At 34.5% G+C, this 121,000-nt stretch overlaps 18 protein-coding genes and 3 long non-coding RNA genes across 29 annotated transcripts; 10 read left to right on the top strand and 11 right to left on the bottom strand.

Annotated features, from left to right (window-relative positions):
- Window positions 1-1,839: 1,839 nt before the first annotated feature.
- On the bottom strand, window positions 1,840-4,237 carry LOC108226807 (uncharacterized). The gene is made up of 3 exons (XR_001807726.2): window positions 3,235-4,237; window positions 2,877-2,996; window positions 1,840-2,159 (listed from the first exon to the last, which is right to left on the bottom strand). It is a non-coding gene; the product is annotated as an uncharacterized LOC108226807 (long non-coding RNA).
- A 1,527-nt stretch (window positions 4,238-5,764) lies between these two features.
- On the top strand, window positions 5,765-7,896 carry LOC108226387 (pathogen-related protein). The gene is made up of 4 exons (XM_017401339.2): window positions 5,765-5,934; window positions 6,037-6,169; window positions 6,434-6,732; window positions 7,531-7,896. The coding sequence occupies exons 1-4, from the start codon at window positions 5,788-5,790 to the stop codon at window positions 7,693-7,695; spliced, it is 744 nt and encodes a 247-aa protein (XP_017256828.1). The 5' UTR covers window positions 5,765-5,787; the 3' UTR covers window positions 7,696-7,896.
- A 164-nt stretch (window positions 7,897-8,060) lies between these two features.
- Window positions 8,061-8,661, bottom strand: LOC108226388 (uncharacterized). Its single transcript, XM_017401340.2, has one exon. It carries the CDS (start codon window positions 8,596-8,598, stop codon window positions 8,173-8,175), a length of 426 nt encoding a protein of 141 aa, XP_017256829.1. The 5' UTR covers window positions 8,599-8,661; the 3' UTR covers window positions 8,061-8,172.
- A 1,964-nt stretch (window positions 8,662-10,625) lies between these two features.
- On the top strand, window positions 10,626-11,792 carry LOC135146956 (uncharacterized). The gene is made up of 2 exons (XR_010284092.1): window positions 10,626-10,740; window positions 11,046-11,792. It is a non-coding gene; the product is annotated as an uncharacterized LOC135146956 (long non-coding RNA).
- A 3,730-nt stretch (window positions 11,793-15,522) lies between these two features.
- LOC108226509 (glycine-rich protein DOT1) lies at window positions 15,523-17,173 on the top strand. The gene is made up of 2 exons (XM_017401472.2): window positions 15,523-15,663; window positions 15,793-17,173. The coding sequence occupies exons 1-2, from the start codon at window positions 15,576-15,578 to the stop codon at window positions 16,959-16,961; spliced, it is 1,257 nt and encodes a 418-aa protein (XP_017256961.1). The 5' UTR covers window positions 15,523-15,575; the 3' UTR covers window positions 16,962-17,173.
- Window positions 17,174-18,173: 1,000 nt separating this feature from the next.
- On the top strand, window positions 18,174-20,462 carry LOC108225449 (protein MAIN-LIKE 1-like). Its single transcript, XM_064079241.1, has 3 exons — window positions 18,174-18,310; window positions 19,424-19,519; window positions 19,606-20,462. The coding sequence occupies exons 2-3, from the start codon at window positions 19,424-19,426 to the stop codon at window positions 20,365-20,367; spliced, it is 858 nt and encodes a 285-aa protein (XP_063935311.1). The 5' UTR covers window positions 18,174-18,310; the 3' UTR covers window positions 20,368-20,462.
- A 12,647-nt stretch (window positions 20,463-33,109) lies between these two features.
- On the top strand, window positions 33,110-50,067 carry LOC135146965 (uncharacterized). 4 transcript variants are annotated; one of them, XR_010284119.1, is made up of 5 exons: window positions 33,110-34,424; window positions 34,889-35,019; window positions 48,220-48,672; window positions 48,911-49,030; window positions 49,748-50,067. It is a non-coding gene; the product is annotated as an uncharacterized LOC135146965 (long non-coding RNA). The 4 variants fall into 4 exon arrangements; XR_010284117.1 differs by having other exon boundaries at window positions 33,112-34,428; XR_010284116.1 differs by having other exon boundaries at window positions 33,114-35,019.
- A 1,728-nt stretch (window positions 50,068-51,795) lies between these two features.
- LOC108226926 (uncharacterized) lies at window positions 51,796-53,195 on the top strand. Its single transcript, XM_017401919.2, has 2 exons — window positions 51,796-52,107; window positions 52,356-53,195. Exon 2 carries the CDS (start codon window positions 52,357-52,359, stop codon window positions 53,125-53,127), a length of 771 nt encoding a protein of 256 aa, XP_017257408.1. The 5' UTR covers window positions 51,796-52,107; window position 52,356; the 3' UTR covers window positions 53,128-53,195.
- A 2,115-nt stretch (window positions 53,196-55,310) lies between these two features.
- LOC108225024 (uncharacterized) lies at window positions 55,311-59,333 on the top strand. Of its 2 annotated transcripts, XM_017399817.2 has the most exons (8): window positions 55,343-55,476; window positions 55,820-56,296; window positions 57,500-57,616; window positions 58,016-58,194; window positions 58,272-58,365; window positions 58,466-58,543; window positions 58,692-58,793; window positions 59,040-59,333. In XM_017399817.2, exons 2-8 carry the CDS (start codon window positions 55,820-55,822, stop codon window positions 59,163-59,165), a joined length of 1,173 nt encoding a protein of 390 aa, XP_017255306.1. In that variant the 5' UTR covers window positions 55,343-55,476; the 3' UTR covers window positions 59,166-59,333. The 2 variants fall into 2 exon arrangements, with proteins under 2 accessions (XP_017255304.1, XP_017255306.1); XM_017399815.2 differs by having other exon boundaries at window positions 55,311-56,296.
- Window positions 59,334-59,653: 320 nt separating this feature from the next.
- Window positions 59,654-65,027, bottom strand: LOC108226594 (fimbrin-4). Its single transcript, XM_017401576.2, has 14 exons — window positions 64,871-65,027; window positions 64,480-64,650; window positions 64,035-64,279; window positions 63,752-63,923; window positions 63,040-63,078; window positions 62,868-62,936; window positions 62,635-62,751; window positions 61,832-62,043; window positions 61,293-61,454; window positions 61,009-61,208; window positions 60,715-60,872; window positions 60,543-60,639; window positions 60,380-60,471; window positions 59,654-60,158 (listed from the first exon to the last, which is right to left on the bottom strand). The coding sequence occupies exons 1-14, from the start codon at window positions 64,955-64,957 to the stop codon at window positions 59,943-59,945; spliced, it is 2,037 nt and encodes a 678-aa protein (XP_017257065.1). The 5' UTR covers window positions 64,958-65,027; the 3' UTR covers window positions 59,654-59,942.
- Window positions 65,028-65,987: 960 nt separating this feature from the next.
- LOC108225314 (fasciclin-like arabinogalactan protein 7) lies at window positions 65,988-67,838 on the bottom strand. The gene is made up of 2 exons (XM_017400151.2): window positions 67,650-67,838; window positions 65,988-66,953 (listed from the first exon to the last, which is right to left on the bottom strand). The coding sequence occupies exon 2, from the start codon at window positions 66,938-66,940 to the stop codon at window positions 66,137-66,139; it is 804 nt and encodes a 267-aa protein (XP_017255640.1). The 5' UTR covers window positions 66,941-66,953; window positions 67,650-67,838; the 3' UTR covers window positions 65,988-66,136.
- Window positions 67,839-69,378: 1,540 nt separating this feature from the next.
- Window positions 69,379-71,911, bottom strand: LOC108226510 (rho GDP-dissociation inhibitor 1). Its single transcript, XM_017401473.2, has 5 exons — window positions 71,557-71,911; window positions 71,377-71,443; window positions 70,731-70,952; window positions 70,523-70,647; window positions 69,379-69,658 (listed from the first exon to the last, which is right to left on the bottom strand). The coding sequence occupies exons 1-5, from the start codon at window positions 71,761-71,763 to the stop codon at window positions 69,578-69,580; spliced, it is 702 nt and encodes a 233-aa protein (XP_017256962.1). The 5' UTR covers window positions 71,764-71,911; the 3' UTR covers window positions 69,379-69,577.
- A 5,416-nt stretch (window positions 71,912-77,327) lies between these two features.
- On the top strand, window positions 77,328-78,595 carry LOC108224360 (uncharacterized). Of its 2 annotated transcripts, none has more exons than XM_017398941.2 (2): window positions 77,328-77,619; window positions 77,775-78,595. In XM_017398941.2, the coding sequence occupies exons 1-2, from the start codon at window positions 77,605-77,607 to the stop codon at window positions 78,282-78,284; spliced, it is 525 nt and encodes a 174-aa protein (XP_017254430.1). In that variant the 5' UTR covers window positions 77,328-77,604; the 3' UTR covers window positions 78,285-78,595. The 2 variants fall into 2 exon arrangements, with proteins under 2 accessions (XP_017254430.1, XP_017254429.1); XM_017398940.2 differs by having other exon boundaries at window positions 77,468-77,619; window positions 77,760-78,595.
- A 1,640-nt stretch (window positions 78,596-80,235) lies between these two features.
- LOC135146936 (uncharacterized) lies at window positions 80,236-80,869 on the bottom strand. Its single transcript, XM_064078851.1, has one exon. The coding sequence runs from the start codon at window positions 80,719-80,721 to the stop codon at window positions 80,446-80,448; it is 276 nt and encodes a 91-aa protein (XP_063934921.1). The 5' UTR covers window positions 80,722-80,869; the 3' UTR covers window positions 80,236-80,445.
- Window positions 80,870-81,855: 986 nt separating this feature from the next.
- LOC108227679 (exopolygalacturonase) lies at window positions 81,856-83,617 on the bottom strand. Its single transcript, XM_017402960.2, has 4 exons — window positions 83,344-83,617; window positions 82,943-83,251; window positions 82,309-82,824; window positions 81,856-82,230 (listed from the first exon to the last, which is right to left on the bottom strand). The coding sequence occupies exons 1-4, from the start codon at window positions 83,482-83,484 to the stop codon at window positions 81,994-81,996; spliced, it is 1,203 nt and encodes a 400-aa protein (XP_017258449.1). The 5' UTR covers window positions 83,485-83,617; the 3' UTR covers window positions 81,856-81,993.
- A 155-nt stretch (window positions 83,618-83,772) lies between these two features.
- On the bottom strand, window positions 83,773-88,655 carry LOC108227678 (threonine--tRNA ligase, chloroplastic/mitochondrial 2). Its single transcript, XM_017402959.2, has 8 exons — window positions 88,273-88,655; window positions 86,935-87,081; window positions 86,671-86,818; window positions 86,182-86,435; window positions 85,653-86,030; window positions 84,748-85,056; window positions 84,360-84,560; window positions 83,773-84,157 (listed from the first exon to the last, which is right to left on the bottom strand). The coding sequence occupies exons 1-8, from the start codon at window positions 88,534-88,536 to the stop codon at window positions 83,897-83,899; spliced, it is 1,962 nt and encodes a 653-aa protein (XP_017258448.1). The 5' UTR covers window positions 88,537-88,655; the 3' UTR covers window positions 83,773-83,896.
- A 1,588-nt stretch (window positions 88,656-90,243) lies between these two features.
- LOC108225613 (cytochrome b561 and DOMON domain-containing protein At2g04850) lies at window positions 90,244-91,697 on the top strand. The gene has a single exon (XM_064079047.1). It carries the CDS (start codon window positions 90,344-90,346, stop codon window positions 91,550-91,552), a length of 1,209 nt encoding a protein of 402 aa, XP_063935117.1. The 5' UTR covers window positions 90,244-90,343; the 3' UTR covers window positions 91,553-91,697.
- Window positions 91,698-93,691: 1,994 nt separating this feature from the next.
- Window positions 93,692-98,231, bottom strand: LOC108227277 (heterogeneous nuclear ribonucleoprotein 1-like). 2 transcript variants are annotated; one of them, XM_064079045.1, is made up of 5 exons: window positions 97,980-98,120; window positions 97,594-97,846; window positions 97,266-97,492; window positions 95,643-96,837; window positions 93,692-94,258 (listed from the first exon to the last, which is right to left on the bottom strand). In XM_064079045.1, the coding sequence occupies exons 2-5, from the start codon at window positions 97,610-97,612 to the stop codon at window positions 94,245-94,247; spliced, it is 1,455 nt and encodes a 484-aa protein (XP_063935115.1). In that variant the 5' UTR covers window positions 97,613-97,846; window positions 97,980-98,120; the 3' UTR covers window positions 93,692-94,244. The 2 variants fall into 2 exon arrangements, with proteins under 2 accessions (XP_063935115.1, XP_063935116.1); XM_064079046.1 differs by lacking the exon at window positions 97,594-97,846 and having other exon boundaries at window positions 97,980-98,231.
- Window positions 98,232-101,245: 3,014 nt separating this feature from the next.
- Window positions 101,246-105,153, bottom strand: LOC108227278 (heterogeneous nuclear ribonucleoprotein 1). Of its 2 annotated transcripts, none has more exons than XM_017402339.2 (4): window positions 104,869-105,153; window positions 104,194-104,420; window positions 102,581-103,775; window positions 101,246-101,798 (listed from the first exon to the last, which is right to left on the bottom strand). In XM_017402339.2, exons 2-4 carry the CDS (start codon window positions 104,413-104,415, stop codon window positions 101,785-101,787), a joined length of 1,431 nt encoding a protein of 476 aa, XP_017257828.2. In that variant the 5' UTR covers window positions 104,416-104,420; window positions 104,869-105,153; the 3' UTR covers window positions 101,246-101,784. The 2 variants fall into 2 exon arrangements, with proteins under 2 accessions (XP_017257828.2, XP_017257830.2); XM_017402341.2 differs by lacking the exon at window positions 104,869-105,153 and adding an exon at window positions 104,672-104,807.
- Window positions 105,154-108,139: 2,986 nt separating this feature from the next.
- On the top strand, window positions 108,140-109,940 carry LOC108225514 (thymidine kinase a). Its single transcript, XM_017400400.2, has 4 exons — window positions 108,140-108,592; window positions 108,697-108,841; window positions 109,266-109,387; window positions 109,509-109,940. Exons 1-4 carry the CDS (start codon window positions 108,405-108,407, stop codon window positions 109,762-109,764), a joined length of 711 nt encoding a protein of 236 aa, XP_017255889.1. The 5' UTR covers window positions 108,140-108,404; the 3' UTR covers window positions 109,765-109,940.
- A 2,278-nt stretch (window positions 109,941-112,218) lies between these two features.
- LOC108192881 (scarecrow-like transcription factor PAT1) lies at window positions 112,219-115,117 on the bottom strand. Of its 2 annotated transcripts, XM_017359403.2 has the most exons (3): window positions 114,958-115,117; window positions 114,722-114,802; window positions 112,219-114,189 (listed from the first exon to the last, which is right to left on the bottom strand). In XM_017359403.2, the coding sequence occupies exon 3, from the start codon at window positions 114,052-114,054 to the stop codon at window positions 112,423-112,425; it is 1,632 nt and encodes a 543-aa protein (XP_017214892.1). In that variant the 5' UTR covers window positions 114,055-114,189; window positions 114,722-114,802; window positions 114,958-115,117; the 3' UTR covers window positions 112,219-112,422. The 2 variants fall into 2 exon arrangements, with proteins under 2 accessions (XP_017214892.1, XP_017214891.1); XM_017359402.2 differs by lacking the exon at window positions 114,958-115,117 and having other exon boundaries at window positions 114,722-114,950.
- Between the last annotated feature and the right edge of the window lie 5,883 nt (window positions 115,118-121,000).

Raw genomic sequence — 121,000 nt, forward strand, 5'->3', positions numbered from 1 at the left:
AAAACACTATTATTTTTTTAATTTTTCACCCAGCGGTAAAATTATTGACAGTAAAAATTAGAAATTTTCACCCAGCATGAGCTGGGCCCGCTTACCTGTAAGTCCGCCTCTGGAACGAACTGCATTAAACAGAAGTATGTGCACTCGGTCCAGATTTTAATTGAAGCATAACCAACGACCAATTCTATATACACGTTCTATACCAGTAGCATCTGAGCTTTAAGCACTTCATTGATGCGGTTTGTGTAAAAGTTTTATAAATATTTATGAACTGAAAATTTCAAATTTCAAATTCTTAATTAACTTGTTTTTATTTTTGAAATTTGATTTTAAAAATTCAAAAAAAAATCATTATTGAATAATGTAGTTATTTTTTATACGTCATTAACTTTTCATTCAACAAGGGGGGTGAGACGTGAGAGTAGCTCAGTTGTAGAGCTATCATTTGTCCTACTCAAAATCTGGGTCGATTCTCACGTCTATCGTACACATACACGCGAGTATCCTTAGATTTTTTATTCAACATCATTAGCTTTCCGTTCCATTTACAAAACCTTAAACATGAATAAAATTTATCAATATATTATTAAAATATTTTTTATATTCATTTTCTTCCACAGGTCTTTTTCACAGAACACATAGACAAATGAATTCAAAGTATTCCTTTTGTTTTGAAATTTGAATATGTCAGGTTGCTTGTTCGCACGACATTTTAAGTTGAAGAATCCAACACTTATAAATTTATAGCTAAAGTGGCTAGTTAAGATATAATAACATTATAATAAATATTTAAAATGAATATTGTATATTTTAATACTTTTATATACGATAATGTTTGGATAAAATTATACTAACATTTATTGATTTAGCAAAATTTTTTAACTAAACACGATTATTTATGTTTTTTGGAATAAAAAATTGGAGCGTTATAATTTTCAAATTTTTCTAGAAAGTGCCGTGAATAAACCATTAATAATAATTAAGGATTTTATATCTCTGGAATGTTTGTAATATATGAGGATAATCTTCTAAATTATCTTTGGTAATTATCTTTTTCAAACTAATAATATTTTCACTTCAAAGTTCAATGGAATTCGTGAAATTATTTTCTTCCTTTCCATTTCAAGATGTATGAAAAAAAATATATTCTATAGTCATCTTCGACTTGTTATTTTATAAATACATGCAACAGTGCAAAAGTAAGTAAACCGGAGTGACTATTCAGTAATAACACTTGTCAGGGGAGACGCTGAAAGCAGATTTATGCAGCATATCCATCTCTATCTGTTTCAGAGGAGAGCAAAACCATGAAAAGAAATATTTCATGTAGATGAACTTTACGAGGCTAGCTAGGTACTAGGTAGAGAATAGATCAGCACTACTAGAAATCTGTTAATATACATCAGTTAAAAACTGATGTCCCATAGAATTGCAACTGATGTTACTGTGGGCGATGTTAAAGGTACATGTCTTTAACATCAGTTAATAACTGATGTCTATTGTTGGATTTAACATCGATTCTGAACTCTAAATGATGTATATTATACTCTTTAACATCAGTTTTGTAAGCTTTGATGATGTCTCTTGTATTCATTTACATCAGTTAGTAACTGATGTTAAAACTTAGTGTCTTTAACATCGCCCACAAAGACAACGCTTGAATTTTTTTGCTTACATCAGTTAATAACTGATGTCTGTAGCTTTTAACATCACTTCAACTTTAAAGAAACTGATGTTATAACATTTGATTAACATCATTTCTTTACTCATTAATTGATGTAATAACATTGAATCAACATCATTTTTATACGTATCAAATACCAAACCAAGAAAACAACCAAATCAACAACTAAATCTTATTAATGCATATATAAACCAATTGTACTCTATACATCCATCAAATTCCAATCTCACCTACTAAACATCCATCAAATCCAATATCACATCCATCAAATCCAATATCGATCAACTACTACACATCCCTCTAATCTAAATATCAAGTATGTACTACATCCATATATTGATTTTCAACGTGCAACCACTCCCACAAGCCAATGCTAGTACAATAATGAATGCTTCCGTCTTGTAATCCATCCACATTCAGGAGGGTGTTATTCATCATCCTCATGTGCATCTGGAACATAAGTGATAAGCTTCACCTGAAGAAGATTTTTTTCCTATGGATATTAGCAAACTATAGAGCACCCACACTTATGAAAAGAAAATGAGAGTTTCCGCAAAAACAAGATAAAATATATTTAATTGTAGGTCTAGAATGAGACCAGACTAGTGAACATTGATCTTTATAGCAGAAAATTCTAAGTGTACTTCACTGATATATTGTTGTGGTTTTATAATGTATCTAGACAGCTGTAAAAAAATAATTACAAGTGTACATCCAACAATTGTATTGCAGGATTTCAGAATTCAAGGAATAATTAGTTCTATGAAATATGAGCGCGGTAGAATTAGTTATTAGATGTAAAAGAACTTGACCTTATATCCGTTTTTGTTTTTCTTTTCTAATACTCTGTATACCTTTCTTTCCTCTCCTTCATCAAAACACAACGTACAAGAATTTTATAAAGCATAGGAAGTTTGTACCATCATTCTCTTTGGTATCAAGACTCAAAAATTATATGACTAATTATAAATATAAACCAGACTACTATCATGATTTTACATTAATTTTTATTTCATATCAGTAGCAATCATTATGAATATATTTAAGAAGCTAACTAACCTTTATATAAATCCAAACTATAAAACTTATATCTAGTACTGGTCATAATATTCCATCACTCCAGGACATAAATATTCCTCGTCTGGAAATAAAATTAATATATAGGATACGACGAACAAGTAAATAATCATACAGGATGGGAGGCTCCAACAGGCTTCATAGCTTGACCAATAGCTTCATTAACCAGAGGAAAGCTATGGAAGAAATATTCTTCTTTAACTTCTTTGCTATATTTCTCAACTTTCAGCTAGTGCTGCAATCAGAGAAAACCACAAAGGTCTTATAATATCAAATAGTTTCAGATCCCATACGTTGTCATAATAATAATTGGTTAATTATCAAAGTCATCATATGTTGAACTAAATAATAAAATGATGTTTTGAACTGATGAAGTATATCAATATTCACTTTTCATGTTTTCTTTAACTGCTGTTATGTTATATACATGATATTTGAAATTATTATAGTGTGACCTCCGTAAAAGGAAATACCTGAGTTGGTCTGTTCAAGAAACTGTTCCCAACTGGGCTCAACTGAATTAAGTACCTGCATCTCATCAAAGTATGATAGAAACATAATATCACAGGGCTTAATTAAAAGCAAGAAACCAAGAGATACATCCAGCGATCTAGTGAAAAATATTTTGTAACAGACCAACTTCTATAAAAGAAGCGCACATTATATGTGGTTTCTAAAAAATTCTAACAAATATAAACTTCAAAATCTAAAACCGAGATTGGCAAACAGGGCTGATAATGAATCTCTCTTTAGCTAGGGCTAAAATTTAGAAATTCAGATATCCTAGCTTTTTCCATGGATTATAAATTTCCTTGGTGACAGTCCGGAAACATATCTTCTAAAACTCCTGTTTTCGATATATCTTTGCAGAAAGAGGAAGTGCTGGCCACATGGAGGTAGCCCGAAGTTTTCATGCCAAAGCGAAACTACATATCAGATGGTCAGATTACGGTATGAATAACATATAAGAGAAAGAATGAAAATTAGATTCTCAATCAAGGTCACTAAAATATATATTTCTAATGAAAAATTCTAGCCTTACTCCTGGGATAATTAGTAGATAGACTCGTGATTAATTCTCCAGTCTTACCTCTTATTTTGATGTCTAATACAAAAGCACAATGTAAATTTATTTCTTAGTACTAGTGTTTTCTCCTGTCCCAGTACTAGATATTTCCCAGTAAATAGCTAGCATTTTATCAACTATATCTTTGCCCAAATGATGATCAACCCTGGTGAAAGTTAAAAAATGGAAACTCCAGAGCTTCATAAGTTCATCTTATTAAAAAGGAATGTTGTAGAGTATACCTCTGAATATATGGTCCTCTGCTAAGTGCTGCTTTAGACATCTAGTAAGTTCGGAAAATGACTTGGAATCAGGGCCAAATGGCTTCTCAACAATAACTCTTGTCCACCCATTTGCTGAAGAAGCTTGGGCACTAGCAAGTATAGTTCCAGTCAAAACTATTATGACTTGGAATGAAGGTGAACACTGACCACATCATGTGCCATGTTGTGTGACTAGGTAGATAAGCTGCTTGTGCCAGGTCTGACAAATAATTCTTACGATCATTTATAATTATTTTTTCTGGTGACAAAATATTAGTCCTCGATTTTTAATATATTTGCCGGATGTCCATCACTACAAATGCGAATTACACAATCATTCTAATTTCTAAAACTTTTTTTCCGCTATAAAATAACACTTATATATTATTAACAACAATTGCATGTACGTTATGAGAACCATCCCACTTCTCTTTACAATTTTTTGCGTTTTAGTTGAAAGTATCCAACTCTTATCTATGAAGTTAATCATCAATGTGTACACGGTAAATGCCAACTGAAAGTATAAGATCCGCCAGGATTTTAATATATACACGTGGTCTCTCAGATAACTTGGTATATTTATCATGTCCTGTTAAAATAATCCATGAAACCCCATGTAGTTTCCTTGCACGTCTTTCACGCCGGAAACATCCAGCATCTTTAGATTTAAAATACTTCAACTGCCTGCAACCTCGTCATATTTAATTATATCAGAACTTTTTTGTTGTCAGAGATTGATTTCCAGGGGCAAAATAATTGAAGAAGATGAGCATTCTTGAATCTTTTAATTTATAATAATGTGGCAGCCTGTGACCTTTGCATTTTTAAATTTATTTGAGATTATTTTGACTGTCGAATGATTGATTGCCTTGGTGAAAACATTGAAGAGGATGAGCATTATGGTACTTTTTGAAATTAAAATAGTTCAGCAGTCTAAGACCTATGTGTATATTTAATTTTAATTAAAATTTTTTGATTAGTCGAATGATTGATTTCCTGGGGGAAAAGATGAGCTTTCTGGTATCTTGTAGGTTAAATTAGCTCAGCAGCCTGAGACCTTTGCATATTTAATTTATTTGAGATCTAAAATTTTCGAGAATTAAGAGTGTGCATTGAGCATGTAGTTATGGATGGAGGCTTTTATACATAATTATAGTCTCACATGAACATATATAATAGCATAGGGATCCTGAATACGAGGATCCAGTTTGTGATCCATGTTTCCTTTTGTTTTATCCAAGACTTAGGTGCCACTTTTCATCCCTCTCTTATTCATTCAGTTCGTATAAAAAAGTTATGAGCCACTTATAAATCACTTTTCAACTCGTGATATCGTTTACAAAAATAGTCGTTTTTCTTTTAGTGTTATTTATCTTTTTATAATTTAAAATTACAAAAATGTATAGGATTATTATAAAAATAACTCATAAAATTTTAATATTATATTAATAATTTTTGGACTAATAAATTATAAATATAAAAAGATTCTGAATCGATAAATTAAAAGTTATTTTTGACCTAATTAACTTCTCAAGATAAAGTCAAAGAACACCTTAACAATTTACAGTTTTAAGCTGATTATGGACAACAATAATAAACAATTAAGAAAATTATATTTTATTACCTTATGACGGGTATATAAACTAGCCAAGCTATGCAATATTATGCACAAGTAATCAAGTTAATTAGCTATAAGCATGGAAGATGAACAAAGCAACATTAGGCTTGCAAGAGACAAGTACAGGTCTTTCCTTCACGATGCAGTAGCCGACACTCATTGGAGGCATGGTGCCTCTCCCACTTATGATCAAGTTAATCTCCTCTTCGAAGAGGGCCGGACCAAGGTATATGATCACTTTATTTGTGCTCAAGCATCGATGAATCTTTATTATTTTTATTTTTTTTGGATCATGCATGAGACTAATTTGTAAATTGTAATACTGCAGGTTTGGCCTGAAGGATCCCTGGAAGAGACGGTTCAGAATGCGATAAAGTCGTGGGAAATGGAGCTTTCTCACAAGACTCGTCTCCAGGATTTTCAGTCTATTAATCCTGATAAATTCAAGCTCATCGTTAATGGTAATCACAGTGACTTTTAAGGATTACGGCACTGATTAGCCATGACATATTTATAAAAAAGTGGCTCTTAGCTACCGTTTCAAAGAGTTAAAGCAATATTTGGCCATCATATATAAATCAAAAATTCCAGCCATCAAAATACAAAAAAAGAGTAAAGTTCGGCCATCAGTTTGCGATTTACTCTTTTAAAATTAATATGCGCTAAAGCACCTATTATTGCTTCTAGCTTAACTCTTGTGCATGGCTGACGGAGATTACATGCAGGGAGGGAAGGGTTATCAGGAGATGAAACACTGAAGGTGGGGAGCTACAATGCTTTGTTAAAAAATTCACTGCCTGAAGAACTGAAATACTACAAGGCAGAGGAAGAGAGCTTTGAATCTTCTCATGATGCATTTCGATCAGCATTTCCCCGGGGCTTTGCCTGGGAAGTGTTGGGTGTTTACTCAGGACCTCCAACAATAGCATACAAGTTTAGGCACTGGGCTTTCTTTGAAGGCCCCTTCAAAGGTCATGCCCCCACTGGAGAGATGGTTCAGTTCTGTGGAATGGGTGTTTTAAAGGTACTTCCTGTGCTCATTTTTTCCTTAAACTGCAGTCTGTATATAAACTGTAAGCAACTTCTTCAACTCATGTACCATGATGGTTATTGGTTAATGATGCTGCCAGCCTACCATACACAGTAATATACAAAAGATTTAATATCTATGATTGTATAATTCTGTGGCTGTATGACTAGCTTTGGATTGAAGCTCTTAAAGAACGTTTAGTAAACCAGACCACTAAGCAGTAAACACAGATCAGTTAACAGAGAGCTATCTCTGCTGTGGAGCTTAGGACACCAAGCAAATTTTCAGAAAATATCTATATATTTTCAAATTTTCAAAAGCTCTTCTAGTTAGATTTAGAATGGTGAAAAATATCAGTTTTTAATTTAGAGGGAGGACATGTCCTCATATATCTTACTAGATCCGGCTAGATTAGCATGAATAACATTTAGCTAAATATATTCAAATATTTTAGCTTTTAAAATAAAATTCAGATTCAAATCCATCCATCCATCATGTTTAAAATATATATATATATAACAAAAAAAAACTATTTTGTAAAATTTTATCATTTTCTGAAATTTTATATAAACAAAAATAAAAGTAAAAATCCTGTGTACAAATTATAGGAGTAAAGTTTATATGCAACTCTCTTCAAGGCCTCCTTTGTACTCCTGGCCTTCTTCAGATCCTATATAGAGTACCTACTAGCAAATAGAACATGGTAGATATTTTTCAGGTTGGTTTGATGTAGTTTATGTAATTAGTAGGCAAAGGAACTGATGAATCTTTGACATATATGTGGGAGAATAGGTGGATGAAGCACTGAAGGTAGAAGATTGTGAAATATATTATGATCCAGCAGAATTGTTTGCCGGGCTTCTCAAGGGTCCTCCATTATCTGCTGATCATCAACAACTAGATAACGTTGCTGCTTCTACTAATACAACATCAACAAAACGTTGTCCACTTCACTAAGAAACGTCCCAGCAAGATGTTTCAGTGCTTACAATGATCTTCAATATTTGGCCAAATCATAAATTAAGTTTGTGTTGCTTTCAATTGGATTCATATCCTTTTATCTTCAGCTTTATATGTATGATTCAGATACAACCCTCGTACCTGGACTGTTTTAGTGTTATGCTTAATAAAAGTTCCCTATTGTTCTTAATTTCAAAATTAGACTGGATTATATTGTTTTTTTAGTAGATAATTGAAAGCATTTAAGCAAAGGGCCTCAATATAATGCAGTAAATCACCTAATAACACGAAACAAATTTTCTGAATATTGTAGTGAAAGAATTTTTATTTTTAACCCGACTCCAGAGCACTGGCTAGAAATATAGCGCAAAAAACTGAAATTTCATTCAAACATCTCAACACAACAGAGGAATCAGAGAGGAAACGAATACAAGGATTCTCACAGGACGTCGAAACACATGGTGCAGACAAAACTTAGACTTGGGATGATTTGAAGAGAGTGGTGGATTCTCTTTCAACAGCTTTCATGAGTAAACTATTCTCTTCCAGGGCCATTTGAACAGGCAAAAATCCAAGACCATCCGCCATGGCAAGCATCATCTGCTTCATCTCCCCCTTAAATTCATCCATATCAACACTGCCATTGGAGTCATGATCAAACAGCAAGAACAGATCATCATAAAGGTGAGCAAGCTCATCTGGATCAGTCTTCACATCAATCCCGAAATGAGTTTCCAGGACCCTGAGACTCTGCAGCTCTTTCAGCATCTCTGCATACGATAAAACCCCGTTGTGATCCGTGTCAAGAAGCACGAAACGCTCATGAACAGAGCCGGTGAATGCTTCATCGTCTTCCACAAAGCTCACAATAGTGGCACCATCTAGAACATGTACACTCATTCTTATATTTCAGCTAGTGATTTTACGGGTATTGAAAAAGGAAAGGTTTTTTTTATTGGTGATTTGAAGTCAGGGAATGTTCCATTTATATACTCATAGGATTGGTAACACAGACCAGGGGTTTAAGCGTCAAGTTTTCGAGTTTTGCTTAATCGTGTTACTCGTAGACATTAGTTTTGAGTTCCACTTAGTATTTGACTGTAATAATATTCCTGCAATTAGATTCTGATTGGGCCCATATTTAAACTAATCAATGACTACCCAGAGATGAGAGAACATCGTTTAGTCGAGTCTCATGAGCGTGTGGAGGCCCACCTAGCTTTTTCTACTCGTTTGCTTATTAAATTCATGCCTTTTTATTTTGACTTGCATACCATCTCCAATGTTCTAAAAATCCCCGATTTAACCGATTAATCCCTGTAATGTCGGTTGCTGGTTCGATTTTTGAAATCTGATTAATTTTTATATATATTTTGATTAAGTATATAGAACAAAGTTCTATGTACTCCACATATTTACTGTAGTACCGTAGACCACGTATGTTCTGCAACTATAGAATGACATAAAAACATTGCAAATGTGTTATTTTGCAAATCATTTTCTATAAACATCATTATTTTGTTAAAAATTTTGACAATCCTAAACATTCTACAAGTTAAATAGTGAAAAACACATTATTCTGCAAAACATGTTAAGTTTGCAGAATATATTTACATATTACAGAACATATGTGTTAAACTTGTCGAACATAAATGATTTTCAATATCTTTCATGATATTTATAGAATGTATTTCACAAAATAATAAGTTTAATACATTTTGCAATGTTTTTATGTCATTCTATAGTTGCAGAACATACGTGGTCTACGGTACTACGGTAAATATGTGGACTACATGGAACTTAACTCTAAGTATATATTATAAATTATTAAAATTTAAAATAATATGAATAATTAAAGAGTTTATAAATATAATAAATATATTAGTTACTAAATAGCTAATATAATAATAATTAAATATTAAATAATATTTTAATATTAAAATAAATCCGATTTTCACTCCGATTAATCCCCGATTTCCGATTAATCCTTCAATCGGTAGCTCAACCGATTAGGTCCGATTCTCGATTTCTGTAACACTAACCATCTCTATTTAATTTAATAGAACAACAATATACTTTTAGTTTAATAAAATAATATTTGATGCAAACTTCTTCGAGCAGACAAGTTCATAGGCCTGCCTCACTTAATGAAATATATGTCTGAAATTCTAATATAAGTAAACATAAAGTATGTTAGAGCAGGATAAAGAACGGCCAGTAGATTTCAATCTAATCCCAGGAAAATATAAAATATAGCAATTGTAGTGAACTTGCTCGCTCAAATGCACGTATTTGCTCATTCAATAAAAACACCTCTACATCCTATTTGTTTAATTTGTGTAGTTATGTTATTTCTATTCAATTATATTAAAGCTTGTTTGCAAAAATTTATATATAGTTGTAATTTCTTATGTAATAAGATTGGTTTCATTTGAGATTATGTATTTATATTTTCCATATAAAAACTTTAATATGGTTGTTTGTTCTAAGTACAACCGAATGTATAATCTTCCCATATAACCCTTTTTATATCATTGATACAATTGCAGAATGTGTACTACAGATTCATGTCAACAGTCTGCTTAAGTTTTTTAACAGAGAGTCGAAAAATAAAATAAAAACAGCCCCATCCTATCACTAAGATTTAGAATGTACTGTGAACTACATTTAACTACTATTAATAAAAAAGTCAAATTTTTTAGTGTATCTAGATAACATTGCTGCTTCTACTATTACAACATCATCAAAACGTTGTCCACTTCACTAAGAAACGTCTCAGCAAGATATTTCAGTGCTTACAATGATCTTCAATATCTGGCCAAATCATAAATTAAGTTTGTGTTGCTTTCAATTGGATTCATATCCTTTTATCTTCAGCTTTATATATGTATAATCCAGATACAACCCTCGTATCTGGACTGTTTTAGTGTTATCCTTAATAAAAGTTCCCTATTGTTCTTAATTTCAAAATTAGACTGGATTATATCGTTTTCTTTAATAGAAAATTGAGGGCATTTTAACAGCAAAGGGCCTCCGTATAATGTAGTACTCCCTCCGTCCCACCAGGTTCTTTACAGTTTCCTTTTTGGGATGTCCCATCCAATTCTTTACATTACAAAACTTACCAAATATAGTCAATGGGTCCCACCACTTCCCAACTTTTCCTCCCTTTTCACACTACTTTTACTCCCTTTTCACACTACTTTTACTCCACTATCTCTCTTTTATTCATTAAAAATTGATGGGTCCCACCACTTCACCCACTTTTCTTCCTCTTTTCCACTACTTTATACATATTTCTTAACCTCCGTGCCCAAACCAAACGTAAAGAATTGGCCGGGACGGAGGGAGTAATCACTTAGGAACAGTATAATTACATAAAATCCTGAGAATGCGGAAGGATGGTTGAAATCTTGGCAGCTTTTAGCAAATTTTCTGAATATTGTGGTGAAAGAATACACTATAGGGCAAAAATTTTCCAGGGCATAACTAATATATCGGCACTGGCCAGAAATATAGGGCAAAAATTGAAATTTTATTCAAACATCTCAACACAACACAACAGAGGAAACAAATACAAGGATTCGCATAGGACGAAGCACATGGTGCAGACAAAACTTAGACTTAGACTTGGGATGATTTGAAGAGAGAAGTGGATTCTCTTTCGACAGCTTTCATGAGTAAACTATTCTCTTCCAGGGCCATTTGAACAGGCAAAAATCCGAGACCATCCGCCATGGCAAGCATCATCTGCTTCATCTCCGCCTTGAATTCCTCCATATCAACACTGCCATTGGAGTCATGATCAAACAGCAAGAACAGATCATCATAAACGTGAGCAAGCTCATCTGGATCAGTTTTCACATCAATCCCGAAATGAGTTTCCAGGACCCTGAGACTCTGCAGCTCTTTCAGCATCTCTGCATACGATAAAACCCCGTTGTGATCCGTGTCAAGAAGCACGAAACGCTCATGAACAGAGCCGGTGAATGCTTCATCGTCTTCCACAAAGCTCACAATAGTGGCACCATCTAAAACATGTACACTCATTCTTATATTTCAGCTTGTGATTTTACAGGTAATGGAAAAGGAAAGGTTTTTTATTGGTGAATTGGAAGTCAGGGAATGTTTCATTTATATACTCATAGGATTGGTAAGAGAGTCCAGAGGTTTAAGCGTCAAGTCTTCGAGTTTTGCTTAATCGTGTTGCTTGCAGACATTAGTTTTGAGTTCCACTTAGTATTTGACTGTAAATATTCCTGCAATTAGATTCTGATTGGGCCCATAGTTAAACTAATCAATTATCCAGAGAACATCGTTTAGTCGAGTCTCATAAGCGTGTGGAGGCCCACCTAGCCTTTTCTACTCGTTTTCTTATCAAATCCATGCCTTTTTATTTTGACTTGCATATCATCTCACTTTAATTTAATAAAACAACAATTTATTGTTAATTTGATAAAATAATATTTGATGCAAATGTTCTTCAAGAAGTTCATAGGGCTGCCTCGATGAAATATCTGTCTGAAATTCAAATATAAGTATAAACATGAAGTATGTTAGAGCAGGACAAAGAACAGCGAGTAGATTTAAATTTATCCCAGGAAAATATAGAATATAGCAACTGTAGTGAACTTGCTCGCTGAAATGCACGTATTTGCTCATTCAATTAAAACACCTCTACATCCTATTGTTTAATTTGTGTAGTTATGTTATTTCTATTCAATTATATTAAAGCTTGTTTGCAAAAATTTATAAATAATTGTAATTTCTTATGTAATAAGATTGGTTTCATTTGAAATTATGTATTTATATTTCCCATATAAAAACTTTTTATATGGTTGTTTGTTCTTAAGTACAACCGAATGTATAATCTTCCCATATAACCCTTTTTATATCATTGATACAATTGCAGAATGTACTATTCATGTCAACAGTGTGCTTAAGTTTTTAACAGAGAGTCGAAAAATAAAATAAAAACAGCCCCATCATATCACTAAAATTTAGAATGTATTGTGAACTACATTTAATTATTATTAATAAAAAAAATCGATTTTTCTAATTTGTGCCTATGAACACATGGTAAACAGAGGGAGTATAAATTTGACTCATTTGATTGACTCTTGTTTCTTAATAATGATGGACCCCATGTATATACAATAACCACGCCAATCAAAATGTCGCAACTATATAAAATTTAGTGTTTAGCATGTGTTATGTACACATTAGACAAACCCATAAAAAATAATGACATATAAAAATTAATTTAGTGGTCTACATAATAAATAAAAAATTATATTTAAGTTTGGTTAGAAGAGGGTCCGTGATTTCTTCCTTTTCTATACAGAATAATTGAATAATTGAATAAATGAACAAATATCAAGAATATGTAGAAATCTTATCCTGAACTTAAATGCGGGAATACGAGATGCACCTAAATCTTATCACATAGTGGTGCAAGATATTTAACGGGTTAATTATCAAACTCATCACTGAAGTGGACAAATAGTATCAACTTCATCATTGATCTCCACGAGGTCTCGAGTTACTCACTAAACTCGCTTAATGGTATCAAACTCATCACTGCCGTTAAAAAAAGTAACGAAGGTTAGACGGAGTGACAGATTGACGGTCGTGGCACATTAATAAAAAAGACTGAAGAAAAACAAATGAAAGAAAATAAAAAAAAGTAGAAAATAGAAATACCACATAATTTGAAGTTTATATGGAAATAAAGTATGCAAACTTTTTATTAAATTGATTTTGAGATATAATTATCTAAATAAACGTATCGAACTAAATTTTAATATATAATTAACTAAACAATTAAGATTAACTTTTATGTTTTTTATTAGATTATAATTATTTTTGAATAATATTGAAATGTTTTCTCTTTTAATAAATTTAATTATTTTTTTGCCAACAATAATATTCACATGAATAAAATTTATTAAAAGAGAAAATATTTCAATATTATTCAAAAATAATTATAATCAAATAAAAAACATAAAAGTTAATCTTAATTGTTTAGTTAATTATATATTAAAATTTAGTTTGATACGTTTATTTAGATAATTATATCCTAAAATTAATTTAATAAACAGTTTGCATACTTTATTTCCATATAAACTTCAAATTATGTGGCATTTCTATTTTCTGCTTTTTTTAATTTCTTTCATTTGTTTTTCTTCAGTCTTTTTTATTAATGTGCCACGTCAACCGTCAATCTGTCACTCCGTCTAACCTCCGCTATTTTTTTTAATGGCAGTGATGAGTTTGATAGCATTAAGCGAGTTTAGTGAGCAACTTGAGACCCCGTGGAGATCAGTGATGAGGTTGATATCATTTGTCCACTTCAGTGATAAGTTTGATAATTAACCCGATATTTAACAGCGCAAAACATATAAAATCATTATTCAAGAGGAGATTGCCTTTGTGTTATATTAACCGAACTTTCGGGCCTGGGCTCCCGTGGACCTAGTGCGGGAGCATTGGCTACATTAGACCAAGACCGTCCATGTACATACGTCATCCAAGAAAGCATAAAACATACTCCCTCCGTCTCATTTTACGGCACGAAAGTTAAAACAAAAATAATAGAAAAGAGTAAATGGGTGCTTGGCTAAACTTGGTAGAAGTACTTCCGGTTTCTTTTAACACTTTAAGATGCTTCTGCTACGTTTGGCAAAATGAGTAAAAGTGCTTGCTTCTTTTGGGTTTTTAAGTCAAAAGCGGGAAGTCAGAAATACTTGATTTTTTTTAGCATTTTTTAGTGATTTGCATTTAATTATGATGTTTTTAAAATTTTAAATATGAGATAAACTTTATTTTCTAATAAAGTGTCCCTATAAATATATTAAAAAATAGTGTCCTGATTTTCAAATAAAGTTTCTTTTATTTTAATAATTTGAAATTTTTAATTTATAAATTTAATTACCAAACATTCAATTGACTTATAAGCAAAAGTTATCCAAATATTTTTAATACTTATAAATCAAGTTCACTTGTCAATTATAATCCACTTCTTTACTTGAAGTAGTAAGTTACTTCTTTTAAACTAAACCAAATAGCCCCTGAATACCTAGTGCGCACCCGAAAGGTAGCGGCTGCGGGGTCCTACGTTAAAAAAAAAATAAAAAAATAGCCCCCGTATGTAGTGGAAAAATAGGTAAAGTGATGGGATCTATCAAAATTTAATTATAGATTTTATACGATGGAGGATAGCAATGAGTGTAATAGTGGAAGATAATACTGTTTATTTGATAAAAAGAGAGTATAAAATAGAGAGCAATTGGTGTAATAGTGAAAAATTGTGTCAAAAATAGTAAGTATAATGTTATTATTTTTGGAACGTCCTGAAAAGAAATAAGAGTGATATAAAATGGAACGGAGCAAGCATTTATATATTGCAGTCCGTCAGTTACAAGTAATGCCATTGCCAACAAAGTTCTTATCTACTGCAATTTGGAAGTTTCTCTATTTTCCAAACACATATGTCATCTCAACATAAAATGTAGCACAAGAAGGTTTGAAAATTAGTGCATATAAACGTATCTATGCATGGTAAGATGCAATGTGGCACTATCACGAGCTCCTTCTAATTTACGTGGCAACACGACGAGTAGTGTACTCTAAATACATTGAATTGGATCTCTATCTAATTAAATTTTCATGCGAAAACTTCAAAATTTTAACCCCCAACTACATTTTGTTACTCGATTAGTGGTTAGCTGTTAGACAAATCACACCCACATTTACTTCTAAGGTGCATTCATGTACATATATAAAGGGTGCATTATAGACTGAGGAAGAGCAAGTTCAAGTTCAAGTCCCTTCATCTAATTAACATATATACATATAGTTATATCCATTAAGAAAAAATGAAGTTCAAGTCTATTAATTTCTTAACGCTTCTATTTGTAGCAATCATTTTCATAGCCGTGATTGCTAAGGCTGAAGAAGAGAAGAGTAAGAACACTATACTTGGTCACATGCATATGATTTTGCCAAACACACCAATAATACAATTAATTCATGAATTTTTCATATTAAATTTGCTAGTTTGACACATGAATTACTAATTTGTATTTGATGTAGGTGTAGAAGCCTCTGAGATGCATAACACCAATATTTTGGGTCGTCGTGGAGGATATGTTAATTTTGATGACAAATGGGGCCAAGGACATGGCCATCATCATGGATGTGGAAAAAAAAATTGCGGTCAATCTGGTGGATATGGTGGACAACATGGGGGTGCTCAACCTGGTGGGGGTGGTGACCAATCCGGTGGAGATAGTGGTCAACAAGGGGGTGCTCAACCGGGTGGAGGGGGTGATCAATCTGGTGGAGGCAGTGATCAACATGGTGGCGCTCAACCGGGTGGTGGAGATCAACAAGGTGGAGATGTGGGTCAATCAGGTGGAGGTGGTGGTCAACACGGTGGATATGGTGGACAACATGGGGGTGCTCAACCTGGTGGAGGTGGTGACCAATTCGGTGGAGGCAGCGGTCAACAAGGAGGTGCTCAACAAGGTGGAGGGGGTGACCAATCTGGTGGAGCCACTGATCAACATGGTGGCGCTCAACCAGGTGATGGAGGTCAACAAGGTGGATATGGTGGACAAGGGGGTGCTCAACCAGGTGGAGGTGGTGGTCAACAAGGTGGAGGCAGTGGTCAACAAGGTGGAGATGCGGGCCAATCAAGTGGAGGTGGTGGTCAACAAGGTGGATATGGTGGACAAGGGGGTGCTCAACCAGGTGGATGTGGAGGCAAACCAGGTGGAGGTTGTGACCAATCTGGTGGAGGCAATGGCCAACAAGGCGGTGCTCAAACAGGTAGTGGTGGTCAACAAGGTGGAGATGTAGGCCAATCAGGTGGAAGTGGCGGTCAACATGGTGATCAATCTGGAGGTGCTCAACCTGGTGGTGATGTAGGCCAACATGGTGGAAGTGGGGATCAACAAGGTGGACAACCTGGAGAAGGTGCTCAATCTGGTGGAGATGTTGGTCAATCCGGTGGAAGTGGTGGTCAACAAGGTGGATATGGAGGTCAACCCAGTGAAGGTTGTGGACAACATGGTGGCCACCCAAATGGGTCTAACTGTGCTCTACCAGGTGGAGATGTTGGTCAACAAGGTGGAAGCGGTGGTCAACAACATACTGGCGGGGATCAATCAAGCGGAAATGTAGGCAAACCACATGATGATACTAGCCACCAAGGTGGATATGGAGGCCAACCAAAATCTGGAGGGAAAGGTGGATATTAAATCTTGGAAAAGAAAATGAATGAGGTTAAAAATATGTTAACTAGACAATAAGAGGATGTATCAAGATCGTGATTGAACATAGAACTAGACGCTGAAAGCTCAGCTTAATCATGCTCTAATTTTATGTATGAAATCAACGCGATCTTTTACCCATAACGAGTTTTTTTAAAAAAATAAATGATCTTACATATTAATATCACAATTATTCTTATATGTTACTGAAATTTATTATGATGGATATTCAACCACTTATGATTATGATGATAAACTATTAATTAATATTAGATCGGGAAATAATCTATATATATTTACAAAATAGATCGGGTTCAAGTTACGTGAATATTATCTCTGTAATAACCTGTAATATTTGAGACCGATCTTAGGGTCGAACCAATCTTCCAAATATAGAATAAAGATGAAAACAAAGGCATGCACAACACATAGACTTTATAATTTTTTTTAACTATATCGCATGAGTTGTCTTTTTAATTCATGATTAATGAACTTAATTAATAGTGATCGTAATCTCATTCCTATGTATTAATATTTGGATTAGCAATTTTGTAATCGCATTCTAAAAATTCGTGAATCCGATACAAATAATATTGGAGATGAATTGTGTAAATTGTACTCCCTTAGAGCATCTCCAATAGCCTCTTTTCTTAAATTGAAATTTGAAGAGGATTGTAGTTTTGCTTGCTTCAATAGCCTCCTAGTCACTCTTAAATTTCTTAAATTTCTCTTCTCTCTCCTCACTTTTAAGAGCTACTAGTCACTCGTAACTAATATTTTATATAAGCAAACATTCTCTCTCCATCCACTTTATTTTGTACTTTTATGCACATGACTTATTTTAATAATATAAAACAAAATAAAGTGTGGATATAAGAAGTGTTGTTGAAGGGCTCCCTTACATTTGTAACCAGTCTGAACGTAAAGTTTTCAAAACTAACCAGCCTACGTTCAACTTTTCAAAACTAACCAGCCTAAATCATTACAACTCGGGCGACCCCTACCAGAATTTTTGCCCGTGTACAGGTCGCCCTCGTCAGGGGCGACCCCCATTGTTTTCATTACTTTGCAGGACGCCCTCCCCAGGGGCGACCCCTGCTGCAGAAACGTGACGTGGTCGACCCAATCACGGGCGACCACCTGTCCAGCCTTTCTCTTTAAAACCCAGCCGAAGCACACACAACACTCATACACAAAACCCACACATTCATACAGCAGCCGAAGTGAAAGAAAAGGAGAAGAGAAAAGAGAGAAAAGAAGGAGAAGAGGGAGAGAGTCGCCCGAGGTCGAGATTTAGCGCGGCTTAATACCAAATCAAATCTAAAATCTTATTTAAGGTACAATCTCGATCCTCTTTAAATTAGTGTGTATATATATAATGACTTGATTTGGATTAATTTGTTGTTTGATTAGCTTGAGTTGCATGTTATAAGATCGGTTAGTTTAATGATTGTGGCTTGAGATTTGTTATTACATTTGGATTTTTAAATTTGTTAAATATTTTTAAGATTTATAATTGAAATTAAGGCTAATTTATAGATTTGTTGGAATTTTAGATTTTGTGCATGTTAGATTTTGTAGGTAGTAATTTAATTTAGTTAGAAACAAAAATTATAATATAATATTCGAAATAAAATCAAAATATTAAAAGCATAAAATAATTGATTGGAATTATTTGAAATATGTTGGAATTTTAGATTTTGTAGGTAGAAAATTAATTTGAAATGAAGAGAATTAAATTTGAAATAAAATATAAAATTCGAATTAAAAAAAATAAATATATATATATATATGCTAGAATAAAATAAAATATATTGATAATTAAAAAAATTAAAAATAAAATAAAATATTCGAATTAAAAAGATATTAATAGCTAATATTAAAAAAAATCGATTTATATTAATATTATTAGCATAAAACAAAATTATATTAAAATTTGATTTATAATAATAATAATTCGAAATAAAACAAAATAATCGAATTAAAATAAAAAATTCGAACTATATTAATAAAAATCTTAATTATATTAATAAATAATTCGAATATATTAAATTTTCTATAAAATAAGATATATATGAAATTTCGAGAATTAAAATATTTATGAAATTAGAGAATTAAAATAAATTGGAAATTCGAACAAAAATTAATTTAAGGTACTATCTCGATTCTCTCTAAATTAATGTGTGTATATATATATAATGAGTTGATTTGGATTAATTTGTTGTTTGATATGTTGGAATTAAGGCTAATTGAAATTAAGGCTAATTTATAGATTTGATATGTTGGAATTTTAGATTTTGTGCATGTTAGATTTTGTAGGTAGTAATTTAATTTAGTTAGAAACAAAAGCTTTGAATTCTAATTACAAATATTATGTTGGAATGAGATTTTGTATATATACAAAAGCTTTGAATTCGAATTATAAATATATTTGAAAATTGTTGGCACAGATGGATCCTGCAGCTTATCATCCCGGGCCGGTTAACGGCACTTTGTTGACATTGCAGGACACGCATAGGTCCACTTTTGTGTGGAACAGTAGTACGGTAATGACTTGATGGACTGTTGTTTATTAAAGTTAATGTTTGCTTCACTATAAACTGCTGACAAGTTCCCGTATTTTTAATTGCAGGACATTCCTGATCTTAGAGTCAGGACGAACTTCGGTGAGTACTGGAATGTAGTTGATCAAACCAGGCCGCCTCAGGCGATAATAGATGCTATTAATGATGCGGGCTTTGAGTGGGTGTTCAAGTTGGGTCAGGTCAAGCATGACAGGGGCTTGATCACTGCTTTTATCGAGAGGTGGCGTCCAGAGACGCACACTTTTCATCTACCTTTCGGGGAGGCCACCATTACACTGGAGGATGTCCATCACATTCTCGGGTTACGAACCACTGGTCGGCCATTTATTCTACATGGCTTCACCACCACAGCTCGCGAGAGATTGGACATGATACGCGATGTTCTTGGACTGACTCCCAAGCCGGCTGATGTGGGGAAGAACTGCTTGAGGATCGGTTGGTTGATTGATAACTTTGGCGACTGTGCCCGGTTGGACGAGGCAGCGGAGGATTTTGATGCGCAGACTATCTTTCACATCAGGGCACACCTACTGTGTGTTATTGGATCGTTGTTTCCTGATAGCAGCGGGAACTATGTGAATCTCAACCTCCTTTGGATGCTACGTGACTTGCAGAGCGTGGATGGTTATAGCTGGGGGAGTGCTGTTCTTGCATACCTTTATAGGAAGATGTGCGATTCCACCCATAAAGTCACAACTAACTTCGTTGGATACGCCACGTTAGTACAGGTACGCATTTACTATCATTTTATTTTTCAAGTTTTTCTTCATATATATTTTGATGGGGAAAAATCTCAAATTGGTCACTGAAGTGAGCCTATAGTATCAAAAATTATATCGAACTCAACGGGGTCTCATCCGTACCACTTTAATAATGAATAATGACAGGTCCGTTAGTTTGACTGTTTGACTAAACAGAAAGCTGATGTGGCAGATGTTTGTTTGCCAGAATAGCTGCCAGACGTCTCTATCTACGTCTACGTGGATTGTAACATTAGAAAATGATTAAATGCCCCTATCCCCTCTTCTCTTCTTTTTCCCAGTAAATATATGTATATTGTTGGCAGTAAGGCCAAGCTAAGTGGAGCCTCAGATTATATGTCTTTGGAAATAGGACATTCTGATGCTTACATTGCAAGCTCAAATACCCTCACTCAGGCCACCAAGCTGCATGCCAACGAACAGAAACACAGTATTTATATTTACTGTTTATTAGTAATTTCTAATCTTTTTTTTGAAACTCAAAAACTTGAGTTTTTATGATATCACGTAATTCTAATTATCTCTAAATTTGTAAGTATAAGATTAACTAATTCATTTATATCGATAAAAAAAAACTAATTCATTAATATAAGTACTTAAAATTTTTAGAATTAATCATAAGATTATGTCATCTTAAATTATTCAATTTCAATAAATTATTTATATATGGATCGAATATTTTACCCTCTGTCATGTCCAGTTTATTATATTTGGATAGTGTACGGAATTTAAAATTTTGGTATAAAATAATAAATAAGATAAGAAAATGAGTAACAAGATGGGATCTATAAATAATTTATTTTGTTTATTCGATACTTCCACTTTCGATGAAAAAGATAAAAAAATGGATAACAACATTTCTTTATCTAATCTATAGATCTAAAATTACCCGTTAAAATCAAAACGCCAATAAAAGCAATAGTTAATTAATAAATTTGAAAAGTGGATAAGTAAAAATAAAAATATAATTAGTTTTATAAAATATAATAGAAATTTATGTTTTTTTTTCTGTTTTTTAAACTAGCACTGGGTCAATATTTTGCATGCATATGCAGAAGTCCTTGGTAGTATAACCACGGACACTCGAAAACGCGGTGAGGGAGACCTATCATGCTAATCAACAAGAAGCAGCCCAGTTTTCATCAGAAGCAGAGTTCCTTAATAGAGCAGCCACCATGAACACTAAGATTGGATCTCTACGTGTGTCACCAGCTTCTCTCCCAGACTTCCAGTATTTTCAGTCCACAACCACATCATCATTCCATTTGCGCGGCAGGTGACCAGAACTGAGACGGGTATCATTGCAGTACTTGTTTCTCGGGTCCGCTGATCTTTTCACCCTCGCAGGCATGATGGAATTTTTCTTCACCGAGGCTCCAGTTGGCCTGAGATCTCTAGCAACATCTCTCTCGTGGGCTTCACTCTTAAATATCATCTTCTCATGTTAAGTTTATATAGAGAGAGAGAGATTGGGAAGAGAGGAGGGGATAAGGGTATTTAATTGTTTTGTTATGTTACAATCCACATAGATGCTGATAGGGACGACTCTGTCAAACAAACGTTCGCCATGTCAGCTTTCCGTTTGATCAAACAGTCAAACTAACAGACATGTCATTATCCGTTACTAAAGTGGTACGGACGAGACCCCGTTGAGTTCGATATAATTTTTGATATTACAGGCTCACTTCAGTGACCAATTTGAGATTTTTCCCTATTTTGATGTGCACATATATGTATGTACCTTCACACTAGGTGTGGATATACGAGCGGTTCCCTACATTAGCTCCCCGACACACGGCCACACCCCTGATTATCTACCCACTTGCGCTAAGGTTTGTAATATGCTACTCTTCTCGTAATCGCAATAAGTTTGTATATCCTCCAGTTTGTGCACATGTACTAGTTCACACGTATAATATAAACATTTTGTTGTAGGTGGACAGGGCCGTTTACCCGTACTGAGGTGCCGCACGGTCAGCGTCGTATCACCCGGTACGAGCTGGATAACATGATTGAGGCAAATTTTCGGTGGAGGCCGTATGCACATTTAGATGACGAGCATCAGCCTGAGTATGATTTGTACCTGCGTTGGACTGCTCCTACGCCTTTGATGTACATGGCCTATGTTGAGTGGTGTTATACTGATAGGGTGACGAGGCAGTTCGGGTTCGTGCAGGACATACCCACATCCTCTCCACGTGCGAATCATAGTAACCTGCACACCATTGTCAACGAGGCCATTAACTGGGAGGGCGCCAGGGAGTCTCACACTCGTCTATGGGATAGGTCCCTTGAGCGAGCTCTTACATCTCCCCCACTCATGTTTGGCGAGGGTTGCACTGCGGCATACATGCCTTGGTTTCTTGCAGTGACACGTAGATACATTGTAAACCCCGTCTATTGGAGGACTGCAGAGGCTTTCCAGGGCACACAGGGCGCCACACAGGCATTGGTAAACTCCCTTGTAACTGTTCTTCTAACTTCCTTTCATTACTATGCTAGCTTATTTTCTATATGTTCTGTTATAACTATTCTTCATCTGATTATGTCTTCACATGGCTGTTAACAGGAGGATCAACTTCTAGATATGGAGAGTGCCATTGACCCTGCTACCATGGATCTTGCTCGGGCACAGAGGATTGTACAGGGGTTGTTAGGACGTTTTAGGGGTTCAAGAAACCCTAGCAGTCACAGAGGACGGCCCCCAGTTACACCAGTTGAGCCGGAGCCAGGCACGTACTACACTCACGTGGCCAGTGGTAGCTCAGACACGAGAGGTTGGTCACACCTGGTTGGCACTTCTTCTTTGCCGGTTGGGGATGTAGCGGGTACTTCTAGGGCGGATGGATGGGACTCCTGGCCCGCGTCGACGGTCGGGCCATCTACATATGCAGGGGATGACTACGAGGGTGGTCCACGTGGCTTTACGGTCAGATTAGAGGATGACCAGGACATGTCTGCTGAGGGTCAGTCGCAGGAGTCATACCAGTTCCAGGATGCAGATGCTTATCGTCCTGACATGTCTTTCCTGAGGGATCAGTACACCACACCTCCGCCACAGGTCCCGGTGCCGTCATTTGCTAGCCAGTCCTACATCTTCGGGGCACCCACGTTTCCATTCGCACCGCCACCAGAGAGGTCCACTCCTACTCCTATACAGATGTCCACTTTTGCTTCGTACACTGGTGAGAGTAGTCCATGGGCGCCCCCCAGCACAGCGGTACCAGGGCACTCCGAGGCCGAGGAGCAACCTGAGGATGAGCATCGACAGCAGCCACCTAGAGCTGATGTCACACTGGAAGCCACATCTTCGGCCATAAGAAGAAGTAGGATTCCCCTCGTATGTAGTTTGTTTATGGTTATGTACCTGACCATGTACTCGTACGTTTTTATTTCTTGATCTGATTATGTACTCTTAGTCTAGTAGATCGGTTGTTACGTTATTATGCAGTTCTTGTGCTTTTCTTCATTCTTATGTCATAATGTTTTATAATGATTCAAGCATTGAAATTCATAAGGACAATAAAGGAAACCTAACATAACATAATAAACGACAGAACACTAAAACACATACACGTTGATCTTTCTCGAAACCAGTAAAACTGACTTTATTTTGACTAAACTTTACATATATCAAATAACTGAAAAAAATAATATAAAATTTGAATTACTTGAACAACAAAAGTTGAGACATTACATATAAGATACAATACATATAGTAATGGGGGTGATCTTGTGGAGAAAATACCTAACTCAAAGGGATTTCTTCAAAGAATTTGAGATGGGTCAGAGCTTCAAGAATCTGTGTACTCTGCTTTTACAAGTACAAAGTGGGAAAAATTGAGACATAAATAAAAATTTGGTTTAAGAATCGTGTGACTTTTGAGATGTACCCGCTATAGGTAAACGGCATTCTATTTAGATATTGTTTGTTCGAATTTTCCTTTTTTATGTATTTTGTTTACTTATTATCGGTAATTACCAAGTCCTTGGAACCTTCAAAACATGATAATCTGTTTTCTATTCGAGATAATTGTTGGACGATTTTTAAATCTTCGTTTGATTAAAATTTTGTTGCTACTAGGTTCTAACTAAGTGAATCGTAAAATAAAAATTTTAAGAAATTAAATTTCCAATTGAGCGAGGTTTTATTATATTGTCAAAAGAAAAATTTTATTATTTGTTTTCGATCTATTTGTACTTAACTCTAATAACTAAATATATAGATAATTTTTAGTAATTAAAAATAGAATAAAAACAGATAGACTAACATGTATATGTACTACACTATAATAACTTAATTTATAATGACAAATAGACCAATATGACTATTAACGTATCTACTCCAATTCATCATGTAAAGGATACAAGATTAATAAATTCAACTTTTTATATATATAAAAATAAAATATATGATTCAAAATTAGTAAAAAGGAGAAAGTAAAACTAACTTAATTTCATATTAATATTTTGAAGATATTAGCATAGAATGATAAATATACATTTCTACTACCCATTTATAAAAGAAATATTATAAAATATAAATCTTTAAGCAAAAAGATAATTAATCAGTTAATAAGATTTAATCAAATCAATATACTGTAAGAAAACATTCTTATGCAAAATTTAAAATTACTTTTTAATTTTAAATTTTAAAAAATTTCCCGATTAATCCGCGACCGAACAACGATTAATCGGCGATTAATCCCGATTAATCGCCGACTTTTAGAACGCTGGTGCTAAGATATATATTATTTCATGTTATTAATTATATATATTTCACAAAACAAATAAAATTTGATTTTAAATAAAATATTTAATACAGTAAAAAAGTAATTGCGTCCATACAATTTTTGGAAAAAAGGTCGGGTAGGGGACGCCCCTGTGGAGGGCGACCTGCCCACGGAGAAAATCAATGGGGGTCGCCCTCGTCAGGGGCGACCGGCCCTGGGGAAAATTCTGGTAGGGGTCGCCCGAGTTGTAATGATTTAGGCTGGTTAGTTTTGAAAAGTTGAACGTAGACTGGTTAGTTTTGAAAACTTTACGTTCAGACTGGTTAGAAATGTAAGGGAGCCGTTGTTGGAGTTGAACCCACATTAAATTACTAAGTGTCAATATTTTATATTAGATTTAGGAGTGAGTTAAGAGACTATTGGAGATGCTTTTAGTCTCTTTTTAGTTGTTCACTTTGCAAAAAACAAATATATATTAAATTATAAAATTTGTTTCTACATTGCCCATAATTATTGCATAGATTAGTGGAAAGTAATTATAAAGTCAAATATTGAAACTTGGAATTTAGAGGTAAGTTAGGAAAAATGTGCTATAAAATACTTTGAAATTCCAAATAAAACAATTATTTAGGGACAACTTTTTTACAAAGTGAACAACTAAATAGGGACGGAGGGAGTATTAAATAGTTGTGAATAACTTGTGATAGTGGTTGAAAGGTTTCAAACAAGATAAAGCATAAAAATGTGAATGACAAATACAAAATGAAATCTTTACAGAAGATAGAAAATAATGGTTCAAATAAAATTAACAATATTATCTTTTAATTAAAATGAAAGAACAGAGAATAAGAAAGACTAGACCGACTAATCTTCACGTATCCAATTCCCAAACCTAAAAAAACTTCAAAAAATCCAAATTTTAATGGAGTGTATTCGATTGGGGCGGCTTTAATGGATTTTTTTTTATCTACGAATTTTAGGGGATTGTATGTGATTTTGATTTTGTACGGATGCTTGATAAAATATCGTAGAGTTTATATGGATTGTTTAGGATTTAAGCACAATACTTCAATATCTCATGAAATTTGATGAGATTTCAAAAAATTTAATATACACCGAGAAATGCTATAAAAACCATCATTTTATGAAATCCAAAAAAATCCATCAATACCATCAGATTTTATTAAACAATCTCAATTGAATATGATCGGATTTTAAAGCATAATTTAAAATCCTAATTGAATATCACCAGATTTTGTAGTTTTATTTAAAATCTCAATTGAATATCTCTAGATTTTAATGGATTTTAAACATCATAATTGAATACTCTCGGATTTCATGAATACTAAAAAATTCTTTAAAATCTCAATCCAATACACCTATGTTAATTGGGTCCAAAGCATTTCAGTTTTTTCTCCTTTTTGTCATATCCAAAGCATTTCAGTTTAATCATAATGAACCGTCATAAAAAAAAAAGTTCAAATAAGTATCCCTGATCCCATTTTGAGTGCGTTTATATTTTTATTTTTATTTTTTTTTTTTTGCTAAGTAGTGCGTTTATATTTTCATGTCTATATAACGGATGATATCTGCCAAAATTATTCATTGAAATACTTAGCTTAAAATCTCGCACATGTTTTTCACCTGTAACTATTGATTTGGTTTGATTATTTCTTCGGTACACAAATTCATCTTATACGAAAAATGAAGTTTACATCTTCCAAATTCTCCCGTCTTCTATTCGTAACATTTTTCCTGGCAATTCTGGCAGTCAATGCAGAACAAATCAAGAGTAAGCATCTCTAAAATTAATTTATAAGAATTTCTAATGTGTTTATATCAGTGCTGACAAAGGAAAAAATGCGTGCAGGCAATGATATGAACGCACCAAACAAAGAGCGGCAGATTGGAATTAAATGCAGCTTAAATGGAGGGGATTGTTGCTTTTGGTTCTTCAAATGCTTAAAATGCTGCGACATTGGTACTACTAGATATTACTAGTATTTGCACTTTAAGAATTACTGTATATGATACCGTTATCATTGTTCAGAAATCGGTGATTAACCGTAGATCATCGAATTGATTAAATTTTTTATTATTTAATTAATTCGTCGAATTAATTTTCTAATTGGTCGAATTAATTTCAAATTAATTTTTATGTGCAGATGGAATTTCCAAAGAGGAAGAAGTGCAGAGCTTGATTGGACGACGTGGGGGGTGGGTTTCATCACACGGTCCAGAAACAAGAACATGATGTTTGACAAAATTAATTCATCGTGCAATAAATTTCGAAATCTTGTCTTATATACCTGGAGTCGCCGGGCTGTATCAAAATTCATGTTGAGTTGTTAGTTGTTACTGTGCTATAAATAAAATAAGAGATTTCGGTACATGTATGACTCAATTTTATATTAGAAAAACAGGTTGTTTTGACAAATGAAGAGAAACGAGAAAATTTTCTAGTCAAACAATGTCGAAAGAAGAAAAAATCTTCAGAGATCTCAGAGTTGAATATACGCCGTAATTTACTCAAAACAGAAATGTCGAGGAAGGTGAGATAAAAAGTTAAACATATATTACTTGAAGATGCGTTTGATTTATCTTAAAATAAGTGTGTAATTTTTTAATTTTTTATATTTGAATAAATTTTCTGATATTTACAAATTATAATAGTAATAAATTGTTATATTTTTATGAATCAAATTTTAAAAATAAAAATAAATCATTAAAAATTGATTACTCATATTATGGACTTATAAATCAAAAATTGACTCACAAAACCTTTAGACAAACCGCACTGATAAATTATTTTCAAAATCTAATAAAACCTAATTTTTGTTTTATTATAAAAAGCCAAAGAAAGTGAAGGCAAAGAGTAACGTCACAACTCTAGTGTTGTAGCTATATTACAGTGGGATCATGTACATGTTTTGCGACAATTCTACTAATAATGATGCCTATTTTTAAACCCTTACAAACCGGCATGACCGGCCGCTGCCTGCCCGTGGATTCATATGTCTGACAAAACCTGGTTGAAAAATCATGTCGGGATCTTTGACAAACAAGCAGTAAGGCGGAACTAGGGGGCTGGAGCCCCGATCAAGAAAAGAAAAACAGTAGAATTTTTTTTTCCAGCCCCCAATGTTTTCTAAAAATGATATAAAAAAATTTTTTGAGCTCCGGATGAATTTCAAAAATCTTTATGTTAACTGATATTTTTCCCTCAATCAAATGTTGTTAAATATTTTGAGTCCCGAATATTTTTTGAGCCCAGGTGAGTTTGTCTCCTGATTTCGCCAGCATGCATGCATGATTCTTTTCTTCGCTAACGAAAGTCCTTTCCCGATATTCCCTCCATCGGTGAATTTCATATACCGGGAGCAGTGTTCTAAAAGTCGGCGATTAATCGGGATTAATCGCCAATTAATCACTGTTCGGTCGGCCACCGTCTCGATTAAGCGTTAATCGGTGAAAAAAGCGTTTATCCTGAAAATCGGTGAAAGACGGGATTAATCGGTCAAAAGAGGGTAAAATTGGTAAAAAATCGGTAAATTTAAAAATTTTAAAATCATAGTAAAAAAAAATTAAAATTTAAAAATTAAGTTTAAGACACGTTGTACTATGGTTTTATGGGATGATTGACCTAAATATTTAGAAAATGGATATTTTGTGGATATCATTGATTTTTTGATTTATAAAATTATATGATTATAAATCTATTGTAAATATAAATATATTTATATTTATATTTGTCTAGTCTAAAAAATATTATTAAATTGCTTCCGATTAATCACTCCGATTAATCCCCGATTATCCGATTAATCGCTAGACGGTGCCTTTACCGACTAAATCCGATTCCCGCTTTTTACAACACTGGCTGGGAGACGAAAATAGGTAGACGACAAACATTTTAATATGGGAATACGAGAATAGGTAGGCGACAAACACTTTGACATTTCTGTAAAATATTTAAATTCTTATTTAGAAAAAAATATAATAAAAATCATATATTATATGTTATAAAATTATTAAAATACATGTCGAATAATAAAAAAGACATATATAAATGAATAAAACGGAGTGGGTGTTAAGTTCTGAGACCAAATTCCAAATTAATATAATCACAATTTTGCATAGCTGCCCACTAGGAAAATATGTCGGTACCAATATAATTAAGATGACATTTATAGTGCCTCATAGGTAGGTAGTTGATATGCGTTCAAGACGGTAGTGAAAATCTCATATGTTCACTTCTTCCAATATAAATATTTGAAAAATAAGTAGAATTCGTGAGAAAAAAAAATAACATTTTCAATTTTTTACAAATGCTTCTATTTAATTACACACGGGTTAAGAAAAACAGAATTCAAAAACTGTTTCTTAAAAACAAACACACCCTATATTTAAGGAGAAAAGTCAAAACACTTTCAAACATGATAGAAATGAATACTCCCTCTCTCTCACCACTTTTTGACATGCATTTTGGAATTCCTACAAAATATACTTATATAACATATATATTTTTAAAAATTTTGATGTTTAAATTTTTATTTAGAATAAAAATAAAATTAAAAATACGTTATTAAACTATGTTTCACAAAAGTTTCAAAATACGTGCAAACAGTGTACGTAAACAATATGGCGGGACGGAGCCACAGAGTACTTATCTATCTTAAAAACAACGTGCTTTTGACGTCTCCGATACTCGTTTTCTATTATTGGTTTTACTTTTTTTTATTAATTTCTTCATTTCATGTATTTTCTTCACTTATACATTGTACATTTAGGTATTTGAAAAGTAAATTTTTTTTATAGATCCTGGTGATGAGCATTTTTCATGTAACACAGAAAAAATAAATTTTTATGAACATACAGCACCACCCGTCTCTCGTAAAAGCAGCGTTGAAGCTTAAAAGTCAATATTAACTTTGTCAAATACTACGCACGTAATTTTTTTTAACTACTTTTCGCCTTTTCGGTAAGAAAGAAATACTGTAATTAATAAAATTGGTCGGGGACCAAAACATAGAGTATACCTGCAAACAGATGCTCTGGAACAATGAAGATTAACCAACAAACACGTGTGACAAATGAATGCATTTGCCGGCAAGTCAACGACATACACGCAATGCCAGCTGATTTTAGGCCAAGCACCAACGCGCCGTGACCTTTGCTTGAGGGTTGATGACTTGACGGAGTGGATTGTTAATTCGGTTTTTCAATGGTGTGCCCATGGTCGTACACACACTAAACACCAAAATTTATGAAATTAAAGAGTTTTCATTGGCTTATTTTCTTTAATAATGGTGGACCCTCTGCAGTTACAACAACCACACCGATCAAAACCCTCCATTTTTATTAATGTTAGTGCTTAGCATGTGCCCATGGGCACACACTAATCAAACCGTTGTTAATCTATTATATATCTAATAGACCAACTATGAGTAATTTAAATCGAAATGACTAAACTACCCTTGCTCATTATGCATAATTTAATTCAAAAAGACTAGACTACCCTCACTCACTATTAATATTTACTTTTAATACCAACCTATTTATTAGACATTAATGTCTCTTCATTAATATGCATTAATTACTTTATAATTAAAACTCTAATACATATAAGTATATAACATTTATAGTTATGATTTAATAAAAAAATAAATATCCAGTATTATAAAAAGCGAGAATAAAAATATCGACGATTAATCGAAATGGTTAACATGGTCATTATTTGATTAATTTAATATTATATATGTAAAAATAATATATATAATCATTTTTAAAATTTTAATTTCTCTTCACAGATTTTGTAAATTTTTATATTTTGCATGATTTTCGACCCATTATTCAAATTTCTGACCAATTAGACATCGATTAAACGGATTTTACCAAATCGGATCAAAATCCGTCTGACTATTGATTAATAGGTTAACTCGGTCAATTTTTAGAATGTTTAATTGTTATTATTTAATAAAATTATATACATATGTATTAGAATAACTATAAATAATATATATAACTATATGACAAAACTCTAATTCGGCAAGAATCTCATTTTTCGTATTAAATTTTCAATAATTTTAGGTGAGTGGTAATTTAATTATATAATTTTATATAGTGTACTATATTTTTTGTATTTATATTTTAATAAATATCATAATAGTGAGGATATGTGTACATATATACATCAATATAGAGTGTATTTGGGTAGAGTTAAGTTTTATGAAAAGTGACTTCCTTCTTAAAATAAAAAAAGTGGACTATTTGTGAGAAGTGAGTCAATACTTATAAGTGATTAAAGTGTTTGGAAAAAAAAAATTGAAGTCCTCAAAAAAAGTTAGAATTTCAAGTTCCTATGCGTGCTTGTGACTTTTTACACAAACATGTCAAAAAAAATATATGCGACTATTTTAGAAAAAAAAGCCGAAAGCAAAGACCTAAAATACAAATAAATTTTAAATTGACTTAAAATACAAATAAATATTAAATTAAAATTAAATTTACAAATAATCTCAATTTTAAAAAGATGAACAAAAAAATACGAGATACATTAAAAAAATACTCCCTCCGTCCCGGTCAATAGTATACATTGGGGGACGGGGGCGCGGCACGGACTTTAATGCTTCAATATAGTATAGTTCTGTAAATTATTTTTAAGATTTTCTTTTTTTGTATAAAAATATAACATTTATACTTTTATACAAAAAAAGAAAATCTTAAAAATAAGTTGTAGAACTATGTTTTATAAGAGCCTTAAAAAGCGTGTCGAGCAGTGAAAAAGAAACGTATACAATTGACTGGGACGGAGGGAGTAATTTAAAGCAACCCGTGCTTTGCACGGGGTTAAAAAGCTAGTTAACTTTAACGTGAGTACGTGACGATCATAATGATAAATTACTTTTAACTTACTTCTATTTTAAACTTATTACATGACCATATATTTTTAACTTAAAACTCAGCATAGAAGCCCATCCAAACAACCCCTTTAATTTTAGAACGGAGTTCTTCGATGATCGATCCTCCATATGGAGTGACAATGCTAGTGTTTCTAGCTTGACCCTTTATACATACTCGTATGTTAACGGTTAGACACATGCGGCATGCCTACCGGAAACGCAGTGACCGTAGATATCACGGCATTCTGTAAACAAAAAAAAAAGATATCGCGGCATGAACTGATGTAAATGTTTCAACAGAGTTTTGGGACTTTGTTCCACGACACACCTACACGAGCCTATCGTTTAGATCTGCACTCCAATGTTACAGACACGCGGCGTGAGTCTTAAATTTATGTAATCACTTCATCCCAAATTAGATGACTCTGTTGATTTTGAGCACATAATTTAAGGTGGATTGACCGCATAGCTATATGACTTATTTTTAAAATTCTATTTTTGCAAATAAGAATTAAAATATGAAATTTTCATTTACAAAAGAAAAAATAAAAAAATAAATTTCGGAAGTACACGATTAATGCACCTAAAGTTACGTGCGGGATCATCTAATTTGAGATGGAAGGAGTATTAAGCTTAAATTTAAGATATTTAGACGAATTATGTCTTAAACCAATTTTCCTCCATCCCACTGCATCTCTCTTCTTTTCTTTTTCACTTTCTCTTATATTAAATCAAATAAATTATTAGTTTAATAATAAGACATAATTATAAAACATGCTGGTGGAGTTCATATCTTAAATGATGCCCAAAATTAGTTGGATACTATTTTTTAATTATATTTACAAAATACTTACTAGGACATGGGCTTGCTCTCATATACCCCTTTTTTTTTATTTATGTATGTTTTAATTTTTCATATTGTTAGGTTGAGAGGTTAGTAAAAATAAATATTTTTAATTTATTTTGTAATCAAAATTATAGTTATACATTTTATTTGTAAAATTAAAATTTAAAAAAAATATTTTTAACTAAATAATTCAATATTAAAAACATGTATCACTTGACAAATGTTTACGGGAAGACAAAGAAAACAGCCCAACGTGTGAAACAAAAGCGCCTGTTTATTAACCCACACGTAATATTTTAATCCCCCACCACTTGAAAAACAAACAACATTTTGACGTGAAAAGCTCCTGGATCTTCTTATTTTGGGAACTTCCTCTTAACCTTCCTGCCTCTAACCTCCTCTAATCTCTTTATATATACATTCACCTTCTTGCTTCCTGCTTACCAACTATATATATTGCTTGGTGCTCGACATGGTGGAATATTATGAGTTTGGTGTACTAGAACAAGAGTTTCACCATTTTTTTGCGGCCTTTTTCTTGGATTTTCCTTGATGTCGTCTAGGTGAATGGCCTTTGGAGAACCTTGTCTCTGCTGAAGAATTAACTCGGCGTACATGGGAAAGCCAGGCATTTTTTTTTTTTTTGTTTTTCTTCAGTAGTATTTTCTTTTTCTCTTCTCTCACAATTTTTCTTATATAATGTATTCCGTTAAGTTACGGATAGATAATGGATTTTTCTTATATTGTAACGGAGCTGCACTACTAGAAAAAGTGGAATAGACATCACACTTCAGACATCAGTTAGAATTGCCACTGATGTTAAAAATGTTTTTAACATCATTTTCACTTAAACTGATGTGTTAAAGTGCTTTAGACATCAGTTATTTATGCAACTGATATGTAAGGTACATGTTTAAAAAAAGTTTCCACCATTCCCACCCCCATTTCCCCCTTATCAAAAATTTCCCTCCCTTATAAAATTTCAACTTCCCTCCCTTAAACAAATTTCATCTCCCTCAATATTCATAACATAAAACTTTGAAATAAAATCACTACAAACACATACATATAAATATTTATATAAATCAAAATCATTAAAATACCAAATCATATATATATTTCTAATTTTAAAATATTAAAAAACATTAAAATACACAAATCATATATGTTATAACTTTAAAATTATAAAAATAAATATTAAAAATTATAATTATTCAACTAAGTTAAAATATTAAACTAATTAAAAATACTCCCACACACACATAAATTATAATCACCCAACACATTACAAATATAAAATTACATATCTAACAAAAATATAAAATTAAAGCATATATATACTAAACCAAAATCATAACTAAAGACACATTCACACACACTCAATCACTAGTTTATAAAAAAAACGACCCGACATATCAAAGCTCAAGAACCCTAAAATCCTCCTGACAAGAAATCCCTCTACGTCCCACGATTCCGTCCCAATTCAGGCGCTTCAAAAGCTATAAATCCTCGATCCCGTCCCACCTCAGTCCCTTGATGTCGTTCCCCTGCATCTCTCTGGTCGCTGCTCAGGGTCAAGGACTCAAAGCTTCAGTTTAATCAGTGGACTGGGAGCTTAATTATTAAGTTGGTAATCTTTGAATGATGTATACATGATGTATTTATTTGTTTATTGGGGTTCTTATTGTGCTATTATATATATATATGATGATCCTTGATTTTGGGGTTCTTTATATGAGGGCTTCTGATTTTTAGGGCTCTGCTTGTGTTTTATATCTCTTAAGATTTTATTGATTTGGTTTGCTTATGGTTTGTTTATGATTCTGATGGTTTGGATTTTAGGGCCTTTTGGTTATGGTCTGCTTATATATCTCCTTATGGTTTGCTTGTGATTCTTCTGGTGTGCTTGTATATGTATGTCTTTGTGGTTTGCGGGTGTGGAAGTATACTTGATAAAAATTAGTGTTGCAACAAATGAACTGATATTAGTAGAATACAGCAAATTTAGGGTTAGTTTTGACTGGAAGTAGAGATACTTGTATATATGATTATATTAACTTAATAGTTTTGACTGGAACTATACTTGCTAGTGCCCAAGCTTCTTCAGCAAATGGGTGGACAAGAGTTATTGTTGAGAAGCCATTTGGCCCTGATTCCAAGTCATTTTCCGAACTTACTAGATGTCTAAAGCAGCACTTAGCAGAGGACCATATATTCAGAGGTATACTCTACAACATTCCTTTTTAATAAGATGAACTTATGAAGCTCTGGAGTTTCCATTTTTTAACTTTCACCAGGGTTGATCATCATTTGGGCAAAGATATAGTTGATAAAATGCTAGCTATTTACTGGGAAATATCTAGTACTGGGACAGGAGAAAACACTAGTACTAAGAAATAAATTTACATTGTGCTTTTGTATTAGACATCAAAATAAGAGGTAAGACTGGAGAATTAATCACGAGTCTATCTACTAATTATCCCAGGAGTAAGGCTAGAATTTTTCATTAGAAATATATATTTTAGTGACCTTGATTGAGAATCTAATTTTCTGTTATTTTACACCAACTATGAGAAAGATTGTAGAAGGGGGGGGTTGAATACAATCTTTTACAAATTTAAAAGATTCAAGGATGATACACTAAAACACAGTAAACAGAAAAACACCAAGTATTAAAAATACGGGTGGATTGAATGATCCACCCGTGAGATTTTATATAGAAGAATCTGTGGATTGTTTACAATTCGCACAGCTGCTGGTTCATCACTCAACAAGTTCTAACTCTCAGATTTTTCTCTCAAGTAATTTGAACAAGTTCAACTGATGCTACTAACTTGGTTATATACTCCAAGTTTTACAAAGCTTCTAGCTAGAATACAAAATGCACTCTAATCTAAAAACAATGCTGCACAACTTTGTCTTATGCATGCTTTCTGAGATGTCTTCATCTTTGACCATCATCTTGATTTGATCCAGATTGCACTGCATGAGATAAGTATGTTTCTGCTTCTTCTTTATTTTCCTAATTAGGCTTCCATGTCTATTTTAGTGTAATTCGATCCATGTGATTTGTCAGACTTAAGCTCTAGTCACTTTCAACTGCTCTTTGCTTCATCAGTTGAAAGTTCTGGTTACTTTCAACTGCTCTTGACTTCATCAGTTGAATGCCCGGCTCATCAGTTGAATGAATTACAAACTTCATCAGTTGAATGCTGTTCCAGTCTCATCAGTTGAATTCCTCAGCATCATCAGTTGAACACTTTGTCTTCAGTTGAATGCTTGATTTTCATCAGTTGAAACATCATCCAGTCTTCATCAGTTGAATAGTTACATCTCATCAGTTGAATATCCTTCACTTAGATAAAATTACATGGCATTGGATATTTACAATTAGCCATCCTATTCTACCCATCCGTTGATAATTCCCAAAGACAAGAAACATAACAATTACAACTGAAATTTGATAAAGGTTCTAAGTAAGACATGTTACAAAATGTTTATGTTATCATCAAAAATTATTGATTCCTAACAATCTCCCCCAATTTATGACTGGAGAAGATGCAGACATAAATTCTACACTTGATGATAACAAAAACATTAATAAAATAAAATGCAGAATTTAAATACAAGAGTTAGAAAAGATTACAGATGATTATGCTCCTCTAGACTGAGCAGTTACTTGTTCCTAGAAGATCTTCTTCTTCTGGACTTAAGTTTTTCTTCAAGAATATTAATTTGCTTCTGAAAGATCCTGTAGAACCATTCTTCATCACTATCTTGTCTGTTGAGCTTGGATTGGAGAGTCTTCAGAGTATTCAAGCTAGCAACCTTGAGTTGATCTTTAGGTCTGAAAAATCTCCTAACACCTTGATTGTCCCTAAATTCCATAACTGGAGTAGGTTCATGATGAATTTTCTTTCCAGTGTAGGGAATTTTCAGCCTTCTTTGTAGACTAGCATCTGAGTTCCATTCCTTCCTGATCTCAAGGATTCTCTTTAGTACCATTTGCTTTGCAGGTGGTGTAAATCCTCCAGTCCTCTTCATAGATCCATATATTTTTGTTAGAGAACTGAATCCCTCAGAATTCAGAACTCTGTGAAGAGGCCAGATGACATCACCCTTGTTTTTGTAAGAGAATACCAATCTTTCAGGTAACTTTGAAGTTGCTTCTATTCCTCTTACTTCTTGAAGATCATCCAGCTCCAGATCCAACTCAGAAATTTCTTCAATGTTAGCAATGATGAGATAGTCATCAGGGTTCTCAGGTTCTTTTGGAGGTTTAGGAGGGTTAGCCATCCTTTTAGCCACAGATTTGACTTTCTTCTTTGGCTTGGAAGGTTCTTGAACAAGAAAAGCTGGAATTGGGATATCTTCCAAGTCAACTGGCTCCTCCTTTGGCATTATTGGCTCATCATGGAAGTTGACATCTGGATGTACCACTGTGGTGTCCTTGATTGGAGAAGAAGGCTTTGAGATAGGCTTTTCTGGCACTTCTTCTCTTCTCTTGGCTGCCTCAGGCATCTTAGTCTTAGATTTGACTCTCTTTTTCTTTGGAGAAGATTCAAGAGGCAATCTTTCCTCATTTAAAAGCTCAGCTGCCAACTCCTCTTCCAGCTCAATAGCATACCTTTCATCAACCTCTATTTGATTTAAAGTGAGTTGGGATTCAAACTCCTCTTTTTCACATTCTCTGGCCACCTCTTCAGCTTTTGCAAATGAGTAGTGAGGATGGCCAGTTCCAATAAACAGCTTCTGGCCTTCTCTATGGATGATGGCAAAATGAGCCTTTAAGGCCACATCTGCACAGTCTTTATAACTTTTGATTTCTTGGCCCAAAAGCTTGTAATCATTTTTGTCAGGCCTGGCTAGTGGAAAGTAGATTGAGCTTGAGTCTTTTCCAGGCCTGGAGTAACCACAATTGTTTGGAAACAGAATTGGCTTGAACTCATTCAAAAATGATGGCTCACCCTTTTCTGTCTTGGAGGGAATAACAATCTCAGGTGTGATTACCCTGAGAATTGTGGTTGTGGTTGGAAAAGAGATTTGAGCTGTGGTGGCTGTAGAAGATGTAGATGATTTCTTGCCCAATTGAGCCACTCTCTTTGCAATGGAGTCCAATTCTTTCATCCTTTCAATCTTTTGCTTTTCCCTTTCAGTGTGGAAAGGAGGAGGAATTTGACTGATCAATTCTGCAGGAGTTGGTAATTCTTTCTCCCCCTTTTTGTTAGCAGCAAGTGTAAGGGATGGACTGGGAAGAGAAGCACCAGAGGCAAGAAGAAGATGTTGAAGGAGTCCAGTCTGAATTCTTTGATGCTGCAACATCTCATCCATTCTAGAGTTTAAGATATAGACATTGCCTTCCAGAGCTTCTACTTGCTTTTCCAATTGCAGTTGTTTTTGCTCAGAACCAGAAATAGCTGATTTGACCTGAGCTGGAAGCTTTTCATCAATTTGTTTGGTCAGATCAGTCTTAACAGAGGCAATGAGACAATTGAGATGCTCTATCTCTTTCTGAAAGTGGAGAGATTGATATTTGTGAAGCTTGAGGTTTTCCAGAGCTTGACTGGCAATGGTGGCAGAGATGGCTTGAGAGGAGGATGAGCTTCCAGGTTGTGATTGAAGAAGAGTGGAGGCTTGCCTTTCCAGCTCCATGCTAACAACAATTGCATTGGCAGACTGCATGGAGAGCCATGAAGGCAGAGAAGTTGTAGGTTGTTCACCAAGAGATTCCTCAAGAGCATCATTGAGGTCTTCATCACTATCATCATACTGAAAATCATCTCCAGCATTGGCAGGCAGAGCTGTAAATGCCTCCTTTGCTCTAAGCATGGAAGATGTAGTGTGAATCAGATTAAGGTGCCTCTCAGCTGCTTGATTATCCAATCTTGCAAAATCTTGAATGGAAGACATTCCATGAGTAAAAGTCTCAGGGTCTAGTGAAACACTATCCAATATGGATCTATATTCAGCTTGAATCTCTTGTTCACTAAACCCTTCATTGACACCTGCATTTCTCTCATTATCTCTCTTTTCTTGCATCAAGGGCTCCCCTTGGCTCACCACACAACTCACCTCTCCCTCACTTACCCTTACTAAAGGGTCACTCATATCCTCTCCTTTTTCCTGGCTAGAAGAAAATGCCAGACTCTCCACACCCTCTCCTTTTGCCAGCTCACTAGGCTGCCTCTCCACTCCATAGCTCACTCCACTCAATCCTAAAAGTGTTTGTGCTACCATGTGATCAACTGCTGTAGAAGAAGGTAAAGTAATTGAAGTAGTAGCAGTTGTCAACTGATGAGAGACATCAGTTGAAACATGAGTAAAGGAGGCATTCAACTGATGAGAGCTGTTAAGCAGATCAGTTGAAGGACAAACACTTGTCAACTGATGAGAAAGATCAGTTGAAGAAAATGAAGAAATAGGTTTAGAGGCTGTGATAGTTGAGTCTGTGGTGATTGATTTTAATGGTATATCCACAGAGCACACTTTCACAAAAGAAGGAATTGGAAGAGAAAGATCCAACAAATCATCAAAGTGATGATGATCAATCTCAGAGGGGGACTTCTCCATGAAATCTAAAGATGGAGAATTTACAAGTGTGGTGTGAATCAATTCCACATCCACAGAAGAGGTTGGGGATTGTGTTTGAGTTGTAGAAATAGTAAGATCATGAATATGGGTAATTGGATTTACTGAAGAAGGGGGCTGTGACTCCACATTTATTGGAGTCACATCAATCTGAATTTGAGAAATGACAGGAATACATTCCTGTGTGTGTGCAGAGTGCTTTGATTCATCACTTCTTTTCTTCTTTCTCCCATAGGCTTTAACAGGTGAAGAAGTGGTGTCCCTCCCCCTTTTTGACTGTGTCCTTGGCTGAGGACTGTTTTCAATAACAACATCCTTTTGGGAGGATGCTGCTAGGGATGTGCTTAAATCCATATTAACATCTACAGTCTTTTGGGAGACTGCAGAGTGGCTAGGCTGGTTAGCACTCACCTCTCCATCCTTATCCTTAGGGTTTCTTTGATGATCACCCTTTCCCTCCCCCTTACTTCCTCCAATCACACTCCCCTCAGGCTTGTGTTTCTTAGTTTTTACAACAGATGCCTTTTGGGAGGCATCTGAGGTTGGTTTAGAAGACTTGGTTTTAGAGGGTTTTGCTACTTGTGTAGGCTGTTGATGGGCCTCTTCAACAGCCCTGATAGCAGAAAGCAAAGAAGTTGAGGGTTGAGAGAGAGTAGTAGGAAAGCCATGTACCTCTTTGTGCTTTCCAGCCTCCATTGTTGGCAGGTACACCACCTCCAAGGAGGGGTATAAATTCATCCTAAAGAGGTCTTTAAAGACTCTCTTTTCCTGCACAAAACTGGGAAGCTTGGCTTCCTTGTTAGTAATAACTAGCTTATCATTGAGATGATTAGCTAGCATCATAAGAAATCTGACATAATATATATTCCTAGGTCTATCAGTTTTATCACCTAGTTTCTCCCCAATTTCTTGGATCATCAAACCACCAAAGTTGAAATATTCATTAGTCAGGTACATGTAAAGCATTTGTAAGATCTGGGAAGTAAGAGCATTGAAATTACTAATCTTACCAGAAAATGCCTTAATAAAAGCATCACATAAATAACTCCATTCTCTCCTAAGACCCCTTCTTTCTATTTTACCTAAGGCATCAGTTGGCAAAACATAATTCATGGCATAAAGTAAATTAACCAACTGATTATCACTAGGCAAAGATAAAACAGTATTTTCAGGAATCTTAAAGCATGCTTTCATAACATCAGCATTAACAGAGTAAGATTTATTATTGACAGAGAAAGTTAGAGTTTCATGCTCACTATTAAACTCTGCAGAGGTCCACATTTCCTCAACTATTTCATGGTAGATGATGGGAGCTTCAGTCATAGCATAAGAGAGCTGGCTTGACTTGATGAACTCCATCATCCTGTGATACTCTTTCTCCTCCACAGCCTTGGTATCCACAAATGACGCAAAGTTGTTCTTCTCATAGATAAACCCACTTGGTGCAGTGTACTTCTTCATTGGTGCCATTGCAGTTACAGAGAAAGCTTGAAGAAGAATTAGAACTTGTTTTTGCACAGAGAGAGAAGAGAGCTTTGAGAATTCGAAAGAGTAAGATGAAAAGAAATGAAAATAGATTAAAACACTTAAATACTTTCTCAGAAAATTGCTGTGATTGGCTGAGAAATTACCGTTGAGAAGAAATTACTCTTATTGAACTCTACAAAAATTACACACACGATCGTGTGTATAAAGTAGGTGAGAGACAAAAGAAATTTCAACGGCTCAGATCTGATAATACTTTCAACGGATGAAATAAGCGCCTCTTTAAACTTCCTATTCAACTGATGAAGATCAGTTGAAGGCGTCTTCAACTGGTGTCATCAGTTGAATGAAAAACAGCGCAGGAGGATATTGTGTCAAACATCAGTTGAAACAATTTCACTAGTTCATCAGTTGAAATATTATAGATTTTATCCAGAATTATAATTAATTCAATTTTGATAAATCAAAATTAATCAAATTCTGGCTGCCAAATTACAGAAAAATTCACTCTAAATTAGGAGAAATTTAACATACCTAATTTACTCACCAACCTTGTGAATGTGGATTCATCAAGAGGCTTTGTGAAGATATCTGCAATTTGTTCTTCACTTGGAACAAAATGCATTTCAACAGTACCAGCCATCACATGTTCCCTTATGAAGTGGTATTTGATGTCAATGTGCTTGGTTCTTGAGTGTTGTACTGGATTTTCAGTTATAGCAATAGCACTGGTGTTGTCACAAAATATTGGGATTTTTGAGAGGTTTAATCCATAATCAAGTAATTGATTTCTCATCCACAATAATTGTGCACAACAGCTTCTAGCTGCAATGTACTCAGCCTCAGCTGTAGAGGTTGATACAGAATTTTGCTTTTTGCTAAACCAAGAAATCAGTCTGTCACCAAGAAATTGACATGTGCCTGTTGTACTTTTTCTATCAATTTTGCATCCTGCAAAATCAGCATCTGAATATCCAATTAGATCAAATCCAGAGTCTTTAGGGTACCAAATGCCAAGATTTGGTGTTCCCTTAAGATATCTGAATATTCTTTTTATAGCAATAAGATGTGATTCTTTAGGATCAGATTGAAATCTAGCACAGAGGCATGTAGAAAACATAATATCTGGTCTACTAGCTGTCAGATATAAAAGAGAACCAACCATGCCTCTATAATTAGAGATGTCCACAGATTTCTCATTAGGACTTAACTCTAATTTGGTGGCTGTTGGCATGGGAGTCTTAGCTTCTTTGCAATCCAATAAATCAAACTTTTTAAGTAGATCATAGATGTACTTAGTTTGATTTATGAATATACCTTCCTTTACTTGTTTAACTTGTAAACCAAGAAAGTAGGTGAGCTCTCCCATCATGCTCATTTCATACTGACTCTTCATAAGATTAGCAAACTTCTTGCAAAGTTTCTCATCTGTAGAACCAAAAATTATATCATCTACATAAATTTGAACCAGAATAAAGGCACCATTTACATTTCTGTAAAATAGTGTTTTATCCACAGTTCCTCTGGAAAAATGATTATCTAATAAGAATTGAGACAGAGTGTCATACCATGCCCTTGGTGCTTGCTTTAGTCCATAGAGTGCTTTTAATAAAAAGTAAACATACTCTGGAAATTCTGGATCTTCAAAACCAGGAGGCTGACTGACATATACCTCCTCTTCCAGTTCACCATTTAGAAAAGCACTCTTGACATCCATTTGATAAACTTTAAAGTTGGCATGAGCAGCATAAGCTAGGAACATTCTTATTGCTTCCAGTCTTGCAACTGGTGCAAAGGTCTCATCAAAATCAATTCCTTCAGATTGAGAGTATCCTTTAGCAACAAGTCTGGCCTTGTTCCTGGTGACAACTCCATTCTCATCCACCTTGTTTCTGAATACCCACCTTACTCCTACAATTGTTTTATTTTTAGGCTTAGGCACCAGCTTCCAAACATTGTTTCTCTCAAATTGATTTAATTCTTCTTGCATAGCAAGAACCCAATCAGCATCTTTGAGAGCATCTTCTATGACTTTAGGTTCATCCTGTGAAAGGAATGCACTGTACAAACACTCATCTTGAGTTGCTCTTCTTGTTTGTACAGATGCATTTGCATCTCCAATAATTAGCTCAAAAGGATGATCCCTTGTCCACTTTCTTTGTGGTGGAAGTGATTGTCTTGATGATGTGGCTTCATTGTTGAAGTTCAGGTTTCCATGTTGGAAAGCTCCCCCTAAATTTGACATCTCATTATTTCTAGACTGATTGAAACTTTGAGACATTCTTTCAACTGATGATCCTTGAGGTGTTTCAACTGATCCCTCCAATGTAGTTTCAACTGATGCTTCAGTTGAATTTCCAGTTGCAGTTGTTCCTTGCACTAGAGAGTCATCAGTTGGAATATTAATTCCAGGATTAATTCCAACATTTTGAATAATGTCATCATCATCATCACTGTCATACAGATCACCTTCACCTTCATTTTCAAATCTGAGATTATCATGAAATCCTTCATCTGAGAATCCTTGAATCTTCTTATCATCAAAAACCACATGGATTGATTCCATAACAATGTTGGTTCTCAGATTATATACTCTAAATGATTTTCCATCAGAGTATCCAACAAAAATAGCTTCATCTGCCTTGGCCTCAAATTTTCCAAGATTTTCACCTTGATTTCTTAGAACATAACACTTGCATCCAAATACATGAAGAAAGCTAGTTGTTGGCTTCTTTCCTTTGAAGAGTTGAAAGGGAGTTAGATTATGAGGTTTGGTAATTAGTGAAATGTTTTGAGTGAAGCAAGCAGTGTTCACAGCTTCAGCCCAAAAATAGGTTGGAAGTTGAGCTTCATTAATCATGGTTCTTGCAGCCTCAATAAGAGTTCTATTCTTCCTTTCAACAACACCATTTTGTTGTGGAGTTCTTGGTGCAGAGAACTCATGAATAATTCCTTCTCCTTCACAAAATTCTTTCATCACAGAATTCTTGAATTCTGTCCCATTGTCACTTCTTATCCTTCCAACTTTGACATCTGGATTGTTGTTTAATGCCTTGATATGATTGATGATGATTTTCCCAGCTTCATCCTTAGAATGCAAGAAGAAAGTCCAAGTGAATTTTGAAAAATCATCAACAATCACTAGGCAATATTTCTTCTTTGAAATAGACATGATGTTGACTGGTCCAAACAAATCCATATGCAAGAGCTGAAGGGGCTTCACAATTGATGAAAGAGTCTTGCTTTTGAAAGAGCTTCTCTTTTGCTTTCCTAGCTGACAGGCTCCACAAAGTCCATCTTTTGAGAATTCCAGCTTTGGTAGACCTCTTACCAAGTCCTTCTTTACTAACTCATTCAAGGTTTTGAAATTTAGATGAGACAATCTCTTATGCCATAGCCAACTGTCATCTGAGCTTGCTTTGCTGAGAAGGCAAGTGATAGATTCAGACTTGACAGAATTGAAGTCAGCTACATACACATTTCCTTTTCTTTGTCCAATCAGAACCACATTGTTGTCATCTCCTTTGGTGACAACACAGGCTGCAGGAGTGAAATTGACTTTGTAACCTTTGTCACAGAGCTGACTGATGCTAAGCAAGTTGTGCTTAAGACCAGACACCAATGCAACTTCATCAATGATGACATTCTCTTTAGCAATCAAGCCATATCCCATAGTATATCCTTTGCTGTCATCTCCAAAGGTAATGCTAGGGCCAGCTTTCTCCACAAACTTTGTGAGCAGGGAGGAATCACCAGTCATGTGCCTGGAGCATCCACTATCCAAGTACCACAAATTCTTCTTGTGGTTTCCCTGCACACATTTCACAAACAGATCAAGTTGATTTTGGTACCCAAATTGCTTTGGGTCCAGATTTGTTAGTCTTAGCAACCTTTTCCACCTTCTCAACCTTTTCCTTGGATTGAATAGGTTCAATCTTTGGTTTTGGTTGAGAAACTGGAATATCAACTTTGTTTTCAAACACAGGCCTTTGAGGCATGCATACATTGTTCATTCCATGCAAGTTTGAATGAAATTGAGGCATGTTAAAGGCATTGAAATAAGGATTGAACATATATGGCATGTTAGGCTGAGAATAAGGATTGTGAGGCAATAAACCAGGCATCATATTCATAGCAGATAAATTCATGTGAGGAACAGATGTCATAGGAATAGGCAAAGACAAATTAGGAGCAATCACAGTTTTACAATTAGCAGATAAATGATTTACACTACCACACTTACTGCAGGTTTTCCTAAGAGCACTAGCATGGGGAGTGTAATTGGTGTGCTTGTTAACTCCTATTTTGCCATTTCTATTTCCTTTCTTCTTTTTAGTCTCCTCAGATTTATGCTCACTAGTATCCAACTTCTTCTTGTTCTTGTTACTAGAATGAAGAGTGTTATTAACACTATCACTGGTCTCAGAAGAACTATTCTCACCTTTAACAAAATTCTTTTTAACAGGACCATATTTCTTGTTAAGCTTCTTGAGAACATTCTTGTCAACTGATGAGTTTTTGTTCAACTGATGACTCTCATCAGTTGAGACTTTGTTCTTCAACTGATGATCATCATCAGTATTCTCATCACCTGAACTGTTCTCAGATATCTTAAGCACTTTCTTATTCCTCTTCCATTCATTCTCCACAAAGGTTTCTCTGCCTTGCATGTTAATGATATTGGTGGAAACATCTCTACCAGATTTCCATTTGGCAATGATCTCTTGTTCCTTATCAAGCTGCTTTCTTATGACCTCTTCTCTCTTCAGAACAACCAAGAGATCATCCTTGGCTGTCTGACACTCAATCTTCAGCTTCTCAAATTCAATAAATTGAGCTTCTAAGGCACTGTTTCTATCACTAAGAAAGGTGTTAGCTTCCTTAATTCTACTGTTTTCCTTAGTAAGAGATTTTAAAGAAACATGCAAATGATACAGTTCAGTAGACATTTCATTAATGGTAGCATTGCATTCATCTTTAGTTAACTCAACTAGGTTTGTAGTGAATACCTGACTACTGCTTCCAGTGTTTTCTTCTTGATCTGTGGAGTTGGCCATTAGAGCTAGATTGACAAACTCCTCCTCTTCATCAGAATCATCTCCAGCTGCCCAATCATCCTTTGTGATGAATGCTCTTTCCTTTTGTTTGAGAAGTTCATAATATTTCTTTTTGTAGTCAATGTTTTCACTTGACTTCTTCTCAACTTTAGGCTTTCTGCACTCATTTGCAAAGTGACCTGCATTCCCACAGTTGAAGCACTTGAATTTTGATCTGTCTACCATGCTTCTATCAGACTTGGGATTGCCTTTAAAAGATTTTGCAGAATTAAAATTCTTTTTGAATTTCAGTTTGGAGAATCTTCTTGACAAGAAGGCTAGATGCTCATCAATTCCATCACTTTCTTCACCAGAGTCAGCTACTTCTTTCTCCTTTCTTCTTCCTTTGCTTGACTCTGAGCTCTCCTCTTTGACCAACTTCTCAGTTTCTTCAACTTGAGACTTTCCCTTGTCCTTGACAGTGTCCTCCAGAGATGCAACTAGAGCCACAGATGAATGCCCTTTCTTTTGGCTTTTCTCAATCTCTTCATCTTGTTCCATTTCAAGCTCATAAGTCTTTAAGGTTCCATACAGTCTCTCTAGAGTATAGTCTTTAAACTCTTGTGTGTTTCTGAGAGAGACTGTCATGGGTTTCCATTCTTTGGGAAGAGCTCTTAAGAATTTCAGGTTTGAATCCTTAACTTGATATACTCTTCCAAAGAGCTTTAGACCATTTAACAGTTTTTGAAATCTGTTAAATGTATCACTCAAACTTTCACCAGCCTTGAAATGGAATGACTCATATTGTTGAATCAGAAGCTGCATTTTGTTCTCTCTTACTTGCTCATTCCCTTCACAGATGGTCCTGATGGTGTCCCAAACTTCTTTGGCACTTGTGCAGCTAATAACACTATCAATCATTTCTTGATCCAAACCATTGAACAGAAGGTTCATGGTTTTCTTGTCCTTGTGCACCTCCTCAGTATCTTCTTGAGAATATTCATGGACAGGTTTTGGAATCATCTTACCTACCATGTCTTCACCATCAGCTCCCATGCTTGTGCAGACCTTCATGGGGACATGAGGTCCTTTTTCAATGCAGTTCACATAGCTTTCATCAATGGACAACAGATGCAGATGCATTCTCACTTTCCAGTGAAAATAGTTGTCTTTGTCAAGAACAGGAATCTTCACTCCAGCATCCTTCTTTCCCATCTTTCTCTAGCAGTGTTGATCTTTTTCCCTGTTTGTTGGGAACCTCGCTCTGATACCAATTGTTATTTTACACCAACTATGAGAAAGATTGTAGAAGGGGGGGGTTGAATACAATCTTTTACAAATTTAAAAGATTCAAGGATGATACACTAAAACACAGTAAACAGAAAAACACCAAGTATTAAAAATACGGGTGGATTGAATGATCCACCCGTGAGATTTTATATAGAAGAATCTGTGGATTGTTTACAATTCGCACAGCTGCTGGTTCATCACTCAACAAGTTCTAACTCTCAGATTTTTCTCTCAAGTAATTTGAACAAGTTCAACTGATGCTACTAACTTGGTTATATACTCCAAGTTTTACAAAGCTTCTAGCTAGAATACAAAATGCACTCTAATCTAAAAACAATGCTGCACAACTTTGTCTTATGCATGCTTTCTGAGATGTCTTCATCTTTGACCATCATCTTGATTTGATCCAGATTGCACTGCATGAGATAAGTATGTTTCTGCTTCTTCTTTATTTTCCTAATTAGGCTTCCATGTCTATTTTAGTGTAATTCGATCCATGTGATTTGTCAGACTTAAGCTCTAGTCACTTTCAACTGCTCTTTGCTTCATCAGTTGAAAGTTCTGGTTACTTTCAACTGCTCTTGACTTCATCAGTTGAATGCCCGGCTCATCAGTTGAATGAATTACAAACTTCATCAGTTGAATGCTGTTCCAGTCTCATCAGTTGAATTCCTCAGCATCATCAGTTGAACACTTTGTCTTCAGTTGAATGCTTGATTTTCATCAGTTGAAACATCATCCAGTCTTCATCAGTTGAATAGTTACATCTCATCAGTTGAATATCCTTCACTTAGATAAAATTACATGGCATTGGATATTTACAATTAGCCATCCTATTCTACCCATCCGTTGATAATTCCCAAAGACAAGAAACATAACAATTACAACTGAAATTTGATAAAGGTTCTAAGTAAGACATGTTACAAAATGTTTATGTTATCATCAAAAATTATTGATTCCTAACATTTTCATTCTTTCTCTTATATGTTATTCATACCGTAATCTGACCATCTGATATGTAGTTTCGCTTTGGCATGAAAACTTCGGGCTACCTCCATGTGGCCAGCACTTCCTCTTTCTGCAAAGATATATCGAAAACAGGAGTTTTAGAAGATATGTTTCCGGACTGTCACCAAGGAAATTTATAATCCATGGAAAAAGCTAGGATATCTGAATTTCTAAATTTTAGCCCTAGCTAAAGAGAGATTCATTATCAGCCCTGTTTGCCAATCTCGGTTTTAGATTTTGAAGTTTATATTTGTTAGAATTTTTTAGAAACCACATATAATGTGCGCTTCTTTTATAGAAGTTGGTCTGTTACAAAATATTTTTCACTAGATCGCTGGATGTATCTCTTGGTTTCTTGCTTTTAATTAAGCCCTGTGATATTATGTTTCTATCATACTTTGATGAGATGCAGGTACTTAATTCAGTTGAGCCCAGTTGGGAACAGTTTCTTGAACAGACCAACTCAGGTATTTCCTTTTACGGAGGTCACACTATAATAATTTCAAATATCATGTATATAACATAACAGCAGTTAAAGAAAACATGAAAAGTGAATATTGATATACTTCATCAGTTCAAAACATCATTTTATTATTTAGTTCAACATATGATGACTTTGATAATTAACCAATTATTATTATGACAACGTATGGGATCTGAAACTATTTGATATTATAAGACCTTTGTGGTTTTCTCTGATTGCAGCACTAGCTGAAAGTTGAGAAATATAGCAAAGAAGTTAAAGAAGAATATTTCTTCCATAGCTTTCCTCTGGTTAATGAAGCTATTGGTCAAGCTATGAAGCCTGTTGGAGCCTCCCATCCTGTATGATTATTTACTTGTTCGTCGTATCCTATATATTAATTTTATTTCCAGACGAGGAATATTTATGTCCTGGAGTGATGGAATATTATGACCAGTACTAGATATAAGTTTTATAGTTTGGATTTATATAAAGGTTAGTTAGCTTCTTAAATATATTCATAATGATTGCTACTGATATGAAATAAAAATTAATGTAAAATCATGATAGTAGTCTGGTTTATATTTATAATTAGTCATATAATTTTTGAGTCTTGATACCAAAGAGAATGATGGTACAAACTTCCTATGCTTTATAAAATTCTTGTACGTTGTGTTTTGATGAAGGAGAGGAAAGAAAGGTATACAGAGTATTAGAAAAGAAAAACAAAAACGGATATAAGGTCAAGTTCTTTTACATCTAATAACTAATTCTACCGCGCTCATATTTCATAGAACTAATTATTCCTTGAATTCTGAAATCCTGCAATACAATTGTTGGATGTACACTTGTAATTATTTTTTTACAGCTGTCTAGATACATTATAAAACCACAACAATATATCAGTGAAGTACACTTAGAATTTTCTGCTATAAAGATCAATGTTCACTAGTCTGGTCTCATTCTAGACCTACAATTAAATATATTTTATCTTGTTTTTGCTGAAACTCTCATTTTCTTTTCATAAGTGTGGGTGCTCTATAGTTTGCTAATATCCATAGGAAAAAAATCTTCTTCAGGTGAAGCTTATCACTTATGTTCCAGATGCACATGAGGATGATGAATAACACCCTCCTGAATGTGGATGGATTACAAGACGGAAGCATTCATTATTGTACTAGCATTGGCTTGTGGGAGTGGTTGCACGTTGAAAATCAATATATGGATGTAGTACATACTTGATATTTAGATTAGAGGGATGTGTAGTAGTTGATCGATATTGGATTTGATGGATGTGATATTGGATTTGATGGATGTTTAGTAGGTGAGATTGGAATTTGATGGATGTATAGAGTACAATTGGTTTATATATGCATTAATAAGATTTAGTTGTTGATTTGGTTGTTTTCTTGGTTTGGTATTTGATACGTATAAAAATGATGTTGATTCAATGTTATTACATCAATTAATGAGTAAAGAAATGATGTTAATCAAATGTTATAACATCAGTTTCTTTAAAGTTGAAGTGATGTTAAAAGCTACAGACATCAGTTATTAACTGATGTAAGCAAAAAAATTCAAGCGTTGTCTTTGTGGGCGATGTTAAAGACACTAAGTTTTAACATCAGTTACTAACTGATGTAAATGAATACAAGAGACATCATCAAAGCTTACAAAACTGATGTTAAAGAGTATAATATACATCATTTAGAGTTCAGAATCGATGTTAAATCCAACAATAGACATCAGTTATTAACTGATGTGAAAGACATGTACCTTTAACATCGCCCACAGTAACATCAGTTGCAATTCTATGGGACATCAGTTTTTAACTGATGTATATTAACAGATTTCTAGTAGTGCTGATCTATTCTCTACCTAGTACCTAGCTAGCCTCGTAAAGTTCATCTACATGAAATATTTCTTTTCATGGTTTTGCTCTCCTCTGAAACAGATAGAGATGGATATGCTGCATAAATCTGCTTTCAGCGTCTCCCCTGACAAGTGTTATTACTGAATAGTCACTCCGGTTTACTTACTTTTGCACTGTTGCATGTATTTATAAAATAACAAGTCGAAGATGACTATAGAATATATTTTTTTCATACATCTTGAAATGGAAAGGAAGAAAATAATTTCACGAATTCCATTGAACTTTGAAGTGAAAATATTATTAGTTTGAAAAAGATAATTACCAAAGATAATTTAGAAGATTATCCTCATATATTACAAACATTCCAGAGATATAAAATCCTTAATTATTATTAATGGTTTATTCACGGCACTTTCTAGAAAAATTTGAAAATTATAACGCTCCAATTTTTTATTCCAAAAAACATAAATAATCGTGTTTAGTTAAAAAATTTTGCTAAATCAATAAATGTTAGTATAATTTTATCCAAACATTATCGTATATAAAAGTATTAAAATATACAATATTCATTTTAAATATTTATTATAATGTTATTATATCTTAACTAGCCACTTTAGCTATAAATTTATAAGTGTTGGATTCTTCAACTTAAAATGTCGTGCGAACAAGCAACCTGACATATTCAAATTTCAAAACAAAAGGAATACTTTGAATTCATTTGTCTATGTGTTCTGTGAAAAAGACCTGTGGAAGAAAATGAATATAAAAAATATTTTAATAATATATTGATAAATTTTATTCATGTTTAAGGTTTTGTAAATGGAACGGAAAGCTAATGATGTTGAATAAAAAATCTAAGGATACTCGCGTGTATGTGTACGATAGACGTGAGAATCGACCCAGATTTTGAGTAGGACAAATGATAGCTCTACAACTGAGCTACTCTCACGTCTCACCCCCCTTGTTGAATGAAAAGTTAATGACGTATAAAAAATAACTACATTATTCAATAATGATTTTTTTTTGAATTTTTAAAATCAAATTTCAAAAATAAAAACAAGTTAATTAAGAATTTGAAATTTGAAATTTTCAGTTCATAAATATTTATAAAACTTTTACACAAACCGCATCAATGAAGTGCTTAAAGCTCAGATGCTACTGGTATAGAACGTGTATATAGAATTGGTCGTTGGTTATGCTTCAATTAAAATCTGGACCGAGTGCACATACTTCTGTTTAATGCAGTTCGTTCCAGAGGCGGACTTACAGGTAAGCGGGCCCAGCTCATGCTGGGTGAAAATTTCTAATTTTTACTGTCAATAATTTTACCGCTGGGTGAAAAATTAAAAAAATAATAGTGTTTTATTTATTTTGGACTTTGGAGTGGGTAACTTAAAATAAACAAAACGCAGTAACACATTACACACTAATAGTCTAACACAGAAATTGGGTGAGAGAGCAAGTCAGCAAGCGCGAGCAGCCGAGCACGGAGCACTATCAACTGGAGTTTGGAATTTGGATAATTGAATTGATATTTCAATCAACATTTAGAAGAAAGTAATTCAGGTAGCTTTGTTACAAGTTTTGACTTGTTTTATATTAAGTATACAAATTGTAGCCTAACTGTTTGATAGAATGCATCAAAGAAAATTGAAGTTCTGAATTTACACAAAGTTTTTATAGTTGTGTTATGAGATTAAAGGCATAACTTTTATCAGTATCAGTATTTCTTGGTTGCTAAACACTTGAGTGTGTTTAATTTTTTTTACCTAACTTCACTATCTCTTGACTCTTGTTCAAAATTCTGGTTGTAGGATGTCTGTTCAAAATGCTATGAATTTGACTTCAAGTACAAAGGCACTTCTGCAAGAATTGAGGGATCATGGTTGGGATGAGTTTTTGCTAAATGTCTATAAATTTGGAGAAAATCATGATCTTGAAATGCCTAAAATGGATGCATCCTACTCAATGGGGACTGGTCGTGGTTGTCAACAACATGATTTTGTCACAAATGAACATCATTATCATTTTAGCATGTTTAATGTGATTATTGATGTCCAAATGACAGAGCTAAATGACAGATTCACGGAGCAAAGTATAGAACTGCTTGTTTTGAGTGCTGCATTGGATCCTAAAGATCACTTTAAAAGGTTTGACATCAACAAGATTTGTGAACTTGCAGAAAAGTTCTATCCAGGAGACTTTGATGCATCAGAGGTACGTGCTTTAAGACTACAATTAGAACATTATAGATGTCAAGTAGTTTCCCATAAAGATTTTCAAGATTTGTCTTCTCTTGCACAATTGTGTAGACAATTAGTTGAAACAGGCTTAGCTAAACTTTTCCCCCTAGTTGATATATTGATTCGTTTGGTCTTGACACTTCCTGTTTCCACTGCCACTACTGAACGTGCATTCTCGGCAATGAAAATTATAAAAACTCGGCTTAGAAACAAGATGGAAGACGGATATCTTTCAGGTTGTATGATGCTTCACATTGAAAAAGAATATGTTGATGCTGTTGATTCAGAGGATGTAATTGATCATTTCGAGTCTATTGGAGATCGTAGAGCTCAATTTAGATAAGGTACTATGTTTTACTTGTAATTTATATGTTATGAAAAAATTCTGTCCGTGTTAAACAATTCCGCTGGGTGAATTATTTTGGTTAGATTCGCCACTGGTTCGTTCAAGACGATATTCTTTTCTGGTCTAGGGGATTTCCAAGTTGTCTGGCCAATAAAACGTCTGCCAAATGATCTGAACAACTGAACGAGTCTTATTTAACTTCATTAAGTCAATAATAGACGACTTTTTAGTATTTCTGTGATGCAAATGAAATGATATATAATCTGACTGTATATTGATTCAAAGGAGGAGTGTTTATAGTAGATATGTAAATGTAAAATGAATTATTATAATATTAATTAATGTTAAAAGTGATATGGCGAAGATGGAGATGCACAGCACACGCACAGGAACTTTTAATTCTAATTTATCAAAAAAATTATTTTTTAGTTAATTACTTATTTTTTTATTTTATTAAGTGCCAGAAATTGACAAGAAAATTATTAAATGCTTTTTAAATGTGTTTGAGTCTATTTTTTTTTTTTTAAAGTCTACATACACGTAGATAAATTGTATCGAAATACAATAAACCGCATCAGGGATTTCTTTCTTTCAAGAAAGTTTATCATCTAACCGAAAGTCATGCAAGCATAACTCCGGACGCTTAGACAATAAAGCTTAAATGAATAAGTAAAGAAAACCCATAAGTCCCGTAGCTTCCAGAGTATCCTGAAAAAACAAATCAAACAAAACATAAATCAACATACAAAAAAATCACACACATATAAGTTTTATTAAAGTAAAATAGAAAATCTAATAAAAAGCAAAACAAAAATATATATATATATATATTAAAAATAGATAGAAAATAAAATAATATAGAAATATTAATTAATTTCTAACCAAAGGAAAATCCTTTGGTTAGACACATAAAAATTAATTTTTTTGGCACAATAAAAATTAATTTTTTTGGCACAATAAAAATTAAAATTTAAGTGAGGAGTAAAGGATGAAATATAATTAAATATAATTAAATAAAATGATCATCAAAATGGTCAATAAGCCATTAAAAGTGGCATCCATAATTGGAACAAAAAGCCATAAAAGGCACAATAAAGCCATTAAAGGCACAATAAAGTCATCATTAATGACACCCATAAATGGTTTTTAAATTTTGAATCTTTGAAAAATAATAAAAGTAAACAATTTTCAAATTTGGATGGTAATTGATTATAACTTAAGAAAAGTTGACTAATCTCCATAATATACAGACAACACATTTAAGGAGCATTAAAACACATTTAAAACATATAAATCCAAAACCAATTTCAAATTTAAATTTATCATTTTATCAATTTAAGAAAATTCATTTGTATATAAACGGTCAATTAATTATTCAAATTAAATCATAATTTACTCAAATTAAAACACAAAAATTCAAGTTAATGCATGTAGTGGAAAGTCAAATTTCAAGGATAAACAAATTTTCAAAAGGAGTCAACTATCCATTAAAAAATAACTGATTTTAAGATTTGCAAATACTACTATTAAAACCAAATAATATTCAAAATTACAAAGCTAAAACTAGAATCACGGAATAAAATTAGTCAGTCAGGCTAATCTAATATTGCAACACGCACTAATTAAGTCACCAATGCACCGGCTCCACCGTCACCATCCAAGAACCGCAAACAATTATCATGAACACTAGCTAAAAAACTAAAAATCGGAAATGAAGATACAAAACACCAAACGTAACTGATCCTATATATAATAAAAGATCGATAATATCTATCCAAACTTTTCAAGTTCGGACAAAAATAGATAGAAAAAGATGAAAATTAGATACGAAAACAACCCATACAATAATAAATTTAAGCACACAATTATACCTAATCATGAAATATGAATCATCTCACAATAATATATACAGTAAAACAAAAACCAATCGCATAATCATAATCATGTAGGTTTATGTTTTGAAAAGATCACACCTGTTTTTTTTAAGTATTTCCGCAGATCTCCAAGACAAGTTGCTGATGAAGGAGGTGTTGACACCGTAGATGCGTTCCCCAAAGATTAGTTTAGAGTCGGATATTTTTTCCTTAGCCATGGCGGTGTGACTCAAAGAGTCAAGATGGTAATTCATGTTCTGTCAAAATATTTATAATTCATATTATTTTATTTTTCGGAAATACTTGAGGTATTTTTTATTTCTTTTGAAGGTATCATCGCCTATAATATCCCCAGCTCTGTCTCCTCTCATCCGTTTTACATGTATTCCATTTGAATTTTCTGTCTTTGAAATAACTCTGCTATAAATTTGTCCGATTATCTTTTGTCATCTAGATCACAACCTCAAGTCAGGTATTGACCATCTTTTTCTTGACTTGTTCTTTACTGAATTTGCATAACTAGCGACAATTATATAATATCTTGTTTCTATTTGCGTTTCAGTTTTCTTAGCTTTTCTTGTATTGTATTATCATATCCTCCGGCCTTATTTTTTTATTTTAAACCCACTTCTCAAGCACCCATTTGGAGAAAGATTCAAACTTTGATCATAATTTATTACCCCATGTGTATTACATAAATAAGGGGATTTTCTTGGCTAATTGTACCCTTGTCAAGAAACTTTGATATTAATAAGATGAAAGAACCTTTATTTCAGATGAATTGAATTTTTGATTCTTGATATTGTATGAATAAGATGTTGGGTACTGAAAGCAGGAGAGATTTTGCATTTGATTTCCAAAGCCAAGTTTCGATTTTGAGACCAAGTGTGCATGCCAGAAGGGCTAATATAATTGTTAAGTTTCAAGATCTTTATGGTTTTACAGTTGAAGGCAATGTGGATGATGTGAATATATTGAACGAAGTTAGAGAAAAATTGAGACAACAAGGCAAGGTTTGGTGGGCACTTGAAGCTAGTAAAGGTTCAAATTGGTATTTGCAGACTCGTGTCTCTTCTACGATTAAGTCATCCCTCAACTTTTCGAATTTAGTGAATGCAATTGCACTCAAGAGGCTGATTAGAAATGGGATTCCTCTGGTTTTGAGGCCGAAGGTGTGGTTTTCATTGTCTGGTGCAGCTAAGAAGAAATCAACTGTGCCTCAGAGCTATTACAATGATTTGATTTTTGCGGTGGAAGGGAAGGTCACGCCTGCGACTAAGCAGATTGATCATGTGAGTTATGTAATGATCTTTATTATACGTAATACATGATAATCTGTTGTTTCTTCTTAGTTCTTGTTGCTTTTGTTAATGATTATCTGATATGTTTAAGGTGTTCTCTTTTGCCAGTTAGCATACAAGCGAATTACTCATTTATATTCTGTAGTCTTATTCATATTGACAGTTACTTTTGGAGAGAGTAATTTTACTTGATAGAATACTTATAGTTGTATTCTGGTACGTGTTCGGACGGTCAAGATGGTTTTTTAGATATCTATTTCTTCCACAGGCCGGCTGATTATTTCTTGTGTTTGATCATCAATATAGACTTTTGTAAAGCCCGTGATTCTAGTTTAGTTTTTTAATGTTGAAAGTGAATGGAGCATCTAAATTCAAACTTTAAAGGAAAGTGTTAAGGCTTTGAGATAAAGATTGCAAATACTTCGAGTCACGGCTTTGTTTGCATATGGGAAGTCGTTGCTTAAAGAAGAATTGAAGTTGTCTTGGGCTTCCAGGATGCATAGAAATTTAAGATATTCGATATGTTATTGTTTAATAACTTCTCTCCGTGATATGTGTTTTAATATTAGTAGGTATGAGTGTATCCCTTTAATATTGAGAAAAGAAATTGACAGCCAATTGTGTGGAATCTACTGATCTTCATTTGAAAGTAGTTGTAATCAAAAGTGGAGTACTTAAATGCATTCATATGTTTCAAGTGTGAACAATATATGTTTGCCTTTTTACATGCATCGTTTTTTTAGGGAAAAGTTATACACGGAGTTGTACAGTCTATTGGTACAATGCATTCAACAAGAGCTATGCAAAGGATGTTCTAATCATTTGCTTAGCCGGTCTTGCTAAAAGATACATGGTACTGGTCAAATGATATAGGGTAATAGAGGAAGTATGTGGTTCACTATGTAGCACCATTTTTTTTTATATATATTGTATCACATTACAGGCTAGGAACAATAGGTTAGAAACATTTTATTCGTGATCATCAATGTCTCCACTCCATGCCCTAAAAAGTTCAGCTATTAGCTCTAGGCATGGGCAACTGAATTCTGAGTACATTTAAATAAGTTTTTATTTTTGGGTAAAAAAAATCAGATTAAATTTTCACAGTATGGTCCACACTTCATTGCTAGTTTATTGAACTTTTACGGAATAACAATTTCTGATACTAAGGGTTATTTGTGATGAATTACGCAGGACTTATTTCGAACATTTCCTGGTCACCCGTGGTTGGACACTAAAGAGCGCCATGCAGCTCTTAGGCGTGTTCTTGTTGCATATTCTTTTCGTGATTCTGATGTTGGCTACTGTCAGGTGTGTGTGCTCATAAAATATTTGTTTTCTTTGCTATGGTTCATACTTTCCTGCATGTAGGTCTATCATAACTAACATAAATTAGCAACAGTCAATTCTATACCATTCTCAAGTCGATGCTTTGGTTACTGGGTAATTAATTGTTGAGCAAAAAGCCCATCATCCTTGTATAAACTTCACAGGCTTCGTTTTAGGCTTATTACTACCATATTGCTGACCGCTGTATTGCTCCAATATATACATCTCTGAACTACTTAGAAAATCTTTATTGAGTGTATATCTTGGGGATAACTTGGTTAAGACTTTGACAATTAAAGTACAGAGAGAAGATTATTAGGTGAATGGTGCGAGTTTGAAAGCTTCTAATTTCCATATGACCTGGTTGAATATTTGATATAGGGTCTAAATTATGTCGGAGCATTATTGTTGCTTGTTATGAAAACTGAAGAAGATGCTTTCTGGATGCTAGCTGTCCTCCTGGAGAATGTATTAGCAAATGATTGTTACACGACCAATTTATCAGGATGCCATGTTGAACAAAGGGTGTTTAAAGATATACTGGCTAAAAAATGTCCAAGGTAATACCTTTTCAACAATTTGATAATTATCCAATCTGTAGATATTTGTGGGTTTTAAAATTAACAAAAGAATGCAGAATAGCTGCTCATCTGGAAGCTTTGAAGTTTGATGTCTCCCTTGTTGCCACCGAATGGTTTTTGTGCGTCTTTTCAAAGAGCTTACCTTCAGAGGTTAGACACATTCACATACACACAGCTCACACACACAGACGAACTGCATTCAGTTCTGGACTGGTTTCGTTAAGACTTTCAAATGTCTTTATTTGTTCAGACAACGTTCCGCGTATGGGATCTCCTTTTTTATGAGGGTGCAAAGGTTCTTTTCCATGTAGCTCTGGCTATTTTTAAGGTGAGGGGCTCTCTCAACTCTCAAGTACTTCTCTGTTTTCCTTCAAGTTGTAAGTTTAAAGAAGCAGTTTAGCTGTTAATGTCCAAAGTATGTCATTCGTACCCACACCAAGTATTATGATATGAAAGTTTTGTATAAATGATTGCAGATGAAAGAAGAGGAGCTGCTCGTAGCACAACATGTTGGGGATGTCATTAATATATTGCAGATGACCACCCATCATCTCTTTGATCCTGATGAATTACTGACGGTAAATCCTCTCATATGCCCTTAAAGTCAGTAAAAAGCATGCATAATACTCAATTGCTCGATCAATCACATTCTTGATTGGCTGATCATCTTATCACAACCGAGTTTCTTTCAAGTTATAACTGACCATTGACAGTTCATGCTGATCCGCTTTACTAGTAATTTTCTTTGGCGCAATCATTAAACTCAGGTCCTTGTAGTCTTGACAGCATTATTAAATACCATATTATACATATTTCAAATGCAGGTTGCATTTGATAAGATTGGCTCATTAACAATTAACAACATATCAAAGCAACGGAAAAAGCAGGAACCGGCAGTTATGGCAGAGCTTGATCAGCGGCTGAGAAGGCTAAATTCCATGATTGAATAATAGCACTGTAAAAAAACCCCTGTACTAAATCAAACTGTGATCATTCTAGGGTGACAGTACAACTTTGTTAGAGCTTATTTTACTCTAGTTAGAGCATCTTCGATGCCAGCTAGTTGTTTAACTCTCATTCAAAAAAAATATTAACTAGTTAAAATTTATCTTATCAAATCATGATGCTCTCGGAGCCTCCATGATATCTGTTTAACTCTGTAATAAAAAATTATTTCTATCTAAATGAGTAAACTTTTAAAAATTATGCGAGAAGAATTAATAAATACAAAATAATCAAATACTGATACTCATTTGCCTTTTCTTTGGCGCAATCATTCAGGTTCAAAACTAAGAATTATAATATTATCACAACTTTAACTTGGACATTTTGTAAAGATTACATATGAACTCTCAGTGAGCAATTTATCCTGGCACCACAAATGGGTTTTCGAGTGGAAAAAAAAACGTCAATATTAATATTATACACTCGGAGATATTTAAATTTAGCAGCATTATTCATCAGATGGACAGATACAGGAAAGGTGGTAACTTTACATTTTTAATCACATGAACTAACACACTCTAATTACACAATTTCATACATTTTGTGATTAACAAATGATACATTAGATTACTGTTGTTCATATTGCATTTCTACCCTGTCTGTATATATAGTTAAGACTCGCCAAAAATTATAATTGCAGTTCTATATACTTCATTCTCTTAAGTCCTGTATCGTTCAATATCTCACAAGGGTTCTTCAGCATCAGCAGGCAGCTCACTGGCTTAAGCGTCAGTTGGTTCTTCAGCATCAGCAGGCGGCTCACTGGATTCAGCGTCAGCTGGTTCATTTTCGTGTTCCATATCACCGTCTGCACCTGCTGTTGGGGAATCCTCAGGAGTTTCACTTGTAGGAACAGGAGGCAATCTTTGTCCACCCTTTTGGTTTAGACTCCAATGCATTATGCTTGCTGTTAGAATAAGAGTCATCTTCGGGTTCACCTGTCATGGATATTTAACCTACCTAAGTTCATGGTTTCAGCCTTTATATAAAGGAGCTGCTTTGAAACAGATTTGCACACATTATAAATGAAAATAAATATTATAAAAGAACCATAATGTGGCATATGCATTTTTCACTAAGTCGAGGAATTCAAAGAGTTGTGAACATGGTAAACTGTGTAGGAATATTGAATTCAGGCTCACTATAATCCTAGTCTTACCTCCATAATATCCTCAGGCAATAAGAAGATTGAGCAGCCTAGCTTCCGTGCAACACTAATTATATATGTTGCGTTTGATTTCTTATTCTCATCTGCAGTTGCAGTAAAAATTATCATTATTTTTGCAACTGATATAATGACCAGGGTTTTAATATCTGCATACCATTTTCGCCATTAGTAACAAGACTCCAGTTGACAACTCGCGGCTCCACAGCACTAAGAAGTTCAAGGAAGAAAACCCCGCTTGAAAGACTTTTATCCTAATAGATGTCTCACAAAATATACGAATCAGGTATCTGCATTTATTAAAGTTATACAATTAAATAGTTCCTAACCTTAAAGCTATCCATCTGAGTTTGCTTCCCTGACTTTTTTACTGTTTCATTTGCCCAATTTAAAATATCGGCATCTGTTATTTCCTTTCCTTGGGAAGAAGATCTCAAGTTTTTAAGCAGTTGGAGCATGCTAAACCTCATCAGTTGCCACAGAAAAGCTGGGAAACAGATCAATAAATTAATATTCCATCAGTTGGCCAAAATGTACTGATTGATTAGATTATTTCTTTTCTGTTTTTCTTAGGGGGGGAAGCAAGATAGAAGAAGGTAGAAATAGAATCAAAACAGACTAACCTATTATGAGTTTTTTGTTTCCTTGTACAAAATCATTGCCGGCTACATTTACTAGCGAAAAGTTTAATTCTCTTCCAATCTCAATGGCTTGGTTGCAGTTCTCAACCTTTCTGAAAGGCATTTTTATGGGAGGTTTTGTTGCTTTCTTCCAGTTGACTGATCCAGGGAATATTTTGTCAAGAACTTCCAACATGACCCATCTGTATGCGAAAAATTAAACATCAATTGACATTTTCACAATTTTACAGGAACGGGACGTCGCAAAGAAGTGGAAGAAAACTCACCCGGGTCTCATATCTTCAAATAAATTATTGACATATGTTTCAGTTCCAAGACTGTTGATCCACAAGCGGAAGCATCTCTCTTCTTTAGAAGTCTCCTCATCATCTGTCATCATTTCTGCAAAGGAATTTTGGGTGTTCTCTGTCACTTCATGCAGACCATTCCTGAAGATTAAAACAGGCAGTAACAACATTAAAATGAATGGAGACAGCTGCAAAGAAAGAGAATGTATAAACTACTTGAGATGAAAAAGAGCTTCAGTGTAGGTTATGAACATTCAATGCGGAAAGCATTATAACTGTAGATTGTCCAAAACATTCTTTTGGGTACTTGGGATAAAAATCCTAGAAGCAGTACAGGAAACCAGAAAAAGATTTTGACCAGATAAAGAAGGAAACACGGGTATGACGGAGGGTCAAATGAAGTAGGCAACATTTTCGCAAGCTTCAGTGAAGGTTATAAAGCTATACTATGACCGTACTACATAATATGATTATGCAAAAGTACAAACTTCATAATATTATTATCAAAATAGTCTGACCTGTGCTGAAATATTTCTGCAACGAATGCAATATTTAAATTTGTTGAGCCCTCAACAATATCTGTTGGAGTGGCGTATCTATTGCACTCCATTTTATCTGCTTGCTGAAGTATCAGATTTGCTCTTTCTTCTGGATCCTCAGTCTCCAGTGTGTTACCAGTATCAAGTTCGGGAGCAAGAGCATGGAGCAAATGAGCATAAGCCATTCCATCCTGCAAATGATAAATCCTCTGAAGTCAGTAAGAGCACAGAAACAACTAAATTTACAGGTAGCCATTCTAGCAACTACAAATACTAGATAAAGAAATCATCTGGTCACTTGGTTTGATTGTGTCTGTACTGATGAAGGTAAATAACTAATGTGTTTTCGCATTTGACAGTCTTTTGCATAAAAGTTTTCGAGCTATAAAAGGTTTTGAGGCTCGGTGATGAGAACTTGAGTAGAGCAGAAGTTTATACTTAAGTTTCTAGAAAGTGGATGCATTTATTGGATGCAAACTTGGGCTGGAAAAGGTATGCTAGGTTTTATCATTTGTTCAAACTCGAGCTCCAAAACAAGTTCTAGTTAAGTTCACATCATCTTTTCAAAATCAGGTATAAACTATGATCATTGATCTGTGAAGTTGCCAAACAATGGAATAACACATTGCTAAACTGGTGTAAAGTTGAGATGCATATAAATAGAGTGTGAGGTGCTCAGAAGAGAGAAATTACGCAAAACTTAAATTGAACAGGTTCTGGTGTGATTGAATATTTCACATATAACTATTCAACATCTACTTTTTTGGAAATTTACCCCTTACCTTTAAATCGCTGGAAAAATTGGTGACCTCCTTTTTATATCCTGATTTCTTTAGGTGATAGTTCATCCATTTTAAGAGAACCTTTTCAGGAGCCATACTCTTGAGCTCCTCCACATCCTGTAAAGAATGGTAACAACATAAAAATCACATTGCAGGCAAAAGTCTGCACTTGATTATGGTATATAAGCAACAGAAGTGTTTGTATTAATTTGTGTGTATGTGATTCTTGCAACCTTCTCTTCTTCCACCAGTTCCAGTAGCTCGGGAGTGTTTTTGATATTGCAATTAGCCAAAAGTTGAACCTGATATGCAAACACGACAAAGTAGAATATACATAATTGATGATAGAAGCCATAAAGTTTATGAATTATATGGTTAAAAGGATGCAAAAGCTTGAAAAAATACCTTAATTATCTGGGAAATTAAACCAAGTAGCAGATGGGGCTGTAGAAATGAAAAAAATGCAACATAAGCAATATTGCGGGGAATTATTTTGATAAATTGTAAGCACTGAGAAGCGGGAAGCAAATATGTTTTAGTCTGTTCATCCAGAGCTGCCACATAGTACCTTTAGCTCCATTGGCGCTTAAAGAAAAGGGCTAGGTTTTGCTCAACAAGAGCAGAGTTAAATAAAATAGGTTGCAAGTAATCCATCATCATCAACACCATTTCCTCTCTCTCATTGTTTTGAAGGACGATCTATATATGTAAGTCATTAATTTTATTCTTTTTAAGGTCTAAAAGAACGTAGAAATAATTTCTTTGCTAATTATGTATGACAGGAAATAGTTGTAGTAACATTCGCATTGGAATAACGAAGGAAAAGGATAGAAGGAGTTGAAGCCTATTCTTTTCTTTTGTCTCAGATAATGCTGTGAATCACAATGGGACAGGAACTGATAACCTGACAACTAATACCTCAGGCCGACAGTGTGATTTAATGTAGGTTCTAGACCTAGTTTTTTTCATCTTAGATTTACAAGTTCTCATTTAAATTACCCTTTACTGGACTATAAGTAAAACCAGAAAATAAAAACAAACTGAACAATGGTATAAAGGTCTACAAATTAACGTTAAAATTAAACTAGATTTTGTTGTGTATATAATACCAACTTACTCTAGCTTCATCCAGATCCTGTGTGCCAATGTTCACTACAGTGCAGCCGATGGCCTGTGCAGAGTTGAGGCACAATGTATGATTCTCAGTTCTCTCCCACGGATTAAGCTTATTCTTTTTATTTATTGCCCGCTCGTCTATTGTACCAGGGACAGCCACATTGATAAGCTTACTGTGAAATATGGTTGTCAACTCAATCAAGAAACTAGCATCATGAACCAAAATTATTTTTAAAAAAGAAGGAAAAATAAACAAAGTAGTAAAGCAGGTCCAATAAAAGTACCAGAGGAGAACACCATCCTTAACAAGATCAAACAACGCATCGGTGTTTGGATCTATAGGAAAATGCTTCTTTAGAAATGGATCTTCTCCAAGATGTCTATTAATGTGGTCGACATAAGATGCCTTCTCTGTTTGGCTAATGGTGTGCCGATTAGTGGTTGTGGGTGCCTTGAGGAATGAAGTTGCAGTTTTATATCTTGAAGCACCTGCCTTTGTTCGAGCTCGAGCACTTACAGTGAGATACATCTGCCAGCAGAAATTCTGGTTGTTTATATCATTCATTGGTTACAAATTAAAATCTTTAAGTTCAGTGCTGAAGCATGATATCATGGAATTATTTTGCATTTGGGATCAAAATTTAGGAAAGTGCATAAAATGTTCTTCTGGCAGTAGTTCTTATGGCCTAATATTTAAATCAAACAAGTATGACAAACAATGGAACTGACCCGCAGGAAGGATTCAAAATCAACTTCCTGATCCATGTCTGAGTTTGACTCACTCAAGATAGCTTTGATGTCCCTTTCTCTAAAAATCTCACTGAAATTCTTCAACTGCAACATTACCGGTGGTAGATCCCCTAACCTGACTTGCCCTGATTCTTTTCTTGCTGCAAGAAACTGTAGACAATGCCGCACAGTTCACATATAGATGAAGAACATGTCACTTTAATAGTATAATCAGGGAAGAACAGAATTATTATTAAAAGAAAGGCTCCTGCTAATTGGTAACCTGAGAATGAGCTATTATTCTAAAAGGCAAAATAAAATCTAGCAATCCTTTTAGAAAAAAGTTAACGAAAAATTAACAAAACCCTTTATTTTAAAGAATGTTATATACTTTGGATTTGAGTCTGCGAAGCTCGACTTGAGCAAATTGGCTCTCAAGCGATGGATCAGAAATGGTAACTGCTTCGTAGCCTGACATTGTAAAACTATATGTATGTGTACACTATTTGGCTTGTCTTCTTCGTGTCGAATCTGTAATTGGAAGAAGAAAACCTGAGAGCCACAGGACACAGTGCCAAGCATCAGAAATATTGTAACAAATAAAATCAGATCCATAATAGTTTAATCTACCAATCAATACTATATATATGCTGCATAAAGATTGTTTCTCATGCATGCATTCTATACAATGTCAATATTAAGTACTTGCTTTATGTGTCTCGACATTTCCTGATAAATCCTGAAACTAATGTAATCAGAGATAGGTAAAATGTAGGGAAGCAAAATGGATATTGCAGCACTAGCCTTTTAAAGATCGAAAACCTTCGAAAAATTACTGCATGTACATTCTTTGTTGGCTGTGTTGTCTGGAATGTAAGGTTGTTTTGGTGGGAAGTATTGCAATGGGGGAAAGAGAGAATGGCAAAGCTGGAAAGAGAATGAGAAAGAGATAAAACCGTTTTGCCGTACAGACCCGCGAATTTCTCACAGTGTCTTGACAACTAGGTTCACAAAATATACTCTTTAATTTTATGGTTATAAGATAAAATGTAGAAAAAATTTATGCCCTCTCTCTTTCCCCCCTTCAAATGTCTATTATGCAAATGTCATTTTTACCCAATTTTATCTTCTTCTTTTTCTTCTTGTAAGCTTAGAGAAAAGTCTTTTTAACCCATCTTTGGTGTCCATAATTAAACATGAGAATATTAGGCGCAGGAAGTCAAACTCAATTCTGATACCACGTTAAGTGACTAGTTCTCCTGAAACCTCGAGGAGGGCTTGTGAAGATCATAGTACTTGAAATTTTGGCAACCACTTTATAGTGTAGCTCGGAGTGTTAAAGTATTTACAGTGCAAAGAACATACATGAAAATCAGGAAGGGGGAGAAGGAGAATGGCATGACTAGCTGCTACCCAGGGGGGCGGTGGGCAGATATCCAAATGTAGAGATTATGCTTGTTTAAACACAATGTGAATGTCAAAATAAAATTGATTCTAGGTTAAGTCAGTACCACAAAAAAATTATGATTTATAACACGATGAATCCCATACATGGTATACATTAGACGATCCCCAAAAAAATGCTTGAAACAAATATAAAGAATTAAATGGTTGTAAATCCCTTGCATATAAATTATGGCACAAAACAAACTCTTCCTTACAAGAACAATGCCATTCCACCCGAGAGAATCAGAACCAAGCAACTCCAAGCACTGAAGCTCATAATCCTATAAGAAGATGATGGAGTTGAAGTTGGTTGTGATGGAGCATGTCCCCCATCTGCAACTGGAGCATCTGCAGAAGGGGCAACGATATCAGGAGACGGTGCAGGAGCAGGCATTGGAGGTATATCTGTTCCAAAGATTGCTTCTGGAAGAAGCACCTTATCAACCTGATAAATGGCAACAGGATCAGTTGAACGCACACTACTACTGACTTTCGTGTTTGTCCATCCTGAACCAACTAGAACAGTTCCAGAGTTGTCGGTGAAATTTAAAGTGTATGTACCACCAGCTAATGTCATAATAGGGCTCGCTTGGCTGAGGTTCTTGAAATCAGATAAAGAGTAGTAATGTGGCAAGGCATGGAAAAGGCAGAGTGATTTGAGTTGGTCTGCAGTAAGGTTGGATAAAGAAGGAGTTTTAAGTGATGAAAACGCCTTGTCTTTGGGTACAAACAAAGTTAGTCCTTCCTCAGTATCATTGGCTTGGTTTTGAAGGGTCTCAATAACTTTGGTTGACACAAGGTAATCGAGAAAAGTGTGGAATGGACCAGCGACAGACAGTAACTCGGTGAGGTTTACGTGTTCTGCTGCTGGTGCAGGTGCTGGTGCAGGAGTTGGGGTTATGGATATGGGAGGTGATGGAGGGGATTTACCCTTTTGTGCATATGCTGGTGCAGAACATAAAAGAAGCACTAGTGTGCTACACACTATGAACATCATGGTCTTCTCCATTGGCATAATCTTTCAATACCTGAAAATGAAAAAATCTAACATTAATTAGCCACAACAAATATATCAGATCATAATGTAATATCATATTCAGTCTAAAAGACTAAAACTAATTCTGAAATTTAGATCTCAGACTTGTAGCACATAGTTTTAGAAGGTAAGTCTAGTTACAATGTCAGTAGCTTAAGAATTCTTTAGATACCAAGGATGTAAACAACACCATAACCATTAAAGGGAAAGGGGCGAGGGGAAATGGTTGCATTCACTTATCCAACTCGAAGATCGGGATGTGAGGAGGGTAGGATATACGCAGCATCGCCCCTGCTCAAGAGAGCAGAGAGACTGTTTCCAGTAAATGATTGCCGGAAAGCATGATACGAGAGTCGAGAAAGTTACATCATTACAGTAGCCCAGACCAAAGCAAGATTTAATAACAAGATCAAAACAATCTTTTCCAACTTCAAGAAGCTGATAAATGAAATTTCCCCAAGATGGTCATGCCATCCGAAGAAATTAGATCAAGATTCCATTTTTATGAACTCTAAATAATTACAGGGCCCAAGTATACATAATTAAGCAATGTAGTAAGCTAAAACATGAGAAAGAACAGATCTAGATCAACTAACAAATGGAGATTCAACAATGTGAAGATACAATTCAGATAGTAATAAATAAACATATAAAGAATTGAAGTAAGAAGTGATGATATGAAACTGACCTGGCTAGACAGGGCAAGTGTGAGTGTTGCAATGAATGCAAGAGATTAGAATGTAGGAGTCTTTATATATACACACACAGACAATGGGTTTTGTCAAGTGTGTTTTATTAATTTCATCATTAAGACTTGCAAGTAAAACTTGTGTCTAGGAGTGGAAGTGCTAGCTTGCAGCTGGTGTATACAATAAGTGCAGCACATTTTACAGCTACAAAGCATATATATTTATAAATAATATTTTTAATTAATATATGAAACCATGAAAGTAAACTGCTGACAGAGTCTTAAACGGCAGGAAAAGAAACACAGGCAAGAAAATCTGAAATCTAAAAATTGAAGTGCAAAGTACAGAATGTATTGGAAGGTGGGCTTTCTAAATCATTAGCCTAACCATTTATGTTCTGGTTTCATTCATGATTCATACAATTATATTACATCATCTGAGTTCAACCTTGCACTCTACCCTACCATTTCCACTTCCCTTAAAATTTTCCATAAAAAAAACATTAGAATGGTGACGAGGATATTTCAAAGAATATTTATATCAAATCGAATTCGAGCATGAAAATAAATAAAATAATCATTGTCGGTGGCAGATAAGTTTTGTGTTCTAGACTTGTAATACTATGCTCCAAAGACTGGAATGACAGAGTACTTTACAGCTTTCCATGTATAATTAGTAAAATCTGATCCTGCCTTTAACTTTTCTTAACCACCCGGGACCGGTTGTATATTAGATGATATTTATTCAAACGTAACGTATAAGTTTCAAAATATCATAGCACAACCCATTGCCGGAATGTAATATGTAGTGGCATTTTAAAATCCTGTTTTGTTAGCTAAGCATGTGAGAACTGAGAACACCATCATTTGTGGTGCTTAAATTTATTAGTGTTGTTTTAAAGCATGTGAAAACCGTGATTAGTGGTAAATCTGAGTATTAACGAACCACATTGTTTGATTTGGGACAGAAAATATCACTCGATAGAGTATTATTGACTAACTTCGTTGGAAGAAGGTGCCTTGTCAATTCTTTACAAGTCTTCAACCCTTGTGGGATGTACAATTAAAGCACACGTAATTTTTCTAACAAATTGGAATATTTTAATTCAAATATGTACTTTATTTAATATGAAGAATCCCTCATCTCAATTATAGAACTATTAAATTTCAATTATATGTTGTTCTATGCCTCATAAATGATAATTATTGGAACAATACATCTGAACTTATATTTACTAGAATACAATAATTTGTGTGGAGTTTAATCAAAAACATAGTATTATAAGAATGATCAGTGGTGGTACATTGTGGATGCTTCAACAAAAATTTAGGATAATAAATTGTCAATAAATCAATATACTGTACACAATTACTCTCTCTTTTCTCTTTTACAGCCTGACTAAAGGGCACATTGATCATAATTGTTTCTATAGCCCAGATTATAAATGATGATTGGTAAATTTAGCCCAGAAGCGAATAATACAGACTTGACGCCATCATAAAATGTGTAATACTACAACAACAGGTGTGAAGGAAATAACAATGTACCAGTGCTCACTTACACCACCAATGGTGGGCAAAAATGATCTGTTTCTTGTTAATAGAAGAACAATAACCAATTAACATGCAAGAGTTCCTTGCTAAGCCTAATCTTGTTAGTTTTACGACACCAAAGCGGCAATTCACTAGAATACAACAACCTATAGTAAGAAATTTTAAGTGAAAGAACTTACAAGGAAAAAATATCCGCCAACTAAATCATCTCCATCCAGCTCAAAAGATAAGCAAATTGGTTCACAAACTAAGACATATACAGACAACCAAGCTCTTTTATTAAGACTACGGGTTTCTATATAAGAACCGCCATCACACTGAGTTGTTTTCTAACTAAATTAAAGGAGAAGGATTTCTAACATACAAAGCAAAATCTACTCAGCTTTAGCCCAATCCTTCCGAATGTCAAATGTATACTGGATATCCAAGTAGCACTTGTTATCGTCATCGACAAACTGAAAAAATTAAATATAAAGAATGTCTTTCAGTATACCCTTAATCAACTTTGCAAGACCGAACTGAGAGTTAATATAACACATATACACATTAACTAATATAAAATAAAATATTCTCCACATCAAAAATAAAATTGACATGCCATCATAAAAATTTGCAATGGCCTACAAGATGCTATCATTATTAAAAAAAAAAGTATCTATAGATTGGAGAATGCTGTCATATAAAATAAATACAAGTAAAACATAATTGATCAAGTAGACAAGAGAAAAGAGTATCCGCAGTTCTAAATACTAAATAAGCAGATGAAAAGGGGAGTAAAATGACAAATTTCGCACACCTATTTGTGCTCCCGAGTTTTATTTAGGGAGAAAAGCATATCAAAGGGGAGAAAAATAACAAAATTTGCATTACCATTTGTGCTTGTTTGTTCTAGGAAGGAAAGCGAGTGAAGGGAAATCCGAGTTTGTTTTAAGAAGGAAAGCGAATGAAAAGAAATGCAAATTTCATATGCTTTTTTCCCAATAATTTCACTTAAAATGTGGGTGTGTAAAGGAAAGCAAGTGGGTCGAGAGAATTGAATAAATCTTAAAAATATTGCAAATATACATTTAAAACTTAAATTGTTACTATTTTTTAAATGTAAGGATAACCTTGTATCTAACAACTACATATATGCTTTCTTTCCGATTCCCTAGCACGCGAATGAGGTTTCACTCGATACTGTCTTAAACTTAAACTCGGGAGGAAGTGAGTGAAGCTCGTTGATTCTTATTTCATAATTTTCATTAGTATATCTTGTGTATGAGTAAGTATGAATAGATGTATTTAGACTACTGGCATAATTTTCATGTCACGAATACCTTTGACTTTGCAGTGTATGAACCTCTGGCAAAGTAACCAGAAGGGGTGGTTTCTTCGGGCGCGTCAAATATATACGGCTCTTGTTGAGGACTAAATGTTCCAAGCATCTCTTTTGTAGTATCAACTGAAATAAAAGAAATCGTAATATGACACATATTCTTCGCCAATATCTATTTGATAGGTTAAATAAGCTTTCAGGTCGCTTACCCTTGACACCAGTTTTCCAGACATTATTTGTGTACCTAAAGCCAACAACAATGTTATTTGTGTACCTAAAGCCAACAACAATGTACCTATAGACACTGCCTTCTTTCAAAGTAAACCATGGGCCTTTTGGTTTTCCATCCTCTGGAATAGGAAGCACAATGTCAGGTCTACCAGGTGAGACAATAGAGAGATTGATGATCTTTACTTCTGGATCTGCAGATTCTGCGATAATTGAAGTGATGAACCAAGTTACAATCAACAGTCAAGAATGTCAGAATATAATGTTCCCTTGTTATCTGAATGTTCATTTTTTCTTAAGGCAAACTAAATAATTGAAGAAAACACGAGCTTCGTTGGTTCATTGCACATAGCAGCCTGTAAACTTTCTAACTGTGATAAAAGAATTATGTGGCTATCTTGGTCATTATAGTTTAAATCTATGAAAACAATCTTCCAGTGGTGTCCTATAGAAAACAAACTGGAGTTGGCTACTTCCCTGAACCTTTTGTTGACTTAATTTAACTTCTTTGGCAATAATAATATGCAAATATCTGATAAAGTAAATTGTTACATTAGGAAGAAAGAAAAAAGGCATGATTTTTAAAGAGAGCAGAAACAGTAATTGGTGGGAAATAAGAATTGAAACCTCCAACATTGTTAATATCCACAGCTCCAATTAGCTGCTCTTTCCACCTCCTCAAACTCTCATCATCCTACCAAACAAAACAACCCAAAAAAATAATAAACATACATATGCTAAGTAAAATTTACAAGTTGTTAACCTCAACTTAAACATGTAGTATATATTATATAAAAAGTAAAAAACCTTGTCTTTTTCAAGCTGTTCCTTGAGAGTGAACTGAGGACCCAATTCAATGGCATGATCATCTTCATCCTCTTGATCAGTAGCAGACAAAGAAGCTTCACTGGGACTTCTTTTTATAGTCTCATCGCCACTCTTCTCTGCATCTTCTTCATTAAATCCCCCCATGTTACTATTGGAACTAGATACAGCTCCAACAGCTAAAGACATCAATTCATCAACAAATTTTTTATCTTTTAAAAAAAAGAATATTCCAAGATTTCACCTCACTTGCTAAATAATAAATGAGCCCAGCAATTATTTAAAAATTAAATCAAGAAAAAGCTGTGGCGATCCGTATAATTATGTGTGTTTAAAGGGGGAGTTTCAGTTGCACGCACGGGGACAAAAGCTGTTTCTTGGGACCAACTGAAAATCTAGACAAAGGTTAGGTCTCTGTCTGTCGCGTCTTCAAAACTATCACTGTTTTGGGCTTCCTCTGATTCAGCCCACTATATAAATTTGTTCAGCCCAGCAACGTTAATGTTTTTGTTCTTGACCATCAGCAACGTTAATGGATTTTTTCCTTTCATCTCTCAATTTTGGGTCAATATATATGACATATCTATCTAAAGTTGATTATGGGGCCGTTTAGGTGAGCTTAAAATAAATATTTTTTGCTTAAAATAAAAAAATGAAGTAAAAATCAGAAGCAATTTACGACTTATAAGTGATTAAACTGTTTGGGAAATAAGCAGAGGTCCTGAAACAAAAGCTAGTAATCCTAATTTCTTTTAAGTGCTTCCTGACTTTTTACACAAACGGTACAAATAAATGCTTATAACTTTTAAGCCCATAAGTCGGCTTATAATGGCCTGCCAAACACCACTTATATATTGATTTTAGAACATTATACTTTTTGTACTTTCCATTTTAATAAAATGAATTTTTTATTTGTCAAATTATTATTTTTATAGTTGACCTGATTTTTATTTTTTATAATTGATCAATTTTAACTAATTTAATTAATTTTTGATTTTTTTTTACTTTTTAAAATTGACCAATCTATAATCGTTCACATCAATTTTCGCTTAAATAATACAATTTTCGCTGCTACCTGCCAACAAATTTTATTAACATTTTCTAGTACTTGCGGCATGTAGTTAACAAAAAGTATGAGTACGTTAAATTTGGTGAGATCGATGGGTTTGCAATGTTATGTTGCCAGCATTGAAAGCATATCTCTTGGCACTCTAAACCTGATGGCCGCTAACGTAACGAAATTTGCTGTTGGGTGGAGATCTGCGATACTTTGAAGGAGCAAAGATCGATTATCGTTTTGTAAAGTGTTCGATTTTATTTAATGTTGATCAACTGAGTTATGACAAAAAGAAAATGTTGATCAACCGAAAAATATAATAAGGATATTTATATCATGATGAATGAGTCCGATTAATAAGAATCACATTTTAAATATATGTGACAGTGTGTGGATTAATAATTTTATTATATGGAATGAGAATCTCATTGTCATTTAGTGGGTAAATAATTACGTTCGTGTTTTTTTTAATATTCATTCTCGTATTTATAGTTCAAAAATCACCGCTTCAATCAATTTATACCCCAATTAATCGTATAGGATACTCTGTCAATTCAATTAATCACACCATATTTTCTTAAAACTAGCTAGTATAATAGATTTAATAAATCAAATATCATTACAGTGTTATTACGGCATTTAGGAATTTAAATTTATTTGAAATTCAAAATTTGATTAAATGACTAGTTAAGATATCCAAAGAAATTGGATTTGAATAACATTTGAAATCCATTATATTTAAATAGCAACCATTTCGTTTGAAATAAAATATACATTCTTAAACATGATATTATATTATTTAAGCTATCAAATTAATCGATGAAGGACTAATTGTTAACTGTGATTGAACTGATTAATACCCACTTCTACTTTTTACAATATTATAATTACATCTCACATTTTATTTTCACCCACGATCCCAGGTTCCCTAATTTGAAGCCTAAGAGAGAAAATTGTAACTGAAGTTTGAAGCCGAGAGGGGAAGGTCTTGTAGCAATTTTTATTGAATATAAATAGGTCAAAAGTTGTACTCCCTCTGTCCCAGTCAATTGTATACGTTTCTTTTTCACTGCTCGACACGCTTTTTAAGGCTCTTATAAAACATAGTTCCACAACTTATTTTTAAGATTTTCTTTTTTTGTATAAAAATATAAATGTTATACTTTTATACAAAAAAAGAAAATCTTAAAAATAATTTACAGAACTATACTATATTGAAGCATTAAAGTCCGTGCCGCGCCCCCGTCCCCCAATGTATACTATTGACTGGGACGGAGGGAGTAAGTTTGAAGCCGAAATGGAAGATAGAAGTGGGTCCCAATTGCTGCGTCACTCCAGGTGAATGATGAACCCAACGAAGCAGGAGTGGGTCCACTGCTGAGTCACCTTAGGTCTCTTCACGTCACCGTGGCCATCTTCTCAGAGTGACAGACTTGCCAAATGCGCGCTCTTGAACAAGACAGACGAGAATGAATGGTCCGTTCATTCAATCGTACTATCGTAGACGTAATTTTTTAAAGAATTTTTCAAAATATAATTTCTTAATATTTTTTAAAAAATTTGTTTGAATAAAAATTTAATGTTTAAATTTTTATTCAAAAAAATAAAACCTAAAAGACATCATCGAACTATATTTTACAGAAAACTCAAAATATGTGTAAATGGTGAACATGCGTAAATCACTAGGACAAAAGAAGTTGTTTAATCCCATTTTTATTTATCAAATAATATTGTTATTTTTTTTTTTTTTTGAAGGCCAAATAATATTGTTATTATTTCATGCTATTATATACTACAGTACTGTATATCATTTAATAAGTCTGTCCTGATATTTAAATGTTCCGGGAGAATGGATAGTTAATATGATACGACAGCCACGAATGATCTAAAACATAAAACTTGAGAAAGAACTAAATTTTATTTGATAGCGTGAACCAACCCAACAGATAAATAATATAAATATATATAATATTCATATTATATATTAATTTTCGGATAATTTCGGGTCAATTTCGGGTAACCCGAATTCAACCCGAAAATGATCCGTTTTTTCTGGATTGATTTTGGGTCAACCCGAATTCGACCCGAACCCGAAAAACCCCAACCCGAATTCGTATTTTGCAGGTCGAATTCGTGTCGGGTTGTCGGATCGGGTCCAATATTGTCATCGCTAGGGACAAAGGAAAAACAAAAGTGCATGCAAGTTTCTTGAAGCAATTTATGCTAGCGTGAACCAACCCAACAGATAAATAAATTGGAAAGCTACGACAAAAATATAAATTGATTGATCGTACGACTTAAAACTTTTGCACCGGCCAACCAGTGCTTTATCTTTACAACCGTCCGACAACTCTCAAGCCGTCCTCTACGATTTTAAAGTAGCCCCTGTTTACTGTTGAGTGAAAAGTTTGATTTGACTCTTCTAACCTGTAAGATGAAATTCAAAGATAAAACTGATGATGTTTTGAGTTGAATTCGGACCCGTGTTGTTGTACATGACTAGAATACTTCACATACGAAAATAAATATCGGGTTAAGAAAGATTATAATCTCAAAATCAAAACAATGACGTAGAATTTGAGGCAGTTTCTTCCGAACTTAAAAAGTGATTCAAATTTGGATCGATGAATAATACTGGTCCAAATTTGGATCACTACTATTCACTAATCCAAATCTTTTTAATATTAAAATATTGTTACTTTTATTATTTGATGATTTGTTAATGTTATTAAAAATATATTAATTAATATTAGAATATAATTAAAATGATGATTAATTATAAATTAAAATTTTAAAATACATGAAACTTCAAAATACATGAAAATTAAAAACATGAAATAAAATAATACAACATAAATAATTTAAAGATAATAAAAATTTAAATAAAAACTAAACTATTGATTTAGTTTTAATGCTTTTAATTTATTTTCCATTTTATGGTTTCTGAACTATTTTGTAACATTTAATTTTTGTCTAGTTGTCGATTTTATTATTATAATTAATAATGAAATTAGTTAATATTTTATCAGTATATATAAATGAAAGTATATGAATATAATAAAGATAAATGAATTTGGATCCATATTTAGATCACATGGTTGTCATAAGATTTGGATCCCACCTTAAATTTGGAGCATTTGGTCATCCAAATTTGGATCTATAGTTGGAGTTGGTCTTAGGATCATCAGATCATGTCCATAATATAAATATATGGACGAATTATCAACAGAGTTAAGCGACGACTTACCTCTAAATTTTTGATGAATAATAATATCATTTATAAGAAAATTGTAATTCGATGCAAAATTAACTCATTGTAATTTAGAACGATGCAAAAGAAATAAACGGTACACGAACATGTGTTTGATTAGGAGGATAGTGCCTGCCAGAACCATGCATCCACAAAAGAAGAAAGAAAGTGAATTGTGCAGAGATGCATCATTTTTAGCCAGCTCGGGAGATTCATTTTATTGGATCCACAATACAATCTTTAATCTGACAGATTTGTGTGTAACGGGATCGGGTGACCTTAGAACATGAAGGCATGATTAGAGATTTAGTAAAGCGTTTCGAACAGGTCACCTACATTCCCGACTGCACAAAGCACAGCTGCTCAATCGCACACGCAACGAAAAGGAGAGATGATAGCTTCTGGGACTGCTATTATAAAATGGGGTTCAATTATTTAAGCTATCTCCAATGGAAGAATAACAAACTCCCATGCTACCTCATTCATCACACTCATCGATCTTCCACCTATTTTTTCACATTTTATTACCAGACATGCTAATTTTTTAGTTAGTGATAAGTTTAAGCAACTTTAAAATTCTCTAGATTCTTCGTGTGGAACCCACAGATCAGTTGTTTCGATAATATAAACTTTTAGGAAACTCCTATTCATGAAATATTTTTAGCTGAAATTACATAAAATATATTTTTACTAAATTATCGAGAATACCTACAAATTCCTCCATCCAACATTATAATTAAACTGCCTTAAAAATGTAGCCAATTCTGAATCATGTTAACTGTATTTATTGAACCTCTAAAAATTTAATATTTCATATCATCTGTTATTAATAATATAAAAATATGTAATGTATAATAATTTAAAATAACAATAATATATTTTCTAAATTTATAATAATTTCACAAATTCTATAATTAATATATATTTAACCGATCGTTTTGGTCAAAACCGTCTCCTCTCTTCTACTCTATATAAATGGGAATATCGAATTAGGGCCTTTTGGTCCTGATTTGCACATCACTATAGTTTTAGCTGAATTTCTTAATAAATATGTTAATATTTTTATCCAAAATATATAATGGTCTGTTATGATATATTGTGTGTTCAAGATTCAAATTGAATTTCTTTATAAATGTATTAATACTTCTATCCAAGATTTACTTGTCTACGTATTTTATGACAGTCGTTTAATATGTGAACACTTTTCAGTTTTCACAAATGGAATATGGAAGGGACAATCGGTTAAAACTACTACAGTGGAGTATCTTAAATCTTAATACTCCATTTTTACGTATATAAAGAACTTATCCTTTTATTCAGAATGATACTAAAATCTATGATATTTTTTCCTAAGAAAATACATATATAGTTCTCATGATTAAACAGTAATATTGGTCCACAATAAATCAAAACTTTGTTTAAAATTTCAAAACAAATCATTTGTTTAAAACATATCAGTTGGGAGAAATTTTCAGTATTTTGTTAGAATCTTTTCATCCTATTATACATACCAGTATGATTCATCCTATTTGATATGACTCCTCAATTATTTCCTGTTTACGTGACTCTTTAAAGTTATCAAAGGTGCTGGAACGAGGCCTATATAAATCCCTTTTGCTTCACCATCTCTACTCACCACTTCAACCCATACTCTCTACATCTATCTCCTTCTCTCCAATCTTCAATCTTCTTCGTTCCTAATAGCATTCTTCTTATATTCATAATGGCCACAGTCGAGGTAACCAATACAGATCTTTCATTTCTCTTATGATAGGTTGTACATGATTTCTAAGCTATTAAAAGTATTACAACTATTTTATCCGTCAAGGTTTTAGGATAACTGGTAACTTGTCTAATTTATTGATACGATGATAACAGGGTGTTTACGTGCAGGTTGTGTCAGCAACATCAGCATTCCACGCGGAGAAAGTTGAAGAAGCAAAGACAACAACTGAAGAAGCAGCCGCCACAGTTGAGGAAGTTGTCGCAGCACCAGAAGTGCCTAAACAAACCGAGACCACGACTACTACTACTACTCCTGCACCTGTCGTCGCGGATGAGCCAGCAGAGGCAACCAATGCCGAAGCCCCGGCAGCAGAGGAGGCCAAGGTCACTGAAGAGGAGGTTAAGGCAGAGAGTGTTCCAGAGGAAACTGTGAAGGAAGAAGTTGTGGTACCTGCTGAGGAGCCGGTTGCTGAGAAATTTTCAGATGCGCCTGTAGAAATTGAACCCGAAGCTGTAGTGGAAGCTAAAGCAGAAGCTGAGGAGGTTGTGAAAGAAGATGCTGTTGCAGATACTAATGTGGAGGAGGAGGAGGAGAAGACTACTACTGAGCAAGATGAAGACAAGGTGGAGGCAGCAGTAGCTGAGGCGGAGGAGGAAACTAAGAAGACCGAAGAATAAACAGATTCCATGCTTCAGATCAGACTACTGGCGCTTTGTTTCTAGAGTTTGTGTTTGTTGAAAATAAAGAGTTTGTGTTAACTAGTACTGTACTAAATATGTGTCATGTATCATGTATGGGTTATGGCCTTATGGGACTTTGCGATGATCATATAGAGGCTGAAGGGTAAGGTCACCAGAAAACGTACGCGAGGAGATGTGATCAGGGCGGTGCCTGTTGGAATCACTCATGTGGTATGTGGTCACTTGTGTAATATTTGTCTCCAACAATAATGTCATGTGCAATTCAATGGAATGTTTTCATTAATTTACGGGCTGTGCTTCCTTATTTCATGATTTCCTGATGGATCTTCTTTGGGATTTCATCTTATATTCCCCTATCTGGTTTAGTTATGGCCAACAGAAGCCTATTCTTATTCTTATATTCATATGCTTACCGGAAGCTGTTGCTAAATTTAGATTCAAGGCTAATACAAGAGAACTGAAGACTAATTACTCAACCTAACTTATGCTTATCTATAGAAATTTAGAAATTAAGCTAGAACATCATAACAGGTCATTCAGAGACTATTACACAAGCAGAGACTGTGAAAAGTGAAGCATAAGGAAAGTTTGAGTGAATCTATTAAAATTTTATGTTTGTTAGTCTGTTTGAATAAGTATGTTAAAAGTCTGTAAATGAAGAATTTAGATTTGAATTTTTTTTAAGTATTGAAATCATAGTCATTGCTTATAAGTTATAACCGTCGAGGTCTGACTGGGTATTATAGAGGAAGCCTATTTCCACTTGGCAGCTACAGAGAGTCAGAGACCCAATCAGCTTAACTAGGCCACTACTCCCTGACTGTATTTTAGAGAATATCAAGGACATCTGCAATGGGGAGGGTCACTTTCTTATTTTATGACACCGCTAGGACGCCAAGAATGCCTTGAGCAACTAGCGCTCATTGTTGAACAATGTCTTAAGTAACAATTCAATTTTTGAAAGAGAATAAAGCTATATGTAGTCGAAAGGAATTTTATTTTATTTATGTGAGTGGAGCTGTTTTTTTATTCCCATGATCATTGGATTCAAGTTATTTTTGTAAAACGACGAGGGTCTTTGTTCAATTGCTAGGACACACCACTTACAAAAGATCTTCTACATAGACAGGTACATCAGTTTGTAGATCAAGGAGAATGCAAGGCCGGGCAGAAACTTCCTGACAGAAGATCCTGGCTTCATAGAAATTTTTTGCTGATATTGATAGCAGACTTGCAGAGCAGGAACTTGTGCACTCAGGTATCACCTACTACGTGCTAATTAGAGCATCTCCAATAGGGTGTTGTATACTTGTATAAAAGATCGACGACCATTGACAAATCATCACATATATGACCTTCACTTAATTCAGTAGCACTTCTATTAGTATATTTAGCAGAAATAGTTAGAACAGTTGACTCTCGGCTCTTGTTCCATTTAGTGTAAACAGAAACCAGAAAACATAATTACACTTTCTTAGCCTCATCGTTCAGAATAAGAACAACCACCAGAACTAAAAAGTGCTTAAAATTAATTTGCATCAGTCTGTCGCTAAAGATTATCCTGTAAGTAGATATGAAACAGATAATTGAAATCAAACTCAGGTTATAACAGGACTGGCTGAGATTTGATGGAGTGTGTCTCTGCAAAGCCCTTGCAAGGTGATCCAGCCAAGATTTTTTCAGAATTTATTTGCCAGTAGCAGTTGTCTGATGTCGAAAATAATGGACAAGATATATTTTGAAATCATTTCAATTACTTAAAAGCACATCCCTAAATGAATACCTTGCAGAATTACATATTTATCTACCATATTAAGAGTGGACAGAAAGAGGGGACCAAAAAAGGAAGAGAAAAAGATAGATGGCAAAATCCCCACTTAATCTGATCATTTAGTGCAGGTCCACTTGAATTATATTGAACTAACCATCAAACAATGCTGGATGGATACTCCAGTGGTAATACTAGTTATAGGATCATTTTTTTACAAGTCCGTTGTTTCTGCCAAAATTATGGACGACACAGTTACAGCCTTACAGGACACAAAATTAGGAGTCCAGAATCGCAACATTTCTTCTATAAATTCTAAAAGAGCACAAAATTAGAAGCATGCATACTCAAGCCAGCCTACTTACAGATTCACATTAGCATAGCATAACGCATGCTGTCACTAACCATGAGATGATTCATCTCAGATACGCGTGCCAATTCTCCAGACACCACAACTCCATCAGCATTATTGATGTGCGGATGAAGCAGAGATGACAGCAGTGACAGAGGAGCTCGAACAATACTACATATAATGGCAAGTCCAATCCATCCTTGCCCTCTTCTGTTTTGTGCAGGTAAGCCAACTCCATTCCCGTTATCACCAAACATGTTCTCATCAGCTACTCGTGGACTTTTACGCCTCATCCTGACAGACTTAAATTCAGAGAATAAACTGTTTGACAGAATTTGTGGGAGGAAGCTAGACTTAGTTTGAAGTAAAGAGGAACCAAGCTTTGTATAAGTCTGGGGTAATGGAAGGTTGTGGTGGTCTTGTTAGTGCCTGTTCCTATCACATTAGTTTTATTCAGTGCTTTTCTCAACATTTAACTTGTTAAATTTTCCATTTTCGTGGGGTCTTATAAAACCAACTTTGCCGACAAAGGTGCCTAATCCTACTAAAAATATATATATATAATTCGGCCTATTTGAATAAAATTTGAAGACACTAATTGCAGTAGAATACAATGATAAGGTTACAGTTACAGTACTACTGCAATGCATTTTAAATAGATTATGAATTTATGATAATTGTGCTAGAGGTTCCTCCGGTTCCTTAAAGGCCAGAAGAGATGATTACAAGTGATTTGTCATTGGGTGGATCAACTTAATCTCAGAGTCCTGATCATACATAGATAAAATCTGTATTGATTAACATCGATCAGGAGGTCTCTGTGTCATGAACCTACTGATATCTAACTCAGAAGAAGACACTAGTATCAGGAACCACATGATGAGCATTTTAAGTCTGCATCACCGAGCAGTAGTTAGTGATTTTTCCCCAGATTATTGAATCGTTTTCTATTTACTAATGCATCCAGCATTTGTGAATTATTTATCACTAAAAAAAAAGAGATTGTGATGAAAAGCACTAGCAACAATCTGCAGCACATTGTTTTATATGAGTCAACCCTGTATCAACAAAAGAAGCAAAGCAGGATATTACTTCATAATTATTCATGTAGACTGTAGAGTGAGAGGGATTGGCAACGATTAATTTATATGTAAATTGTGTTAATTTTCCCAGGCTCGGGAGGGACAAATATTTCTTGGGGGTTCGTGGGATCGATCGGGTCAGTTTATGTAAAAATCTTGAATCTTCAAAAATTGTTTGTGATTTTTTTTTATAATTCATAAATTTAAATTAAAAATCAGTTAAAACTTGATTGTGAGCCCCTACTAATCTACAAAATTTAACGTTCCATTATTTTCTGATTTTCAAAATCTTGATTCCATCACTGCCTATTAGTGTTCTATCTGAAACATTCCCGAAGAACATAATGAATGTCATAAACTATAAGTAGAGCCTGTCCCTTTATGTGAATTTGTACACAACACTTCCTACCTCTCTACATATATACAACATATATACATCACCAGCAGCTTTAATTTTAATTTACCCTAGCAAAATCATAGAAATCATGGTGTTTCTGTACAAGCTGGAGGGAATATTTGTCCATTCATTGTTGGCAAAACATTTACACATTGAGACACACCATTTCCATCTGGACCATGGTACTGCAAATTTATGTCATTTAACTCCACATTCTGACAGGGTATCCCTTTGCTGCAAGCTATCTTTATGGCAACTTTCGTCGATGATGTTCCGTGAATTCCTTTGAAACTCACCTCGCTTATCTTAACTTTCGAAGGAGCCTGCAATTACACCAATTTGTGAGAGAAAACACAGCAACAAGTTTGATAAAATAGAAATAAAAAATTGGCCTTACATACCTGTGCTTGGCATTGGCCATAAGGACAATACTGTTGATCTATCAGTATAGGGGTGCCTACATTATCCATTTTCAGATTCTCGAAATGCAAGTCCTGGCAAACGCCATTGGGAGAAGCAGGCCATGTTTTGACACGAACACCGTTCATTGTGTTGGTGAATGTACAATCTCTGACAAAAACTCCCATCACAGGTTGTTCGTCGTGATACTTTCCTAAGCTTCCTACACTAATTCCATGGCCTGGTCCGCACGTCACCCTTTCTATAGTCACTTGCTGACTTCCATCACCCATGGAGACACAATCATCTCCGGTTTTGATGTCAGAATCAGAGATCGTTATCCCACTTGAGCGACCAATATGAATGCCATCAGTGTTGAGGCTGTCTCCTGGCGCATTTATGGTTATATGGCTGAGAGTCAAGTTCTGGCATTGTAGTATGTTCATGTGAAACAATTTGCTGTCCACTGAAGATATCCCTTGCACCATTGAATTTGTCACCTTGTTGAACCTTATATTCTGATTACAAAAAAACATGCAGTCTGTCATATTCAAGTTTCGATCTCACAACTAAGGGGCCCTTTGGCTAACCTTGATTTTTATAAATAAGGGCTTATTTCCCGAAAAAGGTACATACTATGGGTAAATTGCTGCATTTTCCAGTTTGGGCACAATTATTCTGAGACCAGGCAACTTTGCCCTGACCATCAAAGACGCCACCACTAAGCGTCATGGCATCAACTTGCTGGAAAACAATCCATCCGTCCTGTGATTTGAGCTTGTTGAGATCCGTGGGAGCCTTCAAGTTTCCATCAAACTGCACTGTAATAGGAGCTTTACAGGGACCAAGGAATGTCATTGGCCCGACAGCGTATTGCCCTGCTGGAATCAAAAGCTTGCTCGGAGTTGGCGACGAACATGCTGATTGCCAAGCACTTGTAATAGCCTTAAAAATAGCAAATAAGCAACAAAATTTTAATCTCACAAACTAATCATCTTATAAAACAGAATGTAATGACATATTCTTTCAAATGTCACCTGGCTATCATCTGTAACACCATCACCTTTTGCTCCGTTCTGTTTTGCATCAATGACTGCACCTTGGCTTCTCGTAATTATCGACATCCAGATTAGGACACATAATATACCTGGAATCGGTTTTGAAGTAATCATCTCCATAGTTTTCGATGCAGCAAAGTGGGATTAGATTTGCAAAGACAAAATTATGTAATGTTTACTTATAGATTCATGAAAAGGGAGCCTGAGAAGACCACCCCAAATCTAGGAAGCCCAAATTTAGGCAAAATATCTTTTGAGGCCACCGTGTGTTGTGTCTGTTTGGTGTATAACTGTGTATTACACAAGGGGTTGAGATTTATTTGAGCTCTTCACATAATTTTTTTTTTTTTTTTGCCGCGAGCTCTTCACATAAATTTATTGAATTAAAACACCAAATTGCACATAATCTCAGGGGCGCACAAATTTTTTTATTTCTCAACCATACCTTTACTCAGATATCACAGTATTTTTGCACCATTATACAAAGCAGAAAGTATAATTGGAAACTAAGAATTTTCATATCCAAACTGTCTTAAATGAATGTTCTGTTTTCAGTTGCATGTTCCATTTGCCTAATAAAATCGTCAATTGCCATGGATCCAAGCTCCCCCGAAAACCTAGACCTAACTGTAACTGTACGTGTCTCGACTTCCTTGGGCCCAATAACTGCCATTAGAGGAATTTTTTGTTTTTCAGCATTTCTGATGAGCTTTGGCAGACGCTCACCACTGCAAACTTCAGCCCGAATACCGTTAGCTTTCATCTTTCTGGTGACCTCTTTACAGTAGTCCAACTGTAGAAAAGCACACTCATATCTTAGACCAAGAGATATACAAATGTTACAGATACATAATTTTCGCATATTAATAACTTCCATTACTATTTAGTTAAGTATATGAACGACTTTGAGCTGATATACATTTATATAGTAAGTAGGACATCAGATGTCCTAGTGTGACAATGTCCCATGTTCAGGGGGAAGTCGAAGAAATTACCTGCATGTCTGTGACAGGCAAAATTCGAGCTTGAATTGGAGAAAGCCATAATGGAAAGTCTCCAGCATAATGCTCTATAAGCACTCCAAAGAACCTCTCTAAGGAACCAAGAACTGCTCTATGAATCATGATAGGGCGCTTCTTTACCGAGTCAGAATCAACATATGTAATGTCAAAACGTTCTGGTAAATTGAAATCAACCTGAACACAAACAAAAAAAACTTTTTCAACAAAGAACAGCATATAACTGTTTGCCAACATAAGTGCAGATAAAACAATATTACAAAAAGCAAATAATAAGATATAGCTAAAGAGCCAGGTAATCTCATTGATGCCTAAAAAATCAGATGTATCAAAATAGATGTTCATGTGTTGAGTTGAGACTTGCCTGTATAGTTGAGCACTGCCACTTCCTTCCAAGAGCATCCTCGATCTTGAGATCAATCTTCGGTCCATAAAACGCACCACCACCTTCATCAATTTCATAATTCCACCCTTTATCTGCTAAGGCATCCTTAAGCGCCAATGTTGCTTTTTCCCATATGTCATCGTTTCCCACAGATTTTTCTGGTCTAGTCGAAAGGTTCACTTCATATTTTTCAAAACCAAATTGTAGTAATATCTCCTCGGTAAGATCAAGAACACCCCTAATTTCATCTTTGATTTGATCTTCTAAACAAAATATGTGTGCGTCATCCTGCAAAATCAACAATACTGTCTTGAATTTTGGGATATTGTTTAGGATCAGATCATGTGCTTCCAGTATTTTACTATGAAAACCAAGATTTCAGGTTCCAGTTCTAAGATCCAGATCGGTGCCTTCATTTCACTACCCAAAATTGGAACCTCCGCCTTAATGGATGTTCATGTTTTTTAATTTGCTTGTATATTCTTGCACCTTCTTATCCCATTGCACCAAAGTGCTCACAGACATACATATAATCTATTGACTATATATCTCTAGTTTGCTAATTTCCCTCCTCTTAGTGTTTAACTTCCATTAAATTCTTAACTAGATCAGTTTCATTATTTATCCTTTTTCAACTTTAGGAGGTTTGATCCGCCCGAAATCCTTTCTGATGCTGTTCTGTCTTTATATATTTCTTTATTTTTGCTAGTTAAAGATTTTAGTGGTCTATTTTTTGGTTGTTATTCTTGAAGCAGCAGCAGTAACGTGCGTTCGCACTTCACAGAATCAATCTGTTATTTTATTCTTATGGTAGGTTTATTCTTGTAAGCAAACTCATTTACCTAACCTTCTCCAATGAGGCGGAAAAAAAACGAAGAATGTACCTGAGTAAAACCTCTTACACGGAAGAGACCATGCAAGGCACCAGACAACTCGTACCTATACACTGTTCCAAGCTCTGCAACTCTAATAGGAAAATCCCTATAAGAATGCGGCTTTCTTTTATATATCAGAATATGATATGGACAATTCATTGGCCGAAGCTGATAAAGCTCCTCTTCAATGTTCATCTGGTCATACATATTTTCCCTGTAAAAGTCCAGATGGCCACTGATCTTCCACAGATCTGCCCTTGCTACATGTGGTGTATACAGTAGATCATACTCTTGTCTAATGTGAATTTTTTTCCAAGCATCCTCAATCAGATGCCTCACAATAGAACCCTTTGGATGCCAGAAAACTAAACCCCCACCAGCTTCATCCTGCGTTATTTGCACAAGGATTCTTAGGCTATGTTTACTTCATAAGAAATTGTCTTAACAAAGAGATTAAAGCTTAAAAGTGGAAGCCATGCTCAAGGCAAACCTATTAAAATTTACACCAAAATTACTCAGTTTGACCGGAAACAATTACCTGTATAGAAAATAGATCAAGGTCTTGGCCAATGCGGCGGTGGTCCCGACGTTTAGCCTCCGCTTTAAAGTGAGCATATGCCTTCAATTGTTCTTCATTCTCCCATGCCGTGCCATAGATCCTCTGGAGCATTGGTTTATCTGTGTCTCCTCTCCAGTATGCACCAGCAACAGATTCAAGCTCCACAGCTTTCCTGTTAATATTTCCGGTGGATTCAACATGAGGCCCAGCACAAAGGTCCCACCACTCATTACCTGGAAAAATTAAAGAATAAATGTTAGACATATAATTAATTACATAAATGGAGGAGCACACCACTCTTACTGGCTGGCAGCAAACCTAATTATGCAATACACTATACTATTAAGCAACAATCCTAATCCATGTATAGGTGCCTCTTCATTATATTTTTTGCACTGCTCCTACTAATCCTGACTAAACTAAATTGCCAGTGAAAATATAAATCAAGTAGGAGCATTTAAAACTTACCTATGTGGTAGATTGTTATCGGCTCTTCCCTGATGCTTTCTAAAATCTCCATTTTATATGGTTCATTGATGGCAGCAATCCTTTCCCGAGCTTCTTCTCTCGTAACTTCCTCCCTAACTAGAGGTAAATTCCGGCCAATAATGCGATCCTACAGATGATTTAAGAAATGAATTCCGTACCCTGAAAGAATAGGGTAATAAATATCTTTTCTTTATACATACTCCGAATAAAGGAAATAATAGTAATGCTAGGGTAGATGCTCACCATTTCCTTCTTAATCCTTTTAAGATCTTTGTCCGTTAGAGGCTCCATGTCAAAGTCGTAGTAGAAACCATTATCAATCCAAGGCCCTATAGTTACTTTAGCATCTGGAAAGACCTTTTGAACAGCCATGGCCATAACATGAGCACACTGCAGCGACACACAGGTATATTTAGCCAGCAGGTGTATCTTTTATTTATAGAGAGAGTTGTATTCTATAGAAGACCTTATACAGAGGACAAATGCAACACCCGAGTGTCCTGCAAAATGTTCTTATGTTTCATAATATTTTATATGTAAAATATGTTGCATGACATATGTTTGTTCAATTAATATTATATATAAAATATTTTTTAATATTTAATATGCTGAAAATATAGTCCTGTTATAAAAGATTTATACATGAAACACATCAACACTGAATATATCAAAGAAACAATATACATACTATATACTATTGATGCAATCAATTTTTCTTATAAAACAACTTTAAAATTATCTAAATGCAATTCGTGTCTTGCATAGGCTAAGCATGTCTTACAAAATATAATAAGTAATCCCTTCGTCCCTCTCATTTCTTTACAAAAATTTTCACCGTTTGGCCCGCATTTTAAGGATTCTAAAGTATAGTTTCATAACTTAATTCTAATTTTTTATTATGAATAAGAATCTAAACATTAAATTTTTATTCAGTGAAAAAAAATAAAATAATTTATGAAATTATATTTTCTACGTTCCGGGAGGGGGAGAACATTTGTAGAGTCTAAGAACTTGCATACAAAGGGATTACCTATCAAACTGGTCACTAAAGTAGACACGTGATATCATTTCTTTCACCAAATCTCAGTGAGGTATCATTAAGATCACCCAAGTCATTACCAAAAAAAACTTGTAACTTATAATATCTTCGATAGTATTTTTAAATTTTAATTAACTTGTGAATATATGATTTTTTTAAAAATTAATGCGAAAAGAGACTTTATGTAATAAAACTCAATTGTTTTAGACCATACAATCTAGAATTAAAACTTTATACATAATATTATTTCCATGGTTTTTTAGAGATTTTAATCATCCCAAAATATATGTTAGCTCATTTTTTTAATTCAAAGGTTTGCTACATGAAACTTATAACTTAAGTGATTGAAATACCCCCTTGACATTAGTGTAGAAAATGATATCTCAGCTATGGTAAGTCCTATCCACTAGCAACCAATTTGAGATTTAAGCCGCATACAAAGTGTTCGACCAAATGTCCACGAGAGCATTAACAACTCTACATAAGGGCATACTAAATATATAAAAAGAGATATAGTTATAGAACGAAAGGAAGCTAATTACAGTGTGACGGATCCTAAGGAGCTTTGCGGAAGACTGATTGGTTGGAAGAACGATTCTGACATCTTCATCGGCCGATTGATTCGCTGCTGGGGTGATGATTTTGTTATCCGACTTGTTGTTGTTGACCAGTTCAACTGCAGTGGCGGAGATTGCACGGCGGCGCAAGGGAGGAAGACGGTGGTGATTAGAGCGGAGTTTGGGAGAGTATAGACGGAGAGATGAAGTTAGTTTTAAGAGAGACGGCGATACACTACGGAGAGCCATCGGTTATGCGTCGCCGGCTAAGAATAAGAAAAGGGTGTATGTATGGTTTCTATCTTGTTATGTTGTGTGGCTCTTGTTTCCGCAGGGAATGCGGGTTAACTACTCGCACACTCGCACTACCGTTTTATTTGATTTGTTTCCCCTCAAGTGAATATCATGAGCAGGAGTTTAATTTTAGAAAAAAATAATATATAAAATTTTACGTTTCTAAGATAACTTCTCTTTCCTATTAAACACCTTGTTATTTTTCATATCAAAAAAATATACATATTTCAAAGAAAATAAGTCCTTAACAAAATAAAGACACTGTATTTCAAAAGATGGGTTTAGAAAAAGGTGTTAAGGTTTTCTGGTTTAACAAAAAAAATAAAAGCTTCCAAAGGAGAAAAAAGTTATTTCAAAATGACTTATTTAAAAAGTAAGAAAAAATTCAAGTTCAAATGTACACTAGTTTCCATCATTTTGCGCTAGTTTTCATAAGAAATTTTAGGATATTTGAATGATTAATAAATTTTTTCTATTCATTTGGGAAAGATACTTTTCTCTATTTGTGACTAAGAGGGGTGTATTGGATTGGGATTTTAAAGCATTTTTTTGCATTCATGAAATCCGAGGGTATTCGATTGAGATTGTTTGAAATCCATTAAAATCTTGAGGTATTCAACTGAGATTTTAAATTATGCTACAAAATCTGGTGGTATTCAATTGAGATTTTAAATTATGCTACAAAATCTGGTGGTATTCAATTGAGATTTTAAATTATGCTTTAAAATCCGATAGTATTCAATTGGGATTGTTTAAAATCCATTAAAATCTGATGGTATTCAAATGCTGATGGATTTTTTTTCATTTCATAAAATGATGGATTTTGTGGCATTCTTCGGTGTATTTTAAGTTTTTTGAAATCCCACAAAATTCAATGGGATTTTGAAGCATTGTACCTAAATCCTATCAACTCTGCGACATTTCATCAAGAATCCGCACAAAATCAAAATCTCATACAATCCATTAAAATTCATAGACTAAAAACAATGCACTAAAATCCCAATCGAATACACCCCCGTAAAACTCAAACATCAGGATTAGCATTTCAAAAATTATGTCCTTGACCCTTTCAATTAGCCAAATTAAATAATATTATAAATTAATTATGTACTTGGACACAGTTGCATAAATATGGAATCGGATCTAATCAGTTGAGTTGCCGATTCAAGATTGATTGAAAATCAAAAATTAATTGGAGTCGAAAAATCGGATGTATTTTAATATTAATATATTATTTGATATTTAACTATTATTATATTAATTATTTATTAACAAATATATAGTTACTATATCAAAAGTTCTTTGATTGTTTATAATTAAAATAATATAGTATCTTAATTTTAATAAATTATTATATATACTCGATTGAGAAATATTAATAAAGATTAATCCGATTCAAATGGAATCCGTCAGTCATATTTAATAGGATAAATCAGAGATTCTTATAACACTGCTCAAATAAGACGAGAAAATCTTTTATATTAATAATTATAAAACGATGATATAAAGCAAAAAACCAATCCACATAATTCAGAGCACTATCTCTGTTGCCATGCTTTAAAGTAAAGCAAAAGATATCAAGTAGAATAGTCGTCATGATTCATTTTACCCACCGAAACCATTCTTTTCATCACCCATAAAATAACCTTTTTATATCAAAACATCACCAACCAAGCACATATGTTAAAAATCACATCTCTTTCCCTCAAGTCTCAATAATCTCAACACTAACTACTCTCCTTCCACCTCCACCACCACCACTATGCTTCCATTCCTCTTGTTCCTGCTCTCCTTCCAACACCTCGAGATAGTTTCCGGCCACTGCACCACCTCCACGGCGGCCAAAACTTTTGAAAAATGCACAACATTACCCTCACAAGATGCCTCCATTGCATGGACATTTCATCCGCATAATGCCACCCTTGATCTTGTCTTTTTTGGCTCCTTCATTTCACCCTCCGGTTGGGTTGCATGGGGAATCAACCCTGATTCCCCTGGAATGACCGGGACACGGGCACTCATCGCCTTCCCAGACCCCAACTCCGGCCAAGTAGTCCTGCTACCTTACATTTTAGACCCTGGTGTCAAACTCCAAAAGAGCCCTCTTCTCTCTCGTCCCCTAGACATCCACCTCCTGTCCTCCTCCGCCACCTTGTATGGCGGACGCCTAGCCACCATCCACCGTGGAGCGGCAATTCAAATTCACGCCACATTAAAACTTGTTCCAAACAAAACCAAAATTCATCATGTTTGGAACAGAGGCCTTTATGTCCAAGGCTACTCACCAACTATTCACCCCACCACAAACAGTGACCTTTCTTCTGCGGCTACAATAGACGTCATGTCCGGCACGGCAGCCACCACTCACAGCAACCTCCACACTCTTAAGATGGTTCACGGTGTGCTCAACGCCGTCTCATGGGGAGTCCTGCTCCCCGTGGGCGTGGTTGCATCTCGTTACCTAAGGCACTTCCAGTCACTAGGACCTGCATGGTTTTATTTCCATGCAGGCATCCAGCTTTCCGGAATAGTCCTCGGGACCACCGGATTCGCCATTGGAATCCGGCTAGGACAAATGTCATCAGGCACGGTGTATGGACTTCACAGGAAGCTAGGCATCTCAGCGTTCTGTTTGGGGAGTCTGCAAACTCTGGCATTGTTGTTTAGGCCAAAAACAACCAACAAGTACAGGAAGTACTGGAAATCTTATCACCATTTTGTCGGGTATGCGTGTGTGGTTTTAGGTGTTGTGAATGTGTTTCAGGGATTTGAAGTGATGGGGGAGGGAAGTTCAATTGCGAAATTGAGCTATTGTTTGTCTCTGTCGACGTTGATTGGCATCTGTATAGCTCTTGAAGTGAACGCATGGGTGATTTTTTGCAGGAAAGCCGAGGAAGACAAGTTGAGAAGAGAAGGGTTGATTGTGGGATCAGAGAAAGCCAGTACCATAAGCCATGGTTACATACATTAAGAATTTCTTTTGCAGTTTTGTTAATTTAATATATTGTTTTGGCCTTTTGAAATCTTCATTGTTGAACATCAACTACCAAGAGCAACTCCTTGGTGGTGCAAAACGCGGTGACAATCCCTAAAAATTGAGAATTCTCCTTCCATTCCTCATTTTTAAGTAATTAGGTTGCCAAATCGTCGGCTTTGCAACACATATTGGTAGGCCTTTTGAAATCTCAATTGTTAGTTGTTACTGGGGTAAAATGGCTTGATCATAACTAAACTGGACTTCAACTTGCAAGTGGATAACTAAACTCAAAAACCTTGCATTTAACTCACTAAACTAGCTTTTGCTTGCACTTAAATAACTTCCGTTAAATCAACTAACGGGACTACCAGTAAATCTACATGGCAGTATGACATAGCACTGAGTTTACTTTTTAAAGTGTAGAATAGTTGGATCTGACCCAAACCTAATATTATTTAGTTTATTTTTGAACAATTGCATATGAATGCCACGGAATCAGATCTGCATATACTACCTTCTTCTTTTGAATCATTACTAAACCCTGTAATCACATTGAAAGGCAAAAGAACGTGATAATGAACAAAAAAACTACATTTGGGACAACAGTAAACCAGAGCAAGTGTTATCTAGCAAAAAAAAAAACCAGAGCAAGTGTCACTGCAGCCTCTGGAGGAACCCAAAATTTGTCCAGTTTCATAACTATATGTACCTGTTCCAATGATCCACTTTAAATACTACCTCGCCTCTTTCATCTTCCATCTTCCAAGATTGTTATTCTCCCTCGCGTGTGTATAAGCCGTGTATGATTAAGTTGGGAGTACTTGGGATCGGCTAAATTAAGGGTCGGGGGTTATACTGAATTGGGGGTTATAAAATAATCGGGCAGGCCAGATGAATCTGGGTCAAATGAATCTACGTGGCAACTGACTTATGAAAAGTTAACGGTCTTCCGTTAAAAATTAACATCATTTAATGGATGTGCAAATTTTAGTGAGTTTAATTATTTGATTGCAAGTAAAATCTAGTCTAGTAAGTTAAATGCAAGGTTTTTGAGTTTAATTATCCACTTGCAAGTTGAAGTCCGGTTTAGTTATGATCAAGCCATTTTACCCGTTGTTACTACTAAAAGCAACTCCATACTGCATAATTTTGAAAAATATGAGGCAAAACAGAGACGATTCCTAAAAATTCATAATTCTCCTTCCATTCCTCATTTTTAAGTAATGGCTAACCATTCCTCATTTTGTTTTTAACAATAAAAATATTAACTTCACTCTTTTCAAACTTTTTCCCATCATTTTCACATTATTTCTTTCCTATTATATTTTAAATTTAATATTATAATAGTAGAGAACACGAATAGGGATAACTATTATACGTGTCATTCAATCTCTGTGTCATAACTTAATAAGAATCAAATATTTTATTACTCCCTCTGTCCCTTTTATTTCTTAACATTTTTTTCACTGTTCAACACGCACTTTAATGCACATATAGAACTAGTTCTATAACTTTTTTCTAAATATTTCTTCTTCTGAATAAAAATTTGAATCAGAAACGAATTTATTTTTTTAAGTTATAGAACTATACTTTGTAGGAGCATTAAAGTGTGTGTCACGCCCCCGTCCCCCAATGTTAAGAATTGAGGGGGATGAGGGGGACGGAAGGAGTACATATTTAGAGAAACTACTAGATTACTATACTACTAGAATGCTATTGTTGAAATTAAAGTCTAGGAGTTGATAACAAAAGCACATAATAGTATCTAGCGTGTTCTACTACCGACAAAGCATTCATTTTTTCCTCGAGCCCAGAGGGATACTAAGCTAATTTAATCACTCAGCAGCTTACTGTTACCAGGGGAAAAAAATGCCATAACCACATAGCTTTTTTTTTCCTTTATAAAAATACTAAACTTCAGTCCAACTCATTTAAACATATTAATCCAATTAAATAAAGAAACTTGAAGTTCAAAAACCGCAGTCATCTAACTGGTGGACTTGCAAATGACAGAAAGCATTTCACTAGTGCCATTTGCATTGCCATCCAAACAGTTCACTGCTCACAAATTTAATAGAGTAATAGACCACAATCAACTCCTTGCTCACTAAATCAATCAAATGATAAATCATATACCAGAACGCGGTAAACTTATTAATTAGACCTTCGATAGATATCCTCCAAATGTTTCACAATAAACTGTAAGAAAATCCTCGTCTTCAGAAGAAACAAACTAACAAATGAACAGAACAAGAAAATTAAGTTGTGCAGGATAACCTGGGTTTCTGCAGACATAGCAGCATGGCTAACCACCAAAGAATTCTGATAATTAACCAAACCAGAGGTCTACTTCCTTGTCTTTTTGTTTCCAATGTACCATTGCCTTACCAGAAATGCATGATACGCTCACTATATGCCGCAAACAGATTATACACCTCACTCAAATTCCAAATGGAACACCTAAATATAACTCAAAATCAAAATCCTCAAATCCAAATCCTTTTATATCATCTATATCTAAAACTTAAATTCATAAAAAAAAACAGGCAGTCCGCCTAGCTAAAAGATGAGATGGTTTCTCTTTAACTTTCCCCCTGAAAATAACGCTAACAAGGGAGGTACCCAAAATTCACAGTTTACTTGCTACATCAGCTCCATCTACTATTAAATCATCTTCGGTATCATCCTATCCAGTAATTCCTGCAGTAAGTTAAAATCATAAACAAGACCATAAGATGATTGTCGTTGCTAACTAATACAATGAATGACAAAGCAGAGCAAGTTATGTACAAAAAAGTATAAATAGAACTAAATAAAAATAACATAGAACTATGCACATTTTCTCATTCACGAGATATGTGCAACTTATAAGCTATGTTACCCGGACTCTCCATTTTTGTGCCTATACCCGTGTCTACCGGATATGACATGGGTGTGGATATGGGATCTGTGTTGGATCCTTCTTATTACAACCGGACACCTCACCTTGTAACATTCCAGGTCAAAATGAAAACTTAGGTCTTGTTTCAACCTGTTTATAGAGATCAAGATCCATGAATGACTTGTTTCTATGTTGTTTTATTGATTTTATGCTTCAATTTTCAGCGTATGTCATTTATGTGCAGTAGACACTATTTTTATGAATGTACCATAAATCAGGGTATATAAAGTTTTACTTGCGTGGAGCTTAAGTATCAAGTCCCCGTACCCGGGTCTAATTCCGGATCCATGTCCACGAATCCTAATTATCCTAAAACTACGAATCTGACTCTTGGATCTGTACCCATGTCCGATACCCATACCCGTGTCCGGGTAACTTAGCTTATAAGTAATGCACTATCAAGCAAGTCATATACATGTGTGGCTCATATACCAAAGCACTGAACAAGCTCGAATTAACAACTAACAAGTAGTCCAGAGCCTAATAGTATCTGGCACTGGCAACCATAGCAAATGACTATTGAAATCTGGAAAAGACTTCAACACGACATCAGGTTACCTAACACAGACTGAAAAAGGGATTTTTCCACCGAGTACACGTAGACAACTACACATACCTGGTATTCTGAAAAGTAGAAATTTTAAGATCCCACCAATTAATTTCATTCTCCAAGAACAAGGAGTGGTCTACAGTCTGAGTTCTAGAAGTAAAAGCAACTTAATGAAAATAATGAATTGCAGAGCGGTCGCAAGCGTTTACTACAGCTAGAAGTGGGCTATAAATTTATAATATAGTTCTCACCTCCCCCCTCCCCCTATACTTAAAAACTAAAAATTCTATCACCTTTTTGAACAATAATAATATACTCCCTCCGTTCAAAATACATGTCCACTTTCAAAAAATCACATAGTTTAAGAAAAGTGGATTTTGAGAAAAAAAGATGTGTAATAAGTCATTAATTGAACCTAATATGTGGTATAGAGTTGATCTTGGAAATATAAATTTGAAATATGTGGAGGAGGGTTGATTTTGGAAATATAAATTTACATTGAAAGTTGAAATGGACAAGTATTTTGAAACAAAACTTTTTTTCTAAAGTGGACATGTATTTTAAAACGGAGGGAGTAATTAATAACTCTATACCTCTGTTAGTCTGCCTCCTGGTAACCCCATAGCCATCAACATAACCAGGAGAACTATTGATCTGAGCATCACTAGATCCATCACCAAGCCCATAACTAAAAGCTACAGAATCCTCTTTCTCAGAATTTGCTGAGTGCCAGGTGCTGTCTCCATATACTGGATGACTACCGTAGATATCTCCAAAAGTTGCATCATAACCACCATTTGACGACGAATGTGATGACATGCGAGCACCAGTAGTAGCACTGTTTCTTCCATATGCTCCGCCACCCAAATTGTAACTGTTTTCAGCTCCGTATCCTATAATACCGCCTTGACTAGATACATTTCTTCCACCTTGAGCCTGAGGTGAAATCGGAGAATTATCCCAGTTAAGTCCATTGATGCCAAAATTTCTAGCTCCAATACCACTGGTTCCAGATCCCACATACCCAGTTGAGTTTGTAGGATTGGCTCCATAATCGAGCCCCCCATTACCCCACAAGTTTCGAGGTTGGGAATTAAATAAAGAAGCAGTGTTTCCTAAATTTCCACCATCAAAAGCTGGAGGATTATTTAATCTGTTTGAATTGTAAAACGGGCCCATTCCCCTCCCATAGCTAACAGAATTGTTGAGATTTACATTTCCGCCATAATTCGGGTTCATTCCTATATTCAAGCTCATTCCATAGCCTGAACCAAAAGGAGCAAACCCGGTCCTTCCAGCAGTGATTGGACTAAACCTACCATCCATCCTGACACCCAACCCTCCTAATGCATTAGGTGAGTATCCTTGATTGTAGCCATTTAGGACACTACTCATCCTGCCCAAACCATAGTTGAAACCCCCAAGTGGACTTCGGTTAGGACTAGGTGTTAGCTCTTTTGGGACAGCACGCTTGACCTCTACCATTTTACCATTAAGCTCATGAAAAGTTCTAAGCAGCACATTGTCCACCGAATCCTCGGAATCGTAAGTTATAAAACCAAATCCTCTTGGTCTCTGAGTGTTGTGGTCATACATCACCACAACATCTGTCACATTTCCAAACTGCTCAAAGTAACTTCTAAAGTCACTTTCTGTGACGGTAGAAGCTAAACCTCCGACAAATATTTTTCTAGTGCGAACTGGACCTGGAGAGCCCTGAATGCTACCACTGTTTCTACTAACTGCGCTGCTATGATCGTCCTTTGGAACAGCCTTTTTTGCTTCAACCTGTCAGCAAAAATTCAACAATGAAGACCAAGCACAGACTTAACCAAATCATGGATTATTGCTTCAAGAGACTTAAAACAAATGGGCTTAAAACAGCTATTCCCGGGTGCAGGAGTCTACAAAGACAGTTGGTGCAAGATCAGACAAGTGAAAAGTGCAATAACGCAGGAGCAAAAATATCTTCCCAAGAAGCAGACAACAAAAGATCCCCGTGTTTAATCTTTATTTACACTTAAATAGGTAATTCGCAATTCAGATTTCAAACTCCTATACAACATCATAAGAAGAATAAATAGCATGTTTAATCAAACTCCTGGAAAAGATAATCTTTAAGGCTTGATAATTAAACATCTTTTTCCTATTGTAGAGTAACATTCTTTAACACATTATTTTTGTAACTAAGATAATCTAACATAACCATAAATTACCAGCCTGCCATCAATATTGTGCTTCTCCTTAATAACCCTATCAGCAACAGCAGGGTCCGCAAACACAATAAATCCAAAACCACGAGCTCGTCCAGTAGTCCGATCTTTCATAATCACAGCTTCAAGGACCTCACCAAAACTACTGAAATACTCCTTGAGACGCTCTTCATCAGTGTCCCATGAGATTCCACCGATAAATAATTTTCCGAGATCAGACTGCATATTTCCTACACCAACAACAAATAATAAATTCGATCAAACCAAGCAACCCGATCAAATACAGACTGAACTTACAAGTCACTTGAACACATTCAACCAAATTTCCAACCTAAGATGGATCTAGTCATCTAGTAGATACCACAAATTCCAAACCAGCCACGAACTCATCAAAGTTCCGATTTTTCAATAGCCCATTAAGTAAAATGCAGAACAAAAGTAATCAAGAATCAACTTTTTACACTCAGTCTCAAAACCCACAAAAAAAACACAAATCTTATTATGTACAACAACTCAGTTTTATCAGATTCAAGTATATATCATCGGATCCATTGCTGATCAACCCAACAAAAAATTTAGGCCTCCTACAGAAACAATAAAATTAAATACAATCAACAAACTTGACAATCTAACAAAATCCATTTTGATACATAGTACAGATGATAAATTTACAAGTAAAGAGTAAATACACAAGTATAGATCTTGATAAATACCCACCTGATTAAAACTAAAGGGCGATGAAAAAAGATGAAAACTACTAAGATCTGCAAGGAGTTGTTGTAACAAGAAGCGAAAGCATGTTCATAGTCCTCTCTATACGCCCCCTGTTTTTATGTTTCAATCTCCTTCAAATATATATTTTTTCTGTTAATGCGGAATTGGAAACACCAACACAGATGAGAAGATGGATGTCATATCCTCACTATATATATGTCCTGACGATTGGTAAGCGTGTGTGCGTATATCTTTATACGAAATGAGATTTTTGTTGTGATAAATTATAAATGGGTTAATTATCTATTTGGTCACTCAAGTGGGCTTAATGTATCAAATTGGTCACTGAACTCAAAACGGTATCAAGATGGTCACTGAAGTGACCATAAATATCAAAAAAGTACCTTGAAATATAAGTTGAAGCAGTAAAAGTATTATTTATAAAGTTTTACACATTATTTTTGAATATTACCAAAACCAAGTAAAAGGTTATGACTTCTAATATTTATGATAATATATTTAGATTTTATCAAGTTTATTTATTATTTATTTTTAATTAAAACAAAAAAATAACTATAAAATAAAATATAAATAATAAATAAACTTGATAAAATATAAATATATTATTTTAAATACTAGAAATCATAACTTTTTAGTTGGTTATGCTAACATTTAAAAATAATGTTTAAAACTTTATAAATAATATTTTTACTACTTGAACTCATATTTTAAGGTACTTTTTTGATATTTATAGTGACTTTAGTGACCATCTTGATACCGTTTTGAGTTCAGTGACCAACTTGATACATTAAGCCCACTTCAGTGACCAACTTGATAATTAACCCAATTATAAATATCGATATTTTTAAAACTTTTATTGAAAGGAGGAGTTGTAACATTTATTAAACAAATTTGTGCAGTGTAGGAGGCTAGGAGCTATTAATCGATAGGCAATTGCTCAAATAAAAATCACTAAAATAAAAACTAAAAGAGATATCAAGAAAAATTATACCCAAATGACTTCACCCGCCCCCTATATGTCATCAGCCACTCCCTATATGTCATCACTCATCTAAGGCCACCTTCACCCCACTCAATTCACCCCGGGTCCGCTAAGGCTTCACCTCACATGCCCTAATCAGACTCCAGATAGTCTTAAAAGAGCCAACCCTTGGCCCCACCATGGTCTTATTAGACCCCGACCCGGCCCTACTATGCCCCAATTAGATCCCGTCTAGGACCATCTCGGGGTCTATCCTCAGTCCCAAAATCCGCATCATTATACTTAATCGCATTGGTTTCTATTTAGTTTCCATTCTAGTAGTTTCTATTGGAGTAGGACCCTTAATCAGTATTTAAATCTTTATGAGATGATTTCACTATTATAAAATTTAATTATTAAATTGTAATTAACTTTGTCAAGAATCAGGTTTGAGGGGTCTTGTATGACTCATCCATTTTTCTATCATTTTTGCAAGACTGAATTGACTACTTTTGTCCATGTGGTGCAAAAAAATAATTATATCTTTGGGCTGTGTTACTGTATCAAACATGTCAATCTATATTGTGCATTCATCAAAATGATCTATTAAAATTACAGTTTCACTTGATTAGTTTATTAGATTTTTATTATAAAGATTTTGGTAATAAATGTGGTCGGTCTTTAAAATTTTGTTTCAGATTATGTTCCTTACAGCTAACATGAAAAAAATTAATGTTATGTGTCGAAATTCTGATAGAAAGTTAATTCTTAATAAATATCCGTTCATGATATTTTTACACTTACGTTATCAATTATCATTAAAAATAAGTTCTTATCTGTATTTAATTTCTTGATTAGTTATTTGGTAAATTTAAATAAAAATTCTCATCATCAGGTCATTCAATCATTTTATGATGTGTTTTTTAATGAGATTTTGCTATTGACAAAATGTAGTATAAAGTAAGTATAAACCAATTTTATGAATTATAAACTATACCAAAATCTTTCGTGTGATATAGTAGAAAAAAATTGTATCGAAAACCCACACATAGCAAAGGGAAAAGTCATGTCATGAAGTCTTGTATAATAGAGTTCAAAATGTAATAGAAAGAAGTGGGTTGTTTTTGGACGGATTTATTTACTTTTTATTTGGTAGAGTCATATTCGGTCATTACTAAAATATTTAGTTATTTTAACTTATATGCATCTCTCGAGTCTATTTATTTTTTTATGTGCTTAAATGTTATTAAATAAATTTCTAGATTGTTGAAAATTGGACTCGAATTTCTTATTAGCTTGAGTTATCATATTAAGTGAACAGTTTTACTGAAATCTCAAAATATCACGAGAAATCCCGTAAAACTGAACTACGATACCATGTAAACCAACAAATTCTCAAATCTAAAGGTATTATAAGAAATATCATGAATCTTTGGCATGGCTCGACGTGCACTTGTATGATTTGGAGGGACTTAATTATCTTATAGTTTAGCAGAAGATTTTGCGTAGACAGTTGTGTGTTGTACACTAAAAATATTAGAAATCTTTCGAATGATCTCAACGCGCATTTGTATGGTTTGGAGAGCCTTATTATTTTATAATTTAGAGAAAAATTGTGCAAAACGTTAAACGTAATTAGGGTGAAAATTTCAAGATGTTACGAGGAATATTAAGAGGAATAAGTTTGGAAGTAGTTAACAAATGCACCTACGAGAAATATCTAAATTTTTGGATGACCAATATGAATCGGTAATGAGAATAAAGAGCATGATAATTAAAATCGGTAATGACAATCAGACTACAGGGAGTATAAGAATGAAAGATATTGTAAAGAGTATCGATGTATGGATTGAATGATTTACCTAAGAGAATGATTGCAATTAATCCAAACACCAACACATGCATTTGAGATTTTGATTCCATACTTATTAACTATTTGAGATTCTGATTCCGTACCAACCGCCTTCAATTTTTTGTTTTACCGGTAGAAAGAAATTCATGACCAAGTAGCCATATTTTTTCCTTTTTAAAAACACTGTAAACTTTCATCCAACTCATTTAAATATTGCAATCCAATTTTATAAAGAAATCTGAAGTTCAAAAAACAGAAGTCGTTTAACTAATGGACTTGCAAATGACACTAAAGTATTCTACTAAAGCCATTTGGAGTTTCGACTGCCATCCAAACAATTCACTGCTCACAAATTCAATGAAGTAATAGATCACAATCAACTACTTCCTCACAAATTCAAACAAACGATAGATCATAAACCAGAACGCGGTAAACTTATTAATTAGACCTTCGATAGATATCCTCCAAATGTTTCACAATAAACTGTAAAAAAAATCCTCATCTTCAGAAGAAACAAACTAAAAAAATGAACAGAACAAGAAAATTAAGTTGTTCAGGACAACCAGGGTTTCTGCAGACATAGCAGCATGGCTAACCACAAAAGAATCTTGATGATTAACCAAAACCAGAGGTCTACTCCCTGGTCTTTTTGTTTCCGAAGCATCATTGCCTTACCAGAAATGCATGATACGCTCACTATATGCCGCAAACAGATTATACACCTCACTCAAATTCCAAATGGAACACCTAAATATAACTCAAAATCAAAATTCTCAAAACCAAATCCTTTTATATCATCTATATCTAAAACTTAAATTCTTAGAAAACAGGCAGTCCGCCTAGCTAAAAGATGAGATGGTTTCTCTTTAACTTTCCCCCTGAAAATAACATTAACAAGGGAGGTACCCAAAATTCACAAGTTTACTTGCTACATCAGCTCCTTCATCTACTATTAAATCATCTTTGGTATCCTCCTATCCAGTAATTCCTGCAGCAAGTTAAAATCATGGTCAAGGCCATAAGATGGTTGTAGTTGCTAACTAATACACTGAATGAAAAAGCAGAACATGTTATGTACAAAAAATTATGCTTAGAATTAAAGTAGAATATATCATAGAACCATGCACAATTAGAGTTCACAAATGGATATGTTCAACTTATAAGTAATGCCACTATCAAGCAAATTATATACGACCTCCGTCCAATTTAGTAGTCACTTTGACTTTTTGCACGTATTTTAAGGTGTATAAAAAATATAGCTTAGTAAAGCACAGAACAAGCTCAGATTAGTCAGTAGTCTAGAGCCCAACAGTATCTGGCACTGGCAATTGTATAAAATAGATATTGAAATCTGGATAATGGTAACTGCATACCACTTGCATGATGCACTGTATTGCCTTCTACATGTTAATATGACAGACTTTTCAACAGGACGTCAACGAGACATCAGGTAACGCAAAATGGGAAATGTATTTGCCACCAAGAAGTACACATGCACATACCCGGTATTCTGAAAAGCAGGAATTCTAATATCCCAACATTAAATTTCATTCTCCTAGAGCAAGAAGTTGACTACGGTCTATGGTCTGAGACTCTGAGTTATAGAAGTAAAAACAACTTCATGAAAACCATGAATTGCAGAGCTGCGGCAAACGTGTTCCTAGAGCTAGAAGTGTGCTATAGTATGATTCTTACCTCCCCTTCCCCTATGCTTAAATGTTGAAAAATATTCACCTTTTAAACAACAATTATAATAATAAACTTTTATACCTCTGTTAGTCTGTCTCCGGGTAACCCCGTAGCCTTCAACGTAACCTGGAGAACTATTGATCTGAGCATCACTACCTCCATCACCAAGCCCATAACTAAAAGCTACAGAATCCTCTTTCTCAGAATTTGCTGCGTGCCACGTGCTGTCTCCATATACTGGGTGACTACCGTAGATATCTCCAAAAGTTGCATCATAACCACCATTTGACGAGGAATGTGATGACATGCGAGCACCAGTAGTAGCACTGTTTCTTCCATATGCTCCACCACCCAAATTGTAACTGTTTTCAACTCCGTATCCTATAATACCGCCTTGACTAGATACATTTCTTCCACCTTGAGCCTGAGGTGAAATCGGAGAATTATCCCAGTTAAGTCCATTAAAGCCAAAATTTCTAGCTCCAATACTACTGGTTCCAGAACCCACATACCCACCTGTGTTTGTAGGATTTGCTCCATAATCGAGCCCCCCATTACCCCACAAGTTTCGAGTTTGGGAATTAAATAAAGAAGCAGTGTTTCCTAAATTTCCACCATCAAAACCCGTAGGATTATTTACTCTGTTTGAATTGTAAAAAGGGCCCATCCCCCTCCCATAGCTAACCGAATTGTTAAGATTGACATTTCCACCATAATTCGGGTTCATGCCTAAATTCAAGTTCATTCCATAGCCCGAACCAAAAGGAGCAAATCCGGTCCTTCCAGCAGTGATTGGACTAAACCTACCATCCATCCTGACACCCAACCCTCCTAATGCATTAGGTGAGTATCCTTGATTATAGCCATTTAGGACACTACTCATCCTGCCCAAACCATAGTTGAAACCACCAAGCGGACTTCGGTTAGGACTAGGTGTTAGCTCTTTTGGGACAGCACGCTTGACCTCTACCATTTTACCATTAAGCTCATGAAAAGTTCTAAGCAGCACATTGTCCACCGAATCCTCGGAATCGTAAGTGATAAAACCAAATCCTCTTGGTCTCTGAGTGTTGTGATCGTACATCACCACAACATCTGTGATGTTCCCAAACTGCTCAAAGTAACTTCTAAAGTCACTTTCTGTGACAGTGGAAGCTAAACCTCCGACAAATATTTTTCTAGTGCGAACTGGACCTGGAGAGCCCTGAATACTACCACTGTTTCTACTAACTGCACTGCTATGATCGTCCTTTGGAACAGCCTTTTTTGCTTCAACCTGTCAGCAAAAATTTGACAATGAAGACCAAGCACAGACGTAACCATATCATGGATTATTACTTTAAGAAACTTAATATAAATGGGCTTAAAACAGCCATTCCCAGGTGCAGGAGTCTACAAAGACAGTTGATGCAAGATCAGACAAATGAAAAGTGCAATAATGTAGGAGCAAAAAGATCTTCCCAAGTAGGAGACAACAAAAAATCCCCGTGTTTGATCTTTATTTACACTTAAATAGGCAACTCACAAGTCAGACTGCTATATAACATCATTAAAAGAATTTATAGCATGTTTAATCAAACTCCTAGCACAGATAATCTTAAGGCTTGTTAACTACATCTTCTTCCAATTGTAGAGTAACAGTCTTTAACACATTATTTATGTAACTAAGATAATCCAACATAAACATAAATTACCAGCCTGCCATCAATATTGTGCTTCTCCTTAATCACCCTATCAGCAACAGCAGGGTCCGCAAACACAATAAATCCAAAACCACGAGCTCGTCCAGTAGTTCGATCTTTCATAATCACAGCTTCAAGGACCTCCCCAAAACTACTGAAATACTCCTTGAGACGCTCTTCATCAGTGTCCCATGAGATTCCGCCGATAAATAATTTTCCGAGATCAGACTGCATATTTCCTACACCAACAACAAATAATAAATTCGATCAAACCAACCAACCCGATCAAATACAGACTGAACTTACAAGTCACTTAAACACATTCAACCAAATTCCCAACCTAAGATGGATCTAGTCATCTAGCAGATACCACAAATTCCAAACCAGCCACAAACTCATTAAAGTTCAGATTTTTCAATATCCCATTGAATAAAATGCAGAACAAAAGCAATCAAGAATCAATTTTTTAACACTCAGTCTGAAAACCCACCAAAAAAACACAAATCTTATTCTGTACAACAACTCAGTTTTATCAGATTCAAGCATATATCATCGGATCCATTGCTGATCAACCCAACAAAAAATTTAAGCCTCCTACACACACAATAAAATAGTATATAAACAACAAACTTAACAATCTAATAATAACATCAATTTTGATAAATTACAAGTAAAGAGTAAACGCACAAGTACAGATCTTGATAAAGCCCCGCCTGATTAAAACTAAAGGGCGATGAAAAAAGATGAAAACTACTAAGATCTGCAAGGAGTTGTTGTAACAAGAAGCGAAAGCATGTTGATAGTCCTCTGATACGCCCCCTGTTTTTATGTTTCAATCTCCTTCAAATATATATATATAAATATATATTTTGTTAATGTGGGATTGAAAACATCAATACAGATGAGAAGATGGGTGTCATATACTCATATCCTCATATGTATATTTGTCCTGACGATTGGCAAGCGTGTGTATGTATATGTAAAATGAGATTTTTCTTGTGATAAATTATGAATATCAATTTTATTTTTCGAATTTTGATTAAAAACAATTAAAATGGTCAGGTTCAAAAGAGAACTTCATTTTCAAAATATGTCAATATCTATGTATCATATTTTAAATTATTTTTGAATATAAACCACGATGAAAAAACATGAAAAAGAACATAGATTTAGATTTAGATCCTAAAAATCTATTCAAAATTTAAGGTTCTGCAGTAAAACCTCAGTGGTTCTATGTTTCTATTTTAAAGACTGATTCTCTCTTGAGCGCGACCCTTATACATTACTCCCTCCGTTCCAACGAATTATATACATTGGGATCGGACACGGAAACCAAGAAAAAGTGTAAAAAATAAGTAAAGTTAGATGGAAAGTGGGTAAAGTGGTGGGACCCACATATTTTTTAATAATAGATTTGGGATGGGGGAGTAAAGTAGTGGGTGTAACAGTGTTTTCATTATTATATAATGGAGATAGCAGGAGAATGTAGTGGGTGTAGTATTGTTTTATATTATAAAAAGTTGCTATTTTGGGAATGTATAGAAATGATGAGACATACCGAAAAAGTTACTGTATAGAATTGATTGGGACGGAGGGAGTATATTTAAACAAATTTGTTCATGTAAAGTTATTAGCTAATGTTGAATTCATTTTTTGAACAATTCAATGTTTATAGAATTAATTTGTTAGTTTGGGTGAAAGTTTTAAATCAAGTGCGGTTATGAATTTTTTTTATATGATTAAGTTCATGGTTCTTATCCATGCAACTTTTTTTGAAAGATTGAGTTCACGGTTCTTATCCATACACACTGAAATCGAAATTGAAAGAACATACATATCTCATATACTACGTCAATATAAAATATGTCATATGTTGAATTCAATACATGTTGTAAATTCATCGACAATTTCTTTTCAATTAGTATTTCACTTGATTATCTTTATTAAATTTATATTTTTCACGCGAAATATTCTTCGAATATCTCACAATTTAATGTGAATTATTATAAGTGACATAATCAAATATGACTAGTTTTTAACATTTAGTTTTAGATTTTGTTCCATAGAACTAACATGAAAAGTTATCATTGTTGAAATTTAGATATAAGACCATTTTTAATAAATGTGTGCTTGTGATGTCTTTGCACTTATTATAAATGATTAAGAAAGATATATAGTTTATATTATGTAAAGACTCCTCATGATCAGGTCATTCAATCATCTCATGGCGTAAAGCCTTTTTTTAATTAAATTTCATTACTAAGAAAATATTTTGTAAAATAAATATAAGTCAATTTAATGAATTGTAAGTTATATCAAGATCTTCCATGCTAAATTCAAAGAGTTGTATCAAGAACTCGTATATAACAAAGTCAAAACTTTATATCACGAAGTCTCGTTTTGCAAAATCTAAAGTTTTATATAATATATGATTGTCAAAAAAAGTTATTTTGATTCATAAGATGAGTATATTTGAATATGTCTTTTAAGTTGTTTTTAATACCAGGACCGATTTTAAGCACAACAAAATCTTAAAAACAAAATTTTACATTTAATAAAAAAACACAAAATATACTCGAAAGAGTAGTAGTAATTTATTTTATAAAGTAAGCAAAATGACACTAATAACTTGGGAAGAAGTAAAATGATGTGTTATATTTTTTTTTATAATATAGATAAAATTTTAAATATTACCATTTATGTTTAATATTTTTTGTTAAAATAGGACAATGCTACAATTTGTTCAAAACTTTTCTATGTACTAAAATTAAAGATTTTATCTGTCAGGCACGGACGACATCAACATTAATATAAAAAATTATGGACTATACATTAGCATTCTTACGTGTCAATTATTCGGCGAATCTCAATTTTTAAAATAATTATTATATAAAATTTTATCTTTCTCCACTAACTGTCTCTCATATTCAATTCTTATGCTATATTATAATTCTCTCTCCCTTATTTTCTTATTCTCCTATTTATTTCTCAGTATTATTTACATATGTTAATTGATTTCATATTGTTTAATAAATATTAATTATTTATTTTTAATATATATATAATGTGCTTCCTATTTTTTATATTGCTTTTTTGATAACTTCTTTAAAAATTTAAACCCCATTATCAAATTAATTATCGTTTTCATAGATTATTATATTATTAAAATTAACACACATCATTTATATATTTCTAAAATTATAATTAAAAATTTAAGTTAAATGTAATTATAATATAACTGGACAACTGCCCATGAACTATACGAAAAAGTTAAAACAACATGTTTCTTAGTGTAAAGTGAGGTTGTAAATACGAGTAATATTACACATAAAAATAAAGTGATATCGGCGATTCAAGTTTAATTTAATTGGTATAATCATGTATGTAGGAATCTTTATATATAATAAAATCATGGACAAATAGAACATGCTACTAAATAACAACTTTATTTTGGAGATGAGTTCCAGTACAGTGTTAAATTTAGAATGAGATGTAGGAAAAAATGTTGTTAATTTGACAATATCTCCGTCTATTTCGAGACCCGATCCAAAGTAGTAAAATGTCGGAGCGAAGAAAGCTTCAAAGTGATATCGATGATTCAAGTTTAATTTAATTGGTATAATCATGTATGTAAGGAACATGCTACTAAATACTCCATCTGTTTTGAAATATAAGTCGCTTAAATTTTTTGCATGTTTTTCTAAGTCTTTTGACCGCATGCTAAAAATCATTATATTTGAATTTTTTTTTTATTGAATATAAATATATGATTGATATTATTATTTAAAAAAGAAAATTTTAAAAACAATAATCTTAAACATGCGGTCAAAAGACTCAAAAATTTGTGCAAAAAGGTGAAGTGAACTACTCTATTGAAGTAATTTGAACACGAGTTTTCAGTACAGTGTTAAATTTAGAATGGGATGTAAGAAAAAATGTTGTCTCCGTCTATTTCAAGGCCCGGTCCAAAGTAGTAAAATGTGGGAGCGGAAGGAAGCTTCAAGAAACAAACACAAGTCAAATCGTTAGAAATTTCAAATTCCCACCAATCGAAATAAAACTGAAGCGAGCCCTAGCTCCCTCCCTCCCTCCCTCCAAATTTCAAATTTTAACAAATTTCGAATGCTCATCAACATACGTGTGTTGATCGTTGATGTATATATAATAAAGCTTCCTCATCAAGCTTTTAACACCCCCTCGCTCTTTCCCTCAAATATTTCGCCATGTCTTCTTCTTCAATCAAATCACGAATTACGATCTGCACCTCCATCGCCAATTCCAGAGGCGCCGATCCGATGGGCCCCGCTCAGCAACGCCCCTCCGGCGAGATTCATGTCATCGTGGGCCCCATGTTTGCCGGCAAAACCACCGCTCTTCTTCGTCGCGTCAAATCTGAAGGCGCCAATGGCAGGTCTCTTCTAATTCTGTTTTAATTAAAGAAACTTGTAAATCGGAGAAAATAAATTTATATGATATGATAGTTGATATTTATTGAATAAAATAATGAAATTGCAGAAAAGTGGCGTTGATAAAGTCGAGTAAAGATAATAGATATGCAGTAGATTCGGTGGTGACACATGATGGGATTAAGTACCCCTGTTTGGCTCTGCCTAATCTTCAGGCTTTCACTCAACGCCTTGGATCTGATGCTTATAACAAGGTCTACTCGACTTTCTCTGTATTACTTTGTGTTTATTGTTATAATTAGGGTCGTAAATTGATCCGGACTATCCGGTGTCTCGACTTATATCAGACTCGGAAAATATGATACTTATAATTGCCCTTGTTGTGCGACAACTGCTAAAATTCAATCCAAATCCGATGCACAACTTTTAGAGAGAATCCAAATTATGATGCTACCATGACTCGATTAGGAAAACATGAAATTGACACATAATTGGAGATTTAACACCTTGTTATATATTCTAGAGATGTTCAAGATTTTAATAATTGAGATTAGGAAAGAGATTAGCAAGAATGGACAGTGTGATGCTGTACTAGTTGAACCATGTGATAATATTATAGTCCTGGTCTTTTATTTCATTGCTTATAGTATTATTGATAAAAAGGGTATATGCCAACAGCTGGATGTGATTGGTATCGACGAAGCTCAGTTCTTTGACGACCTTTATGAATTTTGCTGCAAGGCAGCTGATAATGACGGCAAAACTATTGTAATTGCTGGCCTTGATGGTGACTACTTGAGGTGCTATTCCTATTCATCTTGTTTTTTTTTTACTATAATTCTCTTGTATTATCTTCTTAAAGTTATGTGTTTGTCTTGTTAACCTTATTGTGGAGGACACTCATGAAATGTTTATTTACAGAAGGAGCTTTGGATCAGTACTTGACATTATACCCATTGCTGATACAGTAACTAAGTTGACAGCTCGATGTGAACTATGTGGCAAAAAAGCATTTTTTACATTACGCAAAAATGGCGAGACACAAACAGAGCTTATAGCGGGAGCTGATGTTTACATGCCTGTTTGTCGTCAACATTATGTGAGTGGACAAGTTATTGTTGAAGCTGCGAAAGCTCAGAGTGATCATACTCTGGACCCAGCTGCAGTTAAGTACTAAAATATGTTTGATTATATGTGTATCACCGTCAGTAATATTATTGTGCTTATCTTCGATGGACCGTATGTGTTCTGCTTTCGGTGTGGACATTTCACCTTTCCATTTTTGTGGCTTCCGCTATAATGTATAGGAAACTAGTATTAATTGATTTTCAAGTGTTGTGTTTGTTTCTTTTACTGAGATCTGGATAAAATTTCAGCTTAAGCAGTTTTATGTTTTTACAAGTAGACATCATGATTGTATGTTGCTAATATGTTAAAAAAAACTTTATAGGATCTCATTGGTAAATCAAAGGCTCTTGAGCATCTCCAAGAGCCTCCTTGTTGGCTCCTAAATATAATATAAAAAATGCGGCTCTTAGCAATTTAGGACAAAGTTAAGAGTGTAAACTCCAACAATACTCTCTGCATCTCTTCTCTATTTCATATTTTATTCATATATTGGGCTCCACTATAACAAAAGAGATGGAAAGATGGAGGTGAATTGGAGGGAATGATTTTTTTATTGTGAAAAAATAAGTTAGGAGCAATGTGGTGGCTCTTAACTTTGAGGAGAGAGGAGAGAGAAACAAGAGGCTCTTAGTGATTTAAGAGCCACTTAAGAGTCTCTTGGAGCAACATTTTTCCTCTCCCTCAAATCTCAAGTTAGGAGCCTAAATGAAGAGCCTCTTGGAGATGCTCTTAGCTTGGTAATCAGATCTGTATTTGTTACTCCCTCCGTCCCCTTTTACTTGTCCCTTTTGAAAAAATAACGCATCTTAAGAAAATGTTAGGTGGATATCTTGTTTTCATACATATCCCTAATAAATGTAATGAATTAGATAGAGTTGTGTGTATATATATGCTAGTCAAACATTGGAAATTGTTACATTTTGAAAAAACATACAAAAAATTGCTTTGAAAAGAGAAGTGGACAAGTAATTTGAGACAAATTTTTTTTTCAAAAGGGACATGTAAAAAGGGACGGAGGGAGTAATTTTCTTGGTTTTAAAGAGTAAAACTGTGCATGCCGGAACTTTCTTCAGAAAGGCATGTGGCGGATGGAGTTGAAAGTACAGGAAACCCAAACCATTTAGTGTTGATTCATTTCTGTAATGAAGCACGTCACTGGTATTTGCTCTGATTTTAACATTATAGGAAAACATGATCTGCTGAATACATTCAGTAATTTACTGATAGACTTTCAGTGAGATGTGATGTTGAAAGAGCTGAAGCAACTTGTCCATTACTGGTCTGATCAGACTCGTCTTCTTGCTAACGAAGAATGTGTATTTAAGATCTGTATCTAAATTGTGATATGTCCTCGTCAGATCTTAATATGGGTTGTGTAAGTTAACTGGTTATAACTGCTTATAAGTTATAACCAGTTTTTCAATTTTTTGAGCCCCCACATATTCCACACAAGTAAAAACAGTTCCAGAACAAGAATTGCCCGAATGATTCTAACCCGGCAGCCCATTTCACTGTTCTCAATTTAATCTTTTCATCCCAAACCTGACATTATGCACTTGTTCCATCGTCTTTCACATTTAAATAATGAAAATACAAGAAATATGAGACTAACGTCAACTAACGCCCTCTTTTATACTTTAATACCATTTCACACGGCCTAATGCATGAAATGAGACTGTGCTGCGGTTGCTCTTAGAGTTGTCTAATGCAGAATCTCTCTGCAGCAAAAGGCTATGATATGTGCTGCAGTGCTGCAGCCTGCAAGTTTGTTCTGCATTTATATATGAGCTTGATCCTGGATGTTGGTTTCTTGACATGCCGTCCCTGAATCTGCCAAGACTGTATCTGAAAAGGTCTGAGCATTGATTAAAGGCTTTGGTGAGTACTGACTACTTCATTCACATAAAGAAAACCATTTGACCTCAATACGGAGGGTTCCCGTAAACTCTTTCATTTCATAGAATTAACATGTTTTTCGCTCATGAATTGTAATATATCTATGAAGCGATGTCTAACACACTTGAAGAACCACCAAAGTGTCATTCCAGTTTTACAAAAATATGCTTATAGACTCGTAGATATGAATATTAGTATTAATATGCCTGCATAATATGCAAATTGCGTTTTTCTAGATCCCATAGTGAGGTCCATCAAATCTCACTATCAATGTACATTATTGGTCTGGCGTGGGCGGTGGAGAAACTGTCAAGTGTGTTCCGCAAATGGGGGAGCCCATATATCTCTGGTAGGGTCTCAATATATTCTATGTTCAATTGACAACTCAATTGGCATGTTCTATTCAAAACAAGAAGATTTCAGGCCTGGAGAATTATAATTCTTAAACAGTGGCAGGATTTTACACCACAGTTCAATCAGCATGTATGTGCCTGGTAGTTATGTTTACCGGGTAGTCAATTGAATGTCTTGTTTTAAGAAAGAAGAGGTAATCGTTCGTTTTCTTGCTTAGCATCTGCAGAAATTGAATCAACTACAATGCCAGAAATTAAACTGAAAGTGGAAATGATATACCCGTTAACATAATTTACGATAGTGCATCTGATTTAGAACATAAGTAGGGTGGTCATTTTTTATCTATACCAATTTATGACAGTAAACCAGAAAAACAGAATGGGGAATACCAGTACGAGGTTTGAATCTCAGGTATCTAACCCAATTTCTAAATTTTTTTAGTTAACAGGAGATCACCTCACTTCCATGCACATGAAGCAACCAAATCTCTGTTCATCCATCCAAGATATAGAGCTCCTTCTCTTTCTTCAAGCCTGTACTTATCACAGTAGTTGTCTAGTAGTCTTTTGATAGTGGCATTCACCAAGGAACTCAAAGGGTACGGAGTAAAACCAGCCATCTTGAACCTGGACTTCCATTTCCCCATAAGCTCATGACGCTCCACCCTTTCGGTCCCTTCACATGCTATTATATTGACAACATCTCTCGCTAGGCAATGTTGTTCCACATTGATCCTCTCTTTATGTTCTCTGGGAAGAGTTGCCTCAATCGATTCAAACATAGCTGAATAATAGTCCATCGTTTCAAGAAAGCGAGGAAAGAAAGCAGCAGTGTTTGTGTTGGACTCTTGCTCTACAAGGGTCACAACCTTGGGATTTAATCTTTTAACGAACCTCAACAGTCCATCTCGATGATTTTGAGTGCTAACACTTTCATCTGGCATGTGGTGTAACATAAAAGCAAAATTCACAGCCAAAGCCTCTCCATAATGAATCTCTAGGCTTTCTGGCTGGACCTCACTACCAGACATTACTGCAGCATGGAACTCAAATGGAACCTTAAATGAACGGGCAAGTCTAGAAAGCCTCTTTCCCACAATATTCAGTCCCCCTCCACGTGCATATGCTGAAGTGGAATCATCTATGCCTGTTATTCGTATGTGGGGTGGTCCTCCACGCCTAGCTGCGAAAGCTTGGATCAGGGTTATCCACTGACTTCCTTGTCCAATTTGGAAGTCAATTATGTGTACACTGTTCTCATCCTTCATTGCTTCTGCAATTGCCCCATTTGCAGACATGTACCCGAATTTCAAGTAGGGGCACACTTCATAGAGAACATGCATATAAGAAAGTAGCTCAGAGCTTTCTGGTTCTGTGCATCTCAAAGATTTATAGATCAAACTTCCAGAAGAGGCCAGCCTAGCTACAAGGCCTTCCAGCAGATATGCACCAAGACGCTGAATTGGTTCACCTGAAACTGATACCATAAGGCGTAGTTCAGCCATCAGCCATTGTGCAGTCAACAAATCATTGTCTGAGACTGCTCTGGCACAGGCAACAAGCACCTGTTTCATATCCCTTCTAGGAATTTCTTCAAACATTCGTTTCCAGTTGTCCGTTTCTGGCGAGGCCAAGTTACAATTTAGACTATCAAGAAAATTGGAATCGGGTCCCAGCATTAAAGTTTCCAATTCTTTAAGCTTGTGCTTAAAATCATTTGTGTTTGCCTTCTGTCTGAGCTCAGTTGTGTCATCGGTTAGGCAGGACACACTCATCGGAGATCCATAGTTATGATCATGTAGGTATGATTGAGATTCCTGCTGTGACATGGAGCTTTCACTTTGCGAGTAAGTGACAGCTGTTGTTGAGTTGTGAAGTGAGCCAAAATTGTCAGTGGCCAAAGAAGACTCCAGGGTGCAGTATCGTTCAGTCTTAATACCAGGGATACTATTACTGTAGTGTAACTGCTTGTCTAAAGATTGGGACTTGGGAAAAAGGCAGTGCTCGACGCCTTGTGTTGATGGATAATACAATGTGTTGGACAAGCTTGATCTTCTGCGCCGTGATGCTTGCATCGAAGATACTAGCATGCTTGTCTCACCTATATCACTGATTAACCTGAAAATTCCTTAAATATAGAGGCACTCCAGATCCAAACAAAAATATGTCAAGATGCCATCATCAAGGTCTGACTTGTAGCTGCAGCTTCAGCCTAAACTTGAAATCTGCATATGGAGGTACAAGAAATTGGGTAAAAGTTGAAAGGTAAACTTCATGAAACAGATTAACCCCTTTATAACTTTGCCAAGAGTAATCTGAACTAATTTTCTTGTGTGCAGCTCACATGGTTGTTCAGTGAGTTGAAATTTCTTAGAATAATTATTCAAACCATTATCACTAGATTATGTAGAAGCTAAACACACCTCATTGTCTTTGGTCCTTTGGGGAATAGATCATTCTATACAAATCCCAGATTTGTTATTAAATAATAAACACAGCTACATTTGACAAACCATTGTCAGGTACATCAAATTTTATATGTTTTCTCATTAAAAAGGAAAACTTAGAAAGGTTTTATAGGCTCAATTAGATTAAGAACAATATTTATCTCAAACTCATTAGTTTCAAGCAAACAAAATACCAACCACAAACATTATAAACCATCAATTCAATCAAAAAAAGAACAGTCAAACATAAAACGCGCACACACACACACACTGAGAACAGAGAGATCAGAGGAAAATGAGATAAGTTCACCTTTTAGTGATTTCTGGGCAACCCAGTTGCAGCAAGATGAAATCTTGTTGAAAGTTGACTGCAAGAACCTAAAAAACAAAGCTTGGAACAGAAACATTGATTTTTAGAAAGCATAGTATTGGTGCTAAAGAAGAAGAAAACAGAGGAGAAGTGAGGGTAAAGAGAGAATCAGTAGCAGTACTTAACAAAAACTAAAGCTGTCAATATCAAATCAATAGTAGCTTTTGAATAAGTACCTTTCAGTGACCATCCTTTAGTCACAACTTAAGGAGAGAGAGATCAATAATAGATTTTTGACAAGAGCCCTTCATTCTTCAATATTTCATCTTGGCTTTTAAGCATAAACTCAACAACTTAATTTAACTCAGTTGATACTTGTCATTAGTCATTACATATAAGTGTAAGTGTGTTTTGGAGATCACACGGCATAAAATATAAAGTGATACACGGTGGCCCAAAAATACTTTGCACGATAGCATGGATTATTCCCCCTTAAAATATATATCATGCAGTTCCCAAATCTTATTACATCTAGGACCGTTTAAATTATTGATATAAATGTGAACGAATAAGAAAATCAAAGATACCAAAATGGAGGGAACAATAATGCTAAATTAGACATGTGTTTACATATTTAATATTTAATTATTAAATGAATTCAGACCCGATTTAACATTTATCTTATAAATACATATAGTTTTCAGTATCTTAAGAAAAAATAACTTTCATATAACTCGGAAATCGCAAGACAAAACATGTTTTATAATACTCTATTTGCATGTAATCTCCAATATTTTTTTTTTAAAAAAAGCTTCCAAATAAATACTAAGAAATAATTATTTGGTGTGTTTAATCAAATTTTCTATATAAATTTGCAAGCTGATAAAATAATGTAAAATTAATTATGAATATCTAATTTTAAAACTTAAAGAAAACCTCCGTTACAGGATTACTAGAGAGAGAAAAATTGCTTGCTCCTCAATGTAAAAAAGTGGACTAAGAAATGAGATGTAGATTAAGTGTCTGTTTGGCTTCTTACGATAACTTATACTTTTCGTTACTCGTTTGTGTAAAAATCAAGCATTTAAAAAATAAATTTGAGAATGCTAACTTCTGCGTCAAACATCCACAACCTTTCTAAACAGTTTAATCACTTATCAGTCATAATTTACCTCTTACTTCTTTATTTTAAGCAAAAAACACTTTTTTATAAATTTAATCAAACGGTCCTGAAAATTTATAAGTGAGAAAGAAGTAGAATTTCTGGAAAAAAACTAGCATTCTCATATTCGTAAGTGCTTCTTACGTTTCACACAAACGAGTCAAAAAAAACAGAAATCTTCTAAGTATACACGAGTCAAACAATTTTGACACCAATATTGTATTTTGTTGGGAACCCTCTTTGCAACTTCTTAAAACAAATTACATGTGTGAATTACTAGAGGAATTGTATGAATTCATTTTTTGTCATGAGAGAATCAAATTTCGTTAAAAATTTAAATTATTCAACAATACATCTTAACCTTCCAAATACGATCAGCGATGAAATATTTGTATCTTGTTAAATAGGAAATTACTATAAAGAAAAAAGAGTGCAAGCAAGTTACTAGTAAGCAAAGTACGTTCCATCCGGTTGGAGTAAACATACGTGTGTGTCATAGTATTAGTGGTGGTAATCAAGTAGATTAACTACACATAATCACGCATGATGGTGAAACCCACTTGAGATGCATGTTGCATTAATGTAATGAGATTAGATCAAATCAAAGCAATTGTGCGTATAATTACCACTTATTCTTTCATTATTAATCAAGAAAAGGGAATCTTGATCTTACTTTTGTCCCCTTGTTAAACAAAGCAACGGAGGGATTATGTCATGCCCCACTAATCTTATCTTGCACCACTCTTTTTAGCTTGCGCTGTCCCTCACTTGTTTAAAATTCTTCTTACTCCAAAACAAAAAGAACGTTAATCCTTGATTAACTAACACCCTGCTCCCGAGTTTTAAAAAGGGAGGAAAGCAAGTGAAGAGGAAGGAAAGTTATCTAACTTTCACTCCTATTCGTGTTCCCGAATTTTTTAAAGGGAGGAAAATGAGTGAAAATATAGCATACTTTCACTCTAAAATTTTCACTCCAAAAGTAGGATGAAAATGAAAACATACTTGCTTTCACTTGCATTCACTTGCTTTCTCTCCTAAAAAAACAAGGGAGCAAGACGTAAATTCCTCTCTTCTGTTCCATTTCTGCTTTTAGCGAAAAAAAGGGACCTCGATGTTTATCAAGGAACACAATTCTGTAATATGAATGTAAGACTAAATAAAAGAAATATTTTTTTAATAAAGGAACAAAATATGTGTTCTTCAAATTTTTCTGGTTAAAGAGTTTTCAGAACCGATCATTTCTATTGCGCCACAGGCTATAACACATTAACCTATAAACATTTATATTGATGTTACATAATTTTCTACTACATTTAATTATATCTCCGTTTGCTCGGAAAGATGATTATGAATCGAGCATATATCTCCTCTTTCGTAGAAAAGGTATAGATGCAGAGCAACTTGCCGTTATGTTCCAGTGATGTACAAGCAAGCATCAATACTGGGGGATCAATATTGAAAAAGAGGGGTTCGAAAGTTTAGGGATAAGGGATGCTCTTTTCTTAGAGGGCAGTCAAAGTGATATTTACGCCAGAAACACTTTAATTTGCACCAATTTCAACCTTGAAGTTATCGGGCAACAATTTATTTAAGATAAATATTTATTTACAGAAACATTCACATACAACACAGATTATAAATTAGTATCATATGATATTAGATACTTTTGTGAAAATCGGTGTTTGATCGCGAATTAATCAATGATTTATTCATGTCCCGTAACTCGTTAAATTGATTAAATCTTCGATTGATTCCTGAACACTAGATTTATTCATTTTCTTCGATAATCTTTGGATAGAGAGCAACCTCCTTAGCTTTGCGCATAAAATGAAAAGTATTCTCTCTATCATAATGATACACATCACGATCATAGAGCCAAGATCGACCCATAATATGATGTAACATTCATGAGAACAACATCTTGATTAATTTTCGTCAACAATTTATCTCCTATTAATCTTTATTCGGTGATTTCACCGTTCGATTTATGTGATTTCTTTCACCGATCATGTTCAATTCCCATTTTTTAGAACGCTGATATTAGATCAGGCGGGGGCTTTAAAGTTCAATCTTCGATTTTTCGGGCATGTCTATGCAAGATGAGGTAAGTGGCATTCGTGCATATACATTGCGATTATATTTGTCATTAAGAATCCATACTATTGCAGTATTGCATTGTATGATTTGCGGCTTTATGTGGCAGTTGCAGTATGAAAATGTGTACGTAGTTGATGAACGAGGCGAGTCTTGACCATAATCTACACCAACCAGGAAGGAACTAGGAAGATACTCCAGCAGCAAGCAAACCGCAGACAAAATTTAACAAGTGACGGGACCCAAATTCATGGGCGCACGCGTGCATGGGCACGCAAACCAAGTTAAGATCATGTGTTGCAATGGAGTAGATAGATAGATGGATACACTTAAAATAAATTGAATACTCCCTACACTTTGTCTAAAGTTCTCGAAATTCTATGCACAATATGACAAGATATTCCACATTATACCTTAGACTTTGTGTGCCGATGCTAACTTCTCTGTTTCGGATGGTTGGGCTTTTGGGGGTTTCTTTCACTCCATTACTCATTCTTGTTTGCATGACTGACCATATTTTTCAAATAACGACACTGCTTCACAGAAATTATACTGCAAGTAAACCAGCATTTGTTCATGCATTAGTATAGTAAGATAGCTCCACAGACTATGTTGTGCCACTTTGGTAAGACCCGCTTCAGGCTATTTTTATAACGAGTCAGTTTCTATATTTTTTTTTTTTGACTCTTTTACGTAGAAGTCAGAACTCAGAAGCACTTATAAGAAATAGAAAATGCTAACTTCTTGATTTATTTCTCACTTGTGGTCTTTTTTTTTTTTTTTTTTTAATTTAAGAAGCACTTTTTTAAACGGTCATGTTTTCCCCCCTTTGATATTGTATACAATAGTCCGAAGCCAGACCAGAACGAAAAGGAATTAAAGGAAAAATAACTCGAAATCAAAGAGTGTGGAAAATGTAAAACACGATTATATTGGTTTTAGTGGTAGAGCTTTACGAAGATGACACGTTAATGTCGCAGTGGGGCACAAATTAAAGACAAGGGTTCCGCAGGTTTAAAAATAAATCAAGCATAAGGGCCACATCTCGATCTTCTCCCTTATCAAACACACACATTAACATTCAACACCTACTTTGTAAACAGAAGGGTTATAGCTAGTGCGCATGGAACAACTAATTGATGCAGTTGATAGTTTACATGGCACAGCTGCAAACATTAGCATCGGAAAACAATTATTCCCCAAAACAACAAGTACAGAGTGACAGAAAATCAAATAACTCAATGATTTTAAAGTTGAAAAGGTAGCCAACTTGGCCACATTTGTTCCGCGAGACGAGGGCCTCTCAATTCTCATGCATGTGTTACAGTAATCTCCTGCTATGGGATTGAAACTCAAAGCAACAAAGCTGATTTCAAGTATTCTACTGCCATGTGGATCATATGCAACTGCATGCCTTCAACTAATTTGTAAAAGTGCAGACAAGTCCATAAAATAAGTGAAACAAAAGCCAGGAGTTTAACTATGCACTTCCGTGTAAATTTACTAACTTTCTGCATTCTTAGTGTTGCAGAGACCTCTATCATTTTCTCTTTACTAGAAACCTTACATATAAACCTTACATGTACTTCTGGTTTTTCTTTTTAATAAATAAAGAAGATACTTGTACCAAGACTACAATTCTTCAGGTTGCTTCCTCTGTAAAAACATCTTCTTTGTTCAAGTCTGCTACTCCGAATCAGATAGAGAATAATCTTGAAACACCTCTATTAAGAGACTTTCAGACATACTTATCAAGGAGCTAACATTAAGCTTTGTGGATAAAAACTAATCAATTTCATTGTGTCAACTATGTAATGCCTCTCCCAATCAATATGTTTGGTTTTTTATGGCCCCAACCATTTCCTCAGTAGTATTGGGAGCATTTTCCACAACATTCAGCACATGATTGGAGTGTACATAAAATGTGAGTTATGGTTGCTCTGCTGCACAACCTATACAGGGGGAGGGGAATTTAGACAATATATTTGCACAACTGGATAATATAACAGGGTAACAGCAGAACAGGACAAACATAGAATGGATAATAGAATGATATTTGTACTCTAAATTGGGAGTAATTAAAGAAAATTTATATAGAAGTCAGAAAGTTAACTACTCAATGAAACATAGAACAAAACGCAATTTAAATAAATGGCAGTTCATGAATTCCACCTGTCAGCGACACAAATGTTAATTTTCAGTCTGGCAAGGAGCTTTGTTAGGCTATAGGCAGCCTAATTTCCATGTCTCTGGTTCTTACTAAGGTACCCCTCAGCCTGAAGCGTCTCGCCATACTTCTCATGTTACAGCATAGCAAAGTGGCAACTGAGACTAAGTACCCTCTTCGTGAACTTAAAAGTTATTTGAGTTCTATTATGTTTCTTCAAGGGATCCTAATGACAAAAGTTGATCTTCTTTCACAGTTTCTAGAGAGTTTAAATCAACTGAATGGGAGAAGCTTTCTGTCTCTGTCTTATCTCTGGTTCCATATGACCGTGAAAGTTCAGATTCTACTTGAAGATCTTAGAGACATTCTCAGATTCTACTTTGTAAATTCTCTTGTCGTCTGACGTAAGTAAAGCAGGGCTTACCTGGGCTTAAGCCCAGGGTAATTTTTAAAAAAATAGTTTAGTAGTTATATACATTATGTAATTTATATGTTAACTAAGCCCAAACCCACTATCAACTAAGTTTAGCATTAATATAATCAAATAGATTCAGAAAATAAAATAGAGAATGCTGATAAACTGGGTGGAGTTCTCATTTTTTTTCCATTCCTAGCATAAATGAAAGTAGATTTTTCGTCCTTATTCACTCGTCAAGCCCACCCCAACCCAAATTTCTGGTTCCGTCCCTGCTTGTAGATAACTTCAGTAGCACCATAAAAATCCATCTCAAAGTCTTAACTGACAACTTAAATATAAGCTGATCAGATATGGTAAAAGTTTCAATTAACGATGATCACATGTCTGCATAGATCAAAAGATAAATCCACCAGAGACCTGACAAATCCTAAAACCAAT

This window comes from Daucus carota, chromosome 6, assembly GCF_001625215.2.
Source record: "Daucus carota subsp. sativus chromosome 6, DH1 v3.0, whole genome shotgun sequence".
Classification (NCBI taxonomy): Eukaryota; Viridiplantae; Streptophyta; class Magnoliopsida; order Apiales; family Apiaceae; genus Daucus; species Daucus carota.

Bases quoted from the DNA above. Each gene is read 5' to 3' on its own strand.
- LOC108225613 (XM_064079047.1), top strand. From the start codon at position 90,344: ATGCTTCCATTCCTCTTGTTCCTGCTCTCCTTCCAACACCTCGAGATA.
- LOC135146936 (XM_064078851.1), bottom strand. From the start codon at position 80,721: ATGAGGCGTAAAAGTCCACGAGTAGCTGATGAGAACATGTTTGGTGAT.
- LOC108192881 (XM_017359403.2), bottom strand. From the start codon at position 114,054: ATGCTAGTATCTTCGATGCAAGCATCACGGCGCAGAAGATCAAGCTTG.
- LOC108227277 (XM_064079045.1), bottom strand. The intron at 96,838-97,265 runs GTAATTTATGGT...TTTTGCTGACAG, and splicing joins ACAATATTGATGGCAGGCTG to GTTGAAGCAAAAAAGGCTGT.
- LOC108225024 (XM_017399815.2), top strand. From the start codon at position 55,811: ATGAATAAGATGTTGGGTACTGAAAGCAGGAGAGATTTTGCATTTGAT. The intron at 58,195-58,271 runs GTAATACCTTTT...AAAAGAATGCAG, and splicing joins CTGGCTAAAAAATGTCCAAG to AATAGCTGCTCATCTGGAAG. The intron at 58,794-59,039 runs GTAAATCCTCTC...TTTCAAATGCAG, and splicing joins ATCCTGATGAATTACTGACG to GTTGCATTTGATAAGATTGG.
- LOC108225314 (XM_017400151.2), bottom strand. From the start codon at position 66,940: ATGCCAATGGAGAAGACCATGATGTTCATAGTGTGTAGCACACTAGTG.
- LOC108226510 (XM_017401473.2), bottom strand. From the start codon at position 71,763: ATGTCTTTAGCTGTTGGAGCTGTATCTAGTTCCAATAGTAACATGGGG. The intron at 70,648-70,730 runs GTAAGCGACCTG...CTTTTATTTCAG, and splicing joins CTGGAAAACTGGTGTCAAGG to TTGATACTACAAAAGAGATG. The intron at 69,659-70,522 runs GTATTCGTGACA...TAATTTTTTCAG, and splicing joins CATACACTGCAAAGTCAAAG to TTTGTCGATGACGATAACAA.
- LOC108225514 (XM_017400400.2), top strand. From the start codon at position 108,405: ATGTCTTCTTCTTCAATCAAATCACGAATTACGATCTGCACCTCCATC. The intron at 108,593-108,696 runs GTCTCTTCTAAT...ATGAAATTGCAG, and splicing joins TCTGAAGGCGCCAATGGCAG to AAAAGTGGCGTTGATAAAGT. The intron at 108,842-109,265 runs GTCTACTCGACT...ATATGCCAACAG, and splicing joins GATCTGATGCTTATAACAAG to CTGGATGTGATTGGTATCGA.
- LOC108226388 (XM_017401340.2), bottom strand. From the start codon at position 8,598: ATGAGTGTACATGTTCTAGATGGTGCCACTATTGTGAGCTTTGTGGAA.
- LOC108227278 (XM_017402339.2), bottom strand. From the start codon at position 104,415: ATGCAGTCTGATCTCGGAAAATTATTTATCGGCGGAATCTCATGGGAC. The intron at 103,776-104,193 runs GTAATTTATGTT...TTTTGCTGACAG, and splicing joins ACAATATTGATGGCAGGCTG to GTTGAAGCAAAAAAGGCTGT.
- LOC108226387 (XM_017401339.2), top strand. From the start codon at position 5,788: ATGGAAGATGAACAAAGCAACATTAGGCTTGCAAGAGACAAGTACAGG. The intron at 5,935-6,036 runs GTATATGATCAC...GTAATACTGCAG, and splicing joins TCGAAGAGGGCCGGACCAAG to GTTTGGCCTGAAGGATCCCT. The intron at 6,170-6,433 runs GTAATCACAGTG...GATTACATGCAG, and splicing joins ATTCAAGCTCATCGTTAATG to GGAGGGAAGGGTTATCAGGA.
- LOC108226926 (XM_017401919.2), top strand. From the start codon at position 52,357: ATGTCTGTTCAAAATGCTATGAATTTGACTTCAAGTACAAAGGCACTT.
- LOC108227679 (XM_017402960.2), bottom strand. From the start codon at position 83,484: ATGGAGATGATTACTTCAAAACCGATTCCAGGTATATTATGTGTCCTA. The intron at 83,252-83,343 runs GTGACATTTGAA...GCTATTTTTAAG, and splicing joins GTGTTACAGATGATAGCCAG to GCTATTACAAGTGCTTGGCA. The intron at 82,231-82,308 runs GTATGTAAGGCC...GTGTAATTGCAG, and splicing joins ATGGCCAATGCCAAGCACAG to GCTCCTTCGAAAGTTAAGAT.
- LOC108227678 (XM_017402959.2), bottom strand. From the start codon at position 88,536: ATGGCTCTCCGTAGTGTATCGCCGTCTCTCTTAAAACTAACTTCATCT. The intron at 86,436-86,670 runs GTAAGTTTTAAA...TAATTTTTCCAG, and splicing joins GATAACAATCTACCACATAG to GTAATGAGTGGTGGGACCTT. The intron at 85,057-85,652 runs GTACATTCTTCG...TTGATTTTGCAG, and splicing joins GTGTAAGAGGTTTTACTCAG to GATGACGCACACATATTTTG.
- LOC108226509 (XM_017401472.2), top strand. From the start codon at position 15,576: ATGAAGTTCAAGTCTATTAATTTCTTAACGCTTCTATTTGTAGCAATC. The intron at 15,664-15,792 runs GTAAGAACACTA...TATTTGATGTAG, and splicing joins TAAGGCTGAAGAAGAGAAGA to GTGTAGAAGCCTCTGAGATG.
- LOC108225449 (XM_064079241.1), top strand. From the start codon at position 19,424: ATGGATCCTGCAGCTTATCATCCCGGGCCGGTTAACGGCACTTTGTTG. The intron at 19,520-19,605 runs GTAATGACTTGA...TTTTAATTGCAG, and splicing joins TTGTGTGGAACAGTAGTACG to GACATTCCTGATCTTAGAGT.
- LOC108226594 (XM_017401576.2), bottom strand. From the start codon at position 64,957: ATGTCAGGCTACGAAGCAGTTACCATTTCTGATCCATCGCTTGAGAGC. The intron at 61,209-61,292 runs GTGAGTTTTCTT...TTTCGCATACAG, and splicing joins TTTGAAGATATGAGACCCGG to ATGGGTCATGTTGGAAGTTC. The intron at 60,472-60,542 runs GTATGCAGATAT...CTGCAACTGCAG, and splicing joins TGTTACTAATGGCGAAAATG to ATGAGAATAAGAAATCAAAC.